Below are 141868 nucleotides of genomic sequence, written 5' to 3' on the forward strand. Positions count from 1 at the left end.
ATCAAATACCCCCAGTTACAGTAGATATCAAATACCACCAGTTACAGTAGATATCAAATACCACCAGTTACAGTAGATATCAAATACCACCAGTTACAGTAGATATCACCAGTTACAGTAGATATCACCAGTTACAGTAGATATCAAATACCCCCAGTTACAGTAGATATCAAATACCACCAGTTACAGTAGATATCAAATACCACCAGTTACAGTAGATATCACCAGTTACAGTAGACATCAAATACCACCAGTTTTAGTAGGTATCAAATATCACCAGTTACAGTAGATATCAAATACCACCAGTTACAGTAGATATCAAATACCACCAGTTACAGTAGATATCAAATACCACCAGTTACAGTAGATATCAAATACCCCCAGTTACAGTAGATATCACCAGTTACAGTAGATATCACCAGTTACAGTAGATATCAAATACCACCAGTTACAGTAGATATCAAATACCACCAGTTACAGTAGATATCAAATACCCCCAGTTACAGTAGATATCACCAGTTACAGTAGATATCACCAGTTACAGTAGATATCACCAGTTACAGTAGATATCACCAGTTACAGTAAATATCACCAGTTACAGTAGACATCAAATACCACCAGTTACAGTAGATATCACCAGTTACAGTAGATATCAAATACCCCCAGTTACAGTAGATATCACCAGTTACAGTAGATATCACCAGTTACAGTAGATATCACCAGTTACAGTAGATATCAAATACCACCAGTTACAGTATATATCACCAGTTACAGTAGATATCAAATACCCCCAGTTACAGTAGATATCACCAGTTACAGTAGATATCACCAGTTACAGTAGATATCACCAGTTACAGTAGATATCAAATACCCCCAGTTACAGTAGATATCACCAGTTACAGTAGATATCAAATACCACCAGTTACAGTAGATATCAAACACCACCAGTTACAGTAGATATCACCAGTTACAGTAGATATCACCAGTTACAGTAGATATCAAATACCACCAGTTACAGTAGATATCACCAGTCACAGTAGATATCACCAGTTACAGTAGATATCACCAGTTACAGTAGATATCACCAGTCACAGTAGATATCACCAGTCACAGTAGATATCACCAGTTACAGTAGATATCACCAGTTACAGTAGATATCACCAGTCACAGTAGATATCACCAGTTACAGTAGATATCACCAGTTACAGTAGATATCAAATACCCCCAGTTACAGTAGATATCACCAGTTACAGTAGATATCAAATACCACCAGTTACAGTAGATATCACCAGTTACAGTAGATATCAAATACCCCCAGTTACAGTAGATATCAAATACCACCAGTTACAGTAGATATCAAATACCACCAGTTACAGTAGATATCAAATACCCCCAGTTACAGTAGATATCAAATACCACCAGTTACAGTAAATATCAAATACCCCCAGTTACAGTAGATATCAAATACCACCAGTTACAGTAGATATCAAATACCACCAGTTACAGTAGATATCAAATACCACCAGTTACAGTAGATATCACCAGTTACAGTAGATATCACCAGTTACAGTAGATATCAAATACCCCCAGTTACAGTAGATATCAAATACCACCAGTTACAGTAGATATCAAATACCACCAGTTACAGTAGATATCACCAGTTACAGTAGACATCAAATACCACCAGTTTTAGTAGGTATCAAATATCACCAGTTACAGTAGATATCAAATACCACCAGTTACAGTAGATATCAAATACCACCAGTTACAGTAGATATCAAATACCACCAGTTACAGTAAATATCAAATACCACCAGTTACAGTAGATATCAAACACCACCAGTTACAGTAGATATCACCAGTTACAGTAGATATCAAATACCACCAGTTACAGTAGATATCAAACACCACCAGTTACAGTAGATATCAAATACCACCAGTTACAGTAGATATCAAATACCACCAGTTACAGTAGATATCAAATACCACCAGTTACAGTAAATATCAAATACCACCAGTTACAGTAAATATCAAATACCACCAGTTACAGTAAATATCAAATACCACCAGTTACAGTAAATATCAAATACCACCAGTTACAGTAAATATCAAATACCACCAGTTACAGTAAATATCAAATACCACCAGTTTTAGTAGGTATCAAATATCACCAGTTACAGTAGATATCAAATACCCCCAGTTACAGTAGATATCACCAGTTACAGTAGATATCACCAGTTACAGTAGATATCACATATCACCAGTTACAGTAGACATCAAATACCACCAGTTTTAGTAGGTATCAAATATCACCAGTTACAGTAGATATCACCAATCACAGTAGGTATCAAATACCCCCAGTTACAGTAGATATCAAATCAAAATAATAGATATCAAATACCCCCAGTTACAGTAGATATCAAAGACCTCCAGTTATGATCAAGATGTCAGACACACAGGCATTCTCTGTCTTTGTTGACAGTACTCCACCATTAGGTATGTACAATCACAAAAAAAAATCCCTTGCGGCGGGACAATTTCTGGACAACCTTCAACAGTGGCTCAGGATGCAGAGAAAGGGAGAGAGATTGAGCGAGAGAGGGAGCAAGAAATGACAAGGACATGGCCACCTTATCAGATGATAAGATAAAGACCCCTAAAGGCGTGAGGTTTGGTATCAACACACAGAGAGAGAGAACAAACAGTGGCCTTCCTGTAGTGAGTTCATACCCTGTCTGAGTATCACTTGGTTCACGCTGAAACAATGCTGAACTGTCTAATCTGTCCTTTCGGCTGTCCTTAAACGGTTTGTTTTGTGTTACCGAAAAAAACAGCTCCTGACGGTTGCTATCGATATTCATGCCTGATGGACATTGAAGACAAGGTGACGCATCACATTCCAGAATGGTTCCTTTATTGTTCCAGGGACATTTACAGAACCTTTTGTGCCTGAAAACCGGTTTGTATACATAGATGTGACTGTTAGTGAGCTTGTGTTTCGTCCTCAATGCATCTTTTGTCCGGCTGGGAATGCCAAGTTACTCATACATGACTTTCTTGTTATGTTGTTGTTGTGTGAGTGTTAAGGGTTGCAGTATGGCCAACCAGCACACTGAATGAGGCTACAGAAAGAGGATGGGAGAATCAAAATGAGGCCACACGCAAACATGACAAACTGTGTAGTGTTAACCCATGTCAACATAACGCTGAAGATTGACTAGGCCCACTACTTGGAAATGATATATGACGGGATTTTGGCTCATAAAAAGTAGTATATCGCTTCTGATGCTCCCCTTATTCGCCAGTGCTGAACATCTCACTCAGTGTTTCTCCCTGGCCCTAAGCCCTAAGCCTCCAGCTGCAGCCATGGGCCCTAGCAACACCTGGTGGATGCATTACTCTCCCTTTCTCAGACAAAACAAGGCCCTCTCACAGCGAGCTGCACAGGAAGCCCTGATTAAAGCACTTCCTGTCTGACTGCTTGCCAGGAGCGAGGTGGCGGTGGCGGTATTATTTTACTCCCTGCTGCACCGAGCGAGTTCGCCTGATTACCCCTTGATGAAGTTTATTACCGAAATATGAGAAGCCGCTGTCGACGGCAGAGCTCTGTTAATCAAGGAATACAGGGAAGGTTGTGTACAAGGAGGGACAGGGGGACGAGGGAAGGAGTGCAGGGAAACGGGTGGGAGGTGGAACTGGTTCTCTATGTTACTTAACTCCCTACAGCTGAGGGTTTTTGGGTGTACATTGAGATAAACTGGACCCATATAGAAAAATCTGACTTTTACTTGACTTGGATATCGTGCTTTATTCATCTCTTGTTTAACTTGATATGAGGGTGAGGTCTTCGTATGTTAGTTGGTGAATGCACTTTATCATTTGAATACAATTGTCTAATGTTCGTCCCCTTCTCTTTTCCACATTAGTCACAATTAGGTTTTAATGGGACGGTCGTGTCTCCAGTTAGCTCATTAGTTATAGCAGCTTATGGAACTGTTGTGTAACAGCTGTGTCAATCTTTATTGAACTGCTGTTTTCATTCAAGTATGCGGAGGGGTGGTAGGATGATGTTGAGACTGTTTGTCACTGTCTGGGTGACTGGCGGGGATAGGATGAGACTGCAAAAGCCTGGGTTTGTATTCCTCTGGCTCTCTCTCTCTCTAAACACTGTGATTCATCGGAGGGGGACATCAGTATACTCCCTCTGAGAGTCTACTAAACAGGAAGCTGTGTCTCTATCTGTGTCTATCAGCAGCCTGTGCTGCGTATCAGTTTCTGTGTGATCCTATCATCCTATATAATAATAGGTATCATGAGGTAAGTAATACTCCCCAGATGTGATACTCCATGCATACATCATACACATTGTGGATTTGGTTTAGCTACACTGATGGTGAAAAATACTGATGGGGCCATATATTGCTGTAATGCATTAGTTAGATTCAAATTTTGGGGAAAATTGTATTTTGTCATTGGTTTATCACATAATATATGTAAATTTTTCATTTTCTAGTCAAAATTCATTCAGCCAGTTTATTTTATTGAGTATTTGACTTGTTTCCATCCTTGCCTTTTAATCTATGTGGAGGAGGGTCACTGTGAGTGATTAGTATATGTAGTAGTTAGTCTGGGTAGTAGTTAGTCTGGGTAGTAGTTAGTATGTGTAGTAGTTAGTCTGGGTAGTAGTTAGTATGTGTAGTAGTTAGTCTGGGTAGTAGTTAGTATGTGTAGTAGTTAGTATGTATAGTAGTTAGTCTGGGTATAAATGTACTTTCACTCATTAAGTCTGAGTCATATGAGAGGGTCACCAGAACTCCCTTTTCTCACCAGTACTCCCTCTGCTGAGGAGGTCTGCTGTCTACAGACCAGGGAGCTCTGTCTGTGTCTCTGTGTCCACCAACCTCTGTCAGCCTTGCTCAAGGGGCGTGTGTGTGTGTGTGTGTGTGTGTGTGTGCGTGTCTGTGTGCGTGTGTGAGCCGTGGCAACACAAGGGAAAGCATTGGTCCCCTAGAGTGATGCGCTGTACTCTACACCACCTTGTCTCACTCTCTCTCTATGACTTATCCCATAATTAGCCTCTATAGCAGCAGGGAGGAATGGTGAGGCGGGTGACAGAGAAAACACAGCCAACCTAAATATTGACTTTATTTTAGGTTGTGTCTGTTTCATCAGAAAGAACAACACCGCCTGTGTGTCCAAGAGCCCACAGCTTTTCATACATGATTATTATTAGTAATATTTACTGATGGTAGTGCTCCATCTGTGGTTAGACAATGGATTCTCCCCAAGAGCACTGCTGCGTACTGTTCTAACCTCATAGTCAGATTGGCTCAGCAGGTTGCCAGATTGGCCGTCTGTTTAGCACGTTGACGTTTATTGTCCTCGAGGCAGAACTGAGCGATTTCCACTAGATGGGCCAGCAGCAAAGTAAAAATATTCTATATCGTAAAAATTCATGAAAACAAAAATGTGCTTTTTGGTCTTAAGGTTAGGGTTAGGCATTATGGTTAGCGGTGTGGTTTAAAATTCATATTTTATGACTTTGTGGCTGTGCCAGCTAGTGACCATTCTGCAGATCTGCCTCAGGGAAAGATTGATAATAAATGCCAACCTGCATCTGTTTATGCCATTTCAATATGCCCTGCGGAGAGAGAGACAGAGAGAGAGAGAGAGAGCCCAGTGATGTATTGAACACTGCTGGAGCAGATATTAAAGTATATATTGATATTTTTATTCCTCTGTTACGGAGTGAAGCTTTTGATACTGTACCTTGTGTGACTATTTGTAGTCGAGCCCAGCAGCTCTTTTCAGTTTTTGTACTACGAGTGCCCTGAAACAAAAGTTACAGCATTATTCTGGAATCATTCCCTCAGCTCAGCGTGACACGGGATGAATCCAAAATATGTCTCTTCAAAATAGAGCATATGCCTCATAAACCTGTTTTAGCGATGTCAGCAAGGGGGGCACATTGACAAAAGTAGATATATCACAATGAAAAGTACTTCCATTCTATCTTCAGAACCCCTCCAATTATATTAGAATTGTGTTTCGAGTCCCAAAGGAGAGTCCAAAATAGCATTCTAGTGCACTACCTTTGACCAGAGCCCTATGGCACCCTATTCTCTATATAGTGCACTACTTTTGACCAGAGCCGTATGGGCCCTGGTCAAAAGTAGTGTACTTTATAGACTAGAATAGGATGCCATTTCAGACACAAACAGCCCTAACATGACATCAGTGTTGACTCTGTCTGTCGACTCTTATCGTTTCCTCTCATCTCTCTGCTGTCTGGCAGACTACAATTAACCCTCTTCTGTTTGTGTACTTCTAAACATACCATACTGCCATGGTTGAAACTGTCACTGCCTTCCCTCCCTCATAGCTTTGACTTTCAGCCTCCAGGCAGTGGTAGATTATGAAAAATAGTCCCAATCTGAGTGGAGATAATGAAGAACTGTTGTTTGTCACCTGCAATAAGCTTGACCTCAGACCCACTGAGAAAGGCTCCTTTGATGCAGCGCTGTGCAGTTGACTGTAATCTGATTTCTGCTGCATTGGCTTTCTGCCAATAGTAGTTCAAATACAATCTCGGCTGGTGGCATCACTCTTACAAAAAAAACAAAATTACATTTGCAGTTTCACGTTTTTACATGTTGAGCTAAAATGTCACATATTCGAGTTAGAGTTCACATGTTAACGCCACTTTTTCTCATGTGAGGAGAAAACCATCTTTTCACCTCCCATGTGAATTGCAAATTCACATGTAAAAAATAATCATGTGAGAACCACATTAAATTCATCTCCCAGTGTCTGGTGGAAAGCAGACTGAACCAGGTTTTCCTCTAAGATTTTGCTGGTTCTTAGCTCCATTCCGTTTATTTTTTACCCTGAAAAACTCTTCAGTCCTAACGATTACAAGCATACCCATAACATGATGCAGCCTACACTATGCTTGAAAATATGGAGAGTGGTTTTTAGTAATGTGTTGTGTTGGATTTGCCCCAAACATAACACTTTGTATTCAGGACAAAAAGTGAATTGCTTTGTCACATGTTTTGCAGTATTACTTTAGAGGCTTGTTGAAAACAGGATGCATGTTTTGTAATATTTGTATTCTCTACAGGCTTTCTATATTTTCACTCTGTCAATTAGGTTAGTATTGTGGAGAAACTACAATGTTGTTGATCCATCCTCAGTGTTCTCCTATCACAGCCATTCAACTGTAACTGTTACAAAGTCACAATTGGCCTCAGCGGTTTCCTTTCTCTCTGGCAACTGAGTTAGGAAGGACGCCTGTATCTTTGTAGTGACTGGGTGTAATGATACACCATCCAACGTGTAATTAATAACTTCACCATGCTCAAAGGGACATTCAATGTCTGATTTTTTTTACCCATCTGCCAATAGGTGCCCTCCTTTGCAAGGTATGGAAACCCCCCTGGTCTTTGTGGTTGAATCTGTGAATCTGACTCTCTCTGTCTTTCCCATATACAGTATAAAGGACTGCAAAAAGCATCCTCACCTGTACATCAACACACTCTACCAACCAATGCATTTACATGATTGAAATCTGTGTCATGCAAAGATATTCTGCTTCCACCTCTCAAATGACTTTTGTGACAAACACAAAAGTCATTTATGTGTGTGTGTATGAACGATATACACATGTCTCTGTGTCACGTGTTGTAGAGAGAAGGGACACAAAGGGACATGCAAACACTGGCTTCTGTTGGCGGGAGTAACCCTATATCCCTCCACCGCTGCCAACAGTCTCTCTCACAGTCCTCTGTCAGTCTTTGAGGGTAGCTAATATGCTAATTTAACCCCAGTTCTTCTGTGTGGTGTGTTTATAATGTGTGTAGCTAACATGCTAACTTAACCCCAGTGCTTCTGTGTGGTGTGTTTATAATGTGTGTAGCTAACATGCTAACTTAACCCCAGTGCTTCCGTGCAGTGTGTTCATCATGTGTGTAGCTTGTGTGTTCAAGAATCCTGGTGACATTGTGAGAACGGTGTGTTGGCTATGGTTGCAGTGTGTAACCCAACCACATGGTGGTAGCTGTATGCATGATGTCATTAATGTATGTGGTATATTCACGTCTCCTCATCTCCATTAGAGGTCTGTGTCTGTGTTTTAACATTAACTGTCCTGTTTTAGCTCTAGGTAAAATATTTGAATGTAGCTGGGCCAATGGTTGGTGGTAGGGAGTCAGTAGCTACCTGGTAATGCGTGGGTTTTCCCTGTTTCTCTCTCTCATGGGAAAACTGATACCGAGACACACAATCACACACACACACTGAGCTATGGCTTCAATCACCAAGGTCACACACACACAGTCACACATACCGGACCGCTTAATTCCAATTTGCCGCAGTCACAGAGAGGGGGATGATGTCTTTCACCTGTGGTTGCTAGGTTGACAACAAAGAACCCTTTTGTGCTTCTGAAAACACACACACATTTTTTTATTTTCTCTGGCTCAAGTGAGGGACAGAGAGAGAGAGCACACATGGTTTCCCATAGCTAAGCGAACCAGGGCATTTATCATTCATTATCTGTCCCATTCGTCATCAACCATTGATCCCATGTGAACCTGTGTGAATCGCTGAAGAAAGAAGAACCGTGTTTTATGTCAAGAAGTCTCCTCTCACTTAGTACAGGTAGCTAACTGGAAGAAGAATGAGGCCTTTGGAATGCTATTTTCTGAATACATTTTTTGATAGCATGTTTCTTTGCCATATTGAATATTGGACTAGTCACCAGTGTCTTGAACCTGCAATGAACTCATGGACCAAAGCCAGAAGTTGTTCTATTAAGTTATTTTTACAGTGTTATTGAATGATATCTTTACAACTACAACACAATAAAATTAAAACACAAAAAAATCTGTATAATATTCCACCAATAAAAAAACGCTGAGCACCCAAAGTAACATATTACATTCCCATAATGTGTCAGTGGTCATTAACTTTAATCTGGAGGGTTGACGTCAGGCCTGCCTGTTAGCTTTTAGCATTGGGGCCCTGCACTGGTCCGTTGAGAGCTGAGGTCCAGAGTTGAGGCAGGGTGGGTGTTTGAGGAGACTGTACTGCCTGATGGTGCAATACGTCTGCCTACAGGTGACTCCTCACAAGCCAAGCGTCCCAGAGCTCAGCTATGCTCTCATGTAAACTCCAAATCTGCCACATGCTGTACATTACACATGGGCGGGGGACTGGAGACAGGAGAGGCGGAGTAACGGGCTAGTGGACTAATGCCAACGCTGATAGTCCCAAAGCTCATCTTACCTTTTTTTAGAGAGGTATGATCTGTGTGAATTAAAGCTTTCCCATGAAGGAGAAGGCTAGAGTTTTATAGTGTGACAGTAGTGTTTTGACCAAAGTACGGTCTGTCTGTCACAGAAAGTTTAATGGCCTTTTTTACACCTTGATGATACCCTGCTGATGTCACTACACTATCCTTGGATATGAGCTCATTCATTGGTTGTTGTTTCTTTTTTGTTGGGCTGTGCATAAATGTTTTCAACTGGTACAGAGGGACCGTCAGACGAGTCTTGTGAGGCCTGTGGGCGTTCCTAGACTTTTCACGGTGGCTGATTTTTAGAAGTTAAGATTCAAGAGATTAGGTTTTTATGTTTTAGATATCTCTCTTACTCTTGTTTTTTTTTAAATAAGGTTGATGTCCACACCCCCTTGTAAATAAGCTTAAACTGACCCATTTCTTTTGTATTATGCTCATTTTATTTACAAGGGGGCGTGGACATCAACCTTATTTTAAAAAAAACAAGAGTAAGAGAGATATCTAAAACATAAAAACCTAATCTCTTGAATCTTAACTTCTAAAAATCAGCCACCGTGAAAAGTCTAGGAACGCCCACAGGCCTCACAAGACTCGTCTGACGGTCCCTCTGTACCAGTTGAAAACGTTTATGGAAGTACAGTTTATATGGAGACTGTTAAGTGACAAAAATAAGGGGTTAAATACATGTTACATTTTGGGACTATCTGTTGTTCGATGTAGTAAATATGTTACTCAATGCATTTGTATGGGCTAATAGCACTAAGGCCAAATAGAAATGATCATCAAATATTTGTTTTTCATTTTTATACTTCAAGTGGTCTTAAAATCCAAAATCAAACAGCAAATGGATACTTAGTATGACCTTAAAACAACTCCACATAGCTTAGAAGAACCCCCCCCCCAACCCACTTCCCCGGCTTAGACAGGGCTTAGACTCTTATGGGTTAAACCGGAGTGGGAAAGGTGAGGTCAAGAAGAACAGAGTCAACAGCCATTTCTACCTGAAAGTGGATTACAAGTGGTTGTGTGAACATTGCTCTCTTCCTGTGACTCTGATAAAGACCAAAGCATTTTTTGAAACATGAAGTTGCCCTGGTGAAGAATGAGGAAATGGTTAATTCTCTTAGGCAAACTGACTGTGTCCTCGAGAAACTCAGTTCTAGTCTTATCTCATTGGGTTAAAGGGTAATTGGTCTGACAGAGCAGGAGAGTCAACAGAGAGAGGCGATTCTAATTCTCCCTGAGGAAGAAAACACATAGGCTGCCAATGGAGGTTTGATGGATGTGTGATTCAGGACAACACCTTGGCCCTCTGATGTTGTGATGTAACATTATGGTTTCGACCCTCGTGGGGTAGCTGGAATTGTCAGAAGCGATAACCAACTCTCTAGCAGACAGCAAAATAATACAGCTGAGACTGACAGAATTGATTGGCTTAATGAAGGGTGTCCTACTGCTGTGAAGTGAGATGGCGGGTGGAATGATAAAATGTTTGAGTGACGACAATTGAGTGACGATCACCCCACTGAATGTCAGTGTAGTGCTGCAATGAGGCCTTAGGCTTCACAATACCACAACTAAGTATAGCTGCACTGCTTAGTTTGGGAACCTGGATTTAAAAGGAGGCCAAATGATGTCATAATTGCATTAGTCGTGTGATACGTGTGATAAATAGGGTGATAGATCGTATTCTAAGTCTGGCACCACAGAACTATCTGCCTTTGTGGTTCTGTGTGAATATGTACGTGTGGACTTTACTGGCCAACTGGGTTGTAGGTGAGGTTTCTAAATACACTAGCCAGCCACTGCAGTGATAAACCTAGACTGTCAGAGTTTGTTTTCAGACATGGGGTCCATCGCAGCCAGCTATTGATAGAGGTGGAGACACTTTAGAAAAGAACAGTCCAGTTGAAGCCTCCGTGTGAAGCTGCATTCCTGCCTAATCCAGAGGAGATCGACACAGCTAGGACCCCCATTACCTCAGCGTGAAGGGGAGAAAGGACAGAGAGAGAGGACTGGGAGAGAGAGAACGTGACAGAGAGTGGGATAGAGAGAGAGAGGGAGAAAGAGAGGACTGGGAGAGAAAGTGACAGAGTAGGATAGAGAGAGAGGGAGAAAGAGAGGACTGGGAGAGAGAGAGTATGCGACAGAGAGTGGGATAGAGAGAGGGAGAGAGAGAAAGGTAGAGTGGGAGGCAGAGAAGGGTAGAAGGAAAGGCATGAGTGAAAGAGTCATTCATTAACCTTGTTTTCCTTTGCAGTACAGTAGCAGAAATATATAAATTATTATGAATTAATATGATTATTTTGTACAACACATGTACAGCAGTTTGAGGTGCAGTCAGTGTATAGAATATCATACAATGCATGCATTGTATTTTGAGAGTTGGTGAAAAGCATTAAAGCATAGTCACATGCTGGCATACAAGCACCTTTAAAATCAAGGGCCAACCCCTCTGCCAGTTCTCTATGTGATAAGCCCGACCAGTAAGTTATGTGTACTGTTACTAACACATAATCACTCGTACGCAAACGCATTTAGGTCAAGATTCAAGAAAAAACTCCTTTGCCAATTCTATGTGATGAGCTGTAAGTCAGGCTTTGTGAAACAACTCCTGGCCACGCAGTTGTCTGTAATGAGGAGCTCCAGTAAGGTCTGTGATCCGTGAAGCTCTTAATCACCAGACTGACTGTCTTTCTCTTTAAACTGATGGCCGTGATACAGGATCCCTTCTTTTATCACACTCACTCACTCTTTCCATGTCCACTCTCCTCTTAAATGATCCTCCAGCCTCCCTGCTCCTGTTGTTTACCCAGCAAAGCCTGCCTTTGATTCCCCAGTCAAAACGGGTCAAAAGGCAAGATGAAGGGAGAGCGGGAGGGTTAGGAGGGGTTGCACAGTTTTGGTAGAAAACAAACTCCGGGGAATACTGAGTACACTTTTTGGTTCCTGGTAGAACCTTTTTGTTTCCAGCTAGAACTCTTTAGGGTTCTGTGTTGAACCCTCTGTGGGAAGAAGGGTTGTTTCCTATGGGGAAAGCCAAATAACCCTTTTCGGTTCTATATAGCACCTTTTTTTATTATAAGAGAGTAACATAGGGTAAGGAAGGTGGGAGTGATGGAGAGAAGGGAAGAGAGGAGTAGCTAGCTAAAAGCTTGATGCTGAAATCTAATACTCACCAAACAACAGACCTGCGTGCCACAGAGCTCTTAACCCGGGCCAGAAGTTCTCTTCTGAAACTCATCAAACCCGGGTTGTTGTGAAGGCCGTTCAAACACCCGTGTGAGCCAGTCAAACATAGATAGAGCCACCCAGGCAGGCAGCAATCAGATCTGTAAGCCCTGCTTATAGACCTGCTCCAGAGGTCATTCTTTATCCGCCTGCAAACACACATCAGAGAGATATAAACAGAGGGGAGAAGAGAGATGGGCTCTTTAAAGCTTTTAATACGGTGTCTTCTAAAAGGCCCACAGCAAACACGGCGGATTTTAAACACACACCTTCAGGTTAACAAATGTCCTCAAATAGTGAGAATGGGAATACAAGGGGTTGTATTTTTTCAGTTGTATACCTCTGGTGTACCTCTGTTTGCAGAGGAAAAGAGAGCTGCACGTGCGTCACATTTGAAATGACCAGCACGATGGTGTGAATGGATTTTACAGATCCTGTCTTGAAAGGATTGCTGCTGTATCGTTCACTAAAATAACACTAACTCAAGGGAACTTTGTGTTGCTTTTGCAGTCTTTGGCAACATTATAAAAGCGTTGCAGTGTATCATTAAAATCCAATGGCTTGTCTTGTACCTCACCTTATCCTTATGCAGTAATTAGAGACCTCGGATACTGCTGGCCCGGTGGTATAACAGCTTACACAAGTGAAATAAATTATTATCTTGCTGAATTTGGATTTAGTTCAACCAAGGGATTTAGGAAAATCTCTCCCTCAGCATTTTTCCATCGCTTAGACTTTGTAAAACCTCCCTGGCTCCGTCCCCACCCCGAACCTCGAAAGCTGCTGTACAACCTTTCAACTCAGTACCACCGGCCACTGCTTTGACAACGTGCACGCTCTGCTGACACATAGAACCAGGAAGCCTTTGAAAAGACACTTTGAAACAGTGAGGGACCTCTACTTTTGAAACTCATCTACCATGAACTCAATTAGCACCTCATCTTGGCTAGTTGACCAGGTCCCCCCCCCCCCCTCTCCTCTGATGTTTCCTGAGGAAATGCTGAAGTGAGAAGAGTGTGCAGACCAATGGTTTGGGTCTTTCCTCTCCTTTCCTGTCTGGTACACTGTCGACCCAGATCTGGCCAGCAGAGCTTGAGGACCTTCTCAGGTTCCCCAGCTCCAGACAGTGGATACTGCTACTGGCCAAACTGCTGTACTTCTCTCCTTTTCTAAATTTTTCTCTCTCTCTAATTGCTCTGGCTCTCCTCTCCTCCAAAGACTGTATTTGGCTGACTCAGGAGTTTAGCCTTTGTCTCTCCCTGCAGCCAAAGAGCTCATGTGTTTATCTGAGACTGAGGCTACAGACTGTACAGTATTCACGTGGCAGAAATTACCCCACTACTCACATCTTTCTCAGCCTCTAACTTCCCCTCTCTGTATCTGTCTGTCCCCTCTATCTATATATCTCTCTGTGTGGTTATTGCTCTGTTTCTCCACAGTCTGATGTTTCTCCAGGCGCCAGAACATCTAACGTTAACACATTGTAGGAACAAGTTGCTGACACACACTCAACACACACACACATACAGACATATTTACACACTTTGAGATACCCTCACAGCGCTCCTTTGTTCTTCTGGCAGTGCTCTGCGGTGCTTCCTGGGTTGTACCCTGTCCACTACACTGATGTTCTCCAGACCCTCTCTCTCTCTCTTCTCCTCTCCCACTTTGATCACTCTTTTTTTTTGTCTTATTCATCTCACGCTCATATTTCATCACTTTGTTTTGATCTCCAGATCTGCCTCGCTCTATATTTGATGTGTGTGTGTTCTAACCTGTAGACTGGTGACAGTAAGGTGGCGTGCGTTATCAGACAGAGTGGCGATGGGGACTATAAAGGGACTGTCTGGGATGTGCTCATCATTAAACTTAATGGACACCTCGTGTCACTCAAACCCCCATGCGTGTTTTTCCTTTACTCTACCCAACAGGGTCACAACCTCTCGTGTGTCCATTGTTCTCTCATCAGGGGTCATGACCACTCGTTGTGTGTACTTCAGGCTCCCGTGTCATCCAATGAGCTTCCAGGGGTGTATGTGACAGGTCGTTGGCCCAGATTCAGGTCTCCTGGCACCCTGATTCACCTCTCGGTGACTGGGTGATGAAGTGTGAGATAGTCTAATAACGGCCAATTAGGTTAGATTTACCGCTAGCATGCAACCCTGCTGCTGAGCTGCCCCTTCACCGTGCCCTAATCATACCTGCTAAACAGGACTGCAGAACAGGCAGTAGCTGGGCAGAGTTGAGGTAGAAGTACTGTAGCACGCTGGCTGGGCTACTATCTGTTGAGTAATAGTGCAATTATTATCTGTCATTTGATACCGGGGGATCTCTCTGTCTAACTCTGCCTGTCTTCTCTGGTGGATTAGAGTAAGTAAACAAGGTGTGTCTGAGGTGAAAAAGTCACAACCTAGCAAGAATGTTGACCTCATTGAACTATAAATTAGTAATTCCATTTCTATGGCCGACCTTGACTTGACGTAGGGCATTTTGGATGTTTAAATATAGCTATTACTACAGATATGTTCTCTCTTCTGTTCTCACCGAAAGAATGCAAAAGTTCTGTAAGACGTGCGTGCCTGCATGTGGTGTGTCTGCCAGCCTGTTGTATAAGGGCTTGGCCTGCTCAAGGTGTAGGCTAGATGACTTACCAGATAAGATAGAGCTTCATTTCCCCATAGTCTCTCCTATTCTCTCTCTCTCTCCTTCTCATCGTGGGCAGTAAACCAAGCAATCAACTGAACTTTAAATCCTCTCTTTGTGTATATGAACCAGGGCAGCCAAAGGTACAATTTGTCTGTCCTCCGTTGGAGAGATAGGAACCTGCCAAAAATACCTCTGCGCTTCTCTGCAACAATGGCCTCCTTCAGATTGGGACTGAACTGGAGGAAAAAGTCTAGATTAAACATGGTGGCTCAGTTACAGGGGTATGTACTGTATGAGAGGTGCAGGCCAGGTGGATTGGAGAAAGAAACCCCATGTACTTGCTCTATAGTATCCCAGAGTTCCTAGTTCCTACTGCGGGGATGGCTGAGTGGGTTTCATTCCTGCTGCTCTGGCAGCTTCATTGCTGCAGCTTGAGGTCAACGTGTGTCGTGAATGCGAACAACCTCACAAATGACCTCGCTGGCCTGGAATTTATGGTCTCCCCTGTCCACGGGCTTGTCTAACAGTAGTCGTTAATAACAGCAGAGGAGATTGAGTCTGGGTGTTTAAGTGTGTTGGAGTGTGTGTGGAGTGGATGCAGAGCGTGCCATTCAAACTAGAAGACGCCAACCATCATCACATTAATAATTTGTACCTTTTGGATAAAATGTTTTATTATTTTTATTTTACCCCCTTTTCGTGGTATCCAATTGTTAGTAGTTACGATATTGTCTCATCGCTACAACTCCCGTACGGGCTCGGGAGAGACGAATGTCAAAAGCCATGCGTCCTCCGATACACAACCCAACCAAGCCGCACTGCTTCTTAATTAACACAGCGCGCATCCAACCCGGAAGCCAGCAGCACCAATGTGTCGGAGGAAACACTGTGCACTTGGTGACCTGGTTAGCGTGTACTGCGCCCGGCCCGCCACAGGAGTAGCTAGTGCGCGATGAGACAAGGATATCCCTACCGGCCAAACCCTCCCTAACCCGGACGATGCTAGGCCAATTGTGCGTCGCCCCACGGACCTCCCGGTCGCGGCCGGCTGCGACAGAGCCTGGGCGCAAACACAGAGTCTCTGATGGCACAGCTAGCACTGCGATGCAGTGCCCTAGACCACTGCACCACCCGGGAGGCCTGGATAGCCAATTTTTATCTATTTTCTATGTCTTTTCTTTCATCTTCATCTTTTTTTGCCTCTCTCGCTCTCGCTCTCAAAAAATCCCACACCCATTTTCATACCTTTTCCATTATCTTTCCTGTTTATCAGCTCATCTTGTTAAACCCTGCTCTTAGGATCTTCATTCTTTTGTTGCTGAGAATTTTCCTGCAGATGACCTTCGTGATTTACGTAAATTCACTGAAAACACACACAAACACAAATGTATATTAAAAGGATACTTCAGGATTTTGGCAATGAAGCCATTTCTATTCTTCTCTAGAGTCAGATGAACTTGTGGATACCATTTGTATCTCTCTGCGTGCAGTTTGAAGGAAGTTCCTAGATGGGTCATTCCTACGGTCCGGTGCTTTCTGGACCTCATAACAAAACAACAACAACAACAAAAAGGACATCTTTGACTTTCAGAACAACATATTGGTCAAGCTCAGGCACCTAAAAAAACGCTACAATTCACCACTGTTAGCTGCATAATCCTAACAGGGTGGAACCTGTTAGCTCTGTGGGTGATTGAGAATGAGCTAGCATAATTGTGACACTTGAAGAGGATTTTAACTTCTATATCAAACGTATTTTGACATTTTGAAATGCAATTTATTTTCTCTATAATTTAGCCTAACAGGGTGGATACAAACAGACTAACAGCGAGAAACATGGAAAAATAGATACAACCGAGTGTTTATATTTACTTAGTTTTGCACACGCCGGCCGGTTACGACAGGGACTCTGATGGCACAGCTGGCGCTGCAGTACAGCGCCCTTAACCACTGCGCCACCCGGGAGGCCATGAACAAAACATTTTTAATGATAGATTTTAACTAGGACTATAAAATAAGTGATCTTAGAAGTTGATGAATAACAAAAACGCCTACATCCACTGAAAAAAAATGATCAAAATACAAAAAATTCCCTTTCAAGATCCATATTTTTGTGATTTTAAGGTAAATAACACCTGACCTTATATTTAAAGCCTTTCGGAGTCCACATTTTAACCTTTTTTTGCACTAAATAAGAAATTATATTGGCTGGGGACAGAAACGGTATCGCAGAGTAGGAATGACCCAACTAGCGTTAATGCACTTGCTAATTTGAGTTAATGCAATGACTGGAAGTCTATAGTATCTGCTAGCATGCTAGTAGATACTACAGATGTCCAGTCATTGCACTAATGCTAGCTAGAATTGGCTCACAAAACTACCTCTTGCTTCCATCATACTGGATGCAGAGACATAAAAATGGTATCCATGAATTCATCTAACTCTGGGGAAGTAGATAAAGGGCTTCACTGCCAAAATCCTAAAGTATCCCTTTAACAGTATTGCACTTTTCATGTAGCCTACTTGTGGCCAGCTCATAGCCTAACCACCGATCCACCAACATTATGGACTAACCGTTAAAATCCTGTTGCTGCAGGATAATTTTTCTGTTACAATATACAGTACCAGTCAAAAGTTTGGACACACCTACTCATTCAAGGGTTTTTCTTTATTTTTTACTATTTTCTACATTGTAGAAAAATTGTGAAGACATCAAAACTATCAAATAACACATATGGAATCATGTAGTAACCAAAAAAGGGTTAGACAAATCAAAATATATTTTATATTTGACATTCTTCAAAGTAGCCACCCTTTGCCTTGATGACAACTTTGCACACTCTTGGCATTCTCTCAACCAGCTTCATGAGGAAGGCTTTTCTAAAAGTCTTGAAGGAGTTCCCACATATGATGAGCACTTGTTGGCTGCTTTTCCTTCACTCTGTGGTCCAACTCATCCCAAACTATCTCAATTGGGTTGAGGTCGGGTGATTGTGGAGGCCAGGTCATGTTGCAGCACTCCATCCCTATCCCTTAACCAGCCTGGATATGTGTTTTCTCATTGTCCTGTTGAAGAACAAATGATAGTCCCACTAAACACAAACCAGATGGGATGGCGTATGGTTGCAGAATGGCCATGGTTAAGTGTCCCTTGAATTCTAAATAAATCACTGACAGTGTCACCAGCAAAGCACCCCCACACCACCTCCTCCAAGCTTCATGGTGGGAACCACACATGCAGAGATCATCCGTTCACCTACTCTACATCTCACAAAGACACGGCAGTTGGAACCAAAAATCTCAAATTTGGACTCATCAGACCAAAGGACAGATTTCCACCGGTCTAATGTCCATTGCTCGTGTTTCTTGGCCCAAGCAAGTCTCATTACTATTGGTGACCTTTAGTAGTGGTTTCTTTACAGCAATTTGACCATGAAGGCCTGATTCACACAGTCTCCTCTGAACAGTTGATGTTGAGATGTGTATGAAGCGTATATTTGGGCTGCAATCTGAGGTGCAGTTAACGCTAAGGAACTTATCCTCTGCAGCAGAGATAACTCTGGGTCTTTCTTTCCTGTGGCGGTCGTCATGAGAGCCAGTTTCATCATAGCACTTGATGTTTTTTTGCGACTGCACTTAAAGAAGCTTTCAAAGTTTCAAAATTTTCCGAATTGACTGACCGTCATGTCTTAAAGTAATGATGGACTGTCGTTTCTCTTTGCTTATTTGAGCTCTTCTTGCCATAATATGGACTCAGTCTTTTACCAAATAGAGCTATATTCTGTATACCCCCACTACCTTGTCACAACACAACTGATTGGGTCAAACGCATTAAGAGGGAAAGAAATTCCACAAATTAACAAGGCACACCTGTTAATTGAAATGCATTCCAGGTGACTACCTCATGAAGCTGGTTGAGAGAATGCCAAGTGTGTGCAAAGCTGTTGTCGAAGGCAAAGGGTGGGTACTTTGAAGAATCTCAAATATAAAACACTTTTTTGGTTACTACATGATTCCATATGTGTTATTTCATAGTTTTGATGTCTTCAATATTATTCTACAATTTAGAAAATAGTACAAATGAACAAAAACCCTTGAATTAGTAGGTGTGTCCAAACTTTTGACTGATACTGTTGGTCAAATTAAGTTCCTATAGCTGTAGGAGGCTGGGAGTTTCCCTAAATGATTGACTCTGTCATGTCTTTGTGTGGGTGTGTGTGTCTGTGCTGCTGATCAGTGCACTTTTTTCACAGAGCTGGCTGTTTTTATTTCTCTCCAGTGCTCCCTGTACAAACACCATTTTTCTAATAAGGCAGACACTGCCCAGTTTAATTGGGCCTCATTTCCTAAAGCGTACTCACATGCACGTATGCTGGTACACACACACACACAAATGCCTTCTAATAGCAGGTCTAGGAGGAGAGGGGTGGGGTGGCACAGTTATCTGGCCCAGTTCCAAATGCATACAGCAGACATGTTAAAAGGCTCTGGATGTTCCACATGGTAAAGGAGTTATGGCAGACATTAAAAGGTTTTCTGGGGGCTCAGCTTCCCTCCCTCCAAACACTGCATTAGTACAGCTAATGGGCCCAGGGTTCTGGCAGTTCAAACACACCAGCCAGCTCACTCCCTGCCATCCTAGTTGGTGATGACTTTCCTTTCCCTTTCTTCCTCCCCATACCTTTCTGCCCTCTTTCTCTCCCCTCCTCCCTTCTTCCTCCCCCTGTCCTTTCTGCCCTCTTTCTCTCCCCTCCTCCCTTCTTCCTCCCCCTGTCCTTTCTGCCCTCGTTCTCTCCCCTCCTCCCTTCTTCCTCCCCCGGTCCTTTCTGCCCTCTTTCTCTCCCTTCCTCCCTTCTTCCTCCCCATACCTTTCTGCCCTCTTTCTCTCCCCTCCTCCCTTCTTCCTCCCCATACCTTTCTGCCCTCTTTCTCTCCCCTCCTCCCTTCTTCCTCCCCATACCTTTCTGCCCTCTTTCTCTCCCCTCCTCCCTTCTTCCTCCCCCTGTCCTTTCTGCCCTCTTTCTCTCCCCTCCTCCCTTCTTCCTCCCCCGGTCCTTTATGCCATTTTTCTCTCCCCTCCTCCCTTTCTTTATCTTCCATCCTATTCTCTCACCAATTACATTTCTCTCCCTTCGGTTTGGTGGTATGCTCTTAGAAAAAAGGTGCTATCTAGAACCTTAAGGGGTTATTCGGCTGTCCCCATAGGAGAACCATTTGCGGTTGCAGGTAGAACCCTTTAAGTTCCAGGTACTGGGGTCTACATGGAACTAAAAAAAGTTATTCCTACAGGGACAGCCAAATACCCTTTTGGGACCCTTTTTTCTAAGAGTGTACTTAATGTACATTCTCTCTCCATCCTTCCACTGCCCCCCCCCCCCCCCCCCCCCCCCCCCTAACCGCTTTCCCCTCCCTAAATCTCTTACTCTTTCCCAGAAGCGTTTAGCCCAGGACGTCTGACCCCAGTCTGTCTGTCCCTTTGAGCCCCACAGATGTTCTGGCCCGCTGGGTCTCACGTGCCCCAGCAACAAGGTGTGTCCACTCCATGAAATCAGTTAAACCATGCAGGGTATTTTCCTCTGTAATGAAAATGTGTTTTACTCAACTGGAACGCTCATTTCGCACTTGATTTGTTTGACGTTGTACTTACCCAATCTATTTCTCATAAGAATATCTAATAAGAGAAGTCATTGTTTTGGATCCAAAAGTCCTAATAAAAGTGAATGTTTGTCTTTATGGCCATTGTAGAAGTACAACAGAATAGTAGCAGTCAGTACTTGTGATCAGCACAGGTGATGAATCGACGATCTTGTCACTGGTGAGTCATGGACGGTCACAACTTCTCCAGATCCATTCCTTCAGCAGCAACCTGAACCAGCAGGAACTAAGGAAGGGCTCTCATTCGTTCCTCTGAGAGGGTTTACTGTCATCCTGCTCTGGTGTTCATTTACTTCCTAAGCAGGTGTCAGGTTCCCTTTCAAAGCCAATGTAGTCTAAAGTAGGTGACTCACCTCTTAGAGGGCAGCAACAGCGCAGCTGTTTGAGTGAATGAGGACTAGTCCCAATATAATAAGAAATGTCTCATGTAAAAAAATTTAAATACATTTTGATCGTGGATTATGTGTTTCATCTTCTGTCCAGATCTTGTGCTCCAAATTGCATGTGTGCATTTTCCCCTGTTTTCAATAGTCTCCCCATACACCATACACATTAACAAGCAATAAAGTAGAGATGACCTTGCTGGTATTGGGAAGGACTGGAGAGGCTGACGTTTTGTATGAAAAGGCTCTTTGTCTGGTAGTGCCAGGACCCTGTTGAGCATACGGTTCTAATAGCTTTGTCTGTATGTGTGTCCGGAGTGCCTGAGTGTAAGAGTATGACGTAACAGGTGAAATTACACGTCTAGCCAGCAAAGCAGATGTGAGACACAGGTTGGAGGGGGCAGGGAGAGGGAGAGGATGGAGGTGGACGGCTGCCTGGAAGAAGTAAAGGACTGGGAACGTACAATGTCAATGTATGATAGGTGTTGGGAGGCCTGAGAAAGAGTTGGTCCAGGCGTCAGATCAAAAGCTCCAGGAGAACAGTAGTGGGTATGTGTGTGTTGGTGTCACTGTTTCCATCAAGACGGTAAGGTCTATTAAACTAGCAGCAGGTGTAGCCACAGACAAGGGAGTCTTGCAAAGGAGGCCTGGATTGGAAAGACCCATTAGTTGGGCAGATGTTTTCCATTTAAATCCTAAGGATAGGGTGATGAAAAGAGAAAGAGAGAAAGTTACATATGGGTAGACTAATCCCCTACATCTCTATTGTATAACCCTTTTCCAGACACTTAGACAAAGCAATCAGTAAAATAAGACCTTGGAGTGTGTCAGAGGAGGCTGGTGAGAGGAGCTAGGAGGACTGGCTCATTGTAATGGCTGGAATGGAATATATTGAACGGAGTCTGACATGTGGTTTCCATGTGTTTGATCCTGTTCCATTTATTCCATTACATCCATTACAATGAGCCAGTCCTCCTAGCTCCTCCCACCACACACTCTCTCACTCTCCAAGGTCTTGTCTTACTGAAACCATTGGAGAGTTGCTTCATCTGATTGCCTGGAAAGGGGTTATATAACCACAGTAACAAAAGAGATGTTGGAGGGAAAAAGCAAAGTATGTCATTCCAAGATCTGGCATAAACTGATAGCAGCACTTCTAAAAAAAACATTATGGACTAACTACAGAGAAAGGGAGCTCTTACTGTGGATCTTATCTGTGGTCGTTTCATATGTAAAACAGTCCAATAACAGCCAGAGGTTTTTCCATCGTTTATCTCAAATTCACAGAGTGTCAAAAAAGTATATGTTATGTAAAGATAGTTGGAAAGCTCAAGAAATATTGTTGAGAACCAAAAAGCACTTTCAATCAGCACTATATTTTCAGACGCATTACCTTCTGAGGGAGTTTTAAGCAGGTAGTGTTGAACAATCCATGTTATTGATAGTCTTGTTTTAAGTCCTTTGACACAAACCACTCGACATGATCTATGAAAATGTACCATGTTTGTAGCTCTTGGACAAGCTGTTGAAACTAACTGCTACTGACCATTTTAAGAATTTAACTTTTGACCTTTTGTTCGTTGGGTTCAAAGCCTGAAGACCCACACCTGCCCTTCTAAGAGCCCTGGCCCCTACACCTCAACATGGCACACACATACATGCTCCAGAACATCTCTCAACAGTTTGAGTGTGTGTTTGTGTGTGTGTCTGTCTGTGTGAATTGGTGAATGTGTGCATGGCCGTCTGTGTGTATGCATGTGTCCGGCATCAAACTCACTCTGCTATGACCATTGTGATCTGTCTAAAGTATTTTAACAGTCTTGTAAAATATTCATTGTGGGTTTTCCTCCCGAAAACTGAGACTGAGCAATATAATCACAATAACATTTAGGACTGCCAGCTGGCCGTGCTGAAAAGTTAAAATGATCACACACACAAACACACTTACAGCAGAGTCTCTTATTTCACTTGCTTGGTGTTGGAGCTTTCAGACACCCGCAGTAGACATTAGGCAAGTTGCCTTTAACGGAAAACTGTGGACGGTTAAGTTATTATTATTTAATATTTTTGGTGGTTGGGATGCCAATATCTCTCATTTCCAAGACTATTGCCTTACCAGACTGAGACAACCTATAATACATGGTTGCATTTTTTCTAGTCAACCACCATGTAAGGAATCCAGACATTACCCAATACCTTGTATGGTTCCTGGGGACTACATGTTGTAGATTAGCAGACATGCTGATACTCTGTGTGAGTCCGACAGGTCTACACTCGGAGACAAAAAGGTTCCAAAAGGGTTCTTCAGCTGTCTCCGTAGGATAACCCTTTGATGTTCTAGATAGCACCTCTTTTTCTTAGAGTGAAGGTCATAGGGGTTTTAAAACCTCCAGGGGAGGTGTGGAGGAGTGCTTATCGATCCTATACGTGTGATGTAGCAGACCAGACTTTAGTCAATATTTATGTGAGGAAGGTAACAGTTTCGCTCTGATCAAATCAAACTTGATTTGTCACATGCGCCGAATACAACAAGTGTAGACTTTACCGTGAAGTGCTTAGTTACAAGCCCTTAACCAACAGTGTAGACTTTACCGTGAAGTGCTTAGTTACAAGCCCTTAACCAACAGTGCATTTCAAGAAGAGAAAATATTTACCAAATAAACTAAAGTAAAAAAGAATAAAAAGTAACACAATAACATAACAATAACGAGGCTATATACAGGAGGTACCAGTACAGATTCAGTGTGCGGGTTAAAAGTCATTTGTACATGTAGGTAGGGGTGAAGTGACTATGCATAGATAATAAAAAGCGAGTAGAATACAAAACAAATGTAACAGTCAGGTGGCCATTTGATTAATTGTTCAGCAGTCTTATGGCTTGGGGGTAGAAGCTGTTAAGGAGCCTTTTGGTCCTAGACTTGGCACTCTGGTACTGCTTGCTGTGCGTTAGAAGAGAAAACCGTCTATGACTTGGGTGACTGGAGTCTCTGATAATTTTATGGGCTTTTCTCTGACACCGCCTATTATATAGGTCTTGGATGATCCATGACCACCAAAACACTTCATGGCTAGTGACGTGAGTGCTACGGGGCGGTAATAATTTAGGCAGGTTACCTTCGCTTCCTTGGGCACAGGGACTATGGTGGTCTGCTTGAAACATGTAGGTATTACAGACTCGGTCAGGGAGAGGTTGAAAATGTCAGTGAAGGCACTTGCCAGTTGGTCCGCGCATACTTTGAGTACACGTCCTGGTAATCCGTCTGGCCCAGCGGCTTTGTGAATGTTGACCTGTTTAAAGGTCTTGCTCACATCGGCTACCGAGAGCGTTATCACATAGTCATCCAGAACAGCTGGTGCTCTCGTGCATTATTCAGTGTTGCTTGCCTCAAAGCGAGCATAAAAGGCATTTAGCTCGTCTGGTAGGCTCCCATCACTGTGCAGCGCGTGTCTGGGTTTCCCTTTGTAGCCCGTAATAGTTTTCAAACCTTGTCACATCCGACGAGCATCAGAGCGGGTGTAGTAGGATTCAATCTTAATCCTGTATTGACACTTTGCTTGTTTGATACATGTGTGTGTGGGGTTGTGGTATACAGGTGATGTTGGCTTCTCATGGTCCGAGGTTGCCTGTAGTGTGTAGGAATGAAGAAACACAAACTAGGGCTGGGAATTGCTAGAGACCTCATGATACGACATTATCACAATACCAATACGATATTTATTGAGATTCTCACAATGTATTGCAGTTCGTGTGTGTGTGTATATATACACTGCTCAAAAAATGTAAGGGAACACTTAAACAATACAATGCAACTCCAAGTCAATCACACTTCTGTGAAATCAAACTGTCCACTTAGGAAGCAACACTGATTGACAATACATTTCACATGCTGTTTTGCAAATGGAATAGAAAACAGGTGGAAATTATAGGCAATTGGCAAGACACCCCCAATAAAGGAGTGGTTCTGCAGGTGAAAACCACAGACCACCTCTCAGTTCCTATGCTTCCTGGCTGATGTTTTGGTCACTTTTGAATGCTGGCGGTGCTTTCACTCTAGTGGTAGCATGAGACGGAGTCTACAACCCACACAAGTGGCTCAGGTAGTGCAGCTCATCCAGGATGGCACATCAATGCGAGCTGTGGCAAGAAGGTTTGCTGTGTCTGTCAGCGTAGTGTCCAGAGCATGGAGGCGCTACTAGGAGACAGGCCAGTAGGAGGGCAAAAACCCAGCAGCAGGACCGCTAACACCGCCTTTGTGCAAGGAGGAGCAGGAGGAGCACTGCCAGAGCCCTGCAAAATGACCTCCAGCAGGCCACAAATGTGCATGTGTCTGCTCAAACGGTCAGAAACAGACTCCATGAGGGTGGTATGAGGGCCCGACATCCACAGGTGGGGGTTGTGCTTACAGCCCAACACCGTGCAGGACATTTGGCATTTGCCAGAGAACACCAAGATTGGCAAATTCGCCACTGTGCTCTTCACAGATGAAAGCAGGTTCACGCTGAGCACATGTGACAGATTTGACAGTCTGGAGACGCCGTGGAGAACGTTCTGCTGCCTGAAACATCCTCCAGCATGACCGGTTTGGCGGTGGGTCAGTCATGGTGTGGGGTGGCATTTCTTTGGGGGGCCCGCACAGCCCTCCATGTGCTCGCCAGAGGTAGCCTGACTGCCATTAGGTACCAAGATGAGATCCTCAGACCCCTTGTGAGACCATATGCTGGTGCGGTTGGCCCTGGGTTCCTCCTAATGCAAGACAATGCTAGACCTCATGTGGCTGGAGTGTGTCAGCAGTTCCTGCAAGAGAAAGGCATTGATGCTATGGACTGGCCCGCCCGTTCCCCAGACCTGAATCCAATTGAGCACATCTGGGACATCATGTCTCGCTCCATCCACCAACGCCACGTTGCACCACAGACTGTCCAGGAGTTGGCGGATGCTTTAGTCAAGGTCTGGGAGGAGATCCCTCAGGAGACCATCCGCCACCTTATCAGGAGCATGCCCAGGCGTTGTAGGGAGGTCATACAGGCACGTGGAGGCCACACACACTACTGAGCCTCATTTTGACTTGTTTTAAGGACATTACATCAAAGTTGGATCAGCCTGTAGTGTGGTTTTCCACTTTAATTTTGAATTTTTGTGTGATTTTGTTGTCAGCACATTCAACTATGTAAAGAAAAAAGTATTTAATAATAATATTTCATTAATTTAGATCTAGGATGTGTTATTTTAGTGTTCCCTTTATTTTTTTTAGCAGTGTATATACACAGTAGTATAAAAAGTACTCAATTGTAAAAGTAAAGATGCCTTTATAGAAAATAACTCAAGTAAAAGTGAAAGTCACCCAGTAGAACACTACTTGAGCAAAAGTCGAAAAGGTTTTGGTTTAAAATATACTTATGAATCAAGAGTAAAAGTATAAATAATTTCAAATTCTTTTAAGCAAACCAGATGGCACCATTTTCTTGTATTTATAGCCACGGGCATACTCTAACACTCAGACATCATTTACAAATGAAGCATGTGTGTTTAGTGGGTCCACCTGATCAGAGGCAGTAGGGATGACCAGGGAGGTTCTCTTGATAAGTGTGTGAATTTTTACCATTTGCCTGTCCTGCTAAGCATTCAAAATGTATCAAGTACTTTTGAGGTTCAGGAAAATGTAAGTGTAAAAAGTACATTATTTTCTTCAGGAATGAGGTGAAGTAAAAGTTGTCCAAAATATAAATAGTTAAGTAAAGTACAGATACCCCAAAAAACTATTCAAGTAGTATATCGAAATGTGAGGCATGCGGCAGATGTCCCATAGGGTCATCCTGGACTCAACTGATCAGAGCAGCTGGGTGACCCTCTCACTCAGGCCGCCTCAAACGACAGGCAACCCGTACTCACCCCTCACCTCTGGCTCCTAGGACACAGCTCTTCTGGAGGTCATAAAGGGGGGTCACTGTGGCAGAAATGGGGTTACGGTCTGGGGAGGTAGAGTCAGTTCCAGGAATCAGCCCCTCACCTATTCTCATCAGAACCACCTTTTCAGAGAGACGTTATGAGGTAAACTTTCCAAATGGAAAATCAGAAAATGGGGCATCTTCAACTGATTTGTTCAAATGTCTCTAGTACGGTAACAAGTGTGAGTCAGACAGAAATGGGGCGGAGACACACAGATGGAGTAGAGATTAGGTAATGGTTGTCCTTTCTTGGGGGTCATGGTTGAGCAGTACCAGGGTAGAGGATATGAGCTGGTCTCTGTGGTCTCCAGATCAAAGGTCAAGGCTCTGAGGACATAGCACAAGACCCACGCCATAAAACTCAGTTAGGAGGATGTATGGTGCAGTTAGCCCATGGGAGGCATCATGTTAAATCAGACAGACCCACGTTTAGCAAGGACACACAAACAAAGCCATTTCCCTCCTATCACTTTTGAAATAAGCCACATGCCACTGAATTAGCTAGGGAAGGTGAGCTGAGAGGAGAGATACGTGCCTGAAGAACGTCAGGAATTCCAATGCCTGAATATCTGAGCACTAACCAACACAATCACCTCAAAATAAACAGACCAGACCCTGAATGAAGTGGTGGCAGCACCAGTCACGGCACTAAGCCCAAAATAGAAGAACTATGTGATACCACTAAACTGAGACACAAACTCAGTCACAGGTGTAAATATTTCCCCTCAGCACTTTTCAGGTGCCACACTGTTATTTAGTGGCTAATCTTATCTCCATAATAACAAGCCTTAAAAAGCAACAGCCGTGAATTAAGGCTACTGAAAAATGCTGTGTTGAATCAAACCTTGAATTCTTCTTTACTGTCGTCGCCACGCAATGGACCAAAACACTCACACACTGGTATGAAAACAAACTAGACACCGAAGCACTAAGGCATGATCGTGTTATAATCTACCTATTCGCACAAAATAACAAACTGGTTGTAAATCACAGAGTGGGAAAGATTCAAACTTGATTATTACCCTCCTACCTCTGTTGTTATTCACTAGCTTGGCTCATTGATACATACTACTGTGGAAATGATAGGATCATGTCATTGTACTGTCCTTGATCACTAAGGTCTTTAGTTAGGTCAGTGAAGAAGGACAGGGTAATATAGTACCTGTTCTGTTTGAGCAAGAGATTTTCCCCAAAAACTATTTATCATCTGCATTAAATCAGCAGGTAATAAGCAAGACCTTACAAGATAACATAACGGTCTACACAATGTCTGACTGTGCAGTCTCTTCTACAGCCAAAAAGACACATCTCCCTCCTCCTCGTCCTCCCGTTCCCCCCACTAACATACTTATTACACCTGTACCGAGAACAACCTGTCTAGTTGACACTGCTTTCCTAGTCGAAATAAGGTCAAACTGCCAGAGAGGAACACGCAGTAAGTGTTACATAACGTAAAAAGTAGTAGTAAATCCAGGTTGGGTAGCCTGTCACACCATGTCATTATTGTGGGCGATAAAATGCCAAATTGATGGTTGTGAGAAAGAGAACAGGCCTATTAGCAACAGGGAAACAACCTGGAGTACATTCTGTTCTGGATCACATTGTTTCTCTGGCCAGCTCCACCAACCATCGCAGGAAACAGTAGCTTCAGGACCTTATTCTACAGCCATACAACCAGACCCATCGTTTCCTTATAAATGCTGATGTAAAAAGGCCTTTATAAATACATTTGATTGATTGATAGATACAGGGATATGTGGGTTACATACAGTGGCTTGGGAAAGTATTCCCCCCCCCTTGGCATTTTTTTCTATTTTGTTGCCTTACAACCTGGAATTAAAATGGATTTTTTTTGGGGGGGGGGGGGGGGGGGTGTATCATTTGATTTACACAACATGCCTACCACTTTGAAGATGCCAAATATTTTTTGTGAAACAAACAAGAAATAAGACCAAAAAAACAGAATAATTGAGCGTACATAACTATTCACCCCCGTAAATTCAATACTTTGTAGAGCCACCTTTGGCAGCAATTACAGCTGCAAGTCTCTTGGGGTATGTATCTATAAGCTTGGCACATCTAGCCACTGGGATTTTTGCATTCTTCAAGGCAAAACTGCTCCAGCTCCTTCAAGTTGGATGGGTTCCGCTGGTGTAGAGCAATCTTCAAGTCATACCAAAGATTTTCAATTGGATTGAGGTCTGGGCTTTGACTAGGCCATTCCAAGACATTTAAATGTTTCCTCTTAAACCACTTGAGTGTTGCTTTAGCAGTATGCTTAGGGTTATTGCCCTGCTGGAAGGTGAACCTCCATCCCAGTCTCAAATCTCTGGAAGACTGAAACAGGTTTCCCTCAAGAATTTCCCTGTATTTAGCAACATCCATCATTCCTTCAATTCTGACCAGTTTCCCAGACCCTGCTGATGAAAAACATTGGATGGTGTTCTCGGGGTGATGAGTAGTGTTGGGTTTGAGCGAGACATAGCGTTTTTCTTGATGGCCAAAGAGCTCAATTTTTGTCTCATCTGACCAGAGTACCTTATCCATATGTTTGGGGAGTCTTCCACATGCCTTTTGGCGAACACCAAACGTGTTCGCTTTATTTTTTTATTTTTTTCTTCAAGCAATGGCTTTTGTTCTGTACACATTTCCATAAAGCCCACCTCTGTGGAGTGTACGGCTTAAAGTGGTCCTATGGACAGATACTCAGATCGCCGCTGTGGAGCTTTGCAGCTTCTTCAGGGTTATCTTTGGTCTCTTTAATGCCCTCCTTGCCTGGTCCGTGAGTTTTGGTGGGCGGTCCTCTCTTGGCAGGTTTGTTGTGGTGCCATATTCTTACCATTTTTTAATAATGGATTTAATAGCGATCCGTGGGATGTTCAAAGTTTTGGATATTTTTTTATAACCCAACCCTGATATGTACTTCTCCGCAATTTTGTCCCTGACCTAGTTGGAGAACTCCTTGGTCTTCATGGTGCCCCTTGCTTAGTGGTGTTGCAGACTCTGGGGCCTTTCAGAACAGGTGTATATATACTGAGATCATGTGACAGATCATGTGACAGATCATGCGAAACTTAAATAAAGTCCACCTGTGTGCAATCTAACTAATTGTGACTTTTGAAGGTTATTGGTTGCACCAGATCTTATTTAGGTGCTTCATAGCAAAGGGGTGAATACACATGCACCACTTTTCAATTTTTTATGTTTTATAATTTTTTTTAAACAAGTTATTTTTTTCATTTCACATCACCAATTTGGAATATTTTGTGTATGTCCATTACATGAAATCCAAATAATAATCAATTTAAATTACAGGTTGTAATGCAACAAAATAGGAAAAACACCAAGGGGGATGAATACTTTTGCAAGGCACTGAACAAAGTGTTAGCATTTTTATCCTTCACCCAAATACAGTGCCTTGCGAAAGTATTCGGCCCCCTTGAACTTTGCGACCTTTTGCCACATTTCAGGCTTCAAACATAAAGATATAAAACTGTATTTTTTTGTGAAGAATCAACAACAAGTGGGACACAATCATGAAGTGGAACGACATTTATTGGATATTTCAAACTTTTTTAACAAATCAAAAACTGAAAAATTGGGCGTGCAAAATTATTCAGCCCCCTTAAGTTAATACTTTGTAGCGCCACCTTTTGCTGCGATTACAGCTGTAAGTCGCTTGGGGTATGTCTCTATCAGTTTTGCACATCGAGAGACTGAAATTGTTTCCCATTCCTCCTTGCAAAACAGCTCGAGCTCAGTGAGGTTGGATGGAGAGCATTTGTGAACAGCAGTTTTCAGTTCTTTCCACAGATTCTCGATTGGATTCAGGTCTGGACTTTGACTTGGCCATTCTAACACCTGGATATGTTTATTTTTGAACCATTCCATTGTAGATTTTGCTTTATGTTTTGGATCATTGTCTTGTTGGAAGACGAATCTCCGTCCCAGTCTCAGGTCTTTTGCAGACTCCATCAGGTTTTCTTCCAGAATGGTCCTGTATTTGGCTCCATCCATCTTCCCATCAATTTTAACCATCTTCCCTGTCCCTGCTGAAGAAAAGCAGGCCCAAACCATGATGCTGCCACCACCATGTTTGACAGTGGGGATGGTGTGTTCAGCTGTGTTGCTTTTACGCCAAACATTACATCTTGCATTGTTGCCAAAAAGTTACATTTTGGTTTCATCTGACCAGAGCACCTTCTTCCACATGTTTGGTGTGTCTCCCAGGTGGCTTGTGGCAAACTTTAAACGACACTTTTTATGGATATCTTTAAGAAATGGCTTTCTTCTTGCCACTCTTCCATAAAGGCCAGATTTGTGCAATATACTATAAGACTGATTGTTGTCCTATGGACAGAGTCTCCCACCTCAGCTGTAGATCTCTGCAGTTCATCCAGAGTGATCATGGGCCTCTTGGCTGCATCTCTGATCAGTCTTCTCCTTGTATGAGCTGAAAGTTTAGAGGGACGGCCAGGTCTTGGTAGATTTGCAGTGGTCTGATACTCCTTCCATTTCAATATTATCGCTTGCACAGTGCTCCTTGGGATGTTTAAAGCTTGGGAAATCTTTTTGTATCCAAATCCGGCTTTAAACTTCTTCACAACAGTATCTCGGACCTGCCTGGTGTGCTCCTTGTTCTTCATGATGCTCTCTGCGCTTTCAACGGACCTCTGAGACTATCACAGTGCAGGTGCATTTATACGGAGACTTGACTACACACAGGTGGATTGTATTTATCATCATTAGTCATTTAGGTCAACATTGGATCATTCAGAGATCCTCACTGAACTTCTGGAGAGAGTTTGCTGCACTGAAAGTAAAGGGGCAGAATAATTTTGCACGCCCAATTTTTCAGTTTTTGATTTGTTAAAAAAGTTTGAAATATCCAATAAATGTCGTTCCACTTCATGATTGTGTCCCACTTGTTGATTCTTCACAAAAAATACAGTTTTATATCTTTATGTTTGAAGCCTGAAATGTGGCAAAAGGTCGCAAAGTTCAAGGGGGCCGAATACTTTCGCAAGGCACTGTATGTTTGACTGCTCACAAAGAACATTGTTCCTTTTCTTGTGGTGCGCAAAGTTTAAATACTCGACTTCTGAGAATGTGTGGATATTTAATGTGATTTTGTGAGAAGGGGGTAGTTGTGTGTCTGTGTGTGTTCATATATGTCAGGTGCGCATGTGAATTTTGCAACTAAAGTGTCAAATACCCATTGACAAAAGGCACCATGTGAAAGCAAATGCAGATGCAGATGAAGGCCTCTGAGGGAAATAACCGGTTCCAAATGTGCTGCTTTGTCTTCTTGAAAAAGCCAACAGTTCTTTCTTAAATGTCTGTTGTACTGTGGTTGCCAAAGGCCCCCGAGGTCTCAAACCAATCCAATCAGCATTTAGCTTTTCTTCGTTATACTTCAATAGAGTGCAGGCTTGAAGCACGAGAAGCTGAGACTTGCTTACAAAGAACATTTGGATATTGGAGAGATGGGGAGAGTGTGCGTAAGAATATGACAGACTCATACACAATCAGTCTGCCAAAGTGTTTGTGAGAAAAGTGGTGTGTGCATGCATGTGTGCCTTTTTGCCTGCATTTCTAGTCATAGTGCCAGTCTGGGCTCCCTGGGCTAGCCCAGGACAGTCTGTCTGTCTGGGCCCTCCTGTGCTCCCCGGGCTAGCCCAGGACAGTCTGTCCGTCTGAGCCCTCCTGTGCTCCCCGGGCTAGCCCAGGACAGTCTGTCTGTCCGAGGTGTGGGCCAGTTGACTACTGTTGACCAGACGTATGTGTCATTGGTGAGAGAAAGAGAGAGACTTTGTCTGGGAAGAAGAAACTGCTGACTTCACCCCCACTGACTGAACTGGAGTAGTGCTGTGTAAGACTAGGAAGCAGGGTGGGGTAGAACTGGCCTGGGGACTCCCTTTAGGAAATATAAAATGTTGGTTGGGTCATCTGGCCGCTCGCTGTGCTTCTGGGACGTCCACGTGTGTGTGTGTGGGTGTGTGGCTGACTAGACAGATGTGCATATGTTCTCAGACTGGAGGAGACCAGGCTGTTTTACAGTAAGTCTGAATGACGACGCCCAGCCAGAGGCCTTTTGGATAAATCCTCTGGAATACTGACTTAGTGACTTTTAATTTATTACGTGTTAGGTGGACTAGCTAGGTGGACTTGCTTGATGGTGCTAAAAAGGTATTAAAGCTAAACAGTTGATCATTCTAACCATGTTTTGAGTACCAATCTGTTGTAGCTACACTGCAGTGAACCGCTGAAGAGGTCCCACGTGATTTCAGACCAAGGCCACAAACAGGTGTGCCTATGTGTTTGATGATGTTTCCAGTCAAACACACATCCATTCAGTCATACAGATTAGGATCACTTCAAAGAAGAGCTGCTTTCAAGACAGTGTTCTCCTCCCATTCACCATGCTTTATTTACCAGTGCAGTGGAATAACTCAATCCCACCAGTCACCCTTAACTGCCTCTTACTCTAACAAGCAGACAGAGGCTGTGTGTGCTGTGTGTTGTAGTGCCTGACCAGTTCTGAGTTATGGTGTGGTGGAGATTGTCCTTAATATGAACTTCTAACCCATTGCTATAATTATATGGGAGTGGAGAAGCTATAATTACACCAAGCTTTTAATAACTGGTCCGGGGCCAATTTTGTTGTTAGTCCCATTATGGTTAAGGTGAAGACTGAGTGCAGGACAGGCTGGTCCTAAATCAGTTGCTCATAGTTGAAAGTAACTATCAGAGTCCCAGCTTGGCACAAACACTTCCTCACATCTGATCCTCGTTGAGTGGGGGAAGGATTCCTAACTGGAGTTGAAGAGCTCGCCCAGTGAAGCCTAGCAGACCATCACAGCATCAAGTCTATCTCTCCTCTAAAAGACACTGAGCCTCTCAGATTCCTGCCTGATCTATCTACATCTATCCTTAATTCCCCTCCCCGAGGAAGTTTCTACAAAGAGGTGAAGAGTTGTTTCTTATAGCTAACAAAGATGTGAGGATAATACACATTGGCATATATCTACTGAGAGGTTGAAGTTCAAAGGTTGAAAGCTAACGAGTAACTCCATTCCACGTATAAACCTTGACATATCTCTGAGATAGTACAAACAGATGTAATCTAGGAAAGCACATCAACGTGACCGGTTGTTTTTGCGTTAGGAGAGCAACAGAGGAAGCACAGGGGAATACCGTAGTCCCATCCATTTCAATCTAACTAACCCCTTAGCCTTTTATTCTGTAATCTAAGAGGGTGGGTGAGTGACAGTATTCTCGCCTCCCTCAAGAATGAGCACGTTTTAAGCCTTTTATTTAGTTGTCTCAAATGCTAGCCTATAGATCCATTTCTTCAAATGGACAGTTCAAGGTTCACTATATCTCCATATCAGCTCAGACAACTCAGGAAAATAGATGTACTCAGAGCCTCTTGTCTACTAGTGCAGGAGCAGTGCAGCTGCTTTGCTTTGACGAGTGAGCGAGATTGATTGTTGTTAAACAAATTCCTAATCTATGGCACATTCTAATGGACACTGGACATAATCATGGCTGGAGATCCATCTTGTTGCTCATTTCAATTTCTGTTCATCATGATATCGGCCTACTCTAACAGTTGACCCAATTTAGATGAATGAATCGAGCCTATCATAATAAAATCCAAAAGGCAGCGAGCATGTCAACAATGCCGTTCATTAACACACAATGCCAGTCTTACAGTATACAGAGCAACATACATTTCTGTGGAGGACATATTATTTACAATAGTATTTGACTGACAGATTTAAACAGTTACACAAACATGTATCATAATAAATAGGTATTTGTAGCATTCTTAGTACCCGATACTGATTCATGAATATACTGTATCAAGTGTGCAAGCAGCATGCTAGATCGTTCTACTTTGATGTTATATTGCTTGATTGATCAAATAACCTCTGTTAGCTGCACAGCACCAAATACCTGATGTTTGAAATCCCTGTGCAGATACCTTTGACTGGTATTGCCTTATCTGAACAGCCAGAGAAAGTGCCTTTGAAACAGGTGTATCATTCCTTTTAATAAAGGCTGATCCAAAATCCCCAAATTGCACCTTTTTTTGTTGTTCAAATATGTTTTAGAACTGGACATTCTTCTCATGCCTGTTCTCGTCTCCTCAATCTGAATGTTAAGACTGAGAAAAACGCTATTTAAACCATCATCTACATGGTCAGCCTATTTTAAGACTGAGCAGTAGCAGATCCCTTCTGAACCGGGGTCAGTTATTTTAACAAGCTATTTTAAAGAGGGCATTTATCCTTGTTCCCTCATGTGAACAGGGAGGGCTCCAGCTATTTCTGCTCCTGAGCTTATTTCTGGATGTGTTCTGAACGGTTAAGACGGTAATGGACGAGGCCGACGGTAATGGACGAGGCCGCGTTGTATCCACAGAAAACAGTTCCAAATAGGTTCCTGTCCTGGTAAAAAGCAATTGAATGCCGCAAGCGATGATCTAAGAACCTTCACACTTGACACAGACATGTCATTTACTCAATAGTCCAGCAGACATGCCGTCTCAGCACAGATTTGGAAGAGGCTAAATAAGGGGGGAGAAAGCTGCTTGAGCTTATTGATGATACAGACTTATATTGCTTTTTGAGGGCATATTTAGCTTTTCGAATGCATTCAAAAACTTGACCGTTCCCAAAACGGGTTAAACAGATGGATTATCGGAGAGGATTGTCACTTGCGCTGTACTTGGTACTATAAACGTTGTTTCAACAATTTGTCAACATATTGTGACGTGGAATCTATATGGAAAATACATTTGTTTTCGGTTAGATGGAGTCGTGAATCCAACATAGCAATTATTAATTTGTAGACAAATTGGAATTAAAGCCAGACTGAGCCAGTGGCACAGATGGACCTATCCAAGCAGAAGATAAATCTCCTTAAAATGTTGATATTTGGTTGTGTTGTCAACAAAACACAATATTACTTTGCAATACAGTAAATAGCCTTAACTTTAGACTATCTTAAAAAACTAAAGTAACATTCAAACTTAAAAAAAGAGTAACACATTCATGACCACATTTTGAGGTTACTGTAATCATATAAAGGGTGCATGTGCAAGATAGCGTGCATAGATCACAGGTCTGTGGAGATCACCACAACTGCTGTAATAATCTGCACAGAATCTCAAAACGGCATTGATTCCTTGCACCCATGTACTTTTAATGTAATCTCAACTGCAATCCAGGTCATTTGTTTCTGCTATTAGATTAAGCACAGGGATTTATCAATAACTGACATTGTATTCCCACTTGAGCTTAGCTGTGCTTTAAAATGGTTGAAAGTGCAGTGATAAACATTTTGGGTGACAACTAAACCAAAAATCAACATTGTTTTCTATTGGAATTTAATTTGAGTGGGTTAATATAGGTTGTAATCTCATTAACGTCTCAACCAAATATTACCCAATTATCCACACTGAAATGAGGTAGTGTGGCCAGTGGGGAGAGATTAAATAGGTCATAATCTTTTAGAAACACATTTTTTGATTAATGCACATTGCCTTACATGTTGATAATAGACATATTCCTCTGTTCTCATTATTAAGATGGGTTATGTCAAATAACAGTACCAATACAGTGACCAGAGAGACAACTCCGAGGAATCCATACACCCTCATCAAACAGACACCGTATTCAGGCCTGGGCCGTCTCAGCTATAGCGGACGCAACAGATCAGAGAAGCTAACAGTAAAAGCAGGATTGTTTTCCATGGTGTTTCTCTGTTGCCTGGATTCCACGTCCGCCTCAAACACATCCAGTTGTCAGGTGTGGTTTCTGTTCCGATGTCAGGGAGGAATCTGGGATACACAGTGACATCTGGAGCGTGTCAACGGGAACGCCGCTCATCCTCCTGCTGCAACACCGTTTCTCCTTCCTGAGGATGTACCGGAGATCTGGGATGTGTTGCTGCCGCATTGTCATGGCGACTAAAATGCTGGTGTAGTGTCCACAGACGGTATTGCAGAGTGGACAGGATCAGCTGCCAAAATCACTTCCTCTCCTCCATTTCTTTTCTCCTCTCCCCCTCATTTTCCCTGAGGGCCTCCATTTGTCTTTCATGTAGGTTTACAAGATATGGGAGTTCTAAGAATAAACTGTATGTAAAAAGTCCCCATTAAAACCTCCTATGCTTCTGTTCTTTAAATATGTATCTAATGTGTTAATATGGCACACATTCTGAAGACAAAGAAAAAAGTGCTCTGCTTAAAAATACTGTTTGGAAACCTGTGCTTTGCTGTATGCATATTATTTTTATGCATCTAATCTAGTGGTATCTAAGGTTCAGACTGTAGCATTTTGATAATTGTGATGTTTTATAGAAAGGTTTCAATGTCTGAGCTTCCTTCCTTCTCCTTAGTAAGATAATGGTGTCAGTGGTAACAGAGGAAGCTAATGATTTGCTTTGGTATGTCCAGTTGAACTACGACCTCCAGAGCTCTGATACCCAGCATCGTCCTTAGGGTCACTCTGCTCAGCTGCTGCAGACTCAATGGAGTACCTACAGGTAGACAACCGCAAAGGTTTATGGGAGATGTAGTCTCTAGCCACAATATATAGAACACAGGAACAGAGTACTCAAGTGTCAATACACAGTCAGAGATATGGGTCCTAATTTTGTATTTTTAAAGAATGGAGCTTTTGAGCAGGGATATTATGTTGTCGTTTGCTTGCATAACCCAACAATAGGACTCAATGAGTTGAGCAAATGTTTAAAACAGTATGTCACAATGTCCTTGCACTTCATGAAATAAAGTTAATATTTTTCCTTACAAGAGGTCTGTGTCTGATGCCTAGGATACTGTTGCTGTGTGGCTTCTCACACAGACCTGGTCTCACATTCCACGAGTGGCTCTGAGGCAGAGGAATCTGTCTGGGTTTGGGTCTCATCGTCAGTTACTGACAGGTAGCTAAGCTGAATGTTATAGACTGGTACTAATTTAAAATCAGCCTCCTGGAACATGAGTAGGATAGACATTAACTTGAGGGACAGGACAGATGGACTGGAGCCTAAGTTCAAAATATCTTTCTGACGTAAGACTGCGTATTGGCAGGGGTTAAAGTAAGATAGTACGGTCCGGTATTGCGTCCTAAGAAAATAAATAGACGGGATACGCCGTAGAGGTAAATCATGAGCCTATCACAACAATTAAAACAAAATGACAAAAAATGACCACGTCAGCCACATGAAAAATGGACTTGAAAGTAGGTGGCATATTATAGACGCTTCAAAATGCGGTGTGGTTCGAGGAGAACACTGACATTTTTCCAAGGCAGAGATGACTGGCCAAGACTGACGCGCACGGACATCAATTCAGGCTACAAGTTGACGCATCAATTCAGGCTACAAGTGTAGGAGGAATGACAACCGCAGAATGTCATTACACTTTTTGGTGTTTTAACAGATGTTTCTTTCCATTCATCAAATGGTTGGGGCACAGAGCACTGTTTGGCTGTTGGAATTAATTTGTGAGTGGACAAATGTGCACGTGTAGCCTACATGAGCCTTTTATGGTTTGACATCAGATGAAAACATCATGACTGGTTGTGTTTATGCCACATTGAAAGGTAATACATTTTAGTTAAGTTACAAATCTTCACTACTAGAACCACAGAGATCCTTTTCAATTAAGCTAAGGACCCTGGAACTAAACACCTCCCTCTGCAACTGGATCGTGGACTTCCTGAAGGGCCGACCCCAGGTGGTAAGGGTAGGCAACAACACGGCTGCCACGCTGATCCTCAACACTGAGGTCCCTCAGGGGTGCATGCTTAGTCCCCTCCTGTATTCCCTGTTCACCCACGACTGCGTGGCCAAACACGACAGTGGTAGGCTAGATCACCAACAACGATGAGACAACTTATAGGGAGGAGGTCAGAGAACTGGCAGTGTGGTGCCAGGACAACAACCTCTCCCTCAATGTGAGAAAGACAAAGGAGCTGATCATGGACTACAGGAAAAGGTGGGCCGAACATGCCCCAATTAACATCAATGGGAGCGGGTCGAGAGTTTCAAGTTCCTTTGTGTCCACATCACCAACAAACTGTCATGGTCCAAACACACCAAGACCGCCTGGTACGGCAAATGCTTCTGACTGTAAGGTACTACACAGGGTAGTGTGTATGGCAAAGGATCTATATAATAGGTGGTGTCAGAGGAAAGCCCATAAAATTATCAGAGACTCCAGTCACCTAAGTCATAGATGGTTTTCTCTTCTAACGCACAGCAAGCAGTACCAGAGTGCCAAGTCTAGGACCAAAAGGCTCCTTAACAGCTTCTACCCCCAATCATAAGACTACTGAACAATTAATCAAATGGCCACCTGACAATTACATTGACGACCCCCCCCCCCCGCTCCATTTATTTTGTACACTGCTGCTACTCGCTGTTTATATGCGTAGTCACTTCACTCCCACCTGCATGTACAAATTACCTCAACTAACCTGTACCCCCGCACACTGACTCGGTACCCCCTGTATATAGCCTTGTTATTGTTATGTTATTGTGTTACTTTTTATTTGGTAAATATTTTCTTAACTCTTGTTGAACTGCACTGATGGTTAAGGGCTTCTAAGTAAGCATTTCACGGTAAGGTCTACACTTGTTGTACCAGGCGCATTTAGCAAATAAAGTTTAATTCGATTTGAAATTAATATGGATGCTACTTTATATGTCATTCTATAATTAGGCCCATAAAAAAAAAAGGAGGCCCCGTACCAGGAAGAAATTAAATCTACCTCGACCCGAGTATTGTGTACCAATTAAGAAGTATTCAAACAGCTGTTTTTGATGGGTTCAACATTATCAAGTTATTTTTAAAATTACTTTTCCACTACCTGTAACTTTTTGATCCTGAAAAATTAGCAATGGGCACCACCTACTGGTGGCACTGTGACATTGCTTAGAAATCCACAAAAAAACATATGGGTACAGTACAGTCTATTGCTTATAACTGGTAACTGTGGTATAAAAACCTCACTCACACTGACTTACTTTCATAAAACTCTAAGCAGAGTGCAGCGGGAGAACCGGGATCGATGTAGTCAATGGGCTTCTTATCGTTTTTGTCTTTGGCGTAGATGTTCGCCCCAAACTCCACCAGCATGTCGATCATGTCTACACTCTTCACTTTAGCAGCATGGTGCAGGGCCGTCTTGTGCAGCCGAGCATAATTCACTTTGGCACCTGAGGAAGCAAATGACACATTGTTAATAAAGGTTGTTAATAAAGATTCACCTCAGAGTTGAGAACTCAAATCCAGGGTTTTATTCTCTATTCAGGACTTTCTTCAAAATCAAATCATTTGTTGTTAGTGCTCTTCTCTAATGCTAACCTGCGTTGAGTAGTGCCTTGACACAGTCCGTGTGGTCGTTGGCACACGCCACATGCAGTGGGGTCCCATAGTACAGGTCATATGCCTCCAGACTGGCACCTTTAGCGATCATGATCTTCACAACGTCAGCATTACCTGGGACACAAGAACAGACCGTCACAAGTTCTCAAACCATCGTGATGCACGCTCATCCTACACCTGCCACACACTTACCCCCCATGCAGGCTTCGTGTAGGGGTGAGGTGGTCCGGGAAGAGAGGGTGGGGTTCACCTTGGCCCCATGCTCTAGCAGCATCCGCACACAGTCAAAGCTCCCGACCGAGCAGGCCTCACACAGAGGGGTGCTACCGTCCGTGTTACGGGCATCCACCTACAGGACAACACAGCCATTATGTATGTATATATATATCCCGATTAACTATAAATAACTTAACTTTCTCTTCTGTTGATCTTTAACCTGTGTTGAATCTGGGACACACTTTTCTCCTGTGATATGACTAGAGTGTTTGTTGACAATCCTGTATTCTTCTATGGCTAACCTACCTCATTTATTGAAGTTATTTCTCTTATCTCTCTCAACCTAGTGACAGTCTCACCTGTGCTCCAGCATCCAGTAGCAGCCTGACACACTGGGTCTGCCCCCTTTCACATGCCTCATGGAGGGGGGTGATAGAGTCCACAGCCACTATGTTGACGGAGGCTCCGCTCTGGATGAGTTGCTGCAGCTGGGCAGCATGTCCCTCGGAGGCCGCTTTGTGCACCTCGGTCCTCTCCGACCAGCAGCCTGGGGCAAGCCACACAGTCACCAGCCAGAGAGCAAATAGCAAGAGAATACCTATTGCTACATAATCAGCCGGCGCTAGGTGAGTGCATGCTAGATCATCTCTGGTGTTGACATCACATTTTGCCATCGTAAACCTTTACTTGACAATCGATATGGACTAAAACACAACATGGCACATATGTAGCTGATTTACGTTGCTGTTATAGCATGAACACATGCTTGCTAGCTATGACATGCAGTAACCAAATGAATGCTAGCTAGCTGGCATACAATTTCAAGGAGCCGAAATGTTTTTATACGCACCTATGTCTCCAAAGAAGTATGGCCTGGCAGTTTCAACCTCCATCATTTGGTCAAATCCCGTTTTATGTTGAAAAACTGTAAATTACGTCCCGCGAGAAGTAAACAAACACATCTGAGCTGCGGCACTGACACATCACGTGACTGGTTTTGACATGTCCTTTGCTGGATTTAAGGGCATGCTGGGAGTTGTAGTACAAATGTTTTGTCAAAATGTTCATATTACTGCAAGAGTAGAGAACTTGTAGTTGTTTGGCTTTATTTTCCCTAACCATGCTAAAACAAGCTTTCATCTCCAACAAATATTATAACATCATTGTTGCAGGCCTTCTTGAAATGTATTTTACAATGTATTGTTACTGCTTATAGTAAGTAATACATCACATCATATTGTATGTGTGTCCCACAGTAAACAAAACATATACAGAAGAAGATGAGATGTGTCCAAACATAGTATTCAAGCTTTTTCCTGTTCCTGATATTCCTTTGGGAATCCATCCATGAGTCAGTTCATAAGGCAGCATCAGCACCCCTCATGTCTCAGAAAATGTAGCTGATGGTACGTTGAGATATGTCCAGTTGACCTACGATCTCCAGATCTAGTACCCAGCAACAACCTCCAGAGCTCTGGCACCCAGCAATGTCCTCAGAGCCACTCTGCTAAGTTGCTGCAGACTCAGAGGAGATAGAAATAACCAGACAGCCACAATGACAAAAGTCACATTAGGGATGGAGAATCACAAATGGAAAATATTATTGCCTCTAGACTTACTTTATAATACTGTAAGCATTGTTCAGTGGGAGCCAGGCTTGGGGTAGTCTATGGGCTTTTTGTTGTCGTTGTCTCTGACATACACGTTGCCTCCAAAGTCCACCAGTAACTCAATCATGTCCACCATCTCTACTCTGGCAGAATTGTGGAGAGCCGTCTCATGGAACTTATCTGCATTCACCTTGGCATCTGAACAGAAAACACATTCTGTTCACAGTCGATACTTACATTTTCTCAGGAAAATGTGGCTTTGTGGCAGATTTGTGAATGAATTTCCAGTGTCCGCCCAGCATAACAAATACTTGTATGTAAAATGTATACATAAACACTGTATGATACAGAGCCATTGATATGATTACAGCAGTCGCCTGAGACAATGTTTTCCTCTTTGTCCCCATCCTCACCTGCTTTGAGCAGCACCCTGGCACAGTCCACATGCTCCTGGCACAGGCAGCATGTAGAGGGGTACCGAACTGGAGGTCAAAGGCCTCTAGCAAGACTCCATGCGCTATCATTAGCCTCACTATATCTGCATTACCTACAGTATATAGATGGATACTAAACAGTTTCATTAGATATGAAGTTCTCACACATATCTATACACATACGGTGCATCCTCCTCACACCCACCCCTTCTCTTGCACTCCTACTTCACTCACCCTAGTGCTGCCCCTTATCTCCTTACCTCTTCCTCCAGTCCTCTTACCTTTCCTTCTACTTAACATCTATTCCACCAGTCTCTTCCCTCCTATCCTGGTCAGTCTTCCCTCTCCTGCCCTGTTTTCTCCCTCCTCCAATCCACCTGACCCTGCCTTATCACTATTTCCCCAGTCTTACCCTTTATGCAGGCCTCGTGCAGGGGAGGCAGTGAGTGCTGTGAGGGAGGGGTTGACTTTGGTTCCATGTTCCAGCAGCATCTTTGCACACTCCAGGCTTCCCGCAGCACAGGCGTTACAGAGAGGAGCGCTACCATGGATGGTCCTCACGTCCACCTGGGGGAGAGGGGGTAAAGACGAAGGGATGAAGAGAGGGGGACCACTACTGCTACACATGCTCCAGGTGTATTGGTGTCTCTTGCCACAGCTCTATATATTTAGCCCTACTGTAGCTGCCTCACCTGAGCACCTGCATCGAGTAGCAGTCGGGCAAAGTTTGGATGTCCCTGGATGCATGCGTCATGGAGAGGAGTGATGTTGTCTACTGTCACCATGTTTACAGATGCTCCACCTTCAATCAGCTGTTTCACCTGAAGGGCCCTGCCTCATGAAAATCAGTTCGGTCTGCCCAAAACCCTAGTAGGAAGGGGAGAGGCTCTGGCACAAACGCGACCTCCTGCGTATTAACACTTTGGTTGGGTAATTATGAGTTCATCCAATAAACATTGTTGGGCAGTGAATAAAAGCAAACATATTTACATTCACCACCTTTCCGTCAATAATTGGAATTTATGTAGTTCAGATTTAAAAATGGATAGTCTGTTTGCCCAAATCGAAGACTCAACAATATTTCCAAAGCTAGAACGCCGTGGCACTGTCATTTCCATTATTGCAGGATTTTCCATTGAGAAATGTTAGCGTGACAGAAACAAAATCAACATGAGTGGACTGGGTTTATTTATCAGAACAGGGTGACGATTGGGACAGGAAAGCCGCAGAGGCTTCTGGGAGTTGTAGTTCTAAGCTTGAGATTTACTTGGGGCTTTGAAGTACCAAACATGTAACAGCTTTTTGATTCTGTGGACATGCCATGTTAAATGCGTTTAACCATTACACATTAAAACGGTTACAAATAGGCTGCCATATTAATACCAACCAGCCAATACAGAATTTCACCAAATCCAGAGTAATCTTTGCACTTCATTAAAGGATGGTCTTTGTCATAAGAATCAGACTGTTCGTGTCTGTTTTTAGTCCTGCATCAATAAATAACTCAAAGATCCTTTTCAGTGCAAAGTTTATAGATGCTTCAGCAGACAGTTTAGGTTGATGATATCATAAAATAGTAGAGGAAGTGTCAAAGGCAAAGCTTCCAATACTCAAATGACCACACAAAAGCCCAGACAGCAATACTCGCATAGACTCACAACTGAATAAGGACAAATACTTTTGTTTTTTCACAAGTTAATTTTTACTTTGCAGTACAGAAATCATTTGAGCACCGTCTTTTTGTAATCTTTTTTTATACATTGATGACATTTAAACAGGGCCCTTGTCATATCAATACTGCCATAGTAGACATTTGGTCCTTTTAAAGCAATTAGTCAACATCACCACAAATCCCCAACCTGCTTCAGTCTGCTTGGGTCTGTTCATTTTTAATAGTAAAGGAAAGAATAGTATTCTATTACATTATGGTTACTCAAGCTGCTGCAAACAGGTCCAGGTAGTTGACTACACTTGCTCGTTCAGTGGCTTGGCCTAGGTACAGTAAGATGCCTTGCCCAGGGCTGTCTGCTAGAGGCTGGAGATGAGCCACCAGGACAAGGGAGCTGATAAATGAAAACAAAAAACAAGGTCCCCCCCCCCCCAAATCACAATCGATGGGAGCATTTATATTAGCTGGTAACAGGAAACAATTAAAAGCTTCCCCTCTCTCTCACAAGGTTTTGGTGGTCAAATGAAGCTTTGCTGGCCAAACCCTTTTTTGGTTACGGCCTGTTAGGAATATTGCTTCATTGTAACTGGAACAAGCCAAGCCACTCACTTACCTCCCTCACAACAACGAAAACACCTGACAAGAAAAATACAACTGATCTGATCACATTTCATGATTCACTTCCCCAAAACACTTATGCTTTTACATGGTTGCATTATTTATTATTAGTATTTGAACAAAATGGATTTGACCCTCCCACACCGTGGTACGGTTTTCTTTTGATTGATCAATTGATTTTACATATTTGGACTAAACGCCCTCATCCAGGAGAGAAAATGATCAGTTACATTATGAAAACGAATGTAGGGCGTATGTATACCAATGTTCAGTGCAACAACTGTCTGAATGTAATTATAAAATGCATAACTCCCACCTGGCCCCCTTTTCCAGTGATGCTATATTGTAACTTCATATATAGGGTGAACTTCCATAACGGACAAAACATGTACTTGGATCGTCAGCCAGCCCATTTATCTATATTTTTGGATAGTTTTCCTTATTTTTTTAAAGATTTCAGTTGTCGGTGGCAAATATTTGATATTCACGAGTGTTGCAGACTCGCTCGTTTCTCTACTGGTCAGCTGCGTCGCCGAAGATGTCGTTCTTCTTGCGCTCCATCTCGGCAAAGTCAAATTCGGTTCCCGTCATCCGCTTGTAGATGTCCTTAATGTCGTCGCAGGTGGTCTCGAAGTGGGTGGTAGCGTCGTAGGTACGGGACATGAAGATCTACGCCAACAATAAGAAAACAATAGATGGTTAAACACAGGCAAACAAGACCAGCAGTAATTGTATTTTTGTTAACACAAGGTCACTGGATTTGACTGGGGTAAGCAGAAACAAACAGAAGTAATGGACCCACCTGGCTTTCAGCACCCATGTCAGTTGGTGCGTACTGGTCACTGATGCTCACAAACCTGCAGAGAGAAATGACAACGTCAACATGACCATAGCAAAGACTAGTGGGAGAACGCCAACAGTTTAGTGATGAGGCTCGTACTTCTGCTCGACAGGCTCCAGCAGGTCCATGGCTGGTTTGACCTCCATCTCAGGGTTGTCCGTCTCCACTGTGGTGCTGACGATGGCCACATACTTCCCCTGTGCTGCCACATTATGGGTATAGGAGATCATGCACACGTAGATATCTGGGAAGAAAAAAAAAAGATTAGTAAATTCAATATTTCGCTCCTTGTCCGAGTTGGGTGTGATTTGGGGCAGTGATATAGTTAAGTCCATGCCATCCTTCAAAGATTCATTTGATTCACCATCATCTCACCCTCAGCGGGGTCAGGGAAGACAGTTTTCAGGGATACAGTGTCTTCAAACTAGCTTCCCTTAAACCCGGATGTGGGGACCCACCTCAGGCATTTATTTTACACCTGTTAGTCTTAAGTAGAGTACTCAATACTTTTGGGTAATTGAGCGTGAAGATGGTCTCTCATGTTTGATTTATAAATCTCATGCGTTGTTTCCATAGGGGCCTTGCGTGGTGACATCACTTCCTGCAGTGTGGCTCACCGTGCTTCCTGTTGACCTGGTTCTGGGGGATGATGATCTGGCAGGAGTTAGCGTCGCTGGTGTTCTTGATGGGGTGGCTCATGATGCAGATGACCCGGATCACCTGACCGACCTTGGTTGTGCGGTCCATTAGATAGCTGGGATCGCAGATCAGCTGCTTACAGCGGGCGATCTGAGGTGGGGGGGTTAAGTATTAGCGCCAAGATTACACATGCCTTCCTCTAGTCCTCAGAGTATGGCCTCTATATAAGCCGGGAAGAAATAAGATTTTTACCTCTCCCTCAGACTTGACTCCCACTACTTTTCCATCCTCCATGACAATCTCCTCAATGGGCTTGTTCAGCATGTAGGTTCCTCCGTAGATAGCACTTAATCTACAGGAAGGAGACAGGGAACGAGAGGGAGAGATTCTGTAAGGCATGTTCAATTCTCTGACAATGTCAATTTTAACTAGAAGCACACGGTTCAGAATACTATTGTACACTTTCAAGAAATAGCACACTTTGAAAAGACCCATCTAAATTTGAACAGTCCAACAGCAAAATAAGAAGAAATCATTGGACATACTGCTGAACTTTGTATTTGGATTCAAATGAGTCAAACTTTTATTTGCATAGTGAAATTCAACAAGCCAAAACACGGATGAAACAAAAAGGCAGCTAGACGGAAAATGATAGAGGTTAGAAGTCAGAGTTGAGCCTTACCTGGCGAACCCTTGGGGCAGCTCCCCCAGGCCGTAGAGCGGGTAGAGGTACGGACTCTTGCCATATCTGGCCAGAGACTCACTGTACAGCTTGATCCTGTTTAGCGAGTCCATGCAAGGCAGGTCCAGGTACCTGAGAGAGGAGAGAGACAATGAATGAATACAGTGAATACAGTGCTTTCTTTGAATATATAACCATATAAAAAAAATATATAATGTCTACCTTTGACACCCTGTGCTTGTGAGGCTACCATGTCATCTAAATGGTATATCATAATGGTGACATTCCAGGTCACCTTTATCACAGTCTCAGAATATTGCTATATCCTGAAATCTGATAATCAACGTAGTGCAACTGCAAACAAGACTACCTGTAATTCTTCTTGCTTTTTAGTTAACCCCAAAACAGCCGAACACCTTCCATCTCTGGCTCAGCCAATAAGAAGATGCAGGTGACTCACTCGTCTGTCCGGTAGAGGGCGAGGGAGTGTCCTGTGAAGTCGATGACGTCCTGGCCCAGGTCAAACTTCTTGAACACGTCCCTCATCGTCGTCTTGTTGGGGTCCACGCCCTCCATGGTCTTGGGGTCGTTTTCATCAAAGTTAGCCACGAAAACCAGGAACTTCCTGAAGCGCCGTTTCTCAAACAGCCCCATCAGACCTGTAGGGGAGAGAGTTGTGCTATTCAGGGGTAGCTAATTATCTACATGATTGAGAGCTGAAAAGCAAGACAATACAGAACCAGGAAGAGGTTATTTGTGAGGAGCTGTGGTGACAGTAAGACATTTTGACCTATGACATGTCAACAATTCACCGTTTTAGACTGCTGTAAGCTGGATGGATATTAGACTTGATTAAACGTTTACTGTATGCAGAGTTAACCTGAGCTTATCAGACATATAAACTACAAAACCCAACCTCTAATCCATTTCCCATAGTCCCCCTGTACCACTCACTGGATGCCAGGGCCTCGGTCTCGGTGGAGGGCACTTTGTAGATGCTGCCCTTTTTGTAGACGAAGCTGCCTTCGATCACCTTGAAGTCCAGGTAGCGCGTCACCTGTGTGATCAGCAGCATGCGGACCAACTGACCTGCACAGGTGAGACAGACAAATCAGTGTTACCTTTCCCAGACAGGTTAGGAGAATACAGTTCAATCCAATTCAAAATCACTTTTACATATACAGCTTCATTCGTCTTCAAATTGAAAGTTCTCCCTGTTGCCTCATCCTGTCAACCACATCCAATCATTGCTAGGCAACAAGATCAGTCGCACTATCAAATATGGCCACGACCCAACTACTGCATATTCCAGAATCACATTTGGTATTCATCCCTTCTTTTCCCCTGAGACCAAGGATGAAGTGTTATATCTAAGGCCCAGAGTTTTTCCTTGTCTGGTGACATGGTCAGGAAAACTCCTGGCCCTAGTTAATATAACACATAATAAAAAGTGGTGATTAGTGTTTACCGTTGGCCATGAGGAACTTTGGGATGAGGTCCACATTCCAGTCCCGGCCTTTTCCCATGGACTCTGGTGGGGCGCCTGGGAGACTGAAGCGTTTATACAGCTAAAAGAGAGAATCATTTGCCATTTTGTTGAAGCAGCAATTTAGCCAAGAGGAATACAACAGAGTGCATATATAAGCAGCAACTGACTATAACGATCATGTGCTGTCACCCATTTTTAAGGATATTCAGATTAGTATGACTAGTTCCTTGTTCTCTTTCTCATGCCTCCTCATTCAGATTCATACGGTTACAAACATTTCTGGGAAATGGTTGAGTAGGCATCCTGACTGTTATCTTGTGTAAGAGAATGGTGCAGTCTTAGTTTGTGTCTTGTGTGGCCTGTTGAGGTTGGTCTTATGGGTCAGCGCCTCAGAGGACAGAGGTCGACTTACATCCTCCAGGGGAGTGATGGAGGCACTCTCTGCCCCGTAGTAGGAGTTCCGGTCCATGTGCAAGACCTTCTTCCCCTTCACCGACATGATTCCTGACAGGATGCATTCCTATTGGACGAAAGACAGGAAGGAGAGGGGTTTGAGCATCACGCAAATCACTTAAACCTGGATAGTTGCCAATATCACACAGGTCAAACATTTGGAATGATAATTGAATCCTAGATATTGATTTTCATGTTTGAGATTGTATTGTGTATGAATATTGCTGGTATCAGTTCTCTTCTTCTCCAGATAGGATTGTGTTTCATAATGGCAAATGCACAGACAGTCACGGTCTCGTTACGCCAGAAAATGCACTAAAAGCCTCACATTTCACACAGCCCAGATTCAACTAGACAAGGAAACATTTGAGGCTTTGTCGCAGATGTAGTCAAAGTAATGAATGTGGTCCCTGTCTGGTTTCCCCCTGTCTTTTCATGCTCCAATCTGATAACTGACTGTGTGGCTGGCAACAGTGGACCAGTCCAGCTGGCAGGGTCTCTATAATGATAGCTTATGCTAGTGGTCTACCCATGCTTCCCCTCTGCTTGCCGTGTGTGTACTTAAGATGGATTAACACTGATTATATAGTGTAAGCAATCATTTAGCCTAATAAGCAGGTATTTCATAAAAATAGGATTGATATGACACAACAGACAAACATTAAATCTACTGTTGAATCTTCTGGGAGAGTAGACTTATGTAGAGCAACTACCATGACCCGCTAAGGCTTTGACTGAAGATGGCCTCAGTTCTGGTGTGTGTGTTCGCCACTTTTGATAAGAGGGCAGTGGAGGAGAGGGGGGGGGGGGGGGGGGGGGCGTGGGTGGGACCAGAGTCACAGAATTAATTCAGTATGAGCTCCAGTTTGGTTAACAGTAGAGAAGGAGATTCCAGAATCTACGACACAGAACTCTATTCAACATTCTCTGTCATTCTAGAGTAGAGGCAGTCTGTAGTGACAGTGTCGCCACAAAATAAAGGGTTTTAGCAATGGCCGCTGAAGAGGGGAGCTATGCAGAGAGGGGAGTAGGTTTGAGCGTCCAATTCAACTCACGCTCCATTTAAAAGACGGAATTTAGGCTAGATAGTACAACCAAGCTGCCGATCAGCAGCTTTCTGTTTCTCTCTTAGCAGTGCTAGGCTGCGATTCGAGTTCCTCTGTCAAGGCAAAAGTTAGTCAAGAATCACAGGCTGCCTGGTACAGTACGGCCGGCCGGCCAGCCAGAGGAAAACGTGCGCGCGTGTGACTGACTCTCGAATTCCCACCGTCTTTCAAAAGGCCTTAAGATTACGGCAGCTGGTTTGTAGAAGAAGCAAAACACTCTGCATCATTTGATTCCGTGGACTTTATTCAGAAAAAAAGTTCAACTGAAATGCGGCCCGATTCAGAACACTGTGCTGACAGAGGGTTACCTCATCCAGTAGCTTCTGCCTGGATATTGAATCCGCAATATTTGATCTTACTGTAACAAATCATCCTAGATAAGGCCGTGGAATGACTCAGATTTAATATAATGGGGGGGAGAAGAGGTGACAGGTTGTGTTTGTGGGAGAGGTATATTTTATAGTCTACACTGTGTTGACAATGACTAATAATACAACAAACAGGACACCACAGCATCATGATTCCAGACTCCTGGTGTACACTGCTGCCAGGTCTTACACAATGCATTATGTCACAGGAAGTGACTCTGGTGTGGCTATTGTTTTAGTTTCCATCTCCCTAGAGTCAGCAGCATTCAGATCAGGGCAACTTAGGACAGGGCTCCGGTGTACAAAAACAGCACCCCACCTCTGCTGTTCCCATCATCGTGGGGATACAGGGTCCCTGACCCACTTGCCTGCCCCGTGCTATAGCCCTAGCCAACCCCTCTGTCTGGAGCTGGGCAAGTTTAAAGTAAGGATAGTATCATTTCCTCACCACTGCATTTTCAGACCATAGGCCTTAACGTTAGACAAACAAGGACTTTTACTGAGCTAAATAAAAAAAACACTGACCGGTCAGGTCTCTCAGGGGGGAAAAAAATCAATGTCCACTCTCAGAGAGAAGCATTGATGTCACTCAACGTGAGATTAAAGAGATGCAGGACTGCCTGTGCTGCAGATCCGCAGTGGAAGCATGTGCTCATCTCACTGACTGGTAGTCTACCACAAGCACATGAGGAATGTCTTTTTCATAAAAGGCATCTTAGAAAAAGGTGCAGGTAATGCCTTTGATGTTCCATCCATAATGACCAAATTACCATTTTAGTACCAACTATTACAGATGCATTTCTTTCGTGGGAAAAGGGCACCATAAAAGGTGCAACTGAAAGTCCAAACGTGTCTTGGGGATTTCAGGTTAGAGAAAAATACCTCAGCAAACGTCTAAACTCCACCATGTGGTAAGTCAAGCTGTTCATATTTCCCTATTCATTTAGGAAGACAATCAGAGAAAGGCTGGAGATCTATGCTCAATTTGGTTGTGTGGCGTAAAATTGTCCTTGTTTCTCATCACGGTTTTGTAAATCCATTAAATATACATGGAGGTGGCAGGTAGCCAAGTGGTTAGAGTGTTGGGCCAGTAAGGAAAAAAGGTTGCTGGTTTGATTACCCGAGCCGTCAAGGTGAAAAACCTGTCGACGTGTCAAGGCAGTTAAGCCCAATTTGCTCCAGGGGCACCGTTCTACTATGGTTGACCTTGTTAAACAACACATTTTACTATCTGGTGTTTGACAAAATATATATATATTTTTTTTTTGGTGCTGTAACTTCCAGAATATATGGCAGTAAATGGATGCCTTCCAGACACAATTTTGAGTGGCATGTGACTGAGGCAGCCCTGCTGTCTGTAGGCTCTGATATTCTGCTGGGGGTAGCCTAGGCATCACAACCTCGGGCTGAGAGATGGGAAGAAACCAATCCTCAATGCAAGAAGAGTCAAACAACCAATAAAACACATTGAAGTCACAGTTAAATCTTTAACACAGCAGCCCTATAAAAAGCAGGTGGATTTTTATGACGAGTGATTGACTGAGGCCCACTCTGAAGATGGTAAAGTGTTGGGCGGCTCTCTGAAGTTCAAAAGGCCACAGTGTGAGTCACGCTAAGAACAAGAGTGACTGTGTGCTAGTGCCACCCTGGCTGACATTTCCCCACAACTCCTTCATGTGTGGCTCCAAAAGGTTGGGATCCAATATCTGGACTGCATCTGTAATGTCATTGCACACTCTCAGGATCCACACACAGTACAAGAACCATCACATCTTCTTCCCTTGCTCTAATAGAATGACACAAAGTTATTACATAAATCTAGCCTCCATGTTTCATCCGCTACTGCAGGAAAAAGGTGATTAATCTGATTTCATTCTGGCCAATGGCATCACATGACAACCAACAGTATCAAGTGGTGGTGTGAAAGAGGGGCTTATAATATTGATGACCATGCCCTCCTGGGCCTCTTTTTTTATTTAACCTTTATTTAAATAAGCAAGTCAGTTAAGAACAAATTCTTATTTACAATGGCGGACTAGGAACAGTGGGTTAACTGCCTTGTTCAAGGGCAGAACGACAGATTTTTACCTCGTCAGCTCGGGGATTCGATCTAGCAACCTTTTGGTTATTGGCCCAACTCTCTAACCACTAGGCTACCTGCCACCCCCATCCATTAAGTATGGGGACAGACAGACAAGGACACCACAATCCACCCCAGCCAAGTCCCAGATGCTGGGGAGACTAGAGGTAGATGTTTGCTAGGCCCCAGCTGCAGAGGGAGGAGGATACATACAATAAAGGCATATCCCAGAACAGCCAGTTCTCCTTTCCCCACCATGTCTTTCTCAACCACATGTACCACAATCAGTGTGGAGTGTGTGTCGGGCAGGGAGATGCTTGAATAAATGCCAAACAGAACTGGATACTTGCTAGGGTTGACCTGCATCAGTTGGAACTAAGCCGATCTCTCGTTTCGTACCACTGTATCATAGTATATGGCGCCAGTTAGGTCTACGTGATGCCTCAGAGCTCTGACAACATTCTGTCTGGCTTTTGTAGAACTTAAAAACTTGCCCTGTACTCTCAGTTCCTCTGCGACTGAACCACACCCATCTGCAGTCTAAAACAACACAGGAGTCACCAACCCAAAAGCCAACACTCTCAACCAGGCTGCCTACCCCTACGCTGACAAGCCAAAATGCCTTCCTGACTGCCACATCCTGTTGGCGTGGACTACACAAAACGTGGCTGCACAGGATTCTGAACGATTTCACACAATTCCTGGATGGAATATGGAATTCCTAAGTTATGTAATCATGGAATGTGACAGTCAGTGTGACTGACAGCAAAGGAACTAGCTGGACCTATATCAGTGAAAGTATTGGTTTCTAACCTTGGCAATGGATTGTTTCCCAATGTAACAGTATGATTGTCTTCTTGTGTGTGTGTTCTATTGCTGAACTGTTATTTTTAACAACACACGCCCCCACCTGAGTCAGACATGCGAGACAGACAGGAAACTGTAAATAGATCATCTGAGTGAGGCCTCAGAGTACAGTAAATTCTATCAAGTTTTTCCTGTCATGCCTCAACCGAGTGTTTCACAGCTGAGTAAAGGAGTGGGAACAACATACTATCGGTCATTTTGATTCTCTCAATGATTCCATGTATGTTCTTGTGAGCTAGCTACAAAATGTACGAGAACTAATATCCGTGACAGAATATCCTTTGATAAAAATATAATTTGCTGGCTGGCTAGTGGATACAAAGTAATTAACTAGTACTGCTGAATCAACTTGAGAAACTAGCTAGCGAAATCAGGGTTTCCAAAACTCGGTCCTTGGGCTCCCCCTGGGTGCACATTTTGGTTTTTGCTTTGATTACTTGAGTAAGCCGTGCAGTGCAGGACAGAGTTTGGGAAACCCTGAGATGGCAGTGGGGTTATGGTAAGCTATAGACAATGAACACAATTTAATTTTATTGGATGGCAACTTGAGTGCACAGCGATACAGTGACAAGATCCTGAGGCCCATTTTAGTTCCATTCATCCACCGCCATCACCTCATGTTTAAGCATAATGCACACATTTCGCAGGGATCTGTACACAATTTCTGGAAGCTGAACATGTCCCAGTTCTACCATCGCCTGCATACTCACCAGACATCTCACCCATTGAGCATGTTTGGGATGCTCTGGATCGACGTGTAGGACAACATGTTCCAGTTCCCGCCAATATCCCAAAACTTTGCGCAGCCATTAAAGAGGAGTGGGACAACATTCCACTGGCCACAATCAACTCTATGTGAAGGCGATGTGTCACGTTGCAAATGGTGGTCAAAGACCAACAGATACAATCTGTACTCTGGGTCATGTGAAATCCATAGATTAGGGTCTAATTTATTTCAATTGACTGATTTCCTATACGAACTGTAACTCCAGTAAAATCTTTGAAAATGTAATGTTGCGTTTATATTTCTGTTCGGTGTACTATAGGTACACCAGTTAGATTAGCTAACTAGTTACAATTGAACTACAGTAGCTAAACTAATACTCGCGGGGAGAATCTCCTCCCCAAAACAAACCAAAACCACCGCCTGTTGAAAAATCCAAGCACTCATGAATAAAGCTTCATCGCATGGTGATGGTGACGTTACATAAATTAGTATCCAACTCGAAAATTACACTACCTTTGTATCACACTCAACATGAGAGCATATACACACTTTTCCAAACTAAAAAATGACAATACACTGTCAAACTGGGACACGTTAGCCTAAACAAAGCTGGCATTAGCTACAATAGCTATCATGCTAACCAATTAGCTACCAATGCCAGCTAGATTTTCACACTTGATTGATAAACAGCATGCATGAATATGAGACCGAGGCACCACCTTAAAATGACGTTAAACGTATTAGTAGTTACCTAGCTAACTACCGAAAGTTAAGTTCATTGAGAAAAATATTTGTGAATGCAAACATTGACAGACGTGACCACTGACAGTCGTTAGTTAGCTAGCTTATTAGGCCCAGCCGATAGTTGAACTACGCTAGCTAGCGCCGTAGCGGGTTAACAAAGCTCGACAAAGTGGCAATTGAAGGAACATATTCCCTCAGAGCATCGCTTAGATTATTCAAGGAACGAACTGGCATGGTACAATTGTGCTCACCGTCAGTCCGGTACCCAGCACGATAACGTCGTATTCTTCATTCATTTTCCCAGGTGTTTTCTCCTCTTTTCCTGAATAGTGGCCCGAAGAAAATGGAGATCTGCAAAGCTGGAAACGAAAGGGGCTGCGGTTCAACGTCAAGCGATTCTGCTTCACTGTAGGGGAGGAGCCTATAGTCTGTCAATAACGGTAACATTTCTCAAATTTCTGGGTACTGATAATGAATCGATTATATACTTATCAATGGACATTTCCCTACATATATTTTTCATAAGAATCGTGCTTTTATTCGTCTTGTAATTTGTAAAAGTCTACTGTAGCTACCGTACTCCACCACCTGCCTATGCTGAGTATTTATTTTGTCAGAGGTGTGTCCTCTTTGACATTGTCCTTAGCCCCATTATACGGTGTGTGTATGTTTTCTCCCATGTGTGTGTGTATATGTGTGTGCGTTTGCTATGCATAGATCACCTTGGTTCACTTAGCAAGTCTTTCCCGGATGGACAGGATCCAGTCCACATTGCATCCTCAGTTTGCTTTGGTGAGTCAGTAGGTCAGGTGACAAACTCACACAATCATAACAACATAAGAACTCCCCTAATCCTTTCTTTAATCCTTCATATTCCAGACTGCCACATGCAGTGCCTTCAAAAAGTATTCACACCCCTTTACTTTTCCAACGTTTTGTTGTGTTACAGCATGAATTTAAAGGGGATTAAATGTAGATTTTTTTTGTCACTTGCCTACACACTACCAAACATTTTACTAATGAATAAAAAATGAAAAGTTCAAATGTCTTGAGTCAATAAGTATTCAACCCCTTTGTTATGGCAAGCCTAAATCATTTCAGGAGTTAAAATGTGCTTAACAAGTCACATAATAAGTTGCAAGGACTCACTCTGTGTGCAATAATATTGTTTAACAATATTTTTTGAATGACTACTTAATCTCTGTCCCTCAGTCAATCAGTGAATTTCAAACACAGATTCAACCACAAAGACCAGGGATGTGTTCCAATGCCTTGCAAAGAAGGACACCTATTGGTAGGAGAGAGAAAAAATAAAACAGTCATTGAATTTCCCTTTGAGCATATTAATTAAACTGTGGATGGTGTATCAATACACCCAGTCATTACAAAGAGCCAGCAGCATACAACCCTGCATTCTGCTGCTGGCTTGCCTCTGAAGTTAACCAAGCTTAGTTCTGGTCAGTCCCTGGATGGGAGACCAGATGCTGCAAGAAGTGTTGTTGGAGGTGCGGGCAAGAGGCACTAAAGTGAATGTGCAAAACATTTGGCAAAGTGTGATGGAACATTTTATGTTTGTGCTTTTCTAATAACCAAGTTCTGTGTTCTATTCATGTGCTTTTCTAATGACCAAGTTCTGTGTTCATGCAAGTGATTGAATGAATCCTCACTGTTAGTATCTGCAATTTGGCAGTACGCCCAGACCCTTGTTTTGAACAAGGGATATCTCAGTTTCAAGGTCTCAGCATCGAGAGAAGAAGCCTCGTGAGGTATTAGTCTGTCACATGCATGACCCAGTATTGGTTAGTCACGTGAATGAAGCAAACGTTAATGATGAATAAATTATGAATGATGAATAAGCTAAATCATGCAAATATAACTTGTATGTATATAAGACAACTACCGGGACTGCCCCAGGTAGAGCTCCTGATCGGCATGTGTACTTGGTGAATTGAGTTGGTTGGAACCTCTTCAGAATGCTGATAATAAAGAATGATTCATTTAAGAATGAATTTGAGTGTCCCTGTAAAGAATTTCAACAACAAAAGCAATTCACTTTTTGTCCTGAATAAAAAGTGTTATGTTTGGGGCAAATTCAACACAACACATCACTTACTACCACTCTTCATATTTTCAACCATGGTGGTGGTTGCATCATGTTATGGGTATGCTAGTTTTTCTAGGATTAAAAAGAAACGGAATAGAGCTAAGCACAGGAAAAATCCTAGAGGAAAACCTGGTTCAGTCTGCTTTCCAACAGACACTTGGAGACAAATTCAACTTTCAGCAGGATAATAACCTAAAATACAAGGCCAAATATACACTGGAGTTGCTTACCAAGACAACATTTAATGTTCCTGAGTGGCCTGGTTACAGTTTTGAATTAAATCGGCTTGGAAATCTATGGCAAGACTTGAAAATGGCTGTCCAGCAATGATCAACAATCAACTTGACAGAGAATTTAAAAAATAATAATGTGCAAATATTGTACAATCCAGGTGTGCAAAGCTCTTAGAAACGTACCCAGAATGACTCACAGCTGTAATTGGTGACAAATGTGATTCTAACATGTATTGACTCAGGGAGTTGATTACTTATCTACTCAAGATATATCCATTGTTTTTTATTTGTATTAATCCCACGTTTTAACACGACAAAATGTGGAAAAAGTTAAATAGTGTGAATACTTTCTGAAGGCACTGTATTGTTTAATCCCCATCAACAAAATCCACACAGAAAGAAATTATATGAAGTTATTATTCTGCCATCCAGAATACCAATAATGTCCATAATTTATTGATTCTCCATTCAGACAGAAGTTTATGTCAAATCACATTCAAACACTCTGAGCACATCGTTTTTTTTGGCAAGCTGTTGAGCAGTGGAGCCCGAGGCATCCACCACGTCTACTAGCCCCTGCTGTAGGAGTGTCCTGACCGCTTCTGCATGCTGCCCTATACACGCCATATGAAGAGCTGGGGGAAGCACAGAGAGACACAGGCAGTAGATTAATTCATCAATGTCAGATACTTGCTGGCGCAGAGATCTGCACATTGCACACACAGGATAGAGGTCTTCACGGGTCCAACAGACCCAAAATTCAGAGACCCAACTCAGGACCCAAATTTTTGTCTCAGGGACAAGTTTTAATATTGTAGTGGACAAAGATGAGAAGTGAGTTGGCTTGGCCAAATGGACTGAGTGCAACTCGCTATTCAGGTTTTTTATTTATTTTCCTATTTATTATTATTATTGTATATCATTATTTTTGTAGCCTGTTGTCAAATAAATTGCTTTAGCCTATTGCTGTCATTTGATGGGTAGTTGCTACATATATAGATAGGCCTAGTCTGCTGAAAACGTTTGTAAAGGTTTAAACCAGTTCTTTAAATATGACACAAGTGTTTTTTTTGCCAAATTAAGTTCCACCTGACGAGTATAAAGAAATGCATGTCAGTGTTTGGAACATGGCGACAGCATACCTCTATCTTTCTCTCTTGGGCTAGGCCCAAGCTTTTCTTCCTTTATGTATATTTTTTATAATATCATATAGTGGACGTCTAGGCCTGTATGCATGCAATGCCCTGATGCATTTAGCACTCAAATCTCCAACAGTTAAATGGTGAGTTGGACAGTTAATGTTTGAGGACAGTAAAAACCAATGAAACAATAGGCTATGAAGTTTTGAATATGCTACCCTTCGAAACACAACACATATTTTTTTGTAATTTGTTATAGGCAGTTTTTAAGGACACGAGGGCCTAAATGTGGATCATTTTGCCAATATCACTTGTTTATTGATGGAGCTGGCAGCCCAGTCTGAGGTTTCTTTCTCTCTTTCTACTCTCTGATCTGAACAGGTTTTTTGAAAATTACTTTATGCATATCAGGTCAGGTGGGAAAGCCCCAGATCCATTTTGGAACGGGTCCAACTTTTTGGACCTGTGATGACCCCTAACACAGGGTGCCCGAGGACAGGATTCAATGACCTGCATTCAAGATCAACTGTACTTGAGGCGGCAGGTACTATATGAGGCGGCAGGTAGCCTAGTGGTTGGAGCGTTTGACCAATAACCGAAAGGTTGCAAGAGCAAATCCCCAAGCTGATAAGGTAAAAATCTGTCGTTCTACTCCTGTACAAGGCAGTTAATCCACTGTTCCTAGGCCGTCATTGAAATAAGAATTTGTTCTTAACTGACTTGCTTATTTAAATAAAGGTAAAACATTTTTTTTAAATAGAGTGGTTTGAGAATTGGGTCTAATGCCAGAACTACTTACATACGCTAGACAGAAGTTATGTCATTAGAACGCATCCTGTTCCCTGTATTAAGTAAACTTACATTTCCAGTTTTTCTTGTTGCACAAATTCAGATTTGGCCTGCAAGCAGTTGTTTTGATGAAAGTGTATTGCTACAAGCAAAGTGCAATTATCATAATGTAGAACTATACAGCATTTAGCCTCTACACAGGGGTTCCCAAACTTTTTGCACTCTTCCAGCATTGGGAAACATCCCGCGCCACCCCTGCACAAGCACTGTTCATGATACAAACTGTTCACACCCCTCTTGTTGGTGGAGAGAATTTTGCAGGTTTAAAGATTATTTCGTGCAATTCTACACATTTTGTCATGGGGTGCATAGGAACTTTACAGTCTTAAAGCAAATTGTCTTGCAATTCTGTACATTTTCCCATGTTTAATGTGTATTCATGTGACAAATACATTTAAAAAACGTTAGCTGACATGTGCTAGTTGATTTGGACATTTTGACAAGTTACAAATAGCTCCCTAAGGTATGCGAAGACTAACATGACAAGAGGAACTGATGATGCACTACCCAATTTTGAAATTACATCTTGTGCATTCTACTATTAAAAGTTTCAGTTTAAAGCCAGATTGAGTTCCTTTAAATAAAAAAAAAGTAAAAATATCCTTTTTGGGGGGGGGGGGGGGGTACCCGTGCCGACCCCTCGCCCCACAGTTTGGGAACCATTTCTCTACAGTACCTGTTCTTCCCTTTTTGTCCCTGACGTGAAGATCTGCTCCTAATGTGAGGAGTGTTTTGATTGTGCCTGTGTGGCCCTCCTGAAAATATAAAATATCAGGCATGATATATTATTATGCACACAATTTGCCTTTATCTACAGGATAGGCCTGATAATAGATGTTTACAGAATAGAGCTAACCTTGGCAGCGTAGTGCAGGGAAGTGAGCTGCATGTCAGTGGCTGTCTGGTTCACGTCCACTCCGAGGTCCCTCACTAGGAACTCTAGCGCCTCCTCCTGGGCTGTGACTGCAACCTGGTGCACCGGCTGGGCCCCGAGGATGTCTGCTGCAGTCGGAGAGGCCTGTGTGACACACGAGAATGCAAGTATATACAGGTCAGTATCTTATTCAATGTCCAGGGGTACTGGAGTGGTTGAGGTGGATTCATTTTCCCAAGGGGACTATGGTGGAATTTAAGTGAGATACAGGCAAGTTGATATTTTGGTGCAAATTTCAGTTATCTCAGATATGTTTTGATAGATGGAAATGTTATTTTCCTCCAGTCTCCAGTGTACCTGGTGCTTCTCCAGCAGTAGCTTGGCCACAGATATGTGTCCGTTCCTCACTGCGTCCATAAAGGGAGTGACCCCACAGCTGTCCCTGCCATCCGGAACATAACCACAACTGCAAACAGAGAAGTGAGGGTCAGTTAGCACAACACCCACACACACTTACACATGATCACATTAACACAGAGTAACAACACTGACACTCTAACATGCCTTCTCACAAGTATGCAAATCCTCTGAGAGACTATCCTAATTCATACCTCCTCTCACACACAGACAAACATAGAGAAACACACCTCTGTACCAAGATGCTGACCACTTCTTCACAGCCGTGCATTGCTGTAGGAACAGAGAATAGATAGAGAAGGGGTAATGAACCAGAAAAAAAATATTTTATGCATATTGTTCAAAACACCTGTGAATATGTCCAGACCTGTGACATGTCTGATTTGTTAGCACAGTGATTACCTGCAGTGTGCAGAGGAGTCCTCAGCGTCTTGCTCTCTGTACTCCAGACTTCTGGGTTGGCCAGTAGGAGGTGCTGTATGACTGCTGGGTCTCCCTCCCTGCAGGCGATGTGGAAGGAGTTCCAGCCGTCCTTGTTCTTCAGCGTGGGATCGGCCTTGTGGGACAGCAGTTCCTGGATCACACCCAGGTTCCTCCGGGTGCAGGCCATCATCAGAGGGGTCCTGAAAGTAAAGGTGGGTCACGATGTTGGACCAGAGTTGCACATATCTTGCATTTTGTGAGGTCATTTTTCGGTGAACAAATGGGTTTGTTGGGTCACAAAGGCAATTACAATGAATATTTATTTTAACTCACCCTCCCACCCCAATTTTGTGTAGTATTTAATGATTTGTTATGTTCATAGTAGTGTGTTGATAATGGTATACAATGCAGGCACGGTGATATTACATGGACCTATTAAAATATTTCCTTCGAGCCGGATTTGAACCAGCAACCTAAGGATTTCAGCATTTAGCCTCTACAGTCCTCCGCTCTACCAACTGAGCTATCGAAGGGAGATGTACATATTCAGAAAAAGCAGGATCGTATTCGTTAGTGCACAAGGTAGCAAAACGTTTAGCAACTGAAAAAAAACAAGCCTCTCCAAATTCTGGTAGTCCTTCCCCGTTTTGTCCAGTTGCTTCCATTTGGTCTCTAATGAATTTGACTCTGGTCATTCAATTAATCAGTACCTACCTATATAATCAATTGAAACCAGAACTTTAATTGAATCTTAGAACAACTTATTTGTTATTTGGTATACATGACACACAGGCACACAAGGTCACCACTGCTGTTACTAGTTATTATTACTCTATTTAAACTGCTATACCAAGTTACATCTCACTTTACTACTTATATAACAGTCATCATAATTGGACATATATTATTTTATAAATCATTATATTGTATACATCTCACAAGTGGTTTTATAACTTTGTATTGTTATTTTTGGACTTGGCATTTGATTCTTGATTGATATTGTAATGCATTGTTGAGGAGAGTTAGCGAGTAAGAATTTATGCAGATAACGAAAAAACTTCGAATTGATATGACATGGGCCGACGAAAATATTCTCCTTCGAGCCGGATTTGAACCAGCGACCTAAGGATTTCAGCATTTAGCCTCTACAGTCCTCCGCTCTACCAACTGAGCTATCGAAGGGAGATGTACGTATTCAGAAAAAGCAGGATCGTATTCGTTAGTGCACAAGGTAGCAAAACGTTTAGCAACTGAAAAAAACAAGCCTCTCCAAATTCTGGTAGTCCTTCCCCGTTTCGGCCGGTTGCTTCCATTTGGTCTCTAATGAATTTGACTCTGGTCATTCAATTAATCAGTACCTATATAATCAATTGAAACCAGAACTTTAATTGAATCTTAGAACAACTTATTTGTTATTTGGTATACATGACACACAAGGTCACCACTGCTGTTACTAGTTATTATTACTCTATTTAAACTGCTATACCAAGTTACATCTCACGTTACTACTTATATAACAGTCATCATAATTGGACATATATTATTTTATAAATCATTCTATTGTATACATCTCACAATGAGTTGTATTACTTTGTATTCTTATTTTTGGACTTGGCATTAGATTATTGATTGATATTGTAATGCATTGTTGAGGAGAGTTAGCGAGTAAGCATTTATGCAGATAACGAAAAAACTTCGAATTGATATGACATGGGCCGGCGAAAATATTCTCCTTCGAGCCGGATTTGAACCAGCGACCTAAGGATTTCAGCATTTAGCCTCTACAGTCCTCCGCTCTACCAACTGAGCTATCGAAGGGGATAAAATGCCTCGAAATAAATGTGTTTTTCAATACATCTTTTTCTAAAAAGAGACATATAGAATAACGTTGTCTTAATGTTTACACATGGCTTGCGTGTTAATGTATGTCTCACCAATCAGCCTTTTTTAAGCAGTCTACTTTGGCTCCTTCAGTGAGCAGATAGCTCAAACACTCCCGCTGTCCCATGGATGCAGCTTCATGCAGAGCTCTTTTGTAGTCGGTATTGTAAAGCTCTATGTCCATCCCAATCTCTTTTACTAAAAATTGCACAATGTCCAAGTGGCCATGACGGGCGGCATAATGCAACAATGTATCACCCGATTTCCCGAAATGTTTTTTGTTGACATAATGTGCAACAATATTGCCTCCAAGTTCTTTTTTAAGTGTGCACAATTCGCCATTCTGCGTAAGCTTGATTAAATATTTCAATGCGTTCTCAGCATCCATTGAACATATACATGTAATAAAATTAACTATTTGACACCGTTTAAACTGCTAAATTAGCTTGATGCTGTTTCTGATCAGAAGCTTGGGTGACAAGTACCTTAAATGGTGAAAAGTAGGTTAAGTTGTTGGTCAACCAAAAACCTACACATTTCAGTTGAGTTCTACTCTACTCTTTACCTTAAAAACGCAAAAGACAGGAAATTTGATCTTAATACCTGACAATAATACGTTAAAGCAATGGACAACACTGTTCTACCATAGGCTATGGGCTAAAATAGCTTGCAGCATGTTCCTGCAAGAAATTCGGTAATACATTCTGATCGTCCAGTATGCTGTAGCAGAATTGTGCACTGGGGGTTGTAGTTTTTGATATTCATTACTCTCAAAATAACTTATATTGAATGATAATGCATAGGTTGAGTTGTATTACATTTAACTGATTTAGACTTTGTAAATAATAACTTCTGCTTGCAATGGTAGTTGCCACAAATTATGTAGGCCTATATAGTAAAGTTATTAAATTGTAGGCCAAAAATCTACTTTTCTTTTTACGATAGGCTAAAACATGTAAAGGTAAGTTATAAAAAAAACATGCATCCTATGACAAATAATTTAGGAAGCACAGTTGCTATTGTAGAGTGTAACGCAATCTCAATAATTATCTACAAGAAGGCATGTGGCACCCGCGGAGCTTTCCATGGGTGAACAAGATTAGAGACATCTGGAAAGAACTTCCTGAAGAAGAAAAAAATATGTAAAGTTGAGTGGGTGAAGTAGCTTCTCTTTGTAGCATTTATTCAAGACCATGTGCAGAGACCGGTGGATAGTTAAGCGTTGAGAATAATTGTGGCACCTTTCCCCGGTAAGTTAATTTATTTTATGACACATTGTTGAATTTAGAGTTGTGCTTTGATTGTGTGCGTTGTTGTGCATTGCTTGCATTGCTCTAAAGCTAGAAAAGTAGACACACCCCTTTTTAAGAAGGTAATATTCATATATTTGTTTTTAGCATTATCATAATCTACTTGTGATGCATTGAGTAGATTGCTATAGGTTCATCTGATATTTTTTAAATTTAATTTGTGCAATTGTTACATAAACTAATGTAAGGCTACTGTATTTCCTAGGTTGGATATCCGCTAAGTAGTTGCCCATAATGAAAAAAACAACATATGCTTTCCATGAAAAAGGTGTGCCACATGGCAGCAACTAGGCTACTTAGGAGTCTACTTGGTGTTCCATTATCATAGTTCAGGTAGCCTGTGTGGTTATGAAGCCAGACTATGGTTTTCTTCATGTGGCGGTAGCAGAGGCCGAGTGCAAAATAAGAGTTGGCACTGACTTCTTTGACACCTTGAATTACGGTTCACTTTTGTGAAGAAACTGTGCATTTCATTTACCTGAACAGATAGTAAAATATTTGTTTAATGAGGATTCCCTAGTTCTTCTACATGTTTTAAATTTCACATACAGTAGGCTATTAAAAACAACTTCATCTTGTAAACTCCTGATTAAGCCATATTTATGACTATCCATCTCTGTACATTATTATTATTATTATTGAGACTGGTTTGGATTAATTTAGAGAAAGTTGACCCAAAGAGCATGTGTGTAGAGAACACTGAAAAGAGTCTGGAACCCCTAAAAAACAAATGAACACAATCCCAACTCTGTCACCATTTTTATGATAATGTTGTATAAGGGGTGCAAAACACTTCACCTAATAGATATTTTACAACCACTAAAAAACATTACCAAGTCGTTTATACTGGCTCAGTCTTGGATAGTAATGCTTTCTATGGAGGAGAACTTGCCCAGAGAATCTGTCTGCAGCATGTGTGAAAAGTCTGAACTAATACAGATATTATTATTTCTATCTGACATCAATGGAGTGGAAGTATTTTCTCTGAAAATGGGCAGAAGAGTACAGAATGATGATCTCACAGCTGAACTAGTTTTTGTTAGTTTATCCAGCACCAAAAACAACACAGCTTGTCATGTCACTTTTATTGATTGTTTATAGAGTAGTTTACACCTCTCTACTGTTTACTTACACATTACATCCAAAAGAGACAGTGGGTGAGAGAGACGGAGAGACATCAATGTCGAGAGAGTTAGAATTTAAGCATAACAAATAGAGGGATAGTGAGAGTGTCTCTCTCTAGAGGCTGACTAAAGCTTACTGAAAAATGCCACTAGGAAGGAAGCACCAAGAGTCTCTTGAAAACCAGATCCACATGCGTGCTGATTCACCAGGCCCTTAGTGTGCCATGTATATCACACAGAGAAACAGTGCAATATGTACTGCATACTACATTAGATATAACTGTATTAGCCAAAACCTTGGGCTACAGTATACATTTACCATGCTGATAAAGTAATATAGAGAGTGACCAGGTACAAAAGTCATGACATGCAATTCTCATGTCTGTTCAGTTCTGCAGTTGCGGTGTGTGGACAATCACACCGTGTAGTGTATGTGATCCTCATAGCATAAACATGATAATGTTGCAGGATCTTTATTTCCATCAGCAAATGTTTCAGTGGAAACAGACTAGGGTGCAGGTAGCCTAGCGATTAGGAGCGTTGAGCCAGTAAACGAAAGGTTGCTTGTTCTAATCTCTGAGCCGACAAGGTGAAAAATTGGCCCATGTGCTGTTGAGCAAGGCACTTAACCCTAATTGTTCCAGGGGCGGTGGACAATAGTGACCCCACTCTTTAAGGGTGTCTCAGGGGGAGTTGGGATATGCAAAAAAACTCTAATCTCCAATACACACATGCGTATAATAAACACTTTTACATGTGTGAAATAGGACAATATAAGCACCCACTAAATGATGTAATATTATAAACCAGTTGGTCTCAACATTTGTTTTTGTTAACTGTACCTCCAATCACATTTCACTCTGTCTTTTGCCCCCTCATCTGCAGCCAATCATTAGGCCTATATTCTTATATTCATGACTCTTCCTAAGGGCCTCCTGTGGATAGGCGAGGTACCCTGATGGGTACTGGTTTGTTTACCAGTACCCATTAGGGTACCTCGCCTACTCAGGCTCATGTGAAGCCCAATATTAAACTATTAGTGTTGATTTGGAGGTATGTTTGTCAGGGGGGTTTTCCTGTGTTTAACAGCTGTGGTGAGGACTGTGACTATCTTAGAGGACTGCCAGATCTAGTTCTGGAGCACCTCTGGGAAGGATTTATGTCTGTGAAGACACCCTTCTGGATCCTCAACTGTGCACCAATGCCAAGGAATATTGCAGTCCCTCCCTCGCTTACTCTTAGTCTATTTGTCTTTGTGTCTGTCTGCCTTTGAATCTCACTGCTCTCTGGGGTTCTCTCTGTCTTTTCAGATGTGGCTGGAAGAAACATGAACAATGGCTCTTTTGAGGAAAAGTGAGTGACCACAGGATTGCCCCTGTAATTAAGTTTTGACATCATTACTTTTTCATATTAAATGAGTAATAAAACATTGTTGCATGTAAATACTCTTGTAAACATGGTGGCTGTGGTGTAGATGGTAAAGCACAACCCTCCCCAGAATCCTCTGGAGTATACTTTGCCTCAGCTGAGTTGTACGCTTCCAACACCTCCATAAATTATGTTTGAGTCTCTCTCTCTCTCTCCCATTTCATCATCTCAGTCATCTGTTCTTCACATTCAATACATGATGCAACCATTAAAGGATTTTTAATTAGTTTCCACAATAGTTGTGCCTTGTTCTACACCCTTATTTTATACAGTCTATTCTTTACTTTAACAGACGCCTTTACTCAAACAACACAAACAGTTGATTTTTGGCACAGAGTACAGCGGGTAGCCTGGTTTTTAAACATTGCCAGAAGTGAAGCAATATTTTAATGACTATTTATTTGTTATTGTTGAGGCAGACAGTTTAGGTCATCCAGGGGTGAACGTGTCAGCACAAGATTGATGCCACTCAGGTTGACTACAGCTGACACATGGTTGAGGTGGGTGGATAGGAAGAGAAGGGCAGGCATAACTATTTTACTATGTAGAATTAGTCATGCCACCTGGAGGATGAGTCGTAAAAGACAATGAGAGCCATGTTTGAGTATCTCAGCAATATGTGATCTGCCATGATTGGATACGAGGTGACAGCATTACAGTGGAAACTGTGCTTCAGTTGAACTGATCCAGTTTGGAAGGACTTCTGCTTCAGTTCCCTTGCATCTGACTTGATTGAATGGTCCCTTTCTCTCCCTCTCTCTCTGCTGTGTGACAGTAAACCATATCCTGCTCATGATGCTGGTTCTCATAGTGTGTCTACTCCTGCACAGTAAGCTGTTCAGAGGCCCGTCTCGGCTCGAGAAGGGAACTAGGACTTGGCAGCACTAGAACCTGCCAAGAACAGCAGTTGGCATGAGGCTATGAATGCTTGTTGATTTAAAAAAATAAGCATTTCCTTTGCCCCTTATGGGATAGCTTTTAGGGGGCAAATTACTTAGCAATTTAAATAATTGTAATAGCTTTTAAAAATAGATAGAAAAATAGACTACTTTTGGTATTTTATTAGGATCCCCATTAGCTGTTACAAAAGCAGCAGCTACAGTACTGTTCCTGGGGTCCACACAAAACATAATACAGAATGACATAATGCAGAATATCAATAGACAACAGCTCAAGGACAGAACTACATAATATATATATATATTTTTTTTAAAGGCACACATGTCAATGCATACACACAAACTATCTAGGTCAAACTTGACCAAGCCCAAACTGGTTGTACTTCCCTCACAGAAACCAGGAAGGACCCAGAGCGTGCGCCAAAAGTTCCTGTGGAGAAGGCTGCGGAGGGAGAGGATGACATCCCAGTGGTCATCTGTGCTGCGGAGGAACGAAATGGGCGGTGCCATGGCAACCATCAACAGCATCTATAGCAACACAGATGCCAGTGTGTTTTTCTACATTGTCACTCTTCGTGATTCCATCAAGCTGACAAGGTGTTTCACTCTAATCTCTCCCCCTTCCATTGTCACTGTGAGATTTGTAGCAATTTCAGTTCCTAGTACCAACCCAGGATGTTTTAATGAATTGATTATCTGAATTGTTTCAATAAAGGCCTCAAAGGACAACTGAGAAATTACTTTAAAATGGAGTGAGTTGAACTGTCATTATATTCATGTGTGTTTTCATAGACAGTACATAGAGAAGACCACGCTGAAGGGCATCAAGTATAAGCTTCTGGAGTTCAACCCCATGCTTCTGAAAGGGAAGGTGAAACCAGACTCCTCCCGACCAGATATGCTGCACCCAGTGAGTACACACATACTCACACAAGCACCCACATAGGAACTAATTGTAACCTAACCACAGTCACTGTCCCTAAAGTCCTTGTTTTGATTGTTTTGCAGCTGAACTTTGTACGCTTTTACTTGCCGCTCCTTGATATCAGCCACAAGAGGGTGATCTACTTAGACGATGTCATTGTGCAAGGTACAGATATGTGTCCTTATCTTTGTGCTATTCAGTCCAGTTTTGTCTTGAGCTGTAGTTGAGATAAATGGGTGTCTGCATTTTCAGTACTTGCATTCAGTAACGACAAGTGACATCAAGGACTTGTACCATACCAAGCTGGAGAAAGGCCGTGCTGCTGCCTTCGCCACAGACTGTGACCTGCCCTCCACCCACGAGATGGTGCGCAGCATGGGCATGCAGGGTAATGTCTTTTTGCATTTTTTGCCAAAATAAGATCGGCGGTACCTCTATTACAATCAATCTTGGTAAAGGACAATATATTGAACTTGAGTTTATCCTACACCTAGCCTAGAAGATACTCTCTAATTATCTTCTGAAATAACAACCCGACAAGCAGTCTCATAGATCTCAATGCTGAATAAACATGATCAGTTTGTCTCCGAATCTGAATCTAAATCAAATCCCTTCCCTAATGACCCTGTCTCCCAGACAACGTACATGGGCTTCCTGGACTACAGGAAGTGAGAGACCTGGGGATCAACCCCAGCGACTGCTCCTTTAACCCTGGGGTGTTTGTGGCCGACATTGGAGAGTGGAAGAAACAGAAGATCACCAAACAGCTGGAGAAATAGTTGCAGGAGAACTTAAAGTAAGTAGAGAAGTATGTTTGACTTGTGATCATATCTTTCCACATAACCACCAAACTGACCTAAGACCAGGTGAATCCATAAGTAATTAACCCTGCTGTCTATAATAAATAATAAACAGATATTCCTATGAAAACGTATTACTTCTGTTTCATTTGTATATCATAAGGAAAATGAAATATAAAATGTTCTACTTTGATGCCCTCCTCCCCTAGAGAAAACATATACAGCAGTGCCATGGCAGGGGGCGTGGCGACTCCTCCTATGCTGACCGTGTTCCATGACAAATACGCAATCATCGATCCTCTGTGGCACGTCCGACACCTGGGTGAGATCACCTCACCTTGATGACACCACCACACCTCATACATAGCACAGCAGAGGCATGTACAGAGATATGGGTCTGGTACACAGGCTTGGGTGTCATAATGTAGGATAGAGCTACCTCGAGAGGATTTACTGTGTATTTTGTTCTCTTTTCCTTTAGGCTGGAGCCCAGACGCCCGCAACTCTGAGACCTTCCTCCAGGGGGCACACCTGTTGCATTGGAACAGCCGCTTCAAGCCCTGGGACTACCCTTGTGTCCACCTGGACCGGTGGGAGAAGTGGTTCATCCCAGACCCCACCAGGAAATTCTTGTTGGTACGGCTTGAGGGTAAAATCTGAGGGATGTTGAACAGAGGTTGTGTAGGGTCATTTCAGACTGATTAATAAATATTGTGGATGCCTCTGTCTGATAATAAGTCCTATTGCTGTTTTAACATCTTTTGAGATAGTATTTCTTTGAGGGTTCCTATCAAACCGTCTTCAAGAACTCCAAGCTAGACATGTACAGAATCAAAAAGGTATATGGTCGTTGTGAGATGAGTGAGCATAATTGTATTGGTTGTTTTGACTTGAAACTCAACAATGTGATCTCTTAAAGCCTTTTCCTAAATAAAAAGCTGGAGATTTGACTGTGGAAATTCTGAATTGGCTGACTATTGGCTAAAAAAGAACAGAAATGACAGGTAAAAAGAAGACCCCACAGGAGATTACCTTTTCGGAAACATTTAATGGTTCTCGTGACAGGAAGTCAACACTCCATAACCGCCTCAGTTAAATAGTAACACATTTACAGTCATGTAGGAATGTAGAAAATAATCAACAGAAGCTACTAAAATCCAAACACCCACCTGATCCTTTTCAGCAGAGAAAATGGACCTAGTTCCAGTCAAAGCTCTGCCCCCCAGTTCGCTCCCTCACCCTTCCCTCCCACCCCCTTGCTCAGGCCGTCTCACAGTTCATCCCTTCCTGTGGCTCCCTGGAAAGAGCAAAGTGAAAAACACATCCGTACATGAAGCAAAAAGGACCATCACTATCCATTGTCTTATATATATTGCTTTGCTTTAACCTCCTCCTCTGGCTCCTCCTCTGGCTGTGACAGGTAAGGAAGTTAAGATAAGCGAAGATATACCTTATCATCTCTTCGTGCCCATTCCCCAAATCAGTTCTTGTATACAGAATCCAGCCATAATGTACTGCATTATAACACACTTTGCATAGTCAGTGTTTATTATATTGGTAAAGTAGCAGTTAGTATTCAGATCCTGTTTGCACGTGGGTAATAGCCTGGGTACCAGTCTGATAAGCTAACATTTTACTCCTTGTACCCCTGTCATATGCCAATGTTTAGCATGACAGGAGTGGCAAGGAGTGGAATGATGGCTAAACAGACTGGTATCCATACTTAACCCTGTCGGTGCACTTTGGATTAGTTTATGCATCTACTAAGGAATAATACTTACCACTCCTTTCAAAGTTCAGGTACTTAGGCATCATGTCATGGAAGTCATCAGGGATGTAAACTCTACGCAAAAAAAGCTGAGAGAGATGGAAGATTTCTACTGACAGAGAACTATTACGACACATCAATACTGCACTGAGAACCGCTTGTATGCCAATCCATAGTTGCTTTGTAACCTAATCATTGCTGTGGCACCTTAATTAAGTCGTTCTTCTTAGAACCGTACTCGAAGAGTCCCCGGGGAGCTGCGGCAGGCACAAAGAGGATGGACTTGAAGGTGACCTCCCCCTCTGCTGTGAAGTGGGAGATGGGCTCGTCTGTGTCCTGCAAGAACAGAATAGAGTGAAGTTATTTACATAGACAACCTCTATCTGTCATTAAACCAGTTGCCTGGCAACTGAAGATTTGCCTGACAAGACATCTTCAGTTCATGTCCAGTCAGATGAGTCATATCTGACCTAAGATCACCCATTGAGACCAGTGACTGCTAAATCTAAATGGGAATACAGACTTCTGTGTAACCACTAAATGGATTAGTGTCTGCTAGGAGAGCGAGTCTGAATAAACTGTAGACAGACACCCACCCTGGAGAAGGTCTTGTACTCATCCTCCTCCACCTCCTTGGCAGGCCTCTGCCAGATGGGCTTGATGTCATTCATCAGCTCCCACACTGTCTTCGCCACATGAGGGGAAAAAAAGAAAAGGAGAATGGACAGTCATTAAAATTGAAAAATACACTTCCATTGAGATTCGCTTCAATGGGATCTATTGCTGCTACAGACAGTAGTTGGTCTTTGAAACAATGTTTTACCTTCTTTAGTTTGTCCTCTTCCTCCACCTCAACCTCATCGTGGTCTTCATCCTTATCTGCTTCTGTCTCATCCTCATCAATAGGCTCCTCTACAGTCTCAGTCTTGCTACTCCATACGTAGATGGGGAAGTTGATGAACTGGGAGTATTTCCTCACAAGGTTCTTGATGGTCTCCAGCTCCAAGTAGTCTGTTGCCTCCCCCTTCATCACCAAACTAGGGGAGACAAACAATGCACTGCAGTGAAGAGCTTCATGTTAGTCATTACAGTTGTGAACCTTTCCGAACATAACTAGATTCCTCTGGCTGCACCGCTTGAGCAAGACTACAGACTTCTTGACCTTTAAAAAAAAAGGCACAGTAATGAAACAAATTTCCATTACAGTGAAATCCAAATTTGGAGCATTTATTAGTTCAGCTTTGGTTTGACATTTGGGTCTCTGTCTAATTTAGACAGCCTTTTGATTGAATGTTCCACAGCCAGTAATGTCAATAACTACATCATAACATGTATTATTGTTATGAGGGTTTACATTGCTAAACAACAACTAACCATATTCTACTTCATCATAGACTGTTAACAGAGCTGTCCATTTCCAGCCTAAAATTGCCATAGTAAGTACAAATCATCTACCTACACTAATGCTAGATTGACTGAATGGTTGCTACTTGCTGACAGTTGCTTTGCTAACTCATGTGATGGTGGTGCCCCTGCCGGGACGAGGGTGTCCCCGACTGAGATGTATATTTAGAGATGTTATCCTAACTACTCTCTCGGTCTCAGGTTTCACTCCAGATAGCTCAGTGAAGGGTTGCTAATTAGCCTACAGTCGGAGGACTGAAAGGTTGCGTCACACAGAAAGCTAACGCTGAGGTAACTCAACATACCTTGATTTTCACTGTCAGCTCCTCCTTACCAGTGAGTGCCTCGTCATTGGTCAGGGACAGCAACCGGATCTTATCCAGGGCATCGGAAGCATTGGAGATCAGTTCCCTCAGGAAGATCTGGACACAGACAAAAAGAAACCTCACCAAATGATTATTTTGAAAATTGTGTATATTTTTATTTGATTAAAACTACAATACAAAGACAATACTAACGGCCGCTCCCATCACTAGTCAGTTAGTGCGCTCGCCCCCACCTACCCAGAGGTGCCGGCAGGGCGAAGCACCACCCCCAAATGACATTCCTAACTGTCTCAATCCTTATTCAATGACCTTAAGTTACCTCGCTGAACCTCTCAGGTTTATGCTATGATAGATAGCCAGATGGACTCGTTGTGATCTAATTTCTAATTAAACAAATGACTGTAAATATTGCTTCACGAGGGTTAAGGAAACTAATATTTATTGTATTGCCCTATTATTTCTATAAGTGTAAATGTTCAAAACGCCATTGTCTACATAGATCAGGGCAGACACTAACCTCTTTGTTCTTGTACAGGGAGTTGATGATGAGCTTCATCATTTTGTTCACCTCAGCCTTGAAGACATGCTTTTCTGATTTTTTTCCCCCCAGATTTCCTTTATCTACGCTGCGTTCAGGCCATCAAGCTGGATAGCCTCCTCTTCCCTGGAAGAACAGAAGTGTAATCAGAGATCAGCACAAACAAGGTACATAGACTCAAGATTTTCCCAAAAAGAATATTTATAGAGGCCTCATCTGTGTGACTAGAAATAGGGAAAACCCTTCTAAAATGTTGTGTGTTGCTCTCTAATGAACTGAAGAATGATCAGGTGTTCTTCTACGGTCTAAATAGGAACGGGTGTCAAGCCAAAAATGAAATGGTACATCAACAAATCTCCACTCAGCCTTTGTGCAAATAAAACCCATGTACCATCCTCTTATCTTTTACTGAAAATAGCAAGCCGAAAGGAGAAGGCAAGTGGTTTCCATGGTTCATGTGAGGTCAGTATAAAGGGTTGTGTTTTGGAAAAGAGGGAGGAAGTAGAGAAGTCTAATGGGGCGCTCTTGTCACCAGTTAGTCTCGAGACTTACTGCATGACAGGACACTCTTCTTTGCTGAAATATTTAAACACACTTACCTCTGGACGACCTCGTCATCTGTCCGGGAGCCGTCTCTACTTTTGCCCAAGTCCTCCTCCACTGTCCCATCAATGTCTGTCACGTTCTGTCCTTAGTTCTTTTGTTATGTCTTTGTTTTAGTATGGTCAGGGTGTGAGTTGTCTATGTTAGTTTTTCTATGATTTGCTATTTCTGTGTTTGGTCTGGTATGGTTCTCAGAGGCAGCTGTCAATTGTTGTCCCTAATTGAGAACCATATTTAGGGAGCCTGTTTTCTATTGTGTTTCGTGGGTGATTGTTTTCTTTTGCGTGTCTGCACCAGCCAGAACTGTTTTCGATCGTTTCTCTTTGTTACTTCCGTGTTCATTCTAATAAATATGGACACATACCACGCTGCACCTTGGTCTTCCACCAACAACGGCCGTTACAATGTCAGCCTCATCCTCCGCTCTGACAGAACCTGTAGATAAAATTAAATTAAACATTATAGATCTGAGGGTTTAAACAATAAAAACTTATACCCAGTAAAAATACAACTAATTTGTATTACCTTAAATTGACCCATGTCATGTGACAGAGCAACCACGGGGCCATAAATTCACTACTGAGGGTCTAAATTCATCTGGTAGCCAGTCTTTCCCCCTATCTGGAAGCATAACAGTCACACTACTACATCTCATTGACTCCTTCCATTCAGGGCATGGCACTTTTCCTTCTCAGAACGGACCGATACTGTACTAATAAACTGATAAGCGCCGGGAATAAGTTCACTTTCACTGCTGATAAAGATTTGATACCTTTGCAGTTTCCATCTTTATACCCACATAGCAAACTGATTGCACTGTGCAAAGCAAACAGACTATTATATGGGTAGTTAGCAGTGGTGTAAAGTACTTAAGTTAAAATACTTGAAAGTACTACTTAAGTAATTTTTGGGGGGTATCTGTACTTTACTATTTATATTTTTGACAACTTTATACTTTTACTTCACTACATTCCGAAATAAAAGAATGTACTTTGTACTCCATACATTTTCCCTCTTCACCCAAATGTGCTCGTTATACTTTTAATGCTTAGCAGGAGAGGAAAATGGTCTAATTCACATATTTATCAAGAGAACATCCCTGGTAATTCCTACTGCCTCTGATCTGGCAGACTCATTAAACTCTGTTTATAAATTCTGGGTTGGAGCGTACCCCTGGCTCTCCGTAAATTAAAAAAAGAAATGGTGCTGTCTGGGAATTTGAAATGATTTATATTTTTAGGTTTGATATTTAGGTATATTTAAAACCAAATACTTTTAGACTTTTACTCAAGTATGACAATTGGGTACTTTTTCCACCACTGGTAGTTCGTTGTTGATAACTGGTACAAATAGAGTATAACTGTGTGGGATCAGGGTGTTTTAGAATCCTGCTTTTGTTTAGTCGGTGTGGTTGTGGAAGCCTTAGGTATGACATTGCAGTGTCAATATGTACAAAATGTTCAGTAAAACTCTGAATAACGTGCCCATAAAGCAAACAACAATAACGTCCTGATATGATGAATGAAAAAAGAGAAGCATTAGGCATATCAATGTTAGTCTGGCTCCACAGAAATCAGATGAAGAGAAAGTACCAGAAACCTGCAATTCAGTCCTAGGTCTTCTACGATGTTACCCCATTTGACACATTCATCGGTCAACAAAACATTGCACTGCAATCAAAAGATAGCATTTTAGCACATTTCCTGCTGCTTATCTGTTTGAATGCTAAATGACGAGACAGAGGCATTGATGCGAGTAACCAGTCTTGTTCAGTACATCACAACGCATCCGGGTATCTCAAGCACCCCGGTAAAACACAAGAGTTGCAGTAATGAACATTTACCAACAGATGGCATCACTGTGCCATCTTCCACCCATAACATCTTCCCTTTAATAAAATAGGACAGGAGGTGTCAATTCACTAACAAAACAAACCTAGTAACAATTTCCAACATGAACAGTTTAGTATTTTTTTTTTTTTTTTTTTTCCAGAACAACACATTTTGATATTCTCTTCACTTTTATCTCTGTCAACAATCCCTGATGGGAAACCTACAGATTAAGTATTTTTGGTGGCTGGGACAGACGCCCGCATCGTGAAAAGACAGGGGGCTTGTCTGCGAGGACTGCGGGTTCCCGCACAGGCGTGTCACCTGAATGTCTAAGGGGAGAATTGATGGGTGAGGGAGCGGCCGACCTGTGATCCCCTGGCTCTTCGCCCAGTGCCTCAGGCCCCATGTGACTTGCTGGGGTTCTGTCTTTTGTCATGCGACCCCTTTGACCATCAGGGTTCTGAGTAGGTGCTGGCTCAGCAATCCGAAGGTCAACCCTGTTACGACGGTACAGTGATCCATTCACTTCGACCAAGTAGGAGCGTGGTGCCACTTTCTGTACACAGGATCCGAGTCTCCAGAGGCCTGCCCGGTCCCCTGGTAGTGGCTTCATTCGCACCGTTTCACCCACCCTGAGCTCAGGTAAGTCTTTTGCTGATTTGTCGTAGATGAACTTGGAGACCTGTCTTCTGTGACGTAGCTTCACCAGCACGTCTGTCACCACACATGGCTCCAGGAGAGTGCTGGCTACTGGCAGAGCTGCTTTTAAGCGCCGTGCCATGAGGCGCTGTGCCGGGCTGCTGTCCATGCCTTCTGTCGGGGTATTGCGCCACTGCAGGATTGCTTTCCAGGCATCTTTGCCCTCTCGCAGAGCCTTTTTGCAGAGGTTCTTTGCGATTTTTACTGCGGACTCTGCCTTCCCATCAGCTTTTGGGTGTCGTGGTGATGAAGTGACGTGCTCGAATTCCCATCCTGCAGCAAATTTTCGGCACTCAACTCCTGAGAATTGGGGTCCATTGTCTGAAATTACCCTATCTGGCTGTCCATAGCGGGCAAACTGAGCCTTGCAGCGTTTGATCGTTGTCTCTGCTGAGAGGTCGGGGAGGAGGTCGATCTCCCAAAAGTCTGAGTAATGATCGACTACCAGCAGAAAGTCTTTGCCACTGTGCTGGAAGAGATCTAGACTTACTATCTGCCAGGGGCGCATCGGTAGCTCGTGGGACATCATCGTCTCTCTCTGTTGCTCAATGGCATATTCATTGCAGATTGTGCATTTACTGACATAGTCTTTAATTTCACTCTGCATTCCTGGCCAATACAGTGTGTCACGTGCTTGTCTGTAACAGGCCTCACCTCCTATGTGACTTGAGTGCACGCGTGCCAACATCTCAGGGCGCAGAGACCGGGGAATAACGACTCTCTGACTCTTGAATATCACTCCGTTTTGAACACTGAGCTCCTCTTTGATTGGCCAATATTCTCTGACGGCTAAAGCAGTTTCTTCCCTGCAGTCGGGCCAGCCCATCAGAATCACAGACCTCAATGCCTGGAGTTGCCCGTCCCTGTCTGTGTGCTGTCTGATTTGTATAAAGCGCTGGTCCGTAACATTAAGGTAGTCAGCCTGGTTGATGTGTTCAACATCCACTTGCTCTGTTTGCAAGCTGCACACTGCGTGTTGTTCATGCATGGAGCGTGTGTGAGTGCCTGATGCAGTAGCCCTGCTGAGCGTGTCACTCACATACATCTCTGGCCCTGGCTTATACACCACCTTGAGGTTGTAGTTTTGTAGGGCCAGTAGCATGCTCTGCAGTCGTTTTGGGGCATTCAGGAGAGGCTTGCTGAATATAGCAATAAGGGGCTTGTGATCGGTCTCTGCGGTAATATTGTCGCGCCCGTACAGGTAGTGGTGGAAGCGTTGGCATGCAAACACAATGCTGAGGCACTCCTTCTCTATCTGGGCATAGTTCTGCTCTGTTGGGGTGAGTGCCCTAGAGGCGAATGCCACAGGCTGGCCCTCCTGCATGAGGCAACAGCCAAGTCCATACTGGCTTGAGTCACTCTGAATCGTGACAGGTTTTGACACATTGTAGTATCGCAGTACAGGTGTCTGGGTGACCAGTTGTTTTATTTCCCTCACCGCTGCGTCATGTTTTGGGAGCCAATGCCAGATGGTGTCCTTGTCCATGAGCCTCCTCAGTGGCTCACACACTTCAGAGAGCCGCGGTAGGAATTTGGCCAGGTAGGTGACGAATCCGACGAAGCGCTGCACTCCCTTCACGTCAGATGGGTGGGGCATTTCCAAGACAGCCTTCACTTTTTCAGGATCCGCCTTCAATCCGGTGGAGGACAAGATGTGCCCATGAAAGCGGACCTCTGGCACTTTAAACTGAAGCTTTTTTATGCTTAGCCTTAGCTTGACCTGTCTGCATCTGACCATCAGGGCCAGCAGCTTGGCGTCATGGTCACATTCTGCCTCCTCATCACTGTCCCCACAGCCCACTACGAGAATGTCATCTGCTATGGGTTCCACGCCACTAAGTCCCATCAACAGCTCATGCTGTTTCCGCTGATACACCTCTGGAGCCACGGAGACACCAAACGGAAGCTTCAACCACCTCTTCCTGCCCCAGGGTGTCCAAAAGGTGGTCATGTAGCTGCTGGGCTCGTCGAGCTTGCACTGCAGAAAGGCATCTCTGGCATCCACGAGCGTGAAGACTCTGGCCTTTGGGAGCTTGTAAAGAACATCCTCCAACGTGGGCATAATGTAATGTGAACGTCGCAGAGCCCGGTTGAGTTGTTTAGGATCAATGCATATCCGTAGCTTGTCTGGTTTCTTGACGATAACCATATTACTTATCCAGTCCGTAGGCTCGGTGACGGATATGATGTGGCCATCTGCTTCGTATTTGTCAAGCTGAGCCTTCGTAGCTGCTTTCATGGCCACTGGTACATTGCGGGGTGCACACTGGACAGGCTGGATTTCTGCGTCCAACTCAAAGTGGACTTCCCCAGGAACTGACTCGACCGGTGCGTTGAAGACATCATGGTACTTGCTTAGGAGTGTCTCCTTGCTCAGGGGCCCAGCCTGGACTTTGTCTATAATGTTAAGATCAGCTGGGATGGTGAAGTTAATAAGTCCAAGGCGCTCGCATGTAGAACCTGACAGTAATGGCTGTTGACTAGCCTCAACTATTTCAAACTCAAGGGTGTATTTCTGGCCACGTAAAACACACTCTGTCACAAACAGGCCTAAAGAGGTCATGAACTGGCCTGAATACAGTTTCAGCTTGGTGCTACTCTGTGTGAGTTTGTCTCTGGGCGCAAGCCTCCTTTTGTCTTTAAGGCTCATAACGTTGCATGTGGCCCCTGAATCTAGCTGGCATTGCTGTGGTTTATTATTAAGTAGCAGAGTGACAAACCACTTTTGTCCTTTTGCCCTCACTGCCCCTATGCACTCGCTAGCATATACATCCTCTGTGCTGTCGTTCCCTTCATCTGTGTTTGTTTCCATGGAGTGCACTTTACCCTCCTTCCTCTTGCTTTTCATGCAGACCCTTGCGAAGTGATTAGCTGTACCACAGGATTTGCATATTTTTCCATAGGCTGGGCAGTGTTCTTTTCCTCGTCCATGAGAAATGCCACAATATCGGCATGTATTGGGGTTGTCTACTGCAGAGTTGGCTGTAGTATTAGCATTAGCTGTGGCAAAGGGGAATTTCTTTACTGGCTGCCTGAATGTAGCATTTACATTGTCCGTATGTTGCCTTTCTAGCTCCATGGACCTCATCCGTATATCAGTAAGCTCTGCTGCACGGCATGTCTCCACTGCCAAGGCCAGCGTCAGGTCACGTTCTCTCAGCAAACGTCTGCGGGTGCCCTCATCCGTTATGCCAAGCACAATCGTATCTCTGATCAGTTCATCTCTTAAAGCACCATAGTCACATGTAGCTGCCTTTTCCCTTAACCTAGTGACAAAGCTGTCAATGGACTCCCCGTCCTCCTGTTTGCAACGACCGAAAACATAACGCTCGTAGATGACGTTCTTTGCTGGCGTAAAGTAATGTTCAAGAGCATCAAGAATAGCTATAGCGTTACCTTGCTGTGCTGCTGTTAGGTTCAGGTTGTGTTTGTATACGTGTCGGCATTCAGTTCCCATTATAGTCCTCAAAGTGGCAGCCACTACCTCATCTTCCTTTTCCAGAAGTCCCGTTGCTAGCGCATAGTCCTCCCATTCACCTCTAAACGTATCCCAGTTCGTGCTCCAATCCCCGCTGAGCTTCATAACGGCGGGAGGGGGAATGTTCGCTGCCATGTCTAACCGGTGCTAACAACACTGAAGCTAACTAGCAAACTCACTCTAGCTTAAGGCCAATTCCGGGCGAAATTTTACACAAATAAGCATTTGTTTGTAAACCAGAGCAGGTGACTCTAATTTGCGGAAAGCATGGTTAGTTATCCGACTCTGACACCATGTTTGAATGCTAAATGACGAGACAGAGGCATTGATGCGAGTAACCAGTCTTGTTCAGTACATCACAACGCATCCGGGTATCTCAAGCACCCCGGTAAAACACAAGAGTTGCAGTAATGAACATTTACCAACAGATGGCATCACTGTGCCATCTTCCACCCATAACATTATCTTGCAACCAAGAAAATATCATGACTTGTCAAGTAGCAGCAAAGAAGTTGAAATTCTATTCTATTATGCAATTTATAACTCATACTTACTGAAAGCGAGAAGAGCACAAAGGAGGCATACAATCCACCATAGTCCTAGTCCCGTATTTTACTATATTGTACTTTATTCCTACACCCCGGCATAGGCTTGAAACTGCGTCCAGGGTTGTAGACTACTTTATCTGATCCCCCTTTAGAGGCGGTGGATTGATGAAGTGCATTTATACCTGCTCCCCACGCGCAACAATAACCAATGGCAGAAGCTTTCGCCGCTTCAATCTTCCAATCGTAGTATTACATGGCCGATTGTACATGTTCAAAGCGTGGCTAGTTTCCATTGGCCGAATAACACGTTTAACAAAGATTTTGTTATCATAAAAAGCGATAAGATCATGTCTGATACATTGCAACACGTCATTAGAAATATATACATTCATCAGCACTTTATGATAGGCTCATCCGGAAGCCCATACGTTCACCTTGACTACCACTGTTGCTATGGCTTGTCATGCACAACTTCTCAGCGAAGTACCAGGCATGCATTGACATCGACGCTGTACTAAAACGATCAAGCACCTCAGACTACCTACAAACATGCCTTTAGTTTGCCAAATGCATATATTTTGCAAGGAAAAACATATACTCTACAGATAGCTTTCAGATTTATTTGTAACGTGAGCCATTTTAATCGGGATCACACAGACAGCCTTGTGATCTGGCAACCATCTCTGGAACGAACTATTGGCCTTGTGATCTGGCAACCATCTCTGGAACGAACTATTGGCCCCCTAGTACAGGTATCAAAACTTTTATGGAATTTTGTTTGTAAACTATTGTCCATTCACACGTGGCTTAGTCTGTGTGTGTGTCCAGGTGCGTGCGTGTGCATCTTTGATTTATGAAATTAGTCTATTTGGAATAGCTACTCATCTATTTAAAATGCCAGCATTCACTTGCTTGTGCAATTGTCACAGGCTGTAGATCTCAAAACAACATATTTGGTATGGAATAGACCCTCCCCTTTCTTTTTCATGTGATCAGAGTTTTTCTCCTTCCTCGTTTTGAAACCATGCCAGCGACTCAGTTGCAAACACTACCAACCCACCTCTCAACTGCTTACAATATTCAACTGCTCGTCTACATTCAATTGAACTCATTCTCCCTCATCTTCAGTCTCACAACGATTGACAGTTTCAACTCCTCCACCTGTAACTCTTCCAACTTCAACTGCACCTCTGGAATCCCTGATTCCACCGACTGGCACCATGATGACTGGAGTGGTCCTGGCTCTCTGCTATCTTCTGGGCATAACATAGCTGTGATCAGCTGTTGGCATCTGTACTAATACAAATTGAGTATGAAACTGTTCTTGAGCCTGGCGTGTCAGATATGCTCAGCCTGCTAATATGCGTGCCGCTATTGGTCTATGCAATACTCTTCAGCTGGGACTTGGGCTACAGTCTCTGCAAGCTCTTTGTCTTCGTTGCCTACTGCTGTACATTCTCCAGCCTGCTGACCATCCTGTTGATGAGTGTCCAGCGCTACTACCAAGTTCTGAACCCCAGTGCTGGGTCAGGTGGCGTGAGGGGAGTTTTGGGAGGTGGTTGTTTCCCATGCTGTGAGTTGTTGTGGTTGTAATATCTTCACCGTTCCTGACAGTCAACATGGTGGAGGGGGGGCCTCCCGGGTGGCGCAGTGGTTAAGGTGCCATCAGAGTCCCTGGGTTCGCGCCCAGGCTCTGTCATAACCGGCCGCGACCGGGAGGTCCGTGGGGCGACGCACAATTGGCCTAGCGTCGCCCGGGTCAGGAAGGCCTTGGTCGGTAGGGATGTCCTTGTCTCATCGCGCACCAGCGACTCCTGTGGCGGGCCGGGCGCAGTGCGCGCTAACCAAGGTTGCCAGGTGCACGGTGTATCCTCCGACACATTGGTGCGGCTGGCTTCCGGGTTGGAGGCGCGCTTGTGTAAAGAAGCAGTGCGGCTGGTTGGGTTGTGTATCGGAGGACGCATGACTTTCAACCTTCGTCTCTCCCGAACAATTGGATACCACGAAATTGGGGAGAAAAAGGGGTAAAAAAAAAAATATAAACATGGTGGAGGGGGAGGACAATCTCTATTGTGTTAACATCTCTTATAATAAACAGGGAGGCTTGGATGATTTCGATACTTGGATTAGTATTACCTGTCTCCCTCCGACTAACATCCTACATCCGCCTCCATAAGAGAGTGAAACATTCAGCTTTCTTCCGAAAGTCCAGGATGACCAGTAATATCATCAGCCATGTGTAGTTAACTAGTGATTATGTGAAGATTTATCTTATAAAAAAACAATCAGTTTAATGCTAGCTAGCAACTTACCTTGGCTCCTTGCTGCTCTCGCATAACAGGTGGTCAGCCTGCCATGCAGTTTACTCGTGAAATGCAATGTAATCGGCCATAATCGGAATCCAAAAATGACGATTACTGATTGTTATGAAAACTTGAAATCGGCCCTAATTAATCGGTCAACCTCTAATATTTACACCAATAATACCATGTACTTGCCAAACACTGTGGCTAGATATCTAGTTGATGATTATTCCCGATATGCTTGTTTTTCATTATTTTGTTCAGACGGGCACAGCAGGTCACAGCTACAACGGCCTGAGATGGACCCACAGGAGGGAGGCCGGGGAGGGTCGTACTCCACCGCCCCTCCTGTTACTGCTCCTCTCCAGTCCGTGCTGTGCTCCGTACCTGGAGATCTGTCTCAGGAGTGGCACTACCTGAGAACACAGGTGTTCCCCCACCTGGATGCCCTCTGCCAGGCCAGAGGCACCTGCTTCAGACCATTGGACACCCAGTGGGTTGACCGGGAGAGCCATCGTCCCTCTGACCTCCCTGACAATAGTACCTCCCTCTCCTCCCAGCAGTTGAAGATGAGCCTAGACCTTATCACCCGCTCCTCCTCCTTCCTCTGCCTCCTGGGCCACCGATACGGCCCCTTCAGGCTGCAGCAGGACCCCACACCTCTCCCAGCTGCTGGTCCAGAACGAGAAGCCCTCTCTGTGGTGGAGAGGAACCTGCATGTTGCAGCAGATGGAGGCTACCCCTGGGTCCTCACAGGGAGGAACCAGAAGTGCTCCCTGACAGAGCTGCAGATCACCCAGGCAGCCCTGATGGGTGACACCAGACACTGCTTCTTCTACTTCAGAGACTACTCTTTCCATGGGGAAGAGGAGGATGAAGACAGGTACACAGATAAAGGTCAGAGGTCGTTGCTGAGCGTGTTCTCCAAACTGACAGCGGAGGAGAGACACAGAGCCAGGGAACTGAAGAACAGGGTAGTGGACAGCCTGCAACCTGTAAGGTTCTTCAGAACGCTGCAGGATCTGGGGGACCTAGTGAAGAGGGACTGGAGGGGCCTCATGGAACAGCTCTATGGGTCCCTGGACCAGCAGCCAACCTGTTCAGGTAAGTGAACCAGTGCAGCTCAGTTCTGTTAGTTGAGCTAGTTCTGTTTACATCTACTTTGTTTAATTCCAGTTAGTTCAACCAGCTTTGAAAAGACGGCGAAGATGACTAACGTAGCTCAGTCTGGTTCATATTTGTGTTCTTCAGTGGTCTGCCTGATCTTGCAAGCCCTAAAGCAGTGCTTTCTCCCCTGCGCTTTAGGCCTCCTGGACTCCCTTGATAGATGTTATCACGAAGGTGCTGTCCAGGCTCTGTGTCGCTGGTTTGCCCCCTCCACCCAGACCACTGCTGTCACGGAGGCACTCAACACATTTACTGCCTCTCTCACTCATTCTGACACGTCTCAGAGTCTAGCAACCTCAAGGAATTCAACCATTAAGTTAACAGGGTAAGAATTTTGGTGTCCACATTAAGCTGGAATCAGTGATGAATTACTGTGAGATTTGCCATACTTAAAAGTAGATGGAGTCATGCATTCATAGTGTTCAGATATTTTTTTTTATCAATGGAAAACATATTTTGACTGTCCTTCCTATTTCCTTTTGCCCTCAGCGACTATGACAAACATGATTCCGAGGGGTCTATTTTTCTGCTCTGTGGTGAAAGGGGTTGTGGGAAGTCTTCACTGGCCGCCCGGTGGCTTCAGGAGTTCCGGAAGAAGAATCCTAGAATTCCGGCCATCCCTCACTTCTGTGGAATCAGCAGCTCCAGTGTGGACATCAGATCTGTACTGAGACGCATCACCACTGAGCTACGCCTGGCCCATTATGGTAAACACTCCGGAGTGTTATTGCCTATGTCTGTGAGGGATAGAAACGACTACAATGACTTCAACTGATTCACTTCTTTGTCATCTAACCCATCAATTCCAAATGTAACCCGTTATGGCACTGTTGTATACTTGCATTCCCAATTTGACATTTTATTCAGAAATTTGTTTACACTCAATTACTTTTCCGGTGAATATAACCTTTACTGCTAGATAAGATGTACTTCAATACTGACTTAAAAAAAAAAAAGATGTCTTTACTTTGTGAGAAACCAAACACTGACCTTGATCTTAAGAAAGAAACAAGGTCAACAGTGTCATACATGTAGATGCATTGTGGTTCAGTGACACACATGGCCATGGCATAAACAGACGGCCATAGACAAAGAGGCCATGGCAGATGGCCATAGACAGAGGCTATTAGTGCTTTTAGTATTTCTTTTTTAGTGCAGCCCAGGAGGAAAACTGTTCAAATATATTTTTTACAAAAAAAAACAATATTTTGGTATTTATTTAATTAGTGCACGAATCAAACTGTGACACATATTTTGAAAGTTATAAATCTTAAAAACTTGATTGATGACGTGCAAAACATTTTGGGACTGTATCAACAGTGTGCTAATGAAACCAATACCAAAATATTGTTTTTGAGTGGTATTTCTCTTCAACTCGTTGTTAAGGCTACACATTTACTGTTATTCTGTCTCTGTACTAGGGCCCCAGGCTGAGTGGAGTGAGGGGTTGTTATTCTGTCTCTGTACTAGGGCCCCAGGCTGAGTGGAGTGAGGGGTTGTTATTCTGTCTCTGTACTAGGGCCCCAGGCTGAGTGGAGTGAGGGGTTGTTATTCTGTCTCTGTGTTAGGGCCCCAGGCTGAGTGGAGTTAGGGGTTGTTATTCTGTCTCTGTACTAGGGCCCCAGGCTGAGTGGAGTGAGGGGTTGTTATTCTGTCTCTGTATTAGGGCCCCAGGCTGAGTGGAGTTAGGGGTTGTTATTCTGTCTCTGTACTAGGGCCCCAGGCTGAGTGGAGTGAGGGGTTGTTATTGTGTCTCTGTACTAGGGCCCCAGGCTGAGTGGAGTGAGGGGTTGTTATTCTGTCTCTGTATTAGGGCCCCAGGCTGAGTGGAGTGAGGGGTTGTTATTGTGTCTCTGTACTAGGGCCCCAGGCTGAGTGGAGTTAGGGGTTGTTATTCTGTCTCTGTATTAGGGCCCCAGGCTGAGTGGAGTGAGGGGTTGTTATTGTGTCTCTGTACTAGGGCCCCAGGCTGAGTGGAGTGAGGGGTTGTTATTCTGTCTCTGTATTAGGGCCCCAGGCTGAGTGGAGTGAGGGGTTGTTATTGTGTCTCTGTACTAGGGCCCCAGGCTGAGTGGAGTGAGGGGTTGTTATTGTGTCTCTGTACTAGGGCCCCAGGCTGAGTGGAGTGAGGGGTTGTTATTCTGTCTCTGTATTAGGGCCCCAGGCTGAGTGGAGTGAGGGGTTGTTATTCTGTCTCTGTACTAGGGCCCCAGGCTGAGTGGAGTGAGGGGTTGTTATTGTGTGTCTGTACTAGGGCCCCAGGCTGAGTGGAGTGAGGGGTTGTTATTCTGTCTCTGTATTAGGGCCCCAGGCTGAGTGGAGTGAGGGGTTGTTATTCTGTCTCTGTATTAGGGCCCCAGGCTGAGTGGAGTGAGGGGTTGTTATTGTGTCTCTGTACTAGGGCCCCAGGCTGAGTGGAGTTAGGGGTTGTTATTGTGTCTCTGTACTAGGGCCCCAGGCTGAGTGGAGTTAGGGGTTGTTATTGTGTCTCTGTACTAGGGCCCCAGGCTGAGTGGAGTTAGGGGTTGTTATTGTGTCTCTGTACTAGGGCCCCAGGCTGACTGGAGTGAGGGGTTGTTATTGTGTCTCTGTACTAGGGCCCCAGGCTGAGTGGAGTGAGGGGTTGCAGCACCATGTAAAGCCAGATCATGTTGTGGTTCAGGCCTTCTCTGCTGCGGCTGCTCTGGGACCCTGTGTTCTAGTTCTGGACGGACTAGACAGACTTACCGGGACCCTCGGGCTCTCAATGCAGGAGGTAATGCCTTACTTTGCCCAGACCACTACCAGTGGTGGTTCTTGTACAGTGTATTTTATATTGATAGCATTCAAATAAATCAAGACTAAAAACAAAGCATATTATTTCATATAGTGAACATGAATTCATAACGTTTATTCATTCATTGACAGGTGAAGGACCTATGCTGGCTCCCTGACCCTCTGCCTCCCCAGTGTAAGATCCTCATCACAGCGACCTCCACAGACGTCACCTACCAGAGGCTGACCCTCCGCCCAGACGTTCACACCCTCCCTTGGCCCGGCCTGTCAGACCCCTGGGTCCGCCGCAGCGTCCTGCTCCAACACCTTACCCTGCCCTGCCAGGAGCCGCACAGGACCCTACTGCAATTCATCTTGGGAACCACTACCAGGCCGGGAATGGGCCGCCTGCCGCTGTTCCTGGCGGTGGTGGCTAGCGAGCTGCAGACGTGCCGCATCCTGAGGGGAAAGGAGGAGGAGGAGGAGTTGATAGAGGAGTATGTGGAAGTGGATTCTATGGCAGAGCTGTGGGCCAGGGTGATTCAGCGCTGGATCAATGACTATGGTGGGGTCAGTGAGGGTACAGCCAGTCAAGCCAAAGGAACGGGAGGGCCTAGTTCTCAGGTGTCCAACATAGGTGGGATCATCTTTACCCTCTCTAGTTATTCAGTTGTGATTTTTTTTTTTAAGTGCCGTACAGCAAGAATAACCACTAATGTTTTCTCAATAAAGGTGAAGAATTAACATTGTTAGCTGTGGCACTCTATGATGAATTGTTGTATCTAACCTTACTGCTTCCTTCTCTCCAGATCTCAGAGGCTGGGTATGGGACACTCTATGCCTGGTTCACCTCTCCCATGCTGGGCTGACTGAGGAGCAGGTCCTGGTCCTGCTGGAGGTTCTTGGTTATCCTGGGTCCATACGGGTTCTACCTCTGGAGTGGGCCCGGTTCCGCACTGCTGCTGGGCCCTGGGTACAGGAGAGACCCAATGGAACACTGAGCCTCACCCATCAATCAATGGGCCAAGCCATGGACCTCCTCCTGCTGAGTGAGTGGCAGATGGGAGCGGAAGTTACAAACATAGAAATAGAAAGCATAGAATGGACATTTTACAATGGCCTTCATTTGTTGGTCCTTCCAATATGGTGGTGCTTTTTACTTGGTTGATCATCTTTGTCTAACAATGAAAGTGGAGTATCTGCATGTAAGTGGAACTCTTCTGCACTAAGGAGTCCAACTGACCAATCATTTCATTTCCACTTCTCCTTAGACTTCTACTTTTTGATCTGTAGGGGTCCGTCCCGGTAAAGGTTCAGGGGGCTTGAGGAGGACTAGACGGGGCTACCATCTCAGCCTGGCCCAGTTCTTCCAGAGGCAGGGCAGGGAGCTCTGTAGCTGGCCTCAGATCCTGGAGGAGCTCCCCTGGCACCTGGAGCAGAGTGAGGCCTGGAGGGAGCTACACACCTTCTTCATAGATCCACAGTAAGAGCATGGACATATACTTCACACATAAGGACACTAGGGGCACTCACAGTTACTGTTGGGTAAAATAGTTTAGCCACAGATTAACTGTCATCATATATTTAACTTAACACTTTAAAACTGGGTGAGCCTTTTTTATCAGATTACAGATTCACATGTTTATCCATCATTTATTTACATAACGGTATCCACATACTATCTGACCCTAGGACTGTAGAGCACCTCTCTACAACTTGGAGCCAGTCTCCTCAGCTGAGAATGGATGTTGTCAGGTACTGGACTGTCCTGATCCTCAGAGGTTATGACCCCAACACCTCGTACCAGAGCCTGCTGGGTAAGGGAAGCCAACCTCCTACTTTTATCCAATCAGGGCGATGGGCATTCCCTCCTGCTACACATACAGGTAAAATCATCATGGTTACATATTTCAACAACCATTCAGTGGCGATCAGTTATAACGTCATAAAACTGTAGATATACCATCCGTAAGTAATGTAGCTATTGTCTCCATTCAATCCAGAGCAGAGAGAGGTACACAGCAACATGGCCTTCATGACTGAGTCCCAAAGTAACGGCAAAGGTAATTATTCATCACTGATAACAAATTGATTATTGAGGATGTCTTAGTGATGTGTTACCAGTCATCATCAGTGATCCTATGTGACCAGTGATGATTATGACTGTTTTTGTTGTTTGTTCCCCACCTGTAGAAGATGGTTGTCAGTGGGATCCAGGTGTGAAAGGGAGAGTGGAGTTGTTGGTCTCTGAGTTGCTGCTCTGTCTGAACAGGAAGGGGGAAGCAGAGCGGATCCTACTGCAGGCTGAGAACACCCTCACACAGGTTAGTTAGACCCACTACTCTTAAAAGGAAACTTTATTTTCTTTAGTTTATTTTCTTTAGTTTTCATTAGTCCACTGTTGATACCGGCTACATCATCATGATGATGCAAAATAAAACTTAACTGCTGACATGCAAAACATTTCGGGACTATATCAACAGTGGACTAATTTAAAAAATACAAGAAGATAGTTTTGAGTGGATTGTCCCTTTAAATCTTAGCCAAGACTTTGCTTTAACACTGTAATTGCTCTAGTAATACCATTTTATGTTCTTAGTGTATAGACTTTCACTCAGTTATGAAAGGCTTTCATACAGCCTGCTGAAATGATCGCTCTGCTTCCCAATTTGCTGTCATTTCAGGCTGGTGAGCAGGACAGAGACGGGGAGAGTGTGATGTTACTGCTGACAGTGCGGCAGACTTTGGCTGAGCTCTATGTGGAGACGGACCAGCACAGAGAGGCAGAGACATACTGTAGATCAGCTCTGGTGACCGCCCAGACTCTCACCACTACCTGCCTTGAGAGACATGAGAGTATCACTGTTGGAAAGGGTATCTGTCCAGAGAGTTGGTGCACTATGGGTCTCATGTTTTTAAATAATCAACCTGATGATGTATTGTTTCATTCACAAAGTAAGTAAATGATTTTAGTGTGCTGAAATGATATGTATTTCATGTTTCACCCCTATCAGGTCAGTTGCTTTGTGTGCTCTGCCAGCTGCTGTTTGCAGACGTCCAAACCATCGAGGCCTCTCAGATACTCAGTGACATCATCAATATGGGACACCACAAACTCCACCTGTGTGCTCAGGCCACTGTATCACTGCTCTGTGGGATACACAGGTGTGTATTAAATAGCATAAATAGGTATAGTCTCATGCGTGACGCTTCTATACTTCATAGGTTCATCTACAGGGGTTTCTATGTCTTTTGCTGTTGTTAGACCTAAACACATGTGAATGACTTTTGGTACTGTATGTCTCAATTTAGGCAAGCTTAGATTAATGTCATGATTTTTAAAAAATGTATATGTGACAGACTCAGCCTGCAAGACCCACATGGTGCTGAGAAGCACCTCCAGGTTGCCTTGGAGACCAGAAGGCGCTGGTATGGTAAAGAGCACCCTCTAGTGGTGGAGGTGGAGGAATGCCTGGCAGACATCTTGGCCGACACCTGCGCTGACACAGCAGGGTGAGACTACTCTTCTAGTGTTCTTCTGGTTTTTCTTCTCCTCTTTTTCGTCATTAATTGTGTCCTCCATTGCCTCCTCAGTAGTTTCTTCTCTGTCATTGTTCTCCCTCTTCTTTCTCTTCCTCCTCCCATCCGATCCTCAGTAGTTTACTCAGTCAGTCACAGTATATGAATGTCACAGTGTGGTGAAGATGTGACGTGTTCAGGTTGAGGCAGAGGCTAGCAGTGGAGCTGTATCGACACACGGTGCACGTCAAAGACCAGGACATGAAGCTTTGTTCCCCTGCATCGCCGTGTCTTCAGGCAAAGGGATGCAGCCTCGCAGGCACCTTGGTCAAACTTGGTAATTGTTTCATTTTTCAAACAGAAGCACCACAACTCTCAATCATTCTTACACTTTTTTTTCTCGACTGTTAGCAACTGCACAGAGTGTGATATGTTGAGCTTGTGTTTGTCATGGCAGGCAGGCAGATATTTCATGGCTCCGGTAAGACAGAGAGTAGAGAGGCTGTTGAACTGCTGCAGAGAGCTCTGGACCTGTATATCTACTTCCTGGGGTCTGATCACACACTGACCAGGGACTTACAACAGTAAGCCGTCTTCAGCTCCTACACAAAATAAAATGCTAACATTTTCTTCTTGCATATTCATAGGATCTAAGAGAAAGTTACAGGTCATTGGACCTAACATAGTTTAACTTTGTCCTTTTAGGGTTTTAAACACAGAATCCAGGAGACCTCTGACCCCTCAGGTCCCCAGGTCCAGACCCCTCTCCCACCTCTCCACTAGGAGACTAAGCAGTGGGACCAGACCCAATACAGCTGCACCCCTCCACTCCCACCTGGCCTGGTACAGGGGCACCACACACACCCCTCTGGACCCTTCCGTAAACAGATCCCTGTCAGCCCCATCCAACAAGTCCCGCAATACACAGCCAGAATTGAAACCAGAACCAGTGGAGTACCAGAACCACAACAACAGACAGAACCGACGGTCTTCTTCTCCCAGGACCTGGTCTGCCTTCCAGACCACAGTGTTCGGGCCACAGAGTGACATCAGAAATCTGATCTCAGAACTCAAACCCAGTTCTGCTTCAGAACCGGGCTTTCCTTCCATAGACAGGACCCGGGTGCTGCATAGGGCAGGCTGGTGCCACCTACCAGGCAGGTACGTTCTAGAGGAACGGACAGTAACAGCGTTGAACAGAGAGGTTGGATACCCTTTGCACACACAGAGATGCACACCTCTGGTCAGACAGACAGGCCAGGGACATGGAGGAGAACAGAGCTGGAGAGACAGAGTGTCTTATTCTGCCAGGAAGCAATAGAGAGAAGAGAAAGATCTAAAGAAGACTGCTCTCATGGTGACCACTGAACTGTTTGAGTGTTTGATATTTTACCACTTTTGATACCAATCAGCTATTTTCTTTGTCAAAATTACATTTTTTTCCATATGAATTAAAATATAATTTTTGCATGTTTAAATGGAGTGAAATGGCTCCTATTTTGTATAGAAAATAAATGATTTGACTTCACTTCGTCAAATGAATCAATCCTTTTTAGTTTTCTGTAGGGTTGCATCTAAATATTGATCAAATGTTTTGTAAGATGGTTTAGCTTCTCATCCTGTTGTGCAACAACGTTGACCTTTTCTCTCAGAAGGCAATACTTATAGTATTTCTAGGACCCAAAAGTGGGTGATGTACTCAACCATTGTAAGCACTAGTAAACGATGTGAGTGAAAGCATTAATTGAGCAACATGTGACAGATGCTGTGAAGTAGGACAACGCCGGTTTGGACCTTTCCATGTAATGTAGAGTTTGGGTCATGAGTTCAAAGGTGTGTGTTTGTGTAGAATTGAGTGTGTGTGTGTGTCACCTTTAATAGGGGAGGGCGGGCTCGTGGTAGTGGCTGAAGCGGAATTAGTGGAGTGGTCTCAAATACATCAATACGATCGGAAATGCTGCGGGCAGGCAGCGGGGTAACTGACCAATAGGAACCCTACAGGTGTTGTGCTGAAAATCTCCCCCCCTTCGGGTGAATGCGTACAAACTCAATTCTTCATTGCTGCGACTTGCTTCCTAGTTGAGATTTCACTAGTTATCCAGTTTTCAGTTTGCCTATTTGTTTCAAGTGAATTAGTCAAAAAATGAATCTCTGCCAAAATTCATCTCTCCCATGTCTTATTCGACTAGTAGTTGTTCTGAAATGTTTCTTGCTTGCCTACATTTTACTCCCTCCTCTGTTTAATATAACACACATACATTAATTATTCATTTCAGTTGCCTATCCTGACGTGAAGTTGGTTCTATAGAAAGTATTTGACTCTGATGTGTGCACCAGAAAGTATTTGACTCTAGTGACAATTCTGGAAATTAGAAGGGAGTTGGGGGGTTCGACAAGGCCATTTTCTTGCCTGACGAAATTCTCCCCCCCCTTCTATCTTGGGACTGCAAGGCCTGGCACACTTCATAATCATTTTGGTAGCTCATGTTGACCAGTAGTGTGTGCCACAGAAAGTACAATTCGAGTATAAAGAAGCAGACATTTTATTTTAGAAGCATTTTGTAATGTTTAAGCAAATAAAGATAATACACAAATATTATCACACAATAACACATGTAAATACAAGCGTATCATTACAATCTTTATAATCCACAACTGAGATGCAGATAATATACAATATGTTTTTCATAGAAGTGTGGCTACCTCACCTGTTCAATGCTAGAGTAAAGCACAACAAACACTGTTTTTATTATAAACATAGAGCAACTGTCACGCCCTGACCATAGAGAGCCTTTTTATTCTCTATTTTGGTTAGGTCGGGGTGTGACTAGGGTGGGTAATCTAGGTTGTTTTATTTCTATGTTGGCCTGGTATGGTTCCCAATCAGAGGCAGCTGTTTATCATTGTCTCTGATTGGGAATCATATTTAGGCAGCTATTTCCCCCACTGTGATTTGTGGGATCTTGTTTTGAGTTAGTGCATCTGGCACCGCTGATGTCACGGTTCGTTGTTTGTTTCTTTTTGTTTGGAAGTTTTGCGTAAATAAATATGTGGAACTTTAATCACGCTGCGCCTTGGTTCGTCTCTCCACACAACCGTGACAGCAACAGGTATTCCTAGTACAAAAGTAAATCAGTATCAAAGTGCTTTTTGAATCAGCGTTTACAAACAGCAAGGGACTGTGCAGTTATGATGCCTGCAGCTCAACTCATTCAACCAATTAGGCAACAGTACACAGCGAAGTCTTGGTGAATGTCCACTGAATCCTTAAAGAGAAGACAACTTCAAGAATGACACAATTGTAGATCACAGAGAAAGAACAACAGTACAGCACTTTATCCAGACCAAGAGGTATTAAGGAGCTGGTCATTTTCTGGCCCTGTAGGCTAGAATTATAATCCTGAACATAATGTGAGCTGCAATAGGGAGCCCGTCCAGGGTGCAAATCAGTGGAGGGGAATCTGAGAATGCAGGGAGTCCAGCAGGGTGTGAGTTGAAGTTGTCAAATATGAAGCTGACAAGGCTCTGACTTAGCATCTTGGGGGCATCGCTGTGTGTGTGTGTATAAAAAAAAAATATATATATATATATTTATTATTATCATTGTGTTTTGTGGGGGAGGTTGATGGTGAAGGTGCTGAGGGTGTCCTATTGCGGGTTGATGGGTATGGTGAAGGTGCTGAGGGTGTCCTATTGAGGGTTGATGGGTATGGTGAAGGTGCTGGGGATGTCCTATTGCGGGTTCATGGGTATGGTGAAGGTGCTGGGGGTGTCCTATTGAGGGCGAAGGGACCTATTGGGGAGGGGATTCTGCCAATCGCAGAATGTGACGACAGAACTGAAGCAACTCATACAATCTTTCCAGGTTTATATCAAGGTTTCAGCTTGGCAACATCCAAAGTAACGTAATAATCGTAAAAGACTGAATCCGACATACAATGTGGAAGGCCTCTATTAAAAACCTATAGGATTCCTTTTGATTAACAATAGGAAAAAGTAGCGGAACTAGGATTCTGATAGAGATGACATGGGAAGTTCTACGTAAATGGGGTATTGCCCTATCCCACCACAGTGTCTCGACTCTCTCGCTCTCTCGCTCTCGCTCTCGCTCTCTCTCAATTAAATTCAAGGGGATTTATTGGCATGGGAAACGCATGTTAACATTGCCAAAGCAAGTAAAGTAGATAATATACAAACGTGAAATAAACAAAGATTAACACTAAACATTACACTCATAAACATAAATATGGGTTGTATTTACAATGGTGTATGTTCTTCACTGGTTGCACTTTTCTTGTGGCAACAGGTCACAAATCTTGCTGCTGTGATGGCACACTGTTGTATTTCACCCAGTAGATATGGGAGTTTATCAAAATCGGGTTTGTTTTCTATTTTTTTGGTGTGGATCTATGTGATCTGAGAGAAATTTGTGTCTAATATGGTCATACATTTGGCAGAAGGCTAGGAGGTGCAGCTCAGTTTCCACCTAATTTTGTGGGCAGTGTGCACATAGCCTGTCTTCTCTTGAGAGCCAGGTCTGCCTACGGTTTTCTCATGATTTGGTTGGGTCTAATTGTGTTGCTGTCCTGGGGCTCTGTGGGGTCTGTTTGTTTGTGAACAGAGTCTCAGGACCAGCTTGCTTCTCCAGGTTCATCTCTCTGTAGGTGATGGCTTTGTTATGGAAGGTTTGGGAATCGCTTCCTTTTAGGCGGTTGTAGAATTTAACGGCTCTTTTCTGGATTTTGATAATTAGCGGGTATCGGCCAAATTATGCTCTGCATCCATTCTTTGGTCTCTCTCTCTCTCGCTTGTACACAAACACGTACACGCACACGGACGTTAAACTCCTATAGGATTCCAATACAAGGATCCAATTAGAATCAAATAGGATTATGCGTATACTATTGGATTGTATATACAATAATCTAATAGAAAAATCACAGCAGTGTGGTGGATTCTGGTGTAGCTGTCTAAACTCCTGGCTCCGGAACAGATATGCCCCCTCGGTGACCTCTGTTTGAGCCAAAGCTCAGCCAATTGTCTGTGCCATTAATTAACCACTTTCTGTATCCGTCTCTATATCTATATGTCCTGCTGGAAAAAAAACTATAACATAACTCTGATTCCCATTAAAAAAACAAACATTTTACCCTAGTAAAAAAAAACTAACTTCGGACACTAGCGGTTGGAGGATTAAATCAATTCGAGCTCAACGTTTAAATGACCTGGAAAATAACGGTAAGCCTTGCGAATAAATACACCATTCTAGCTAGCTGACCACCGATTTTCATTGCAATTTCTGTAAATTAGGTTTTGAGAGTTTTCAGTAATATATTTTATATATATACACACATTTTGTGGGACACGCTGTATATTGTAAAATTCGACTGCGCGACAGACCGCACCATTTAATATCAAACTTTTAACCTAAATTATTCATACTCATATGTTAGTATTAAACTGTTATCTACTTTTATCTACATAAGATTCATATGTAAAACAAATAATGAGACATTGTTTGTTTACAACACTGAAGAAGATGTTGGTGAAGAACCGTTTTTAGAGTCTACAGAAAGGCGCACCGGGCTTCGCAATGAAAAGTTGACGGGCAAGACATTTCTTTTTTTTTACTGGAAGGCTAGCCAGATATCTAGTAAACATTTAGGATACGAGGTTGGTGTCTCTTTTTTGAACAAAATTAAACTGATGTATCTTGTAATTGAACAAAATAGTAAGGTGGCCAATAACTGCGGACCGTATGCCGATAATACGGGACCTATTTTTTTTTTTTTGTTAAAACGCTTATCAAAAGCTGATCGTAGACCTAGTAGTATTTTCACTGAAATGTCAAACATTATAATTGCTAACCCGTTGGCAACATTTTTGACGACACCAATAATTCAAAAACATTGATGGATTGATCACAAGATAACACTGTTGAAGGTAATATATTTCTTAAACGCTGTTGAATATGCCGATTATACGGGGTACTACACTATAGGATTCCAATAAAAAATCCTGAATCCAAAATAAAATCCGATCAGATTTTGGAACCAGTCCTATTGGACTCCTAAAAGATACAATCTGATCTGATAGATCTTTCTTCTGGATTCTAATAGAATCGTTTTATTGGAATACTATATATATATATTTTTTTTTATATATTTTTTTATTTTATTTTTTACTGTGGATAGCCGTCTCAGTCTCCAGATCTCAACCCAATTAAACACTTATGGGAGATTCTGGAGCGTTTTCCTCCAGAATTGATGGTGGAGAAAGCGTTTTCCTCCACCATCAACAAAACACCAAATTGTGGAAGAATGGTGTAGCATCCCTCCAATATAGTTCCAGACGCTTGTGGAATGTATGCCAATGTGCATTGAAGCTGTTGGGTCATCGGCAGCCCAATTCTGATCTTTATTTCACAAATTTTGACCAATCAGATCAGGTTTGAAAAACATATTTTGTGATTATGTTACTTGGAAAAATATCAGAACTGGGCTGTCTAAACGTAGCCATCCATGGTGGTCTAACGATCTATTAAGACGATGTATGTTGATGTTTCCTTTATTTTGGCAGTTACCTGTACCTGGTGCAGAAGGGAGTCGCCCATACAGTCATTTTATCCCGCACAATCTACGGAAGCGCCGTGTCACTTTATCGCTGAGCAACCTCTTGATACCAGCCGCTAACGACACGCATAATCGTTTATTTATTATTGCACACCAGGTAGGCTACTTTGTTTTGAATGAAGATTTGTTTTGACATGAAAAGTTTACAACTTTAGAATAGCTTATTATGTTCTCCATTTCTCTTGATTGCCTTCCTCATTGAAAGTCAGAAACAACAATGAAATGTCGTTGTGGATTTTTGTTTTTGTTAAAACAAAGTTAAGATGTTCCATCCAGTAGGATGTTGAATAAATGTTACAATTTAAATTGTAAACAGTTGTTTTCTACATTAGAAAATATTTCTTAATTGAATTCCTTATCTTCTCAAATGTTAATTTATGAGATGTTGGGTAGTCATGAGGCACTCCCTCAAGTAGTACCTTATCTCGTGATTAATGACTCCCTTGCACAATAATCGTGAGAGGTTTCTTGGGCAGTTTATAAACTGTAAGAGAAGCCTTAGGCATGATATAGGGCCAGTTTCCTGGACAAAGATTAAGCTTAGTCCTGGACTAAGAAGGGTCTTCAATGGAGATTCTCAATTTGAAAGTGTTTTTCAGTCCAGGACCAGGTTTAATCTGTGTCCATTAGTTTTCTGAAAAGTGTAAAGGGAAAGTAGGTTAACCAACGGAGGATATAACTAGTATCTGTTAATTAAACCAGGGCAAAATAATGTTTTATCAGCTGACATGAGAACATCCTCCATGCAGAAGGTGGTTTTATTGTAGGGGGGACAAAATATTGCCTGATGACTCATACGGAATTTAATATGACTGCTCTATTGGTCATAATGGAGAAGAAATGTTAGTGGGTGAGGCATTTGGCCGGAGTGATGCGGATTGGTAGCCAGGCAAGAAAAATAATGTTGGCAGCTGGAACAATGGCCAGTGTTTTGCATGGCAGCGTGCCCCGGTTGGGTGGAGATTTCACTTAAGGACCAATGGAATGGTCTAAAATGTTTAAACTCCGCCCACCCGGGGCACCAGGCCATGCAAAATGAACTCACTCACCCCTCTTTGTTTTTGGGATGGGACTAGCCTAGTGTATCATGTGTGGGGGAGGATAATGGAGAAAGCCCTTGGGCAAGATGAGACTAATGCTACTGATTGGCTAGAGATATGAGAGCACTCCCTCATCTCTTTCTCTGCTCAGACAAGTTATTTGTATCAACATTAGAGAACATCTCTGGTTTAACTGCTGTGTCTCTCCACAGACCTTATTTGAACTCTTAACTGGCACATGATCCCTAACTATCAGTTCGGAGTGGAATGTTATCACAAAACAGGTCTGGATTCCAGGCTATCCTAGGGACAGGTATCAAAGTTGAATGGGAAGTTTTTCCTGCCCCATATAGCATGGCGTACCATCCTGAGTTTAAGAGGGCCGGGAAGAAGCCTGGGCTCCAGGTGTGGAGAGTTGAGAGTCTGGACCTGGTGGCTGTGCCAGAGAGTCTGTATGGCGGGTTCTACTCAGGGGACGCATACCTTGTTCTTAATACCATCAAGCAACGTTCTGGGCATCTACAGTATGACCTTCACTTCTGGCAAGGTAAAACTTGATCTGGTGGAAATGACTGTATTTCTTGAAATGCTGTATAGTGTTTGTACATTTTCAGTCCACTGATGTGTGCTTATGCACTTTTACAATTGAAATCCATTCCATTATTTGTGAAAATAATGTTTGAAATGTGACCATTCGCTATTTCTCTGGTCCTGCAGGAGATGACTGTACACAAGATGAGAGTGGAGCAGCAGCCATTTTTACCATCCAAATAGATGACTACCTGGGTGGCAAACCTATTCAGTACCGTGAGGTGCAGGGTTACGAGTCAAGAACATTTTCAGGCTACTTCAAAACTGGACTGAAGTACATGGTAATGTTCAAAAGCGTGTAAAGAGAAACAAAGGAAGTCGCACAGTCTACGTGTGCTACTAACAATTGAATGTGTAAACCAACGTTTTGGCACAGTCTCTTCTACAGTGTTCACAGTACCTTCTACCCAAGAAGGAACTGTGTGCTGGGTAGAAGGTACTGTGGGCCAAAATGTTGGTTTACCTGTTAAATTGTTGGAAGCATATGGTGTATATATAGAGTATGCAATAATGTATTTATTTTTAGAAAGTTTACTATTCCGTTAGTTAGCACCTCCACCATCGTTTTGGGGTGCGTGTCAGCTCGTGCTTTTTACTGGCAATGTTGAAAGACATTCAATAAGTTTGTTAAATGTATTTACTTATCTCAAGAACTCATCCACTTACCTTACTGATTATCTTCCCAATCTTTACCTTAGAAAGGGGGTGTGGCTTCAGGGTTCAAGCATGTGGTGTCCAATGAGGTTAAGGTGCAGCGTATGCTCCAGGTCAGGGGTCGGCGTGTGGTTCGAGCCACAGAGGTAGCAGTCAGTTGGGACAGCTTCAACCAGGGAGACATCTTTATCCTCGACCTGGGCAACGTGAGTTCACTGAAATCTATAAGAGTTTCTACAGCAAACTATCTACATTATGTACAAATCAAGGAAACATATACTGATTTAATTTAGTGAAGTTATTTGCAGATTTTAGTGGAAATGTATTTGTACACTGTAGGCTAAGACTGTATAGTCATTGCCCATGTTAGTAAGCTGTTATTGTAAGTAATCCACTTTGAAATCAATACAGTTTTGGTCATGAATAATGTAAAATATAATTTGTACATGTTGCGGTATGCTTTAACATAGTCAACAGGCAGAGGAGCTACACTATTACACTTGGTCCACTGTACTGATCATCTTCACTCGTCTCTATTACAGGAGGTCTATCAATGGTGTGGTTCCAAGGCCAATAACTTTGAGAAGCTGAAGGCCACTCAGGTGTCAAAGGATATCCGTGACAATGAACGATGTGGGCGGGCTGAGTTGTACATATGTGACGAGGGGGCAGAATGTGAGAAGATGCTGGAGGTGAGTCTTTCAATAAGGAGAAAGGGATGGAAAAAAAGTGTTAATTTCTATACACTTCAAATCATGCAACTGTTTATATGCTTCCAATAAACATCTATAGTTAGTTACTTTTTAACATAATTGTGCTAATTTGGTGTGAGATGCCTGACTCTCGTAGTCTTATTCCAGATTCTTGGACCCAAACCCGATTTGCCTGAGGCAAAAGCAGATGACACAAATACAGACGTGTCCAATAGGAAGCTGGCGAAATTATACAAGGTCAGATCCATTTTCGAATGAAACAATTTAATCGTTAATTATTATGTAATAAGCAGTTTTTGAGCAGACCTTCAAATACCAATATTACATTGAAATGTTTTTTTCAAAAGGTGTCTAATGCCAGTGGGGATATGGGCATTGATATGGTAGCATCGGAGAACCCGTTTTCACAGAATGCCCTGGAGTCAAGTGACTGCTTTATCTTGGACAATGGCCCCAATGGCATGATCTTTGTCTGGAAAGGTATTGGTTTCTTCTCAGCAGCTGGTCTCTATGACTTCTTTTGACTGTAAAACCCCAAGCTTTAATGTTCTCTTAGATTAGAAACTAATTTTGAATACTGTTGTGCCTGGAAATCACTTATTTCTTCTGCCTTTGCAGTTTAATCATGAGTTTATTTGGAATAAAAACAGGTAAGGACGCTAACAAAGAGGAGAGAAGTGCGGCGATGAGTGCTGCCGAACAGTTTATCACAAAGATGGGCTACCCGAAACACACCCAGATCCAGATCCTACCTGAGAATGGGGAGACCCCTCTGTTCAAGCAGTTCTTCAAAATCTGGCGTGACGCGGACCATACAGTGGGGTTGGGAACCGCCTACGTGTCCAACAAAATCGCCAAGATCAAGAAGGTGCCCTTCGATGCCTCCACTCTCCATCACTCGGATGCCATGGCGGCTCAGCATGGGATGGTGGACGAGGGGAATGGAGAGAAGCAGGTAAGGATTTTTTTTTTCTTCCCGGGGACACTGGGGTTTCCTGAGTAAACACCATATAGTACGATGGTAGTTAACCTTAAATATTGTGTTTCAAGGTTTAGGATAGTTGTGTCCTCAGAAAAGGGATACTTACAGCCCCTAAGGGTTATGACTATGGGGCTGCACACCTACCAAAAAGGTGTCACAATCTCACAAACAAGCCTTGAGAAAAGAACTGCAAGGGGTGTTACCTTTTTTCCATTCATGGACGACTACTAGTAAGAGCTGTGTTTACCTGTTAACATCCATAGATCTGGCGTATTGAGGGAGCTGACAAGGTGCCTGTGGAGCCCTCCACTTACGGACGATTCTATGGGGGAGACAGCTACATCATCCTCTACAACTACCAGCATGGAGGGCGTAACGGACAGGTCATCTACATATGGTAAAGACAATGGAGATTATCCTTCTGGAAGCTTTGTGTTATTACATAGTCTTACAGCAAAAACTGCTATTGTCCTTCTATCGTTACTGTATCTTAATCATTTATGTGCACCAGGGCTTTTGTTACATACTGTATCAGACACATCTAAACCAACTATATACTGTATGATATAACCTAAGCATAAATGTATGTGAATAGCACTTGAAAATTACTCCTTTTTCACAGGCAAGGAGTGGATTCTAGCCAGGATGAAATTGGTGCCTCGGCCATCTTGGCTGCTCAGCTGGATGACGAGTTGGGAGGAGGGGCAGTACAGGTGACTGGATCGTTTGATTTGTCGCTGTCTGGCCCCGATAATACGGTCCAGATCATTTTTAATCAAGATGCACTGGATTACAGAATTTAACAATATTAGTCAGTTGTTTTGTCTGCAGACGCTGGATCTATAGGAATACGTTTCCATGGTCACGGATTGTTATAATGTTTTTTTCACCTTTTATTTAACCAGGTAGGCCAGTTGAGAACAAGTTCTCATTTACAACTGCGACCTGGCCAAGATCAAGCAAAGCAGTGCGACAAAAACAACAACACAGAGTTACACATGGGATTAACAAACGTACAGTCAAAAACACAAAAGAAAAATCTATGTATAGAGTGTGCAAATGTAGTAAGGCAATAAATAGGCCAATGTGGCAAAAATAATTACAATTAAGCATTAACACTGAAGTGATAGATGTGCAGATGATGATGTGCAAGTAGAGATACTGGGGTGCAAAATAGTAAAAATAAATAAATAACAAAATGGGGATGAGGTGCTATTTACAGATGGGCTGTGTACAGGTACAGTGATCGGTAAGCTGCTCTGACAGCTGATGCTTAAAGTTAGTGAGGGAGATATAAGTCTCCAGCTTCAGAGATTTTTGCAATTCGTTCCAGTCATTGGCAGCAGAGAACTGGAAGGAAAGGCGGCCAAAGGAGGTGTTGGCTTTGGGGATGACCAGTGAAATATACCTGCTGGAGCACGTGCGATGGGTGGGTATTGCTATGGTGACCAGTGAGCTGAGATAAGGCGGGGCTTTACGTAGCAAAGACTTAGATGACCTGGAGCCAGTGGGTTTGGCGACGAATATGTAGCGAAGGCCAGCCAACGAGAGCATACAGGTCGCAGTGGTGGGTAGTATATGGGGCTTCGGTGACAAAATGGATGGCACTGTGATAGACTACATCCAATTTGCTGAGTAGAGTATTGGAGGCTATTTTGTAAATGACATCGCTGAAGTCAAGGATCGGTAGGATGGTCAGTTGTACGAGGGTATGTTTGGCAGCATGAGTGAAGGAGGCCTTGTTGTGAAATAGGAAGCTGACTCTAAATTTAATTTTGGATTGGAGATGCTTAATGTGAGTCTGGAAGGAGAGTTTACAGTCTAACCAGACACCTAGGTATTTGTAGTTGTCCACATATTCTAAGTCAGAACCGTCCAGAGTAGTGATGCTAGGCGGGTGGGCAGGTGCGGGCAGCAATCGGTTGAAGAGCATGCATTTAGTTTTACTTGCATTATGCTAGCTTATTGGGCCTCCCGGGTGGCGCAGTGGTTAAGGGCGCTGTTCTGCAGCGCTAGCTGTGCCACCAGAGACTCTGGGTTCACGCCCAGGCTCTGTCGTAACCGGCCCGTGGGGCGACGCACAATTGGCATAGTGTCGTCCGGGTTAGGGAGGGTTTGGCCGGTAGGGATATCCTTGTCTCATCGCGCTAACCAAAGTTTCCAGGTGCACAGTGTTTCCTCCGACACATTGGTGCGGCTGGCTTCCGGGTTGGATGCGCGCTGTGTTAAGAAGCAGTGCGGCTTGGTTGGGTTGTGTATCGGAGGACGCATGACTTTCAACCTTCATTACTCCCGAGCCCGTACGGGAGTTGTAGCGATGAGACAAGATAGTAGCTACTAACAATTGGATACCATGAAATTGGGGAGAAAAAGGGGGTAAAATGTTTTAAAAAATGCTTGTTGAAATTCTCAATTATCGTAGACAGTGGTGACAGTATTTCTTCAGCCTCATACAGGTGATCTGTATGAGGACAAAACCTTTAAGAATTAGTGCTACAGGATGCAAATTTCTGTTTGAAAAGTTAGCTTTCCTAACTGACTGTGTATATTGGTTCCTGACTTCCCTGAAAAGTTGCATATTTCGGGGGCTATTCGATGCTAATGCAGTACGCCACAGGATGTTTTTGTGCTGGTCAAGGGAAGTCAAGTCTTAGTTCTACATGCGCCACTTTTTGAATGGCGCATGCTTATTTAAGATGGTGAGGAAAGCCCTTTTAAAGAACAACCAGGCTTCCTCTACTGACAGGTTGAGGTCAATATCCTTCCAGGATACCCGGGCCAAGTCGATTAGAAAGGCCTGCTCGCTGTAGTGTTTTAGGGAGTGTTTGACAGTGATGGGGGGTGATCGTTTGAGTGCGGGCCCATTACGGACACAAGCAATGAGGCAGTGATCGCTGAGATCCTGGTTGAAGACAGCAGAGGTGTATTTTGAGGGCAAGTTGGTCAGGATGATATCTATGAGGGTGCCCATGTTTACGGATTTAGGGTTGTACCTGGTAGGCTCATTGATAATTTTTGTGAGATTGAGGGCATCTAGCTTAGATTGTAGGACGGCCGGGGTGCTAAACATATCCCATTTTAGGTCACCTAACAGTACAAACTCTGCCACCCATCTATCTTCAATCAATTCAATAATGGTGTCCAATGCACAGCTGGGGGCTGAGGGGGGGTCTATAACAAACGGCAACAGTGAGAGAATTATTTCAGGAAAGGTGGAATTTTAAAAGTAGCAGCTCGAACTGTTTGGGCACAGACCTGGACAGTATGACAGAACTCTGCAGGTTATCTTTGCAATAGATTGCAACTCTGCCCCCTTTGGCGGTTATATCTTGATGGAAAATGTTGTAGCTGGGGATGGAAATTTCAGAATTTTTGGTGGCCTGCCTAAGCCAGGATTTAGACACGGATATCAACAGGGTCAGAGCATTGGTCTGTAAAATGAAATGAGGGAAGGTTAGGTTTAAAGCCAGGTATCTGACTCACTCTATGATTTTCTGTCTGTTTCTACCGTGATGAAGGTGCGGGTGATCCAGGGTAAGGAGCCTGCCCACCTCATGAGTCTTTTCGGGGGGCAGCCGATGGTAGTGCACCAGGGTGGTACCTCCAGAGAGGGTGGCCAGGCCCAGGCTGCAGACACACAGCTGTTCCAGGTGCGGTCCAACCCTGCTGGCTGCACACGTGCCATAGAGGTGAGTAACAGGAGATAGAAGGTGAGGTGGGAAGAGCTCAATAAAGGATGTTTCGTAGGTTCACCTATTTGGTTACTCTTGGGGTGTATTCACTAGGATCCAAACGGAAGCAAACAAGCCGAAACTACACTAATACACCCCAGTAGATAGTTGAGTAGCCAGCTATTGTGATGTATGGTTGGTTTCTTGGTGAAGATGACTACAGTCCGTTTGCCATGGCAGAACTGTAGTTAGTACCTCCAGTGTACAGTATTTTCACTGCCTCCTCTCTTCCTCTCTCCACTCAAGGTTGATGCTGCTGCCTCAAATCTGAACTCCAACGATGTGTTTGTGCTGGTGACGCCGGCATCCTCCTTCATATGGGTGGGAAAGGGGACAAGTGACAGTGAGAAACATGGAGCTCAAAAGCTAAGTGACCGTCTAGGGGTCTCAGCCTCAGAGCTGGCCGAGGGTGAAGAAGCAGGTACGTTCCCTGTCAGCAGTCGAATTCACATGGAGATGGTGTTTAGCCAATAGCCACAGAATGTTACTGATCATGAGGATATAAGACAAAGCTTATCCATGAGCTCCATCTTCTTCCAGATCCACAATTGTATGTATGTGTTTGTGTCAAGATGACTTTTGGGATGCTCTAGGAGGTAAAGCAGACTACCGTACCTCAGCCAGACTGAAAAACAAAATGGACGTTCATCCACCACGCCTGTTTGCCTGCTCCAACAAAACTGGCCAGTTCGTTGTGAGTCTGCCCTGTTATAACTGTAGTATAGCACTTTGCTCCATTCCTGTTTAATTTTTTTTTACATGATTTGAATATCCATTTAGACAAATTCAGTTTCCTCTGCGAATGAAATAGCCTTTGATCCACATTTTATACATAATTGTGGGCAACCATTTCTTGTCCTCCTGAATGTGCACTGACCTGGCCCGTTATCAAAATGCCACAATACTATTTCCACAGATTGAAGAGGTGCCTGGGGAGATGACACAAGAAGACCTGGCCCCAGATGATGTCATGCTCTTGGACACCTGGGAACAGGTGACTAGTAGAGGGATTGTCAAGGTGCAACCAGGGCCACGTTCAGTAGCCGAACATTGTAGAAATGCCATGAACCAAAGCGATTCCTTATTCCACATGTGAGGGGCTTGTTTGTTCTACATAGCATATTTAGATCTGAACGTTCAGAAACGTTGCATCCTGCTGAACGCGCCCAACTCTTGTTTTGCTAATAATGCACCCCTGTTGATTCGCTATTTTCCATGTACCCATCAGATCTTTGTTTGGATCGGAGGTGAAGCTCATGAGGAGGAGAAGACGGAGGGTATAGCCTCAGGTAAGCAATGGTGGGTTTAAAACAAGATTACATAATTACCTGATAAAAGTGCAGACGGGAACTTAAATGTGCCGATTCATTAAATTAACTGTTCTCTCTTTCCTCACTCCTCCTGCCTATTTCCTGTTCTGTGGTCAGCTGTTCGTTACATAGAGACAGACCCTACCAAGCGGGATAGCAGTACACCCATAGTGAAGTTAAAGCAAGGTCATGAGCCTCCCACATTCACTGGCTGGTTCTTGGGCTGGGACCATGGGTACTGGAGCAGCGATCCCCTTGAAAGGGCCATGGCTGGTCTGCGTGTCTGAACCACTCCAGGGTGAGGTTTCCCCTAGTGGCAACTTCACCCAAAGCCTTCACTTGACTCATTTGTGCAACTAGCTGGATATCCCCATTCCTTTCAACTGTTCGACTGCCGATGGATAATATGTCTTCACGCTATTGCTGTTTCTTGAAGAGGGAATCTTAATGTAATTTCCTTTTCTTACACACTTAATACTGTTAGCCCATGTTTCTTTAGCAGCACATTACTACATGTGTAATACATGGGACATGGGTTTCTTTGCTTGTTCCATGCCCTATTGAGCAGAGTTCAGATATTCCTGTTTGAGAATCTTGTGCAGACTGGGTTTCCATTATGACCCCAAGGGTATGTCATGTCTATCAAACATGCTGACAGTGGACAGAAAAGCTTCAACAAAGCACAATTGGAAGCAGTCAAATACATTCACATAACTAAATAAAATGTATGATGCTCAACACCAGTTGTCAGCTCTGTTAATTGTAGACAATCGCTAAGAGGCTTTGGTTTAGTGATTTTCATAAACATGCTCGCAAAGGATGAAGACCGGCCAATCAAGACAGAGCAACAAGAAGCCAGGAGACATTTATTCTCAAAAAAAGAAAAGGGACTATAAAAATGTCCCCTCAGTCAGATTTTGCAAACACACAATACAAAACAATTACACAGCTGGTCACCGGAGTATTCACCATATCCCCCCCACAAAATGCATTACATCAAAGTAATCGTTATGGGGTGATGACATTGTAATGTCTTACAGAAAACCAAACTAACATTTAATTACAAGTAAGTTGATCGTCATTAACCACAATGAAAGAACGGGCACACAGCTACCCCCACAGGGAACTTAAGCAAGGTCCATGTGCTTTGTTTTTAACTGTTCTGAACCTCACTGTAGTAGTCGCTGTCCTCATTATCAAAGATCTCAGAGAGGAGAAAGAGCTCTTGAGGATCGTTTCTGGACACCATCTTTCCTGAGTTTATCAGAACTTGGAGGCGCTCTTCAAAATTGGGGAGAACTCTACTGTTGAGGAAGTCGATGATCTCTGAAAAGAAAATTAAATATGTAAATGGTTGCAGCAAACCATGTGCGTGCCAAACGGCACTCTAGTCCCCATATAGTGTGCCATTTTTGACCAGGGCCCATGGTCAAAAGGAGTGCACTTTATAGGGAATAAGTGTGACTTGGGACTATATCAAAGCTCTCTTCCCCAAAGTATCATTATATTTAAATAGTACAGTCAAGGGGGACATAGCAACATTTCCTCTCCCTTTATTTCTGGAGTGGCAGGTAGCCTAGTGGTTAGAGCGTTGTGCCAGTAACCGAAAGGTTGTAAGATCGAATCCCCAAACTGACAAGGTAAAAATCTGTCGTTCTGCCCCTGAACAAGGCAGTTAACCCACTGTTCCTAGGCCATCATTGAAAATAATTTGTTAACTGACTTGCCTAGTTAAATAAAGGTAAAATACATTAAAAATACTAAACTGATCATAGTGATTCACACTTAACAATTCTAACTAAATGTTAAAAACCTAGCGATAGAGAGGTGGTCTAAGCCGCTGCCTCGGGCTCCCAGGTACTGTGTACTACTGCTGTGAGCCTGGGTTCGAACCTGACCCACTCTTTCTGTCCTCTCCCCTGCCCTGTAAAATAAGAGGATAGTGTTTATGACAGTAGCTTACACCTACCACAGAAGGACATGCTCTGCCACATCGGAACGTTGGCTACCTTTAACCTGTAGTAGTGTGTCTGAATGTAGCGCGGCGTGACATCCCTTTAATTAAATACATACAAATGTTAGCCCATAGCACTGCATTACAACACACGTACATCACACTGACATGCACTGTTGCATTCCACACTCCTAGAAGATGGAAAACATTTGTAAAGGGTTTGTCATGCAGTGTTGTACTCAGAGACTTAGACAATCCTAAAAGTGAATGCTAACCCAATACAAATCTCCCCTGGTGAAAATCTCACCTTTATAAACACAAGGTCATCCATGACACATTGTCTAAAACAACAATCTGTGTTTAATAACAACCTCTTACCCAATTGTGTAAGCAATTTCTTCCCAGTCGATATCTGCAGCATCTTCTATCTGCATTGCATTCAACCTTGAAGGTCAAAAATGACATGGATAAAAATTCACCATGCAACAGTTTCACATGCAGATATCAGGACCAAATGTCTACCTTTTGTCCTGTGTATCAGAACAGTTCAGAAAGGTGGAAGTCAACGGCACTAGACTGGGCTAATAAAGCGCATAGACTGAATGGAAATGAACACACTTACGCTTTGATCAAATCCACCTTGCCCTGTAAGGATTGTGTGCCGCCACTGAATACTGGTTGTCCACATGCCATTTTGTGCTTCAAAACAGCAAACCTGGAAAAACAGGACCAAAGACACAGTCTAAACAGTCAGACAAAAGTTCTGAATCTAAACATTTGTGTAAACAATTCAATGGGAATTGTTTATTTTGTAACATGACTCCTCAAACCCCCTGCCCACCATTTTATTCGACACTGGGACCAGTGGCGCGTTTCAACCACCTGGCACACATCTGTCCAGGGGATGTTGTTGTACAGCTGGTCTTTCCTGACGGTGGCCGGTCCACTGCCAGGCTCTGCCTGTCCCACCAGGTGCTTCCGCACAGCTTCCATTAGTCTTTTCAGTTCTTCCTCAGTCCACGCGCCTTTGTTTGCGGCTGAGAAATACACACCAAACAAGGCGGGAGCATTGCCCCAGGTCATACAAAGCTAACAACCATTTCCCCCAAAAGATAAGTGGAGCAGGATGTCCGGCAAGGATGTCAGAGTCAATACATTAAAGCTGTAATGTGTACTTGGTGGAACTGCCACTGTTTGGGATATTACAACAACAACAACAAAGAAGATACTTGAAACACACCACAGTTTATCTCCTTGGGCCATCATTGCATGCATGATAGAACTGCAGAATATGGACTGTGATAAAGAAAATGTGCCACGATGCTGGATATTCCTCTCTTCCGCTTCATCAACAATAACAATAACTAGGGCGGTGGGGGCGGGGGGGGGGGGAACAGTTCCCAACGACTTACACATTTGAGCGAAACGTTTCTCTAGGGACGATTCGCTTCGGCCAGTCAACGCCGAGATCTTCGCCCACTTGTTGCCGTGCAACGTCTGTAGTTTTTTCAAAGAGTGAAGCTCTTCTTTGGTGAACCTTCGGTAAGGAAATCAAGGAAATAAGGATTCAAAGTGCCTCAATGTGTCTGCAAATGTTAGCAAACCATGAAGTGGTTCATATTAAAACAAGAGCACAGTTGTGAACACTAAAGAAAATGTCAATTCAATATTACAATACTCTCGTACACTGTATTTAGAGGCAACATAACGTGAGCCGTCATAGCTGTTAGTGACCGTGAGGGTAATTTCCTTATAGTAACTAGCCCTGTCTTACCTGCCCTTGTAGTTGCTGCCATCAAACATTTTCCTCCCACGAATATAGACTTGATGCCAAGACCTGGGTATTCCTTCACCTGGAACAACAGGTTAGGACGAGGTGAGTTCAGTTTTCTGGGAAATTCCTAAGCATATTTTCTTGACCACTGTAGACAATGCTGAAGAACAGGGATGTAATGTGGATAAAAACCGGCTGTGTCAGAAAGCTCTCTAATCTAATTAACCTGGCTACAAGACGACACACCTATTCTTTCATGGAATCTGTGATGCCTCTTCAATTTCTTGATATTTGCTTCTTCCTCTTTGAAGCGCTGTGGATGGAAGAGCTGAGAGCCACTCTGAATCCCAGTGAGAGACAGGAAGTCGTAGACGTTACTCCTCAGTCGTTCGTTCTCCTGCCCATTGAATCTTCCACTTCTCAGGGAAAGGCCTGGGAACAACAGAAGATTCCACATGGGCTCAACTGGTTAGGTCTAAAATGATAAAACATATGATAATACTTTCAGTCTCATCTCTAAACACAGTAACATCTTACATATCATTGCTACAATGTTACATAACGGCGTGATAAACACTCAAAATTATTGAACCATGAGCGACTGAAGAATAAGCTTACCTTGTCTTCGGAATTCCTTGAATCGATCAAGATCATACTTTATCATCTTCTGGATCTCGTCAACCGACTTTGACTCAATGTTGGGAATGAACTCTTTGAGATCCTTCAGAGCCTGCCAGTCGTCCACACTGTAGCATAGTGAGGGGAGAAAATTCAAAATTATATTCTGGTACACTGCATTCACAAAATGTCTGGTTTTCACCAGCAAATGCATCTGGGCGACTCCACAGTAACAAAGTGATGCGGGGACTCTGATTTCACTTTAAAAATGTCAAACAAAAACCAATGATTGCAAAGTTAAAGTTCTACAGAAAATTGTACAGGGTTCGTGCAGCTGGTGCACTCATTCTGTAACCAATCTTTGCCTCTGCACTGTTCAACAAGTAGCTTAAATAAGTGTTTCGTAAAAGGTTCAGTGGAAATGGTTAAACGTCATCATTGTGCCAAGATTTGTATGGTTCGTTTAACTTTGCATACATTGTTTTTTGTTGGGCACACATTAAAATGAAAAATCTGAGTCTCAGCATCACTCTTATTGTGGAATTGCCCTACTGTCAATGGTTGTGTTCACTTAGGAAATCACTCTTTCAAAATACGCTAGATTCACACTTCAATACAAGTGAACCAGGTTTCCATCTACTCACCCTAGAGTTTCTTCCTTTAGGCAGGGTTTGTTGTGTTGTTGGGTCCCCGTCTCAACAATGACTGAATGGGCGCCCTCCTCTGTCTCACCGTTTGCTCCAGCATCATGAGTCCTGTTGTCATTTGGAACAGCTAAATCCAAAACATCTGCTGCAGAGTGGACACTGTCCATTCCCTTGTCTGACACTCTGTGTTGTTTTTTCTTTCTCCCGCTGCCCTCCACAGCTGTAGACCCTCCATCTGTTTTCGACCTCTTTGACTTCAATTTTCTTTCAGTTTGTTCTTTTATACCTGGACGGTCTGCTTTATCTGGACAATCATTCAGTTCACTCTCTCTGTGTTTTTTCTTATTTTGTTTCCTCTTCTCTTTTACGTTCTCCTCTGCCTCAGTTACCATACGTTCACCACTCTTGACTGTTTCAGTGTGCAGTTCTATGATTTCTGGATCCTGCTGTTCCATGCTGATCCATGCTGTTCTTGAAACTGTCCGACAGCTTTCCGCTCCCTCTTCAAGTTCTGTTTGTCTGTTCTTGTGCTTCTTCTTACTCTTTCTGGCCTCATCTGGCGCAGTTACAGCTGAAACGTCTACTGCAGCCTTTGAGAGGACACGGTCTATCACCCGTTCTGGCTCAATGTCATCATGTTTTCTCTTATTCTTCCGGCTATTCATATTCTTCTCATCAGCAGTCACTCCCTCTGCTCCCACCTGTTGTGTTTGAAGATTCTTGGACTTTTTCTTTGTTTTCCCACCAGTTTGTTCCTCAGGATCTGGTACCTCCATTTCACCGTGAACAACATTTAGCTGCTTCTCTTGCTTTCCTTTTTTGAGTTTCTTCCTCTCCTTCTCCACCACGGTCACTGTTTGCTCTTTATGTTTAGGTTCTTCACCCCTTTTCTCTACTGTCGACTGGTGACCTTCCTTTTGATTATGCTCAATTGCCGGTTCTTCTGATCCCTGTTCAGATAGTGCTTTAGTCTTCTTCTTTTTGTTTTTGTTTTTTTTGCATCCCTCGACTGTATCAGGTGCCACTGATGAGATTAATTCAGGAGTGTCTTCAAATAGAAGAGGGGATATTCGAGACATCTCAAACAACATGGAATTCTCACTTGTCCCTTGATTGGTGGATGTTGGAGTCCCTAGCATGGTGGCTGCAGCATATCCTATTTTCTCTCTCTGTAAGAGAAAGACAATATTAATGTTTTCCATTCTTTCCTAAATGTGACAGCATGGATAGTCATGACCGCTAGCAGCTATGTAACGTTAACTAGTTACCATAATTCGATTAGCAAAATACGTGCATATAAAAACACAAGTTGACTTTTTCGTACATACGCGCACAAGTGTGATCAATGTTGGGATAAATAGCTAGCTACTATAGCTAGCTACTATGGCTAGCGGCTACATAACATGTGATATATCATCCAAATAGTCGAGCTAGCTAGTAGGCTACGTAAATCAAATATGATAAAACTCGCAAAGAAAAACAAATGCACCTGGTTGAACACGTGTGGAAAGTGGAACTTTGGCGACCAAAGCGACATAGCCGGAAATCCGGAAATGTACATATCTTCTTCGGCATTGGCAAGTTAACAATTTGTGTGTGTGTGACTGTGACAAAAGCTAGCTACTGCCACTCTGTGGTGGTGGATGTACTATTGAAATATAACATTTTGAACGAATTTGGAACCTCTAACACTGGCAATTTGACTGGTAAACTCCACTCGCAGTGGCTGCCTGCCTGGTATTCTGATCAGGAGTCTCCCATCTGCATTCCCAACGATTATAATTTGTAGGTCTAGATTAGTATTCCCGCTATGCAGTGGTGGAAAAAGTACCCAATTGTCACACTTGAGTAAAAGTATAGATACCTTAATATTAAGTCACTCAAGTAAAAGTGAAAGTAAAAGTCTGAAAGTATTTGGTTTTAAATACACTGAAGTATCAAAAGTAAATGTCATTTCTAAAATATACTTAAGTATCAAAAGTAAAAGTAAAATTATAAATAATTTAGAATTCCTTATGCAAATCAGATGGCACAATTTCCTTTTTTTAAATGTACGATTAGCCAGGGGCACACTCCAACATTCAGACATTATTTACTAAATATAGATGTGTGTTAGCGTGTCATTCAGACCAGAGGTAGTAGGGATGAGCACGTGTTCTTTTGTTAAACTTCAGCATGTGACAATTTTCCTGTCCTGCTAAGCATTAAACATGTACAGAGTACTTTTGGTTGTCAGGGAAAGTGTATGGAGTAAAATATTTTCTTTAGGAATGTAGTGAAGTAAAAGTTGTCAAAAATAGAAATATTAAAGTAAAGTACAGATACCAACAAAAAAAAACGACTTACGTAGTACAGCTAAATAGATTTTGGTATGCTATTTCTATATGCCTAACTCAGGTCTAACTCATTATAATAACTTATATTTTTGTTCTAAAGTAAATGTAGATATGCTTTACAGTATTAGTCTACACAGCCGGAGATTGGTTTTGAATGATTTGATAATAATAATCCATACCACAGCGCAAGGTGCTCGGTCTGAATACTAGAGGTCTGAATACTAGAGAACATGTAGCCTACCATCTGGAGAGTTAATTAAAGATTCCTAAGTGAAGAGAAGTTGTCCTGATATTTCTTATACCTATCCACCATGATTTACACAGTCAAATCATTGGCAGCCTTTCAACATTAGGATACAATATTTTCTCTAGCCTAGATAGGCTATCAATCTACCTCTCGCAAACACAACATGGGCAGTTTAAATTGGTCAACAATAATATTTATTAAAGATGATCACAAAGAATGTGTCGGTAGCTCTGCATTATAGTACAACATATTTATTTTGAACTAAAGCCACAAAACCAGTGTATGAGTGAGTCACTCAGCTTTATGCTGACAAATATCACACTTTACTCAAGTCATTAATAGCTCAGGTCTTGAAAATAGGAGCCAAGAGCAGCACCGACCCTTTGCCCTTCAGTATCCAATGTATATAAATGACCATGTGAGCACCGCCCGAAGTACATTTTTTTTGGTCATTTCGCTCACAGGGGAGGCTTATATAGACGATTTCCCTGTCGGTTTTTCCTCCCTGTACTTTCTTTCATTCAGTTTATTCTTCATAAAGGCAAAGAACAACCTCATGTTTCAGAAACTCATGTTACAAAGCCTACTATCCCTCCTTTCTGCTGCATCCTCCTCCTATCCCAAAACAAGTGAGAAGGGTGCAATTGCAGCCCGCATTTCGGATGATTGCTGCATGTGGGCATTCCTGCACCTGCAGGAAACCCTCTTTATACTTCTATGGTCAATTTTTAAGTTAGGACTGGCGGGAGGTGTGGGTGCTTCAGTACAGAAGGTGCTGTTAACTTAGGGCTAGACCACTTTTTTCTCAATTTCCGCCTGAATGATTTGCCCAAAGTAAACTGACTGTTGCTCAGGTCCTGAAGCCAGGATATGCATATAATTGGTACTATTGGGAAAAAAACGCTTTGATGTTTGTAGAAATGTTAAAATAATGTAGGAGATATAACACAATAGATATGGTAGGAGAAAATCCAAAGAAAAACCAACCAGAACTTTGTTTTTGAGAGACCATCTTCTTAGAATGGCAAGTATAAGGTCATACTGAAAATTAGCTCCCTGGATGCAATTCCTATGGCTTCCACAGGGTGTCAACAGTCTATGTTCAAGGTTGCAGGCTTGTAACTTCAAAAACAAATAAGAAACATCAGTTTTAGTACAGGGACAGTCTTGGAAATTCGTGTTTACATGCGCCATGAAGACAGGACACACTTGCTAAAATCGGTTTCCTATTGAACATACTTCTTTCCATAAGAAATATTATATTTTGATTACATTTCAGGGTACTGAGGAGTAAATATTTTGACTTGTTGAAATAAAGTTTAGGGGTAGACTTTCAGATTCCTTTCTCTGCATGTTGAACGAGTGAATTACTCAAATCAATGTCGCCAACTAAACTGACCTTTTGGGATATAAAGAAGGATTTTATCTAACAAAACGGCACTACATGTTATAGCTGGGACCACTTGGATGACAAATCAGAGAAAGATTTTCAAAAAGAAATTGAATATTTTATCGCTATTTATGAATTTATGAAACCTGTGCCGGTGAATTTTTTTTGTTTTATGTGGGGCACCGTCCTCAAACAATCGCATGGCATGTTTTCACTGTAATAGCTACTCTAAATCGGAAAGTGCAGTTAGATTAACACGAATTTAAGCTTTCAACCGATGTAAGACACATATGTACCTAAATGTTTAATATCCATAATTTTTATGATTATTTATTTGAATTGCACACCCTCCAGTTTCACAGGAAGTTGTCCCGCTAGTGGCACACCTAGCCCTAAAATTAATGCACAATAATGTTGGATGCCAACAGCCTATAAACCCCACAGAAGAATTGGCAGGCGCAACAATGATAGCAAGCTACCTGTACACCGTGAGACAGTGTCCTTCGCACTGTTTTCCCGCAGTTCTGTTAACAACGGTGAAAGCAGGTGTTCGGCAGGCGGGTAGCGAAGGACACTGTGTGGTAACTTTGCCCTTACAAAAAAGATTGCAGTCATAGTGCAGTATAACTGCAGTACACTGCAGTATAACTGCAGTATGCTGCAAATACTGCGTCCAAAATAATACCGTTTTTTTTTACTGCAGTAATTATACTGCATCCAAAATACCACAGTCGACTGCAGTTACTGCACTTTTATTGCTGTTTCAAAACTGCAATATTTTATTGTAAGGGAGCCAGCTAGTCCTAAAGGGGACTCCGTTACACAGCAAATGGGAGGCGACACTGGGTGATAGCTAACTTTCAAGCAAGCACACGGTGTCGCTAACTATCAAGCTAGCTAGTGCACGCTGACGCCCCAGCCTCCCACCTGCTGTGCTAGCGGGAGGCGGGGACGACTGGTAGATGGGCGAAAAAACATTTTATTTATTTACTTTTGACCCACATTCAAAAGTGTTGCACAATCATTCATACAGCATTCAAACTCTTCAAATATAATTTTGAAACTAGTCCGTATTTCATACACAGACCCAAGGTCCATGGCCACCGAGCAGGATCCGACCTGGGATCCAAGGGTCAACTAAGAATTTCGGACTAACCGATCAGGATCCGAGGGTCAACTAAGAAAACTTGTCTTGCAAAACATTTGGGTACTGTATCAACAGTGGACTAATGACAAAAATTCAAAAATATCGTATTTGAGTGTATTTTTCCTTTCAGTTAAAATATGACACCAGTTTCCAATGACCCCATACTTCAACTTCAATGTGGACGAGCCTATGTGTTTTAAAATATTGGAAACTTCTATGCGGCCGACACTGTACGTCTAAATTGACACCACCCACACATTACAGTCAATCATCTTTCTGTCCTGCAGGAATCTGAGGCAACTATGATCTAGTCTCATAAGTTACCTGACTAGTAAAGAGGAATGCTTTTTTAAAACGTTCTTCGAACAGAAGTGAGCATTTCGTCAGTTCTGGGAACTTAATTTTTAGGTTGCAGGGAGGTTCTTAGAACGTTTTACTGTGGTTCCGTGATTGTTTTCCTGGTGAGGTTATATTAATGTTCAGAGAATGTAAATTATAGGTTATTTGAAGATAATTAATTAACGTTCTGAGAACATGTTTCAATAAGACTTTGAATAACAATGCCAGCTTAGGTTAACGGTGTCAGCACCATTCTTCAATGGGGCTGACCAATCAGATCCTTGCGGGGAATCCAGGAAGCCATTTCCTGAAGTACATACACATACATACAAACCCACAACAACACAGAAACTGGGGAACGTAACATCCACACATTACAGTCAATCATCTTTCTGTCCCGCAGGAATCTGAGGCAACTATGATCTAGTCTAGTAAGTTACCTCCCTGCTACCTAGGGGATGTTACAGTAGTTAGTGAACATGGCCCAGAGGATGTTACAGTAGTTAGTGAACATGGCCTAGAGGATGTTACAGTAGTTAGTGAACATGGCCCAGAGGATGTTACAGTAGTTAGTGAACATGGCCCAGAGGATGTTACAGTAGTTAGTGAACATGGCCCAGAGGATGTTACAGTAGTTAGCAAACATGGCCCAGAGGATGTTACAGTAGTTAGTGAACATGGCCCAGGGGATGTAACAGTAGTTAGTGAACATGGCCCAGAGGATGTTACAGTAGTTAGTGAACATGGCCCAGAGGATGTTACAGTAGTTAGTGAACATGGCCCAGAGGATGTTACAGTAGTTAGTGAACATGGCCCAGAGGATGTTACAGTAGTTAGTGAACATGGCCCAGAGGATGTTACAGTAGTTAGTGAACATGGTCCAAAGGGTTTTACAGTAGTTAGTGAACATGGTCCAAAGGGTTTTACAGTAGTTAGTGAACATGGCCCAGAGGGTGTTACAGTAGTTAGTGAACATGGCCCAGAGGGTGTTACAGTAGGCAGTGAACATGGCCCAGAGGATGTTACAGTAGTTAGTGAACATGGCCTAGAGGATGTTACAGTAGTTAGTGAACATGGTCCAAAGGGTTTTACAGTAGTTAGTGAACATGGTCCAAAGGGTTTTACAGTAGTTAGTGAACATGGCCTAGAGGATGTTACAGTAGTTAGTGAACATGGTCCAAAGGGTTTTACAGTAGTTAGTGAACATGGCCCAGAGGATGTTACAGTAGTTAGTGAACATTGCCCAGAGGATGTTACAGTAGTTAGTGAACATGGTCCAAAGGGTTTTACAGTAGGTAGTGAACATGGCCCAGAGGATGTTACAGTAGGTAGTGAACATGGCCCAGAGGATGTTACAGTAGGTAGTGAACATGGCCCAGAGGATGTTACAGTAGGTAGTGAACATGGCCCAGAGGATGTTACAGTAAGTAGTGAACATGGCCCAGAGGATGTTACAGTAGTTAGTGAACATGGTCCAAAGGGTTTTACAGTAGGTAGTGAACATGGCCCAGAGGATGTTACAGTAGGTAGTGAACATGGCCCAGAGGATGTTACAGTAAGTAGTGAACATGGCCCAGAGGATGTTACAGTAGTTAGTGAACATGGTCCAAAGGGTTTTACAGTAGTTAGTGAACATGGCCTAGAGGATGTTACAGTAGGTAGTGAACATGGCCCAGAGGATGTTACAGTAGGTAGTGAACATGGCCCAGAGGATGTTACAGTAGTTAGTGAACATTGCCCAGAGGGTGTTACAGTAGTTAGTGAACATGGCCAGAGGGTGTTACAGTAGTTAGTGAACATGGCCTAGAGGATGTTACAATAGTTAGTGAACATGGCCCAGAGGATGTTACAGTAGTTAGTGAACATGGCCCAGAGGATGTTACAGTAGTTAGTGAACATGGCCCAGAGGATGTTACAGTAGTTAGTGAACATGGCCCAGAGGATGTTACAGTAGTTAGTGAACATGGTCCAAAGGGTTTTACAGTAGTTAGTGAACATGGTCCAAAGGGTTTTACAGTAGTTAGTGAACATGGCCCAGAGGGTGTTACAGTAGTTAGTGAACATGGCCCAGAGGGTGTTACAGTAGGTAGTGAACATGGCCCAGAGGATGTTACAGTAGTTAGTGAACATGGCCTAGAGGATGTTACAGTAGTTAGTGAACATGGTCCAAAGGGTTTTACAGTAGTTAGTGAACATGGTCCAAAGGGTTTTACAGTAGTTAGTGAACATGGCCTAGAGGATGTTACAGTAGTTAGTGAACATGGTCCAAAGGGTTTTACAGTAGTTAGTGAACATGGCCCAGAGGATGTTACAGTAGTTAGTGAACATTGCCCAGAGGATGTTACAGTAGTTAGTGAACATGGTCCAAAGGGTTTTACAGTAGGTAGTGAACATGGCCCAGAGGATGTTACAGTAGGTAGTGAACATGGCCCAGAGGATGTTACAGTAGGTAGTGAACATGACCCAGAGGATGTTACAGTAGGTAGTGAACATGGCCCAGAGGATGTTACAGTAAGTAGTGAACATGGCCCAGAGGATGTTACAGTAGTTAGTGAACATTGCCCAGAGGATGTTACAGTAGTTAGTGAACATGGTCCAAAGGGTTTTACAGTAGGTAGTGAACATGGCCCAGAGGATGTTACAGTAGGTAGTGAACATGGCCCAGAGGATGTTACAGTAGGTAGTGAACATGACCCAGAGGATGTTACAGTAGGTAGTGAACATGGCCCAGAGGATGTTACAGTAAGTAGTGAACATGGCCCAGAGGATGTTACAGTAGTTAGTGAACATGGTCCAAAGGGTTTTACAGTAGGTAGTGAACATGGCCCAGAGGATGTTACAGTAGGTAGTGAACATGGCCCAGAGGATGTTACAGTAAGTAGTGAACATGGCCCAGAGGATGTTACAGTAGTTAGTGAACATGGTCCAAAGGGTTTTACAGTAGTTAGTGAACATGGCCTAGAGGATGTTACAGTAGGTAGTGAACATGGCCCAGAGGATGTTACAGTAGGTAGTGAACATGGCCCAGAGGATGTTACAGTAGTTAGTGAACATTGCCCAGAGGGTGTTACAGTAGTTAGTGAACATGGCCAGAGGGTGTTACAGTAGTTAGTGAACATGGCCTAGAGGATGTTACAATAGTTAGTGAACATGGCCCAGAGGATGTTACAGTAGTTAGTGAACATGGCCCAGAGGATGTTACAGTAGTTAGTGAACATGGCCCAGAGGATGTTACAGTAGTTAGTGAACATGGCCCAGAGGATGTTACAGTAGTTAGTGAACATGGTCCAAAGGGTTTTACAGTAGTTAGTGAACATGGTCCAAAGGGTTTTACAGTAGTTAGTGAACATGGCCCAGAGGGTGTTACAGTAGTTAGTGAACATGGCCCAGAGGGTGTTACAGTAGGTAGTGAACATGGCCCAGAGGATGTTACAGTAGTTAGTGAACATGGCCTAGAGGATGTTACAGTAGTTAGTGAACATGGTCCAAAGGGTTTTACAGTAGTTAGTGAACATGGTCCAAAGGGTTTTACAGTAGTTAGTGAACATGGCCTAGAGGATGTTACAGTAGTTAGTGAACATGGTCCAAAGGGTTTTACAGTAGTTAGTGAACATGGCCCAGAGGATGTTACAGTAGTTAGTGAACATTGCCCAGAGGATGTTACAGTAGTTAGTGAACATGGTCCAAAGGGTTTTACAGTAGGTAGTGAACATGGCCCAGAGGATGTTACAGTAGGTAGTGAACATGGCCCAGAGGATGTTACAGTAAGTAGTGAACATGGCCCAGAGGATGTTACAGTAGTTAGTGAACATGGTCCAAAGGGTTTTACAGTAGTTAGTGAACATGGTCCAAAGGGTTTTACAGTAGTTAGTGAACATGGCCTAGAGGATGTTACAGTAGTTAGTGAACATGGTCCAAAGGGTTTTACAGTAGTTAGTGAACATGGCCCAGAGGATGTTACAGTAGTTAGTGAACATTGCCCAGAGGATGTTACAGTAGTTAGTGAACATGGTCCAAAGGGTTTTACAGTAGGTAGTGAACATGGCCCAGAGGATGTTATAGTAGGTAGTGAACATGGCCCAGAGGATGTTACAGTAAGTAGTGAACATGGCCCAGAGGATGTTACAGTAGTTAGTGAACATGGTCCAAAGGGTTTTACAGTAGTTAGTGAACATGGTCCAAAGGGTTTTACAGTAGTTAGTGAACATGGCCTAGAGGATGTTACAGTAGTTAGTGAACATGGTCCAAAGGGTTTTACAGTAGGTAGTGAACATGGCCCAGAGGATGTTACAGTAGGTAGTGAACATGGCCCAGAGGATGTTACAGTAGTTAGTGAACATTGCCCAGAGGGTGTTACAGTAGTTAGTGAACATGGCCAGAGGGTGTTACAGTAGTTAGTGAACATGGCCTAGAGGATGTTACAATAGTTAGTGAACATGGCCCAGAGGATGTTACAGTAGTTAGCGAACATGGCCCAAAGGGTTTTACAGTAGTTAGTGAACATGGCCCAGAGGATGTTACAGTAAGTAGTGAACATGGCTCAGAGGATGTTACAGTAGTTAGTGAACATGGCCCAGAGGATGTTACAGTAGTTAGTGAACATGGCCCAGAGGATGTTACAGTAGTTAGTGAACATGGTCCAAAGGGTTTTACAGTAGTTAGTGAACATGGTCCAAAGGGTTTTACAGTAGTTAGTGAACATGGTCCAAAGGGTTTTACAGTAGTTAGTGAACATGGCCCAGAGGATGTTACAGTAAGTAGTGAACATGGCCCAGAGGATGTTACAGTAGTTAGTGAACATGGTCCAAAGGGTTTTACAGTAGTTAGTGAACATGGCCTAGAGGATGTTACAGTAGTTAGTGAACATTGCCCAGAGGGTGTTACAGTAGTTAGTGAACATGGCCCAGAGGATGGTACAGTAGTTAGTAAACATGGCCCAGAGGGTGTTACAGTAGTTAGTGAACATGGCCTAGAGGATGTTACAGTAGTTAGTGAACATGGCCCAGAGGATGTTACAGTAGTTAGTGAACATGGCCCAGAGTGTGTTACAGTACTTACCCAGCTAGCACTAGTTCTGTCAAACTGGTTGTTGATCATTGCTAGACAACCATTTTCAGATCTTGCCGTAGAAATTCAAGTACATTTAAGTCAAAACTGTAACTCGACGACTTAGGAACATTCAATGTCCTCTTGGTAAGCAACTCCAGTGTAGATATGGCCTTGTGTTTTCGGTTATTGTCCTGCTGAAAGGTGAATTCATCTCCCGGTGTCTGGTGGAAAGCAGACTTAACCAGGTTTTCCTCTAGGATTTTGCTTGTGCTTAACTCCATTCCGTTTCTTTTTTATCCTGAAAAACACCCCGGGCCTTAACGATTACAAGTATACCCATAACATGATGCGGCCATCACTATGCTTGAAAATATGAAGTGGTACTCAGTAATATGTTGTATTGGATTTGCCCCAAACATAACACTTTGTATACAGGACAAAAAATGAATTGCTTTGCCACATTCTTTGCAGTATTACTTCAGAGTCTTGTTGCAAACAGGATGCATGTTTTGGAATATGTTTTATTCTGTACAGGCTTCCTTCTTTTCACTCTGTTAGGTTAGCATCAATACAATGTTGAAACTGTTTTAAAGTAACCATTGGTCTCATGGTGAAATCCCTGAGCGGTTTCCTTCCTCTCCGGCAACTGAGTTAGGAAAGACACCTGTATCGTGTAGTTACTGGGTGTATTGCCACACCATCCAATGTGTAATTAATAACTTCATCATGCTCAATGGGATAACAAGGGGGTTGAATAGTTGTTGACTCAAGACATTCCAATGTCTGCTTTTTTTTCTTCCCATCTACCAATAGGTTCCCTTCTTTGCGAGGCATTGGTAAACCCTCCTGGTCTTTGTGGTTGAATGTGTGTTAGAAATTCACTGCTCGACTGAGGGACCGTACAGATAATTGCATCTGTGGGGTACAGAGCTAAGTTTTTACTCATTAACTTATTTAGATTTGCCATAACAAAGGGGTTGAATACTTATTGACTGAAGACATTTCAGCTTTTCATTTTTTATGAATTTGTCCAAAATTTTAAAAATAGAATTCCACTTTGACATTATGGGGTATTGTGTGTGGGAAGGTTGTATGCAAAATAACCATAGGACAACCATACTCTCACCAAGCTGTAAAAAGCAAATGGTTCTCAGAACATTATGTGCTAGCTGGGTAGTGAACATGGCCAGACACACGAGGTATGTGGCATCATGGAACTGTAGCTTTCATACATTCAGAGAGAGATGCAAGTGTGTTTCCCGATCACATGAGACCTAATATCAAAGGCTTTGAGCCTCTAGGTCTCCCACATTTGTTTCCTCACAACAGTCCAGGGATTTAAGTGTGATTACATGAGTTAAATGATGTTTTACTAAAGTCTTAAAGCAGGCCATATCCATCTCCCACCCATGATTGCTTGTTATAGTAGTCATAGCCTGCTTCCCGTCAGTAAGATGTGAAACCCATGTGAATGACATATGCTATTACTCAACCTAGACAATCTTAAATGAACATGGTGACTTCTGTGTTCGACATAGCCTGCAAGACCCACATGGTGCTGCACCTCCAGGTTGCCTTGAAGACCAGGAGGAGCTGGTATGGTAAAGAGCACCCTCTAGTGGTGGAGGTGGAGGAATGCCTGGCAGACGTCTGGGCTGACACAGCAGGGTGAGACGGATGTCCTGTCCTCCTACCTCTCCTCTGCTTCTGGTTCTGGTTCTTCTAACTTCTTCTTTACCATAACCCCACTAATAGGAATCCATTCAAATTGAGGACGTAATTTTGTCCTGTTATTTACAGTCTATGCATTGTCTTCCTCCCTCCATCTCTCCTCAAAAGTATATACAGCACAGGTGGCTGGTGGCACCTTACTTAGGGAGGACAGGCTCATAGTAATGGCTGGAACAGAAGAAATTTGAATGGTAGCGAACAGAGCAAACACATGGTTTTCATGTGTTTGATACCATTCCATTCACTCCATTCCAGCCATTATTATGAGCCGTCCTCCCCTCAGCAGCCTCCTGTGATATACAGGTAACTTCCAAAATAACGGCCTCCCGAGTGGCGCAGCGGTCTAAGGCTTTGCAGTGCTTGAGGCATCACTACAGATGTCCTTGTCCCTTCATGCTCTAGCGACTCCTGTGGCGGCCTGGGCGCATGCACGCTGACACGGTTGCCAGGTGTACGCTGTTACTTAAGACACATTGGTGCGGCTGGCTTTCGGGTTAAGCGAGCAGTGTGTCAAGTAGCAGTGCGGCTTGGCAGGGTTGTGTTTCAGAGGACGCATGGCTCTCAACCTTCGCCTCTCCCGAGTCCATATGGGAGTTGCAGCGATGGGACAAGACTGTAACTACCAATTGGGGAGAAAAAAGGGTAAAAAGCACAAGAAACTAAACATAAAAACTGTTTAGTTTCTTGTGCTTTCAGCTTCTAATTAGGAGTGCTACCACCCCCTTTCACACTTTAATTCTAAATGTTATTTGTCCCTCAGCATTAATCCACAGGATAAAATCAGAACTAGGTTGTTTGTCCATCTGTGTCTTTCTTTGCTGTGTGTTTTTGGATCCATGCGATTGTGTGTTTTTTGCTCTGTGCTGCGGACTTGCGATTGTGTCTATTTAAATATCCCAATGGAGGCAGGCTTCTGTGTCAGGACCCCAGTAATACAAAGAGTAGAGAGGCTGTTGAACTGCTGCAGAGAGCTCTGGACCTGTAAATATGCTTCCTGGGGTCTGATCACACACTGACCAGAGACTTACAACAGGAAGACCCAGTGCAGGATTGAAAGTTCAGCCACACCTCAAACAGCAACTGGGTTGGTAAGGGAATATCTGACCGATGCAATCGCTTGCCAAATGATAAACACTGTACTCATTGAACATAAACTACAGCAAACTGCAAAACATGGGGTCTAGACTGGATTTGCTTGTTGTGTCCCAGGACCTCAAGAAAATAATCTTAAACTAATAGTTGAGCTTTGTCCTTTTAGGGTTTTAAACACAGAATCCAGGTGACCTTTGATCCCTTGTGTCTTCAGGTCTAGACCCCTCTCCTACTTCTCCACTAGGAGACTAAGCAGTGGGACCAGACCCAACACAGCCGCACCCCTCCACTCCCACCTGGCCTGGTACAGGGGCACCCCACACACCCCCCTGGACCCCTCCGTAAACAGATCCCTGTCAGCCCCATCCAACCAGACCCTCCACACACAGCCAGAACCAGATTCAGATCAGGATCCAGCCAAGAACCAGAACGAAAACCACTGACAGAACCATCTGTCTTCTTCAAGGCCCTGGCCTGTCTTCCAGACCACAGTGTTCGGGCCACAGACTGACATCAGAGACTTGATCTTAGAACTCAAACCTAGACCTGCTTCAGCACCAGGCTTTCATTCCATAGACAGGACCCGAGTGCTGCATAGGGCAGGCTGGTGCCACCGACCAGGCAGGTACGTTCTAGAGGAACGGACAGTCATAACATTGAAAAGAGAGATTGGATTCCCTCTGCACACACAGAGAAGCACACCACTGGTTAGACAGACAGGCCAGGGACAGGGAGGAGAGACAGTATTATTCCGCCAGTTGGCGCTAGAGACCATACTCTCACCGTGACCACTGTTTTTGAACTGCTATTGTTTAACCACTTTGGATAACAACCCTATTTTTGTTTGAGATCTATTAAAATATTTATGTTTTGCAATACGTTCTTCTGATAAATGTCCCTATACGGACAATTGATTAATTCAAGATATCGAATCAAACCTTTATTTTCTGTATAGTTGGATCAAAACGTTGGTATAATGTACGGTACCAGTCAAAAGTTTAGACACACCTACTCATTCCAGGGATATTCTTTATTTTAGTAGAATCTTTGTAGAATAATAGTGAAGACATCAAAACTAGAGTTGCCTCTGCTGCAGAGGATTTGTTCATTAGAGTTACCAGCCTCAGAAATTGCACCACAAATAAATGCTTCACAGAGTTCAAGTAACAGGCACATCTCAACATCAACTGTTCAGAGGAGACTGCGTGAATCAGGCCTTCATGGTCAAATGCTGCAAAGAAACCACTACTAAAGGGAACCAGTAAGATGAAGAGACTCGCTTGGGCCAAGAAACACGAGCAATGGACATTAGACCTGTGGATATTTTTCCTTTGGTCTGATGAGTCCAAATTTGACATTTTTGGTTCCAAACGCTGTCTTTGTGAGACGCAGAGTAGGTGAACGGATGATCTCCACATGTGTGGTTCCCACCGTGAAGCATGGAGGAGGAGGTATGGGGGTGCTTTGCTGGTGACACTGTCAGTGATATATTTAGAATTCAAGGCACACTTAACCAGCTTGGCTACCACAGCATTCTGCAGCGAAGACGCCATCCCGTCTGATGTGTGCTTAGTGGGACTATCATTTGTTTTTCAACAGGACAATGACCCAACACACCTTCAGGTTATGTATTTGACCAAGAAGGAGAGTGATGGAGTGTTGCATCAGATGACCTGGCCTCTACAATCACCCGACCTCAACCCAATTGAGATGGTTTGGGGTGAGTTGGACCTCAGAGTGAAGGAAAAGTAGCCAACAAGTGCTCAGCATATGTTGGAACTCCTTCAAGACTGTTGGAAAAGCATTCGGGGTGAAGCTGGTTGAGAGACTGCCAAGAGTTTGCAAAGTAACAAAATATATTTTGATTTGTTTAACACTTTCTTGGTTACTACATCAAATCAAATGTATTTATATAGCCCTTCTTACATCAGCTTATATCTCAAAGTGCTGTACAGAAACCCAGCCTAAACCCCCAAACAGCAAGCAAGGAAGGTGTAGTAGCACAGTGGCTAGGAAAAATTCCCTAGAAAGGCCAAAACCTAGGAAGAAACCTAGAGAGGAACCAGGCTATGAGGGGTGCCGGATGTAGATTATAACAGAACATGGCCAAGATGTTCAAATGTTCATAAATGACCAGCATGGTCAAATAATAATCATCACAGTAGTTGTCGAGGGTGCAGCAAGTCAGCACCTCAGGAGTAAATGTCAGTTGACTTTTCATAGCCGATCATTAAGAGTATCTCTACCGCTCCTGCTGTCTCTAGAGAGTTGAAAAAAGCAGGTCTGGGACAGGTAGGACGTCCGGTGAACAGGTCAGGATTCCATAGCCGCAGAACAGTTGAAACTGGAGCAGCAGCACGGCCAGGTGGACTGAGGACAGCAAGGAGTCATCATGCCAGGTAGTCCTGAGGCATGGTCCTAGGGCTCAGGTCCTCCGAGAGAGAGAAAGAAAGAGAGCAATAGAGAATTAGAGAGAGCATTCTTAAATTCACACAGGACACCGGATAAGACAGGAGAAGTACTCCAGATATAACAAACTGACCCTAGCCCCCCCGACACATAAACTACTGCAGCATAAATACCAGAGTCTGAGACAGGAGGGGTCAGGAGACACTGTGGCCCCATCCGAGGATACCCCCAGGCAGGGCCAAACAGGAAGGATATAACCCCACCCACGTTGCCAAAGCACAGCCCCCACACCACTAGAGGGATATCGTCAACCACCAACTTACCGTCCTGAGACAAGTATAGCCCACAAATATCTCCACCACGGCACAACCCAAGAGGGGGCGCCAACCCAGACAGGAAGATCACGTCAGTGACTCAACCCACTCAAGTGACGCACCCCTCCTAGGGACGGCATGAAAGAGCACCAGTAAGCCAGTGACTCAGCCCCTGTAATAGGGTTAGAGGCAGAGAATCCCAGTGGAGAGAGGAGAACCGGCCAGGCAGAGACAGCAAGGGCGGTTCGTTGCTCCAGAGCCTTTCCGTTCACCTTCACACTCCTGGGCCAGACTACACTCAATCATATGACCCACTGAAGAGATGAGTCTTCAGTAAAATACTTAAAGGTTGAGACCGAGTCTGCGTCTCTCACATGGGTAGGCAGACCATTCCATAAAAATGGAGCTCTATAGGAGAAGGCCCTGCCTCCAGCTGTTTGCTTAGAAATTCTAGGGACAATTAGGAGGCCTGCGTCTTGTGACCGTAGCGTACGTGTAGGTATGTACGGCAGGACCAAATCAGAAAGATAGGTAGGAGCAAGCCCATGTAATGCTTTGTAGGTTAGCAGTAAAACCTTGAAATCAGCCCTTTCCTTAACAGGAAGCCGGTGTAGGGAGGCTAGCACTGGAGTAATATGATCACATTTTTTGGTTCTAGTCAAGATTCTAGCAGCCGTATTTAGCACTAACTGAAGTTGATTTAGTGCTTTATCCGGGTAGCCAGAAAGTAGAGCATTGCAGTAGTCTAACCTAGAAGTAACAAAAGCATGGATACATTTTTCTGCATCATTTTTGGACAGAAAGTTTCAGATTTTTGCAATGTTACGTAGATGGAAAAAAGCTGTCCTTGAAACATTCTTGATTTGTTCGTCAAAAGAGAGATCAGGGTCCAGAGTAACGCCGAGGTCCTTCACAGTTTTATTTGAGACGACTGTACAACCATCAAGATTAATTGTCAGATTCAACAGAAGATCTCTTTGTTTCTTGTGACCTAAAACAAGCATCTCTGTTTTGTAAAAGTTTAAAAGTAGAACGTTTGCAGCCATTCCCTTCCTTATGTCTGAAACGCAGGCTTCTAGCGATGGCAATTTTGGGGCTTCACCATGTTTCATTGAAATGTACAGTTGTGTGTCATCCGCATAGCAGTGAAAGTTAACATTATGTTTTTGAATGACATCCCCAAGAGGTAAAATATATAGTGAAAACAATAGTGGTCCTAAAACGGAACCTTGAGGAACACCGAAATGTACAGTTGATTTGTCAGAGGACAAACCATTCACAGAGACAAACTGATATCTTTCTGACAGATAAGCTCTAAACCAGGCCAGAACTTGTCCGTGTAGAGCAATTTGGGTTTCCAATCTCTCCAAAAGAATGTGGTGATCGATAGTATCAAAAGCAGCACTAAGGTCTAGGAGCACGAGGACAGATGCAGAGCCTCGGTCTGACGCCATTAAAAGGTAATTTACCACCTTCACAAGTGCAGTCTCAGTGCTATGATGGGGTCTAAAACAAGACTGAAGCATTTCGTATACATTGTTTGTCTTCAGGAAGGCAGTGAGTTGCTGTGCCACAGCTTTTTCATTTTTGTTTGAGAGGAATGGAAGATTCGATATAGGCCAATAGTTTTTTATATTTTCTGGGTCAAGGTTTGGCTTTTTCAAAAGAGGCTTTATTACGGCCAGTTTTAGTGAGTTTGGTACACATCCGGTGGATAGAGAGCCATTTATTATGTTCAACATAGGAGGGCCAAGCACAGAAAGCAGCTCTTTCAGTAGTTTAGTTGGAATAGGGTCCAGTATGCAGCTTGAAGGTTTAGAGGCCATGATTATTTTCAGAATTGTGCCAAGAGCTATAGTACTAAAACACTTGAGTGTCTCTCTTGATCTTAGGTCCTGGCAGAGTTGTGCAGACGCAGGACAACTGAGGTTTGTAGGAATACTCAGATTTAAAGAGGAGTCCGTAATTTGCTTTCTAATGATCATGATCTTTTCCTCAAAGAAGTTCATGAATTTATTACTGCTGAAGTGAAAGCCATCCTCACTTGGGGAATGCTGCTTTTTTAGTTAGCTTTGCGACAGTATCTAAAATAAATTTCGGATTGTCCTTATTTTCCTCAATTAAGTTGGAAAAATAGGATGATCGAGCAGCAGTGAGGGCTCTTTGATACTGCACGGTACTGTCTTTCCAAGCTAGTCGGAAGACTTCCAGTTTGGTGTGGCGCCATTTCCATTCCAATTTTCTGGAAGCTTGCTTCAGAACTCGAGTATTTTCTGTATACCAGGGAGCTAGTTTCTTATGACAAATGTTTTTAGTTTTTAGGGGTGCAACTGCATCTAGGGTATTGTGCAAGGTTAAATTGAGTTCCTCAGTTAGGTGGTTAACTAATTTCTGTCCTCTGACGTCCTTGGGTTGGCAGAGGGAGTCTGGAAGGGCATCAAGGAATCTTTGTCTTGTCTGAGAATTTATAGCACAACTTTTGATGCTACTTGGTTGGGGTCTGAGCAGATTATTTGTTGCGATTGCAAACATAATAAAATGGTGGTCCGATAGTCCAGGATTATGAGGAAAAACATTAAGATCCACAACATTTATTCCACGGGACAAAACAAGGTCCAGAGTATGGCTGTGACAGAGACATGTTGGACAAAACCCACTGAGTCGATGATGGCTCCGAAAGCCTTTTGGAGTGGGTCTGTGGACTTTTCCATGTGAATATTAAAATCACAAAAAATGTGAATATTATCTGCTATGACTCCAAGGTCCAATAGGAATTCAGGGAACTCAGTTAGGAACGCTGTATATGGCCCAGGAGGCCTGTAAACAGTAGCTATAAAAAGTGATTGAGTAGGCTGCATAGATTTCATGACTAGAAGCTCAAAAGTCGAAAACGTCATTTTTTGTAGTAAATTGAAATAAAACTATGATTCCATATGTGTTATTTCATAGTTTCATTCTACAATGTAGAAAATAGTAAAAATAATGAAAAACCCTTGAATGAGTAGGTGTGTCCAAACTTTTGACTGGTACTGTATGTTGTGAAAGATGTAGATGGGATCCTGCCAAGAAGACAATACTTGTAGTACTTTTAGTAACCATAAGAGGGTGATGTTATCAACCATTGTAAGCACTAGTAAATGGATATCTGTCAATTCTCCACACACAACAATGTGAGGGAAGGCATTCATTGAGCAACATGTTACAGATGCTGTGAAGTAGGACCTTCCCCCCTAAATAAGCTGGTTTGGACTTTACCATGTGGTGTAATGTGGAGTTAGTGTAATGAGATCTGAGGTCTGTATGTACTTCTCTTTACTATATATATTTTTGACAACTCTTACTTTTATCTACTAACCCAAAAAAGTATTCAACAAATCAAAATGGATTTTATAATTGAGATTCTTCAAAGTAGCCAACATTTTCCTTGATGACAGCTTTACACACTCTTGGCATTCTCTCAATAGTCACCTGGAATGCATTTCAATTAAAATATGTGCAATGTTAAAAGTGCCAGGATAACGCTACCTGCCCCAAAGCATAGTGCCAACTGTAAAGTTTGGTGGAGGAGGAATAATGTTCTAGGGCTGTTTTTCATGGTTCAGGCTCAGCCCCTTAATTCCAGTGAAGGGAAATCTTAATGCTACAGCATACAATGACATTCTAGACGATTCTGTGCTTCCAACTTTGTGGCAACAGTTTGGGAAGGCACTTTCCTGTTTCAGCATGACAAAGTACCCGTGCACAAAGCAAGGTTTATATAGAAATGGTTTGTTGAGCTTGGTATGGAAGAACTTGACTGGCCTGCACAGAGTCATGACCTCAACCCCATCGAACATCTTTGGGATGAATTGGAACACCTAATCGGCCAACATCAGTGATGTAATGCTCTTGTGGCTGAATGGAAGCAAGCCCCTGCAGCAATGTTCCAACATCTAGTGGAAATCCTTCCTAGAAGAGTAGAGGATGTTATAGCAGCAAAGGGGGGACCATATTAATGCCCATGATTTTGGAATGAGATGTTGGACGAGCAGGTGTTTAGCAGTTGCATCGGTGGGACCTGGTGGCAATAAATTAATAAAACCAAAAGCTTACCTTGACTTGGAAGAGTCCCAGTGTTGGATAGCCATAGTCAGCTAGCTAACATAGCATCTCTCTCTGTTTGAGCAGGGTGTTTGAGTAGGCTAAACTAGCAAGCTGCATTCTCTAGCTAAAGTTAAGTGAAAGTGAAAGTTTAAAAAAAATACAACCAAATATAACTGTCTCTTGCACTCTCTCTCTTCCTCGCACTCTTGCTTATCCTTCATTTTGGAAGAAATATATTAGTTAAAAACTGTTAAACTATTGTCTTTCTTTCTCTTTGAGTCAACTACACACCACATTTAATGCACTGCAATGCTAGCTAGCTGTAGCTTGTGCTTTCAGTGCTAGATTAATTCTCTGATATTTTGACTGGGTGGACAAGAGCTCTGATAGATCCGGAAGTTGCCATAATTAATGTGTAAGTCTGTGGAAGTGGGTGAGAACCATTATCCTCCTATGTTTTGAATTGATGTCAATGTACCAAGAGGAGGACAGAAGCTAGCTGTCCTCCGGGTACACCATGGTGCTAACCTGCAGAGTGCTGCTGAGGCTACTGTAGACCTTCATTGCAAAACAGTGTGTTTTAAGAAATTATTTGCTGACGTATATTTAGTATAGTTTCATCTAAAAATAATAACTTTTTTAGGGTTTCACTATTTTTATTTTCATGAAATTCACCGAGGAGAGGATGGTCCTCCCCTTACTCCTCTGAGGAGCCTCCACTGCTTTGAACATGTCAATGGTGCTTGTCCTTGGGTAAGTCATTTGTAGTTGGATTGTTGAACTGTTACATCAATTTGGTATATTGCCAACGACAACATGACAATATGTTTCCTGACATCATTTGAGCAATATAATGTTGAAGCACGTACATTCCAAGTATTTGAAGTGTTTAAACAGAAAAGGAAATAAATAATTTCTCATCAGTCGTGCCAGAGGTTCATGTGACATTAAATCAAATCTGGATAGATATTTATCATATCCTCTATTTACAATGTCAAACCCAGCTAATCCAAATACACATTGCATAATGATTATAATTGATCTGTGTTCAAATATAATCTCGTGTGGCAGGGTAGTAATAGCATTGCCTATAATCATTCAGGTCATCTTTTCCATTTTCAGTGGGTGAAGAGGTTGCTTGAGGAGAGATACTATGTGTGAGACGACACGTATGCTACTACACCCAGGTTTGGAGATCGCGGGTTCAGGGGAGGGTTTAGGAACTGACTGTGTGTCTAGCCAGTGTGGTTTTAGAATAGAGAATGCTGTGTCACTTTGAGGTAAGGTCTGAAGCACAGACAGAGTGAGAGAGCGTGTGTGTCTGCACGTGCAAGTTTGTGCATGTGTGTATGTGTGTGTGTTAGAGCAAGAGTGAGAGAGAACTGAGAATGTGAGGCATGGTGCGGAGTCACGCTCCTCTGTCGCTGCTGATGCCTGTGGAGTGAATGAACTCACAGACCAGCTGAGCCCTTCTCCATACTTCTCTATTTCATCTCTATGACTGAGGTTAAAATTACCCCACTTATTAATGCCTAACAGCTGCTTTTTAACACACACAAACACACACACACGCACTACTGTTTATCCATTAATAATGAAATGGCAATTATTTGAATTTCACTCCTAGTCTATCTTAAAAGTCTTAAGTGTATTGGTTACAGTACATGTCAAGAATATTATTCCCCAGGGCTGCTAGCATGAACCTTCTCACCCATTTTCTCCCAACCTGGCCTATTGTGTGTAATGTAATAGACCTAAATTGGCAACACTTACGTTCAATTATGATACCAGATTCGAATGACAACATACTTCCAGGTAATGCAAACTTCAATATGGCCGATTCCATGGGTTTTAAATGTAATGAAGTGGCCGAGACAGGACATCTAAATTGACACCACCCACACATTACAGTCAATCATCTTTCTTTCCTGCAGGAATCTGAGGCAACTATGATCTAGTGAGTTACCTCCATGGCTGGTGTGTGTGTAAGAGGGTGTGGTACTGCATGGTATCCAGAGGGTGTTACAGTAGTTAGTGAACATGGCCAGACACATGAGATATGTGGCATCATGGAATTGTAGCTTTCAGACATTCAGAGAGAAATGCAAGGGTGTTTCCCGATCACATGAGACCTAATGACTTCACAGCACCATTGATTCTGTACATGAATACATTAAACCATACTTTAGTTTTCCCACAAGTGAGAAAAGCGCAGCTGCTGATTTTCCAGGGCCTTTGAGCCTCTCGGTCTCACATTTGTTTCCACACTAGAGTCCAGATATTTATGTGTGATTACAGCAGTTAAATGATGTTTTACTTAAGGCTTAAAGCAGGCCATATATCCATCTCCCACCCATGAGTGTTTATTATGATAGTTATAGCCTGCTTTCTGTCAGTAAGATTCAGGCAAATGAGATCTGACACCATGAGTCTTGATGTGTGTGTGTGTGTGTGTGTGTGTGTGTGTGTGTGTGTGTGTGTGTGTGTGTGTGTGTGTGTGTGTGTGTGTGTGTGTGTGTGTGTATGTGTGTGTGTGTGTGTGTGTATGTGTGTGTGTGTGTGCATGCGCTATACTTGTTACACTTTCTTCAACTATCCACTGTAACAAAGTTGTTGAAAGCATGTCAGTGGCACTTCAAATCAAAACCTGTAGTAATCTTCAAGCCGGATGAAGTGAGATACTGTATGTGTGTGTATGTTACCATTTAATCTCAGTTGACCGGAGTTACCATCTCACTCAACCTCTCCCTCTCCGTCTCTCTCTCTTTTTAACAGTCTGAACCTCCCTGCCCTCTCAGACGATGGCCTGTCTCTCATCATTGTGAAAGAATGCTTGACCACAGAGATCTACGTGATCCTTGCAAGGTAACGAGACTGCCCAGAAAATAACCCATGACAACTCCTCTGTGAGTGAATCACAAGGTTTAAACACTGACATTACAAAGTTGCATTGGGTTGGCAATTAAGCAGTACTTTCAACCTTGAGACCAATCTCTGTTCCTTGGTTATCTGTAGTGCTGAGTTCAAATAGAGCTTGAGACCAAGGTTAGAAACCAAACTCTACTGCCAGCGGACCGATTAGAATTGACAACGTCTACTGTATATCAATGAAGACAGTGTGAGAAGAAGTGTGTGTTCTCACACGCACAGACACACAAACATAGACATAGACACAAGCTGTAATAAACCATAGCAGTACTGTGATAGTGTGGGATTGTAATCGGAGGACTTTTACTTTGATACCAGATGCTGAGGCTCTGGGGTGTAAACAACAGGGGTTAGCTCGAGTTAAGAGTTTGATGCCTTTGCAGGTTCAAGCTCTTTGTTCATAGGATTTAATCATGTATTTGTCCCCTGAAGTTGTGTGGTTGCTCTAATTTAACCTTGAGTCTATATCTAAAGTTCCAGTGTCCGTGGATAATCATTCTTTACCCTGGCTTTTACCCTGGCCCCCCAAAAACAAGCAGCTTTGTCTTTTACAAGATAACAAGCAAAACAGCAAACTGAGACAACTAAAGGAGTTTAGGCTGTCGTTTTATACAGTGTCTTCTGTATTCATAGCCCATGACTTACTCCACATTTTGTTGTGTTACAGCCGGAATTCAAAATTGATTAAAACTGTTTTTTTCTCCCATCTACACACAATACCCCATAATGACAAAGTGAAAACATGTTTTTAGACATTTTTGCACATTTCCATGAATGCTCTCACCCCCGAGTCAATATTTTGTAGAAGCACCTTTGGCAGCGATTACAGCTGTGAGTCTTTTGGGGTAAGTGTCTAAGTGCTTTGCACACCTGGATTGTACAGTATTTGCCCATTATTCCTTTTAAAATTCTTCAAGCTCTGTCATCTTGATTGTTGACCATTGCTAGACAGCCATTTTCAAGTTCTGCCATAGATTTTCATGCCGCTTAAAGTCAAAACTGTAACTAGACCACTCAGGAACATTCATTGTCATCTTGGTAAGCAACTCCAATGTAGATTTGGCCAGTCTAAGGTTATTGTCCTGCTGAGGGTGAATTTGTCTCCCAGTGTCTGTTGGAAAGCACACTGAACCAGGTTTTCCTCTAGGATTTTGCCTGTGTGTATATACTGAACACAAATATAATGTAAAGTTATGGTCCCATGTTTTATGAGTTGAAATGAAAGATCCCAGACATTTTCCGTACACACAAAAAGCTTATTTCTCCTAAATTGTGCACAAATTTGTTTACATCCCTGTTAGTGAGCATTTCTCCTTTGCCAAGAAAATACATCCACCTGACAGGCGTGGCATATCAAGAAGCTGATGAGTATTTCTGTCTGTAATAAAGCCCTTTTGTGAGGAAAAACTCATTTTGATTGACTGGATCTGGCTCCCCAGTGGGTAGGCCTGGCTCCCAAGTTGGTGGGCCTATGCCATCCCATGCCCACCCATGGCCGCGCCCCTGCCCAGTCATGTGAAATCCATAGATTAGGATCTAATGAATTTCTTTCAATTGACTGATTTCTTTCTATGAACTGTAACTCAGTAATATCTTTAAACATGTTGCATTTATATTTTTGTTCAGGATAGCTTTATTCTGTTTCTTTTTATCTTAAAAAACTCCCAAGTCATTGCCGATGACAAGTTTACCCATAACATGATGCAGACACCACCATGCTGGAAAATATGAAGAGTGGTGTTTGTTGAATTTACCCCAAATATAACGCTTTGTATTCAGGACAAGAAGTACATTTCTTTGCCACCTTTTTTTGCAGTATTAGTTAAGTGCTTTGTTGCAAACAGAATGCATGCTTTGGAATATTTTTATTCTGTACATGCTTCCGTCTTTTCACTCTGTCAATTAGGTTAGTATTGTGAAATAACTACACACCATTGGTCTTATGGTGAAATCCCTGAGCAGTTTTCTTCCTCTCTGGAAACTGAGTTAGGAAGGACGCCTGAATATTCGTAGTGACTGGGTTTATTGATACACCATCCAAAGCCTAATTCATAATTCACCATGCTCAAAGGGATATTCATCATCTACTTAAATCTTTTTTTTTTTTTTTTTTTTTTACACATCTAGCAACCAGTGCCCTTCTTTGCGAGGCATTGAAAAACCTGCCTGGTCTTTGTGGTTAAATCTGTGCTTGAAATTCACTACTTGATTGAGGGACCTTACAGATAATTGTATGTGTGGGGTACAGAGATGGGTTAGTCATTCAAAAATCATGTTAACCATTATTATAGAAAACGTAAGGAGTCTATGCAACTTATTATGCGATTTGTTAAATTACTAATGAACTTATTTAGGCTTGCCATACCAAAGAGGTTTAATACTTATTGCATCATGACATTTTAGCTTTACATTTGTTATTCATTTCTAAAATGTTCTACAAACAAAACTCCACTTTGACATTATAAGGTATTGTGTGTAGATCAGTGAAACAAAATCTCAATTTAACACATTTTAAATTGCAAATACTTTCAGAAGGCACTGTATCTGGGTTGCATGATTCTACAGGTTTTAGGATTTACTTAGAATTTCTTATTTTGCTCAACAAGCATTTTAAAGACAAAACACACAAAAACATGTACATGGAGAAACCCCAATGAAAGTGGCTGACAGAGTCCTGTAAACCTATACACTTTCACATTACTTTTCAGCCTGATAGTGTGTGCGTGTGTGTGTTGCAACGCAACTCCTATGTAATGGAATGTAAATGTTATGACAATGGAAGAGGGTGAACCCTGACACGTGGGGTTCTAGTCAGGTGTTTGTGGAAAGAAGAGTTCTGTATTCTGTCAGTTTATCACCTGACCAGCAGCATTTGACATACTATAGATCTCTCCGATATGTATCTGTATTTCTCTCTATTTCTCTCTATCTGTCTCACTCTATCTCTCTATCTGTCTCACTCTATATGTCTCACTCCTTACCTTCCTCCCCATTTCTAGATTTACATGTTTATTACTTCTAAACAAAATACTTTTTTGGGGTTCTCATATGCTTACAATGATGTTTTAGTTATTGCTTGAACAGTCGCTAAGATGACATTTGGTTGGGATCTTTGCTAAAATAACAGTTGCTAGCTAGAATGCTGACGCTCATTGACATACGCTGTAGCAAACGCTAGCCAAAGAGCCATTTTACTGGTTGAAGTGTTTTTTAAGTATAATGCAGTTGATTTGCAATTAAGCAGGACTTTAATACAAGCCTTAAAATCCAATTATGAAATAGTGTGAAATACTTTTTTTGCTGGCATTGAGCATTTGAACGCATCGCCCCCATGTGGCAATGTTTGCAAACACAGAAAGGGGTCTATACTCTCCATACGTGCATCTTTCTACATCCTCCTATATCTTCCCAGCTCCCTCTCTTATTCCCCCTTTCTCAGATCTTCCAAACCCTCCCCTTCTCTCCATCTCTCTTGTTCCACCTCTCTCGTGTTAGTGGTTGACACCGGCCCATAGCTGATTTACACCAAGTATATATGCTGTATTTGTGAGATGCATACCATGGTAGTGAGAGGAAGATGTATTCTATGGACTAAGTACAGTTTTACATCTCTCCCGCTGACCTGTCCTGCGGCGTGTAAATGTTAATGTGTTATACTGTATAGACTGACAACAAAAACCAGATCAACACACTGACACTGTCAGATGCCATCGCAGATTCCACTACACTGTTGAAATGAAGTGCTTTGTAACACCAAAACTAGAGGCAATTGAGCTGCCACCAACTTGAAGGAGACGAAACCTTATCTTTGGTACCAATTCCAAAGAAATGTACCATCTAACTGACCCTCCTGTTTCCAATCTGTATAAATAAAGCACGGCAAAAATGAAGGTGGAATTCTACTAAAAAATGTAACTCTTATCACAATCAATATTTAGGCTATAAAAATTTTACATTTATAAGCCATTCTATCACACCCTGTCTGTTTCATCTGTCTTTGTGATTGTCTCCACCCCCCCTCCAGGTGTCTCCCATCTTCCCCATTATTCCCTGTGTATTTATACCTGTGTTCTCTGTTTGTCTGTGTCACGCCCTGGTCTTAGTATTTTGTGTTTTATTTATTATTTTGGTCAGGCCAGGGTGTGACATGGGTTATTTATGTGGTGTGTTTTGTCTTGGGTTTTTTGTAGGTCATGGGATTGTGGTTAGTGGGGTTGTCTAGAATAGTCTATGGATGCCTGGAGTGGTTCTCAATCAGAGGCAGGTGTTTATCGTTGTCTCTGATTGGGAACCATATTTAGGCAGCCATATTCTTTGAGTGTTTCTTGGGTGATTGTTCCTGTCTCAGTGTTTGTTTGCACCAGATAAGGCTGTTTAGATTTTCACGTTACGTTTATTGTTTTGTATTGTTCGTGTTTTCATCTTTATTAAAGATGTATACAAATAACCACGCTGCATTTTGGTCCGCCTCTCCTTCGACGGAAGAAAACCGTAACAGTCTGTTGAATTTTGCTCAGTTTACTGGGACGAATAATGAGTAACGAGCTGTTAGGAGTAGTAGAGTGAAGGACATTGGATCAATGCTGATGCATCATGGTCAAGAGAACTTTCACCCATCTATTTTTCCACTATGATGTCACCTTTGCCCAGGTTTACCAGATTCCAGGAAGGGGTGTTTTTTTTATGTTCCTTTAAGGAAATATTGAGTAATATGTATGTTCTTGGTACCTCTAGTTCTATTTATTTTAAGATGTAGTAATATCGAAGAGCGCTGGCAACTGTCATGTTCTATAATGTTTGTATAATTCTGTGGAGAGTAGACTTAATTCTGATTATAACTTCATTCTTTTTTGTTTTGACAATGGCATCGATGTTGTTAACAATAACTGTTGTGAAGAGTTGCTCATACTGTACTCACACACACACACGTGAATTTAAACATGCAGACACACGCACGCGCACACAAACACACACGCACACACACACTTTCACAAATTAGAGGCACACACTAGACTTTATCTCACTACAGTAGTTTATTTTTTTACAGAGAATGAAAGACATTGTCTGACATGAACATGTAGCTACATTTAGGATTTATTTTTCTTTCCTAACAAAAGGTCACCTTTTAGAAGCGTGGGAAATGCGAGATAAATAGTGTCTTTGGTGACATACATATATAAACATACAAAGATAACTTAAATATATTACTTTTCTTACATAGTACCACTAATAATATATAATATGCACAAGTGCGCATGATATCATCTTCACTCCACTCCACTGACAACTCTTCAAAGACATTAATACAGATCTTTATCAAATGCAACATATACAATAACTCTCATCTGTCATTAAAAATAGCATTGCAATGTTTGAAATTCAAGTTGTGAGGAACTAACAACATTAAAGTGCTTTGCTCAGTTTGCTGTGACCCTATAAGAGGCTTCTGACCTTAAGTATAATTACATATTGAACGAGGAAAAACAGACTGGGATTGTGATGTGTCAGATCCCTGGTTAGGACGACTATACTATAAGTACCTACACATACACACTCACATACAGACGTGAACACCCAACACAATCTCTTGATTCTCTTTACGACATAGGTTAAGTTAACAATGGCAGGCGATGGCAGCGTTAGTTTTGATGTAAGACTGATGGAGAATGTTTCTCTTAACACACAAGGGGAGGTATTAGTGGTCAAAGGTCGTAAATGATCTGGTGGTACGCAGTTTACCCAGACAAAACACTCAGCTATGCTGCTAGGAAAGGCTACGGACCCGCCAGTGACACAACACTGTCGTGTAATTACTGTCATATGAGATTCACAACACAAAGAAAAAGTACAGCAAAAACAAAATGACCCCAACAAAAATCCAACAAACACAAGGTTGGTTCCTGATTCTATATGTGGCCGGTCAGACACAAACACACTTGTGACAGTGGTGGTTAAGAAGTCGAGAGATTCACCAAGGTTCTTAGCGTTTGAAAAGCCTTTTAATGGTCTTGTCACGAGACATTGATTAGCTCAATTACAGCAGAGACAATGGCATGTGTGTTTCACAAAGCCTTTGAACAGATTAGACTTAAAGAACCAATGAACCACGGATTATGACCTGCGACCTGGTGTCGCCGTCATCACTGAGATAGAAGGAGAGAGAGTGGGAGAGGGAGAGATGGTGAGATAGAGAGAGTGAGACAGAGAATCACTCCACGATTAAATGAGCTAAATCTAAAATAAAATAAAACCCCAGTTTGAATTATGGTGATTCAGTCCAAAAAGACAAAAATAAGTCAAACAAAATAAAAGGGGGATATGGATAGAGACCACACTAAAGTATGATGTAGATCACAAAAAAAACAAAATGACTGTCAAGTATTGTCAGATATTTGGTGAATTTAAACCACTTTCCCAACTAACTTAAATAGTTCTAGAATGATTTCATTTAGGCAACACTGTGGTCAAAACAAAACAGTAAAAACCTGGACCCTAAAAGACTCTAAGCTGATTTTGGGTACTCCTGTGACTGTTTAATTACGACACAGTAACCTAATAGTTACATAGCTATAGTCATAAATACATGAATGTGTGACTAATGGCTGACCTGGTTTATAACAGCAACATCAGCAAGTTTGGATCAAAGTTATTGGAAAACTAATAGTCTGAACTTTGAGGATGATTTAAACTATTCTAACCCTCTGACATCGAGGATATGAAACATTTGAATGTGTTTCAAAGAGCCAGGCTGCATGATTATTATGGGTATTAAAGATGTCATGGAGACGTTGTGGCTTGTTTTTTTTTCAGATCGACAGGCTCTGCACCTTTTGAAGGTTAGGCTAGTTTTTGGCATGCATGCTGAGTTGAGATTGTTTTTGGTTATTTCTAGTGAGGGCATCCGCCCACCATTTCAGAGACAGTTATAACAAGGGAAAAAGGGAATCTAGGGGCATATATTTTTTTACCGTATTTCGTATCCAGATTTAAAATGTGGCACTCTGTCTCCCTTACTTTTGGTATCCGTGGTCTGTCATTACAAAGCCACAATGTAACAGCAGAGAACTTTGCTGTTGACTCTGTGCTAATTTGGACTCATTTGACACACTACAAGCATACAACGTAATGTATTGGTGTGTACACACTAAACTACTAGCAGTATTAGGATCATTACTGACCGGATTATTATTGATAATGCCAAAGTAAGCCTCTCAATATTCCTAGGCAGTACTGCTAGTGGCAGATTTTGGGTTTGGGTTGGCAACTTGTGATGCTTTAGCTAGTAGTTATACGGTCCAATGGGCAAGGCAAGGCACAGTCAAAGTTTATTTTGTTTATAAATACAGCAGACGATGTGTACCACCTCGCCACCATTGCGGCACTACTAAAGAGATTAGGTCTGATTGGTTAAATTGCCGTAAACATAAAGTCGAGACTTAGTGGGAGAACTTAAGAATCACATGAAGGGGATAATATCCCCACTCAGACCCTGAGATAAGGGCAGCGGGAGTGTTCACTGTGTTCACGAGCCAACCAATAGATCTCACCGCTGAAATAGGTCCGCAATGATTCATAATAAAAACATTGAAAACCTCCATCTTGTGTAGGAACTGAGTCATTGAAATGTGTACTCTCTTCTTTCTCTTTCTATAAACAGTCTCTACTAGACGAGTCCAGAAGCAGATCTCCATCCAGCCACTGC

General features: G+C 42.9%; 9 protein-coding genes, 3 non-coding genes and 1 pseudogene across 22 annotated transcripts in view; 3 read left to right on the plus strand and 10 right to left on the minus strand.

The window, feature by feature from the left end:
* Positions 1 to 34835: 34835 nt before the first annotated feature.
* Positions 34836 to 41779, minus strand: asb13a.2 (ankyrin repeat and SOCS box containing 13a, tandem duplicate 2). Of its 2 annotated transcripts, XM_021563739.3 has the most exons (6): positions 41634 to 41779; positions 41143 to 41330; positions 40760 to 40916; positions 40547 to 40681; positions 40207 to 40398; positions 34836 to 37713 (listed from the first exon to the last, which is right to left on the minus strand). In XM_021563739.3, the coding sequence occupies exons 1-6, from the start codon at positions 41677 to 41679 to the stop codon at positions 37586 to 37588; spliced, it is 846 nt and encodes a 281-aa protein (XP_021419414.1). In that variant the 5' UTR covers positions 41680 to 41779; the 3' UTR covers positions 34836 to 37585. The 2 variants fall into 2 exon arrangements, with proteins under 2 accessions (XP_021419414.1, XP_021419411.1); XM_021563736.3 differs by having other exon boundaries at positions 41143 to 41761.
* A 450-nt stretch (positions 41780 to 42229) lies between these two features.
* On the minus strand, positions 42230 to 44202 carry LOC110490760 (ankyrin repeat and SOCS box protein 13-like; annotated as a pseudogene).
* A 303-nt stretch (positions 44203 to 44505) lies between these two features.
* LOC110490378 (rab GDP dissociation inhibitor beta) lies at positions 44506 to 55481 on the minus strand. The gene is made up of 11 exons (XM_021563740.3): positions 55362 to 55481; positions 49178 to 49285; positions 48745 to 48844; positions 48231 to 48365; positions 47737 to 47935; positions 47277 to 47408; positions 46847 to 46946; positions 46573 to 46744; positions 46055 to 46199; positions 45917 to 45971; positions 44506 to 45783 (listed from the first exon to the last, which is right to left on the minus strand). The coding sequence occupies exons 1-11, from the start codon at positions 55404 to 55406 to the stop codon at positions 45628 to 45630; spliced, it is 1347 nt and encodes a 448-aa protein (XP_021419415.1). The 5' UTR covers positions 55407 to 55481; the 3' UTR covers positions 44506 to 45627.
* Positions 55482 to 57855: 2374 nt separating this feature from the next.
* ankrd16 (ankyrin repeat domain 16) lies at positions 57856 to 63505 on the minus strand. The gene is given in 8 exon segments (XM_021563741.3): positions 57856 to 58082; positions 60112 to 60190; positions 60292 to 60453; positions 60667 to 60775; positions 60957 to 60999; positions 61129 to 61349; positions 63084 to 63312; positions 63315 to 63505. Coding segments are annotated over 8 exon segments (1056 nt in total). The 5' UTR covers positions 63373 to 63505; the 3' UTR covers positions 57856 to 57927.
* On the minus strand, positions 61595 to 61682 carry trnay-gua (transfer RNA tyrosine (anticodon GUA)). The gene is given in 2 exon segments: positions 61595 to 61630; positions 61646 to 61682. It is a non-coding gene; the product is annotated as a tRNA-Tyr (tRNA).
* On the minus strand, positions 62244 to 62331 carry trnay-gua (transfer RNA tyrosine (anticodon GUA)). Its single transcript is given in 2 exon segments — positions 62244 to 62279; positions 62295 to 62331. It is a non-coding gene; the product is annotated as a tRNA-Tyr (tRNA).
* trnay-gua (transfer RNA tyrosine (anticodon GUA)) lies at positions 62880 to 62967 on the minus strand. Its single transcript is given in 2 exon segments — positions 62880 to 62915; positions 62931 to 62967. It is a non-coding gene; the product is annotated as a tRNA-Tyr (tRNA).
* A 4436-nt stretch (positions 63506 to 67941) lies between the features above and the next one.
* On the minus strand, positions 67942 to 80999 carry LOC110490380 (endoplasmin). 4 transcript variants are annotated; one of them, XR_016486810.1, is made up of 9 exons: positions 80719 to 80862; positions 74520 to 74590; positions 73532 to 73678; positions 72994 to 73110; positions 72108 to 72321; positions 71881 to 71970; positions 71298 to 71620; positions 70686 to 70813; positions 67942 to 70172 (listed from the first exon to the last, which is right to left on the minus strand). XR_016486810.1 is itself a non-coding variant. In XM_090200536.1 (7 exons), exons 5-7 carry the CDS (start codon positions 72312 to 72314, stop codon positions 71477 to 71479), a joined length of 441 nt encoding a protein of 146 aa, XP_090056662.1. In that variant the 5' UTR covers positions 72315 to 72321; positions 72994 to 73110; positions 73532 to 73678; positions 74520 to 74590; positions 80719 to 80862; the 3' UTR covers positions 70686 to 71476. The 4 variants fall into 4 exon arrangements, 1 of the variants encoding a protein (XP_090056662.1); XR_016486811.1 differs by lacking the exon at positions 67942 to 70172 and having other exon boundaries at positions 70686 to 71620; positions 71881 to 71966; positions 74152 to 74590; positions 80719 to 80999; XR_016486812.1 differs by lacking the exon at positions 67942 to 70172 and having other exon boundaries at positions 70686 to 71620; positions 71881 to 71966.
* Positions 68114 to 70475, plus strand: LOC110490381 (glycosyltransferase 8 domain-containing protein 2-like). 2 transcript variants are annotated; one of them, XM_090200534.1, is made up of 7 exons: positions 68114 to 68388; positions 68584 to 68701; positions 68800 to 68881; positions 68969 to 69104; positions 69353 to 69512; positions 69726 to 69838; positions 69998 to 70475. In XM_090200534.1, exons 1-4 carry the CDS (start codon positions 68114 to 68116, stop codon positions 68992 to 68994), a joined length of 501 nt encoding a protein of 166 aa, XP_090056660.1. In that variant the 3' UTR covers positions 68995 to 69104; positions 69353 to 69512; positions 69726 to 69838; positions 69998 to 70475. The 2 variants fall into 2 exon arrangements, with proteins under 2 accessions (XP_090056660.1, XP_090056661.1); XM_090200535.1 differs by lacking the exon at positions 68114 to 68388 and having other exon boundaries at positions 68579 to 68701.
* Positions 81000 to 81189: 190 nt separating the features above from the next.
* On the plus strand, positions 81190 to 91983 carry ttc41 (tetratricopeptide repeat domain 41). Its single transcript, XM_090200533.1, has 16 exons — positions 81190 to 84119; positions 84321 to 84507; positions 84672 to 84889; positions 86780 to 86937; positions 87090 to 87573; positions 87746 to 87985; positions 88230 to 88419; positions 88629 to 88822; positions 88940 to 88999; positions 89130 to 89260; positions 89621 to 89810; positions 89951 to 90101; positions 90297 to 90449; positions 90656 to 90792; positions 90913 to 91039; positions 91161 to 91983. Exons 1-16 carry the CDS (start codon positions 83120 to 83122, stop codon positions 91774 to 91776), a joined length of 4236 nt encoding a protein of 1411 aa, XP_090056659.1. The 5' UTR covers positions 81190 to 83119; the 3' UTR covers positions 91777 to 91983.
* Positions 91984 to 97051: 5068 nt separating this feature from the next.
* On the plus strand, positions 97052 to 106846 carry LOC110490384 (gelsolin). Of its 5 annotated transcripts, none has more exons than XM_090200537.1 (16): positions 97052 to 97184; positions 98481 to 98674; positions 98845 to 98999; positions 99417 to 99578; positions 99915 to 100064; positions 100233 to 100322; positions 100433 to 100565; positions 100736 to 101040; positions 101331 to 101464; positions 101690 to 101780; positions 104586 to 104756; positions 105045 to 105219; positions 105371 to 105492; positions 105715 to 105792; positions 106027 to 106097; positions 106226 to 106846. In XM_090200537.1, the coding sequence occupies exons 2-16, from the start codon at positions 98482 to 98484 to the stop codon at positions 106263 to 106265; spliced, it is 2070 nt and encodes a 689-aa protein (XP_090056663.1). In that variant the 5' UTR covers positions 97052 to 97184; position 98481; the 3' UTR covers positions 106266 to 106846. The 5 variants fall into 5 exon arrangements, with proteins under 5 accessions (XP_090056663.1, XP_021419425.2, XP_021419426.2 ...); XM_021563750.3 differs by having other exon boundaries at positions 106027 to 106087; XM_021563751.3 differs by having other exon boundaries at positions 97076 to 97184; positions 98462 to 98674; positions 106027 to 106087.
* Positions 106847 to 106957: 111 nt separating this feature from the next.
* On the minus strand, positions 106958 to 112726 carry LOC110490383 (transcription termination factor 1). 2 transcript variants are annotated; one of them, XM_021563747.3, is made up of 11 exons: positions 112591 to 112726; positions 111099 to 112270; positions 110455 to 110582; positions 110083 to 110268; positions 109837 to 109915; positions 109475 to 109599; positions 108904 to 109099; positions 108685 to 108777; positions 108441 to 108506; positions 108078 to 108163; positions 106958 to 107434 (listed from the first exon to the last, which is right to left on the minus strand). In XM_021563747.3, exons 1-11 carry the CDS (start codon positions 112660 to 112662, stop codon positions 107262 to 107264), a joined length of 2376 nt encoding a protein of 791 aa, XP_021419422.3. In that variant the 5' UTR covers positions 112663 to 112726; the 3' UTR covers positions 106958 to 107261. The 2 variants fall into 2 exon arrangements, with proteins under 2 accessions (XP_021419422.3, XP_021419423.3); XM_021563748.3 differs by having other exon boundaries at positions 112430 to 112650.
* A 26454-nt stretch (positions 112727 to 139180) lies between these two features.
* Positions 139181 to 141868, minus strand: part of LOC110490385 (protein ADM2) — a 17714-nt gene continuing 15026 nt past the window's right edge. The window contains exon 3 of the mRNA XM_021563753.3: positions 139181 to 141868. This exon is cut by the window's right edge and continues 1383 nt beyond it. The gene's annotated coding sequence lies outside the window, so the exon portion shown is untranslated.

Source organism: Oncorhynchus mykiss, chromosome 15 (assembly GCF_057628025.1).
Source record: "Oncorhynchus mykiss isolate SJ-2025 chromosome 15, ASM5762802v1, whole genome shotgun sequence".
Lineage (NCBI taxonomy): Eukaryota > Metazoa > Chordata > Actinopteri > Salmoniformes > Salmonidae > Oncorhynchus > Oncorhynchus mykiss.

Coding starts and splice junctions, on each gene's coding strand:
- asb13a.2 (XM_021563736.3), bottom strand. CDS start 41,457: ATGGCAAAATGTGATGTCAACACCAGAGATGATCTAGCATGCACTCAC. Junction 40,917..41,142: donor TACTGGATGCTGGAGCACAG/GTGAGACTGTCA, acceptor GTTGTCCTGTAG/GTGGATGCCCGTAACACGGA. Junction 40,682..40,759: donor ACACGAAGCCTGCATGGGGG/GTAAGTGTGTGG, acceptor CTTGTGTCCCAG/GTAATGCTGACGTTGTGAAG.
- LOC110490378 (XM_021563740.3), bottom strand. CDS start 55,406: ATGAATGAAGAATACGACGTTATCGTGCTGGGTACCGGACTGACG. Junction 49,286..55,361: donor TGCTGGGTACCGGACTGACG/GTGAGCACAATT, acceptor TTCGTCCAATAG/GAATGCATCCTGTCAGGAAT. Junction 46,200..46,572: donor CCAGGTCAACAGGAAGCACG/GTGAGCCACACT, acceptor TTTTCTTCCCAG/ATATCTACGTGTGCATGATC.
- LOC110490381 (XM_090200534.1), top strand. CDS start 68,114: ATGTCAATGCATACACACAAACTATCTAGGTCAAACTTGACCAAGCCC. Junction 68,389..68,583: donor GATTCCATCAAGCTGACAAG/GTGTTTCACTCT, acceptor GTGTTTTCATAG/ACAGTACATAGAGAAGACCA. Junction 68,882..68,968: donor AGACGATGTCATTGTGCAAG/GTACAGATATGT, acceptor CTGCATTTTCAG/TACTTGCATTCAGTAACGAC.
- LOC110490380 (XM_090200536.1), bottom strand. CDS start 72,314: ATGAAGGGGGAGGCAACAGACTACTTGGAGCTGGAGACCATCAAGAAC. Junction 71,971..72,107: donor AAGAGGACAAACTAAAGAAG/GTAAAACATTGT, acceptor CATGTGGCGAAG/ACAGTGTGGGAGCTGATGAA. Junction 71,621..71,880: donor AGTACAAGACCTTCTCCAGG/GTGGGTGTCTGT, acceptor CTGTTCTTGCAG/GACACAGACGAGCCCATCTC.
- ttc41 (XM_090200533.1), top strand. CDS start 83,120: ATGACGATTACTGATTGTTATGAAAACTTGAAATCGGCCCTAATTAAT. Junction 88,420..88,628: donor ACCTTCTTCATAGATCCACA/GTAAGAGCATGG, acceptor ATCTGACCCTAG/GACTGTAGAGCACCTCTCTA. Junction 89,000..89,129: donor GTCCCAAAGTAACGGCAAAG/GTAATTATTCAT, acceptor CCCCACCTGTAG/AAGATGGTTGTCAGTGGGAT.
- LOC110490384 (XM_021563749.3), top strand. CDS start 98,395: ATGTTATCACAAAACAGGTCTGGATTCCAGGCTATCCTAGGGACAGGT. Junction 105,220..105,370: donor GGCCGAGGGTGAAGAAGCAG/GTACGTTCCCTG, acceptor GTTTGTGTCAAG/ATGACTTTTGGGATGCTCTA. Junction 105,793..106,026: donor TCTTGGACACCTGGGAACAG/GTGACTAGTAGA, acceptor TGTACCCATCAG/ATCTTTGTTTGGATCGGAGG.
- LOC110490383 (XM_021563747.3), bottom strand. CDS start 112,662: ATGTACATTTCCGGATTTCCGGCTATGTCGCTTTGGTCGCCAAAGTTC. Junction 109,600..109,836: donor GGCAGCAACTACAAGGGCAG/GTAAGACAGGGC, acceptor TCCTTACCGAAG/GTTCACCAAAGAAGAGCTTC. Junction 108,778..108,903: donor TCCCAGTGTCGAATAAAATG/GTGGGCAGGGGG, acceptor CTGTTTTTCCAG/GTTTGCTGTTTTGAAGCACA.